The sequence below is a fragment of the Chaetodon trifascialis genome, chromosome 14 (assembly GCF_039877785.1).
Source record: "Chaetodon trifascialis isolate fChaTrf1 chromosome 14, fChaTrf1.hap1, whole genome shotgun sequence".
NCBI lineage: Eukaryota > Metazoa > Chordata > Actinopteri > Chaetodontiformes > Chaetodontidae > Chaetodon > Chaetodon trifascialis.
Genome location: NC_092069.1, coordinates 8,880,084 through 9,024,262, shown reverse-complemented (window position 1 = coordinate 9,024,262; position 144,179 = coordinate 8,880,084). Strand labels below are relative to the sequence as shown.

General features: G+C 41.6%; 1 protein-coding gene across 1 annotated transcript; it reads right to left on the bottom strand.

Moving 5' to 3' along the window:
* Nucleotides 1-31,232: 31,232 nt before the first annotated feature.
* Nucleotides 31,233-131,965, bottom strand: lrfn5a (leucine rich repeat and fibronectin type III domain containing 5a). Its single transcript, XM_070979600.1, has 10 exons — nt 130,959-131,965; nt 86,406-86,516; nt 52,961-53,184; nt 52,079-52,207; nt 51,789-51,969; nt 51,032-51,187; nt 50,404-50,663; nt 48,428-48,895; nt 33,896-34,169; nt 31,233-33,243 (listed from the first exon to the last, which is right to left on the bottom strand). Exons 3-10 carry the CDS (start codon nt 53,155-53,157, stop codon nt 32,326-32,328), a joined length of 2,583 nt encoding a protein of 860 aa, XP_070835701.1. The 5' UTR covers nt 53,158-53,184; nt 86,406-86,516; nt 130,959-131,965; the 3' UTR covers nt 31,233-32,325.
* Nucleotides 131,966-144,179: the final 12,214 nt, after the last annotated feature.

Sequence of the window (144,179 nt, the reverse complement as noted above, 5' to 3'; positions counted from 1 at the left end):
TCTGACTTGTTGCACTACTGTCTGTATTGGAAATAAATGCTCACAATCGTTTTAGCTGATGAAGAGTTCAATCAATGCAGTTTGACGGAGGTTGTAATTTTCAGGTACACTATGCTGCAGTTACACAGCAACACTGCAGCATGGCTTTAGTTGAACGAGTAGGGAAACAGTGTAATGAGTTTTTGGTTTGCATTCCAACAGGCTGCCACAGAGAAACTGTGTTGCCATGTCTCCTTGCATGGATGATATCTGTAACCATGCTACTGATGTTTGTTCAAGCGACACAAGTGCTCCCCATGGTGATGACATTTCTGTAGGGCAAACATACTGTACTGTACTGACTGACATAATGTCTGCCTGCCATCTAATCCCCTCCTCAGATCACATCCCATTCCTCCTGCACAGCAGGCTTCGTGTTTAGAGCTCACATTTACACGTACTTCCCCTTACCTAGAATGGAGTTATAGATCAGATACACATTGCATTATGATACCAAGTGTAAAAGAGGTCAGGAAATGACATGGAATGGAACAGAATTCCATTAAATGTGAAAAATAACCTTTCCTCTATCTGATTTTCCTTTTTCTTTTCTTCCAAACTGTGACTATCTTAAAATCTGCATAGGTGTTTTCTCTTCCCCGCCCTCATAGGCTTAAAAAGAGATTTAGAGATCCTAGCACAGTGGGCTGGATCAGCATATTGCCCAACTGATGGAGGACCTTGTCAGTTGTGTTCAATGGACTGGAATACTGGAACTGTCTTTTCTTTTTCACTTGTCATCTTTTCCCTGGTCCTGCCCTCAATAATGTGGCTTTCACAGAGAAGAGTATGTAACATAATTTCCATGTCCTGTACTTTTCTCTCCTTCCCAGATCATAATGTACCTTGTTTACTAATCCTCAGAGCACTTTCCTCTCTCTGGGCTTTTTTGATTCGCTTTTCTCTCTTCTTTTCATAAGGCACATGTTAAAGTGCAGTTTTGTTACTTTCTTCTCTCTCAGCTCAGCTCTTTTCTTCTTTTGTTGGTGAGCTACACAATGAGCTGAACTGGAACTCACCATTTCTCTCCTTCTTCAGTTGTTGTCTACTCGTCAGGCTGAATATTTTCCTATGCAGTTCTCATGTGGCTTTTCTATTTTTCATCTGTTCACTGCATCTTGCTCTGTTGCTTTAGAATTAAATATAGTAAAGGAGTTTGAACTCTCACACCTGCATGGTTATTACATGACTTTAACTAGCCCCCGACTCTGGCCTTTACCGAGGAATACAAACCGCACTGACTGCTCTCTGGTGCAACTTGCAACACCTTCAAATACATAATTGTCCATCAGTAAGTAGAGATCCAACATAGGTGAGCATACCCTAGCATCATTGATTAATTTATCATGACATGTGACACACAAGTACAAAAACAAGAATGTTCAGGTCTTCTTTGAGACCTTGAGGACCAATAGGGCCAGAGAATCGCTGTCCATTACTTCAAGGGAGGATAGTTTTACCTTTATCTCTATTTTAAGCTCCATAATAGGGTGAAATATGCAGTGTCTTTTTTCTGTAGTGTCTTGCACAGCAGAATGGTTTTATACTTCACAGCGTGGTAGAATTTTTCCATCAGGGTTTTAGATTATATATTTCCCTAGACTATATGTGCCAAACAGCATCATACTCTGCAGAGCCCAGTAGTTTTCAGAAGTATCATTTTTATCTCTTGTGTGCACAGTTTAGAAGTGCTTCCCTGTGTGCACAAATGAATTAGCCATGCAGACAACCCAGATGTTTTTATCCAGAATTGCTCATTTACTAAACGTGGTGTTTCACATTCAAACCTCTAAATAACCTGCAAATCTCAAATTACGGTCAAAACAAAACTTTGTTAAACTGAAGAGGCATTTATTGGCATGACCACAATCAGATTTACTTTTTCCAAAGCCCTGTATGTGTGCTGTCATTATTTTATGTTTAGAATGTATAAGAAAAGTAAGAAAGAAATAAAAACATACCCACACTCTTTAGCAATGCAATACAGTTCAAAATAAATCCATAGACATAAGAAAATATCTTACTGTAAGATATTTTTCATGACCCACAACAACTGTCACTGCTTATTTTACACTGTACTACTCAGCAGCATGTTTTCCCTTTTATCAGACAAAGCTTATTAGTAACAAGTTTTGAAAAACATCCAATGTAGCACCAGAGCTAAGAGAGAGACAAATGCAATGAATCTGATCATTTAATATTAATTTGAGGAAATTAAGCAAATTGTTGTATCCACTTAAACCTGATGCTTGATGCTATATGTTCTCCCTAAATGGCTGCATTAGCCACCTCCACCTGTACCTCCAGCTCCCACTGCCTCCAAATCTGACAAATTCATTTGTCAGATTTTTAATTAGAATTAATTAGAATGAATTGTAATTTGAGGGCATGAATAATTAACTGAACATGCAGTCGACTAAATGATTAAAGAACGATGGGTAGATAAACGTCAGGAATAATTGAGATCATTTGAAGATTCTGAACTTTATTATTTATTGTTTAGCAAGTCCATTCAAATTTCATAAACTATTCAGACAATACCACAGACACTGTCAGTAAGAATTAAAAATTAATACTGCAACACAAACATAAGTTTAAGAGCTGCTGAATCTGCCTCAAAGGTACAACAGTGGGTGCAGTTGCTGCAGGAGCTTCATGTAGCCCAAATCTGTTACGGCCGCTAGTGCTGTATGGCAGGTTTTACTGTGGCACAGCCAAGAGTCACTTATCAAACTTGCTTCACTCTGCTGAGAAAAAACATTTGAAGTTCGGGCGGTTGCATCCTGTACCTCAAAGGACTAGCTGACAGGATGATGAAGGGGTTTATCCTGTGTGTGTTTGGCCCACATCAGCCCAGGTCACCAGAGACCTTGTCGGTGTGAAGACATGTGAGCATGTGAAAGATAAAAAAGCCAGTGCTACAATATCAGCCCAGGTCTTCTCAGTGGACTGGAAAATGAACCGGATACAAAACCCTGAGTTTAATGCAGTTCCAGTGGTTTTGGCCAAATGCATTTTGTTTCATGTATATTGAAAGAAATGCTCTTTTTTTTCTTTTTTATTCTTTTCTAAAATGTTTATAATACTGTAACAGAAGCATTACAAAAACATAAATTGAATGGAGTCACTCTATTATCATTGATCCATTTTTTCGTAGTCTCTTCAGCTGCTGCACATTAATGACTAAAGAAATGAACAAAGTGTGAAATCAAACAGACGTGTTTATGAAACAGAATCAGCAGATGCTAAGACATTTCACCTGTTCTGTCACCTTATCTCAGCAATGGTTAGCTCTAGGAAAAGAGGGATATTAAAAAAAGGAGTTAGACAATAAACATTAGCAGTGTGCAAAACAAAGTGCAATATGTAACCTCATTCCTCATTACATCGATGCAATACTCACAAAATACCAAGGACCATATGGAGAGGGAGTGGAGGGAGAATGAAGCAATTAAACAAATGGAACAGGCTGATGACTTGATGAAAATGCTGCAGAGATCAATCGATAGACTAATGCCAGGCAGATAAACACTCTATGAGTTTGATGTAGAGAAACATTTAGGAAATAGAGGAAGAGTACAGAGGAATAGCGATGAGTGAAATTAATGCTGCTGGTCGGTCGTAAGAGAGCTGTCGGCTTCACGTAATTTTACTCTCTGTGTTTTGAGGAAACCAGAGAGAAAGGTAGCGTTTATATGACTGAATGGTTTTGTTAACTGAATCAGCCTGAATGGCACTGTGTAGTATCTTTTACTTCCTGAACAGGGTTCTGGTACATTATGCTTCATTTATACCTCTGGTCATAGCTTGTCACGTGGCAGCAGTTGGCGTTTCTGCAAAATAATGTGGTCCAATAAGACAACAGCACTAAGTACAGACTCAAAAATGGGGTTGAATCAACACACCTCGGACACGTTTGAGGCTAAACCTATTGCTTTTTAATGCTAACATGTTGAACAGTTGTGATGTTTACTGTGTTCAACATCTTAGTTTAGCATATTAGCATGCTCAAATTTTGCTAAACACAAAGTACAGCTGAGGCTGATGGGAATGTCATTAGCTTTGCAGATATTTCGCCTTAAACCAAAGTCCTGGACAGATCAAAATATGATGATGGTGCCAAATGAAAAGTTACAGGATCATCACATCAGTCGGTGGGGACCATGAATGTCCAAAAGGTGTGCAAATCCATCGAATAGATGTTGAGATATTTCACTGGCTAATTTTAATCTACTGGTGGCACTAAATGAAAAGTCGGCAGATCTCCAAAGTAATCAAGATTCATCCTCAGTACGCCATGAATCTCTGTACCTCACTGTGGTACTGGAGGGTACATCACAGTCTTTGGGATGTAACATACAGTATGAGGACCATGAATGTACAAAAGAGCCAAGTTTCTGGGGGAAAAAAAGGAAATTAAAATGAGACAACAGCACAAATCTGTCGTAATCATTGTCTCATTCTGGTCACAGAGATTTGGAAACATCATCAGGGAAAGAAAACATTATGTGCAGGAAGGAGACCTCATTAAAAGTTCAGCAGTTTAAAAGTTCATCAGAGCAGATGTGAACTGCTGTGTGCTGATGCTCATAAATGTTAAATGAACAGAGAAAGGCTACAGAATAAACACTACTCATATTAAATTAGCACACAATATTAGTTTGAGACTCATGGGGAGATTGACACATCACTACTGGATACATCTTGACAAAACAAAAACCCATGCAAGTCAAGAAAGTAAAGAACCCTGTTTTCTCTTCCCACGTAGATCTTTTTTTATTTATTGATCTGCCCAGAAGAAAAGAGCTGAGAAAATAATTGAAAGTGAGAAATGGAGGAAATAGGAGAAGAAAAGAGCAATGAATGAGGAAATGGAGAAGAGAGACAAAGGAGGTGAACTGAGGAGGAAATAGGAGCACCGCACAAAGATATTTAAAGGACGAAGAGGGCAGTAAAACCAACAAAAGCCCAACAGTACCATCATCAGCATCATCAAACACAGCATATTTACCCAGCACACTCTTATTGCTTGTTTCAGGAACACTTAGTGAATCTGGTGTTTCAGGCTTCCACTTCAGATTCCAGCTGCAAACAGCACTGTGCGTTTACACCCTGAACACACGAGCACTCGCTGACACACAGACGCAGTAAAATATACAGACAGAAAGAGAGTGCTGTCATTTGCCAGCAGGTTAGCTGTTGTTAGCCATAAGGGGATTAAGTGTAGAGCAGATGGGACAGAGAGGGATGCAGAAATAAGTGGGAAAGACAGACACAGAGTGAAAGATTAATATATTTGATGCTTTGGCAAAACTGTAATTTCAGCTGCCATATTAGAAACTGAATCAGCTTTATTGGCCAAGTATGTGTACACATACAAGGAATCTGCCTTTCTTTCATTAATTGATAATAATTATCATCAATTATGCCTGCCAGCACCTCAAGCTCCCTAACATGTTGTATGAGTTTTATTTAGTATGAAGAAATAAAATGGGAAAAGGCACTTGTGGTTACCAGCAGCCTCGTGCAGTGATTTTCTGTAAAGAACATGCAACTTGTCAGCAAGCTGTAGAGATGCTGGTGGGCATATCTTTGAAATCTGGAGCGACCCTGGCAAGCTTGGTGCCCTTATCCTTATGCTCAGCTAAGCTTACAAGGTCCTGGCTCTAGGTCCATCGCTGGCACACACTGTTCGATATTAGTCTCCTCATCCAACCCTCAAGAGAGCTAAAGTATATTCACCAAAATGTCAAGCTGGTCCTTTAACTACATGTTCATGTGGGCATCGTATTCTGCACATCCTGTGTTCCTCCTGAGTGTTGCTTGTGCGTGATCTCAGAAATAAAAATGAAATTTGCTCTGCAGAATTTAAAGTTCTCAGGGAAGGGATTATTTGATGTGATGGCTGGGGATGAATCAGTGCTGATCAGTGCCTCGTAATAGATTTTAAGTTGACAGACAGGAATGCATGTCTAAGTTCATGGGTTGGTAAAAACAGAGTATATCATAAGCTTTGTATGGACTTTATTGCTGTCAGGGGTAGAGAAACAGAGAGACTTACCAGTCTCCCTGATTTTATTTAAGAGTGGAGGCTGAGTCCAGAAATTCTGCCAAAAAGAAAGTAGTATACACCCACTGCATGGTTTCAGAGGAAGACACAGTACACTATATATCTAAAAGTAGGAGGTATTATACAAGTCAAACAGTGCAGAAGAGATACTCTGTAAAATGTTACCAGATGGCATAAAGGCGACAAGGATGAGAAGAGGTGAGGAAGAGGGAGTGGAGAAAATGGAGGAGGCTGTGGGCCATCAGAACTATGAAAAATAGATCAGACAGTCTCAAGTCAAAGGTCTCTGCTCAACAAGACATGAGGATGTGAGTGCCCAATGCTGCATATCACCCATCAGTGGCACTGACACACACACACACACACACACACACACACACACACACACACACACACACACACACACACACACACACACACACACACACACACACACACACACACACACACACATACTCACACTTCTCCTCTGAAGCTGATTTGTTATCACTGCCTCTCCAGGGTCACTGCTTGTGTTTGATTGGCTGCCACACTGTAATTTAGAGGAAGTGGAATGTTGCTATGCCGACACCAGTCAAGGCCAGAGACAGAAAGGAGGAAAAAGAGAGTGATGTGTGACGAAGATTGATTCTTTTCAGTGTAACATTTTGCCAGTCCCTGCTTCCTGATGAAGTTAAAGGGTGGTGAAGTACTGAGGACTGTATTAAGTAAATGTCTCATACAAACACAAACACAAACATCAATCTGTGAGTCTGCCTGCATGTGGAAGGCAGGGCGTCCCAGTGCATCAGATTTGAGAGCACCTGGACGACTGAATGATTTATATGCCATAGTTTGACTTTCTATTTCTACTCATGAAATGCTAATTATGTAAGACACCTGTGTGCTTGATTAACCTATCTAGACACTAGAAAGTGGGCTGTGAAATGAATCTGCATGTCATCCAAACAAGGCAAGAGGCTTAAGTGATGCATATGGCTGCTTGCAAGGATAGTGAACTATTATTAAGGTTAACATGCTAGCAAGCCAGGAACATTTGCTCTCAAGGCTCTCATGAGCTCTTTACCTTCCACCCCTTTTTCTTTCGTTATTTTACATACATTCATTCAAAAGAGTTACTGAAGTGGGGAAAAATGGTAGCTTGCTAACTGTATCAGCTTTTATTATCCCTTTGCAAGCTTGTTATGTCATGTTGTTATGTTGCTAATGAGGCAATATGTTCACAGTTTATCACAGTTTATTGAAAACAGGTATTTGTACCATTGTCTTCCGTCTCATTACTTTCTGCAAACCATTTCGCTTTTGTGGAGCACCTCATACTCAGACAGAGGAGGATTGAATAAAATTGAGTGGAGCAGCACAGCTAATGAGCTACAATGGCTTCCTCCATTCCTCCCTGCCCTCAAAGATCAGCGCTGTCTGAAAGGATTGCCGTTTGACTGCAAATTCGCAGGTCAAAGTTCATCAAAGTTGAACTCAATGCTGCGAGCAAGAAATAGACAAAACATAGACAATCAGCAAATCCACAGATTACACTTGACTGAAATTATGTTATTGCGCCACGGGTTCACTGTTTAAATGGTTGTTTGACTGGGCTTCAATACTTGAGATTCCATCAGCTGGGTGATAGTTCGTATGACTGTGCCCCTGGCTGCTCTCACCTTGGGTAAACCTAACCGTCCCAGCTGAGCAGAAGCACTTCAAAAATATTATTTCCTGTGGGATAAAAAGCATCAGTAAGCTGCAGGAGCATCCCTCTTATGCTGATATCAGAAAAAAAAAGTCAGGTGAGGTTTCATGTGCCGGCCCCTGTTTGATCCAACCATGCGTCTGCAAGGAAAATGAGGTCCACATTTGATAATGGGATCACTGAGAGTCTTGCTGGCTAAGTTCCTAACATCAAGCATTGCCAGATTCACTTCAGTGGGTGTGTTTGATGCTGTTCAAGTCCAAGTCTGTGCCATGATTCAGTTCACCCAATTGCATGGAGTAAATAAAAGATTACAACTGTTGACTGACTAACTCTCTTAATGAAAGGTTTGTGTTCTTGGCTGCAGTGATGAAATCTACTCTCTTCTTTTTTCTGACTTATATCCCAATTTCATATCACATTCTAACAGTATAGTTTGCACCAGTGGTGGCTGGCCAATAGAGGGCACTAGGGCTCCGCCCCTCCGGTGAAATATTGACTCTTTTATATATCCACCAAGATCAACCTTGAATCAATCAAACCTAACAAATACAAAATAAATAAACAAAAATACATTGTGTTTTTACTTTTGCCATTCGAGCCCTCCTCCAGGTCAAGGGCGCCGGTAATACTGGAGTCTATGAGAGCTAGCAAACTTTATATTGTTTACGAGCAGAGACAGCTTTTCATTGTGCGCCCAGACCAATGGCATTGTTTTCCATTTTTTTAATCTTAGACAATTCATCGAATCGATCACGTCCTTCAGCAGTCATTCACGCCACAGCTGTAACTACTTCCAGAGAAGAGAAAAGATGGCTAGCGGAGACTGTGAAGGAAGGATGGCGACTGTGGTGAAGGAAAACTCGATTGTTTCTCTATGTGAAACTCTCGGTTGGTTGGATGTGGACAAGAAAAGGGTGAAGGATTTGGGACCCGACTGTCCGGATTTAAACATTTTGCAGCAGACTACTCATACGCACTGATGCGTGCTCGGACTATATGCACAGCGCACGAAAACAAAAGAAAAAAAAAAAAGATACTCACAGTGCGCGCGCATGTCGGGACTCGATATAGCTAGCAACTGCAACTCCATCATTTCATTAAGGGAATTACCGTTCAGTCGTCGAGTGATGAGTGAGTGTGTTATTAAATGGTGAGTTGTGTTATGTTGTGCTCTCCAAATGTTGAATTGTAAATAGTTGTATTGATTGCATATTGCCAGCCAAATACTGTATATACTGAACATCCATCCATCCATCCATCCATTTTCTATGCCGCTTATCCCTTTCGGGGTCGCGGAGGGGCCGGAGCCTATCTCGGCTGTCAACGGGCAGGGGCGGGGTACATCCTGGACCGGTCGCCAGCCGATCGCAGGGCAACATACACACACCATTCACACTTACACTCACACCTAGGGGCAATTTAGAGTCACCAATCAACCTAATGAGCATGTTTTTGGTCTGTGGGAGGAAGCCGGAGTGTATACTGAACATGTTCTGTTAAAATTTGATTAATTACAGTTTTGATGATAGTGTAATTTGATTTGATTTGATTATTGCCATGGCATCCATGGTGCCTATAAATTGTAGACTGTGCTAACAGTGATTTCATGGGCAAACTAGTAGATGACAGTGTATCTGTTGATGGCCACGGTGGAGGTGTTTTACTGTGGAAACTAATTTATTGTATTTGAGACATGATATAGCTATACTTGATATAGCTATACAAAAATACTGTACAGTACTGTATGTACAGTTCATGTCTGGTGTTGCCATCTAGTGGTTGAAGAGGAAAACCAAATTAAACAATACAATGTAACACTGTAAAGTTAGCTATCTGACTTTTATTTATTATTATTTTACTTACTGAACAGGTCATCTTAGCCATCATCACAACAGTTGCTCCCCCCCCAAGAGATTTGTCAGGAGCCGCTACTAGTATGCACCAGCAAGCAATCACACAAAATATGCACTGACAGATAGTGCAGTTTAATTACTTTCAGAAGAACATTTGCATATAAAATAAAATGCAATTGTAAAAACATATTGAAGTGTCTAGGTATTTGAGAATATGTCTGTGTTTGTGGATGTGGGGAAGCCAAAAACAAAAACAAAAGAAAAATGAGGAAAAGGAAAAGGAAGCCAAACTGCAGCTCAGATTGACTGCCAGTTACATATAACAAAGACCTAAAATAGGTCTATCCTTAGGCTGCGTCGCCACTGCGTGTATGCAACTAGGTTTGTTTTTCTACTTGTTAGACAGCTCCTTCTTTTCCTTTGTCCATAAACAGCACAAACACACACACACACACACACACACACACACACACACACACACACACACACACACACACACACACACACACACACACACACACACACACACACACACACACACACACACACACACACACACACAGTCATGTTCCCATCACTTCAAATGACATTACATTGACTTAAGTTCATTTCCTGGAGACTTACCCTAACCCTGACCCTCACCCTGCATGCAGCCCTGTGTTGTGTCTGTCAGTTTCTCTGACATTTTTATCCAGTTTTATGCCAGTTTTTTTGCTACTCTTTCAGTCCCTGACTGTCATATTGACATATTTTAACCTAGTTAAAGATTTTAATTATTGGATGTTCAGTCCCAATCATCAACACCACCAGCTAGGACAATAGCCAGGCCTACAGCCACCTATCACCACCTAACCCAGAAAAGTCCTGAGCTGGAAGGGAGAATATCCATCCTGCATTGGAACAAAGATGATGAATGATTCTTTGACTGCCTGGTCATCATGAACCCTGTTACCTCCTCAACCACTGGAGAACTGGACTAAACTGTCCCTTGTCCTTAGGTCTCTGCTGCCCGGGCTGCAGACCTCTGGAACCAGCATGAGCAAAGGACTGCTGTCTGTATGGATAAACAGCTTCTTTTTCATTTCTTAGGTCCTCCAGCTGACCACAAACAACAAAGTCTCCATCCTGGATGAACAGGATTTACCCCCACTCGCCTGTCGATGTGTCCTCTTATTGTCTCCGGAGTCTGATGGCCACATATTGCTGCCTCTCCACAGCTGTGTCCAAGCTGTCTGTCTGTCCTTCTGACTGTTGCTCATAACATCATGCCCCTTATCTACATCCTCACCCCATCTAGTTCAGCCCTTGACCTGTCACCAGCTCTCTAGTTTAAGCCTCCGGATCAGAGAGGTCATGCTTCCGACGTCACACCCCCTCTTTACAATGCAGCTGCAGACATTCTACATACAGGCCCCCACTTGCTGCTTTACTGATTTCTGGTGACCCCATCATGACAGACATTAAATCAAAATGGCACTTAATTAGAAATATCTGCTTCATTAACACAGTCACACACCAGGCTTTCCCAGAGCTAAAACCCTTGACATTCTGAAAAAGGTCCCAGCACTCTTGGCTTCACTCCCGTCAATGATCATAAAAATAATAAAGCATATCATATTAATGATACTGTCTGTGTCCAATCAGAGCTGACAAAAGCCAACTTTATCTACCTCTTTGACTTGCCTGAGTGTAGTGGAAAGGCTGCTCTCATCTTCCATCCCCATGCTAGGACTTTCTATTGCAGTTTCACTGATGAATGTTCAGTCCTGCTTCTTATCACCCTGCTCTTTGATAACATCATTTTATTTGGCAGTTTCAACATGCATGTCTGCTGCTCCTCCTGTGATTCATTTGGTTTTGTGAATGAGGCCAGTCATTGTAAGGATCACATACTTGATTTAATGCTTTCATTGGATGTTGTGCCCCATAACATGGAATAATTTATAGTTTGTGTGTCAGACCATAAAGCTGTGCTTTTTAAATGATCCACTTCTCCATTGCATCCTGAAGTCCTCTGCTCCTATTCAATCCTGTGTTTTGGAAGGCAAATAAATTGCATGCTTCCCTCATTTGTTTAAAGTAACTCATGGGGATATATTAGCAGGCTGTTAAAAATGCTAAATTTAGTTACTCTGATATAATTTCCAAAAATATTAACAACTACAGGACCCTGTTTAAAGTGATTAATTCAGCTGGTCCTACCAGCCTCTCCATTATAAATAACTGCATAGTCTCTCGTTTTGTTTCCTTCTCATTTATGCATGCTTTAATCCAGCCCCTTTCAAAGAAACCTGGCATTGCAGGGACACTCACAAATCAGACCATATCTGCTCATTTTAGGCTTTGCAAAAGTACTAGGCATGGGTGCATTACCACTTAACTCTGGAACTGCTTGCAGAGGCTGTTCAATGTCATCCTGATGTACATGGATAGAATACAGAGTGAACCATAAATAAAATATCCTTGTATGTCAATGATATTTTGTTATATGTGTCAAAACATGATTGATTTATTCTGTAACTTTTCTGGATATAGGGTCAACTGGGTAAGAGCAAATTGATGCCCATAAGGCTGGAGGATTGAAGATATTTTTTGGATAAAAGATGATAACAAACGTTGAGCAGACTGCAAATAATGCTCTGCTAAATTGGCAAGAGGTGTTCTGAAAAGTAGGTTGTTTAAAGAACCACTGTGTAAGATGTAAGTAGATCTATAGGCAGAATATGGCAGAAATGGAATATAGTATTCATAGTATATTTTTATTAGGATATAAACACCTAATCATTCTGGGTTTTTTTATTATTATTATTTTAGAATGGACCCTTTTTTCTAAAGTGGGAGCTGGTCCTCTTCTGTGGAGTCTGCCATGCTGCACTGCTGTGTCTCTATAGTAGCCCAGAATATACAATACAAACACTGACTCTAGAGAGTCCTGTTACTTTTTTTTTTTTTGCAAGTTTCACTGTCACCGTAGGTTCTCCTACTTGGAAATGGAGGGATGAGGAATGGGTAGCTAGATGCCACAAAACCCTACACTGGTCCTTTAACAAGCAGTTTGATAAAATATTTACCCAAAACACGTTTGCTCCTGCTAGCAACCACCTTTGCAGCAAACACTGAAGAAGGGAGAGAAAATGTCAGGAGGCAACCCACGGGCAGTAAATATAACACAAGCTCTTAACCAGCATATTGCTCTTGATGACCAGTAGTTTTAATACAACATTTCTTCATCTTTGCGGTGTACTGGAACCAAAGTTGGAGATTCCAAGGTGTCACCACATCACATAAATTGCACCAAACAGTCTGTTATCGAGGAGAACCCACAATCTCACCGTCCACCAGTGGACACTTCTGGAAAAAAAGACTCTTATCTATTCTGGCTCCATTTGAGGAGTTAACCCGAAAAGTGAGCTCCTCTGATGCTTTGGCATCAGATGTTATTCCTGCTGTGAGAGCTGCCTCGCAGACGTTTGACCAAAGGAACAGAGAAAAGCATTAAGAGACGTTTCACTGACACGGAAAAAAGACACTCTATCCTTGATCAACTGTTTTCAGTTCAAGGTAAATTTTGGAGATCCCTTGTTTGTCATGAATAAAATCTGATGATTTTGCTATTTGTACCGAGCATCTCAAATGTAATGGTAGTATTGAGTACTGAGATTGTTGCTCAGAGTGGGCAAGTACCCTAAGCTAACCAACCGCTAGCTGTTGCTTAATACTTAATGGAGAGACCTGAGAGTGGTATCAATCTAAATAAGAGTATTTCCCACCATTGTTTTTGCTGATTTATTTCAAAGAGTAGACTCTCTTGGTCACTGTACATGGGGCGATGACACACAGAAGGAAGTTCATCCTCTACAATAACAAAGAAATCACAGCAAACACTTTGGAACTGCTATTCAGAAATGCTTTTATTTTGCTAACCTAAGTTATATAGCAGTTCTTAGGTGGACAGAAAGGAACCTTTTCTGTAAATTGTACTTAATGTAACCCTAGACCGATTGACTCTTATTTTTGTTTTAACCATGTCATATGTAATACAGGGACTATTTTTCATAATCCATATAATAATCAGCATTACTGTAGACCTTCATTTTTAATCCTCTAATCCCAAACACTGCTCTCTCTGTATGTCTGATGCCACCTGAAAAACATGAGCGTAGGCCTGAGGACAGACTGTACAAAAAAAATATGCAGGACAAACATTTCATTTACACCACTCAAAGCAAATAAAGGCAAACACAGCTGTAATAAGAAAATGTCACACACACTTACATGTGCTGGCCAGTGAGCACACACCAATTCCTGTGATTCAGAGAGGAGAGAGATTGTGCATAGACACACACAGCCACACAGCCAAGAATGGATTAAAATACATGTTCTCACATGTTCCTGGCTTTTGAATAGAATAATTGGCAAATATGTTAAATAAACGTCTTTTTCTTTTTCCTGCCAATAAACTGTGAATACAGTATTCTTAGGATGATAATTCTGTTTATTTATGAATATGCTGCACTGCTACTCCCTCATAGATTGACTGCAGCACAGCTGAGCCTCTCCAGCAATATCTAGGCTAAGTGTAGCTAATGAAACATATATCTCCCTCTGAGTACAGCAGCCGCATAGAGTCTCCAGAATAAAGAGCACTGAGAGGCCAACAACTAGGGTTCACTTGTGGAAAGTGCGAGATTAACCCAAGAGCACTCTCAAAGGGCAAATCCTGATCTGGTCTGTAATCACAGGGGGGCTATTTGCTGGACAAGCGACTTACCTCTTGTTCCAGACACTGCTGCAGGTTGGCCAAACCCTGCCATTCAACAGCTATCATGGTTTTCCCCTTTCCTACCCCAGTTCTTTGACGTTCATCTAACAGTTTATTTCCTAAAGCCCAAATATTCCTCTGTGAGTCACATAGTCCACAAACCTTTTTAAAGAAATGATTTGTAAAATAACTGGAATTTAGGGATTGCTCATGAAGTAGTTCTTCCTCTGGGATTGTAAATTGAATCCACGTCAAATTTAAGCATGGAAAATGTCATATTAGTATGTCTGCGAATTGATTCACATTATCTCAGTAAAATCTAGTCTATTTTAGCTATTTCAGCTCCATTAGTATTTGTAAATGATGCTGCGTTTGTACTCATTTGTACATTGATGTTGGTGGCAGAGACATCCACATTTGGGATTCCTTTGGCAGTGGTAAGCCTTAGAATTGATTTGTGCCGACCTGGGCCATGAGAAGCTGTGATCATTCAAGTCATGCTGGCATGACTTTCCTTTGTGCTTGTCCGCAGCATAGCATGGTAAGGTTTAGAGGAAAAGTTGAAATAGAAGTTGTTTCCTCGATGGTGTGTTGGCGGTGTGCTGGTTTGTCCACATCACAGTAAGAGGCTGTTGCCTGCTTCACTTCATCCAACAGCTCACTGTGGCAATTTCATCTTGTGCAAAGATTGACTTGAAAGCTACAAATGTAATGAGAGCTGAACACAGAGATAAGAAGGTACTGTCTATCAGGTTCGATCATGCCATCAAGCAGGACCACAACAGTCCAGCTTAGTGCGCTTATCCCATGTTTTGACGATGTGGTGTTGTTGGTCACAGCTTGGCACGAATACAGCAAGTTAACCTGAGCTAAAACAGTAGTATTTCCCACATTCTGACAAATACAGTACAGTACAGACAGTATAAGTGTCATCTGCTTGATATTTTTAGAACATTTTTATTTGAAGAGCTGTGAATTAGGAGGCGACCACACACGTCTATACATACAGATTAGCACATAAAGATACACACAAATGGGTTCAGTGTTGGGTCAGTAGGAGTTGGAAAGTTTGGTCTGTTCGTTGAGTATTAGTGATGGTTTTGCTGCCTGGATGGGATTTTGATTTCTTCTGCTTTTCCCTTGTGTGTGTGCATTGTGTGTGCTTGCATATATCTGGGCTTTCTCTTTCTCTGTTCCTTTGCCAACAGCAGTCACCATGTAAGTGCATCACTGTGCTCTTGCACATGCAAACACACTTGTCTATTAAAATGCATGACCTGGTTTAAAGCATCATACTGGTATACCTATCTTTTTTCTAATAAAGCCTATGAAGAATTTAAAGCCCTCTGCTGTATTTACCACAAAGCTCCTACTGTCTGCTGCTGCAGGATTAACTTACCTCACAGCCGTCATAGTCTCCCATTATTTTCAAAAATCCCTGAAAGAGCTCAGACACACTGCTGCGCTGTCCTAACATAACAAATCATGTTGAACAGCATGCATACTGCAGCTTTCCTAACTTAGCCTCGCTCATAGTTTTTGCTGTGCGTGAAAATCTTTTTAGTGTTTTCTTGTTAGAGTCTGCTGTTGCATACATCTGGTGACAGTGCAGAGGAAGGAGACTGGAGAATAACATCTAGCTGGAGACACAAATTGATTCCTTACATTCACTTCTGGTAGAATAGGAATTCTTCATATGGCAATGACTGCGGTGTTCTACAAGTCATATTCAGAGGGATCAGTTATCTCATTTAGCAATTTCCTATTTTCACATCTAGCAGACACAGAGCAACATAGGATACATATGAAGTTGCGTTTGAGTCCAACTGATGAATGTAAGTCCATTATTTACTCTCTTTTAGCTCTGTTGTTGGCCTCCACCAACTCCGGAGGGAAATCTTCCATTATGCTCACAAGCTAATTGCTAACTTAGTCTCCTATTTGCATAGTGTAGAGTGGATTTGTGCCTTTTCTTTGAAAAGAGCTGCAAAATGGGCTTGATGAGAGTGGTTAACAGTGAATCAAACAGTAATGTTTTGGGGCTGTAAAGGCCAACATAAAGCTGAATAAAACTCAAACGTTTGATGAAGCTCAGGGGAGCTGCAAAGTTAGGCATCAATTGGGTTTGTGACTGTAAGCAATACCTTTCACATAACAAGACGTCATCCGATCCATTTTTAATGTTAAATACTGTGCTATTCACTCAAAGTACACACACACACACACACACACACACACACACACACACACACACACACACACACACACACACACACACACACACACACACACACGCAAGTTGTGTTTATATCACTTGTGGGGACATAACATAGACTTACATTCATTTCCTGGAGCCTCACCCTAACCCTAACCATAACCATAACCACTATCTGTCTATTCCTAACCCTGTACCTAACCTAACCTTACCTAACCCATAACCCTATCCTCAGTCTGCACCCTAAAATTTAATGATTTACATTAAGGGGACCTGCATTTTGTCCCTATAAGGGAGGCGAGTCCCCACAATGTGACTGTGTAAACAGATTTTTGTCCCCACAACGTAATAAATACCTGGTTTCTCTCTCTCTCTCTCTCTCTCTCTCTCTCACACACACACACACACACACACACACACACACACACACACACACACACACACACACACACACACACACACACAGATTGCCAAGAAAACACAGCAAATGAACCACCCTGCTTTGATCCTGTGAATTTTCTCTTCCTCCTCTCTTGCTCCTCTCCTCTATCGCTCCCTCTTGCCCTGTACTAGGAAACATTGGATTGATCAAATAAACAACCAACTCCGCACACTTTGATCTCTGCAACTACTCAGGCCCATCTCCCTTCCAACTCTCTCTCTCTCTCTGCCACAAATCTTTCTTTTATTCCTTTGCCCTTATTCTCTTGCCATCTCCTTTTTCATATTTCCTCATATTTGTTCTCTCAACACACTTTCTTTCCCCTTCTTCCATACTTTGCAGGCCTGAAGCATCCTCTTATATCTTCAGTGCCCCCCCCCCAACATGATATTTACTTTTGTCCTTTCTCCCTATCAGAGCGATGGTTAAAATATGAGCTTTAGCAGTGGAAGTTTCATTTGGGTTTCTAACATAAGCTATAGCATACAGACATTTGTCAATTTTCTTTACATTGTTTAGCTAATAGGCACTGGCTATGCATCAACAACTTCAAACCAGGATTCTTGGTGGGGGAAATGTTCTCAAATCATGTTCCAAACATGTGCAAATTGCTGTTATTTGCCATGTAGCACAATCCATTTCTTGTCAGCTCCAGAGCTAAAAATCACAGTGGAGCTGCAAACCTCCCAGGCTCACTGAATCTGAACCCCTGAAGAACAATTCTGTCCCCTTCTCTCATTCTCTCCATCTCTCTTGCTAAGTGTTCACCAAGTTTAAAAAAACATGTATTCCTCCTTTCATCTCTCCCCTCTCCGATCCACCACTCCCTGCTCAAAACTCCCCTCTATTTTCAAAAACATGTATTCATGCATCTTTCTCCCTGTCAATCTACCAACGTATCCACCCTCCCCTCTTTGGGTCCTCTCTCTTTTTAAACATCTTTCCACTTACCATTCATCCATCCATCCACAGAGAGGGACTGAAGAGCATGGTCACAGTGTAGAGTGGGCTAAATTGGCAAATGTTGCCCACACTACTGGGATAGAGGGGATGGGTGAGGAGAAGGACTGGGAGGGGAGGAAAGGAAATTACAGCAGAGTGGAGAGCTTTTGGAATGGAAAGGGAGAGACTGCTTGTGTTTACCTTCTCTACATTTTTATTCCTTCTTCCCTGCCTCGCCATCGATTTCTCTCCCTCTTTCACGGTATTTATCTCACAATTCTGTATGTTTCCTCCCTCTACCTCTTCCATGCACTCATTCTTCATCTATCAAACTCACTTTTCCACTAATTCCTGGTGAGGGCTGGATATAAATGTTGCAAAAACCTGCCAATCTGCCAGTGCTGTGGAATAATTTTCTTAAAACTCTAGATTTTTGCTGCCTTATTTTGAGGCACTGGAGCTTGATTCTAATCAATGCCGGCACATTAAACCGCGTTGGAAACAAGAAGAATTACCTCACCTCAGTGGCGAACTGTGAGCACTACAGCTGGGCCTTCACCTCAGCCCTCACTGCCAAGAAAAGAAATCATCGTGGAAAAAAAGAAACAGTACGATGAATTGAAAGCGTTCAACAACTGCAATCCTTTAATTAACGATGACACGAATGTAAACAAATAGACCATAACATCAATAATATTCTCCGCAACAAGAAACATTCTTAACAGTACCTTCATAAAACTGGAGGCTACATTAAATAAACATAAGCCAAAATCTGGAAATATAAAATGAGGTAACCCAGAACGTGACACTGCTGACACCGACACCGAGGCTTCATCACCATGGACAGCGCTATAAATCACGGCGCACAGCAAGCCATACACACATTGACAAATAAATTCACGAGCATCGTCAAACTATACAATTTCAAATGTACAATATAGAAAAAGTTACACAAAGCTGGTAGCTGGAGTTTTTTTTAAAGTTGAATTGAAGTGCAAATACCTCTCCATGTGCATGTTCCACTACACCTCCTTAATTCTCGGAAAGGGACAGAAAGGGGGGAGCCATGGGGGGGAATAAAAACCCTCTAAAAAACAAAAGTCCAACCACACACTTCTGATAAGTTTGATAAGTTTACATATTGAATTAAAGGCAAAGGAATTAAAGGCGCAAATTGCGCTGGATTTTTTTTACAGACAACCTCCGCAATAAATACAAATTACTGAATGTCCACTTGGCCCGAATTAATCACTTGAAATAATAATCAAGGTGGCTTGCAACATAGGCCTACCTTACATGAAAACAAAGTCCATTCGTCGGTCTTTCTTTGTGAAGTGGGTGATGGCAGCGCCATAAAGTTTGTCCTTTGACTTGAGCTCCAAAAGAAGTCCTTTTTCTATGGACATCAGTGCCAAAGCTCCCAGGCGATCCTGTCCAGTACTGTTTCTGGCGTGCGTCTTGATGCGCTTCAGAGCCGAGAAAGAGCGCTCCACAGAGGAAAGGCCGCCTTGAAAAAGGCGATGCTAACAAGCTAGCCACAACTTCGTTCTCGTCTTCCGCCATTTAATTGTCTCTCACCGCTCTCACCACTCTGCCCGCCTTTCGGACTTCACGAAGGCCTATGATCTTTTGTTTTTGTCCCGCCCACTTAAAATCAAACCGTGATTGGTCAATTTTCCCATCACTCTCCAAACCAAAACACATAGCTTGGCCTTCCCCTGGATTCATGAAGTCCTAACCAATTAATGAGCCAGCTAACCGGGCTTTGATAGAGACGGAAGATTCTGATTGGATAATATGTTTCAGGACAGTAACCCTTTCATTGCTGATGTGAACTTGACAGTAAACTTTACTTTAGAACATAAATTAGAGAAAATGTATTAATGTATTGTATTAAATTAAATTAGATAGATTATATATAATAATTTAATACTTATATTTTTTGGTCCAGATTTTTTTAAGGCCTTCTCTGAAGGCCTAGAAGGCCCTGAAGGTTCCCCCCTGCCTCACCTCAATATTAGATTTTTTTTCACCATAAGAAAAATACACCGTAAGAAAAATACATCGAGTTTACCTCCATCTCAGCCTGCGAATCATCCACAACACGGGGGAAGTAAACAAGCATGCTTCAGGAATGAGGACGGTAGTGTTAACATTTAGCCAACAGCTAATTCATCCATGCAACGTACAGTTTAGCAGCAGTGCCACAAAGCAAGACTGTGACTTTGGTTTTACTGTCTCCCCTAAGTTACACCTTCTTTATCTGAAGTCAGCCATAATGGGAGATCTGATGACTCCCAGTCAACAAGTGGCTCTTTGATACTGAGGGTTAACTCACCCAGCATCAAGAAATGATTGAGTGACATCCTTGGGTGTTATAAAAGTTGGCCAGACAGTCAATTTAGCAACTCGTATTTGCATGCATTTTTTAGTTATGCAAAAAACATGAACCAGCAGTACAAAGTTCCTACTTGTCCTGTAATGTATTTCAGCTGTTCCTAAATGAAAGGAAAGGAAGGAAGGAAGGAAGGAAGGAAGGAAGGAAGGAAGGAAGGAAGGAAGGAAGGATCATTTTGGGGATCCACTGTTTTCTCATCGAGTGCTCCTGTCAGGTCAAACTTTGAGTGTGTTAAATATTTTGGTAGGCTCAGGTTTTCTTTGTGTTAAGCACTAATTGGCAAATATTAGCTTGCTAATATGCTAAAATAAGATGGTGAACATGGTAGAAATCACAACTGCTTAACATCAGCATGTTAGCATTGTCAGTTTGATCATGTTAGCATGATGTCATTCGCATTTAGTTCAAAGCACCACTTTGCCTATACAGAGCTGCTAGCATGGTTGTAGACTCAGTTCTACTTTCAGATGTTCTTGTCCAAGAATTAATTACAACCTTATTTTATTTTATTTTTTTTTTTACAAGTCTTTTATCCATATTACCTTGCCTGTGTCTATTCAGCACAAGCAAGACAACCCATGGAAAGGAATACTGATTTTGCACTTTTGGATGCAATGTATAACAATCAGCTGGACATATAAATACTTACTGAAATGGCTAAACAAGGGACTGACAATCCTTTAAGCCTTTAAATCATTAAACTGTTATGCTGTCAAATTACAATGTACCTATACTTGTAACATATGGACATGTCTGTAACATATAAAGGAAAAAAAACATATTTGGCACCACATCCAATGCATTATAAATCAATAAATTCAATGATGTTTTTTGGATCAGGTAGCCTTGTCTGGAACAGTGGTGGACGTGGTGCATGCCCATTATTTCGAAGTAGAAACATGTTTGTATCTACTCTCATAGCAACACATAATAACTAGGGCTGTCAGTTTAACGCGTTAATTAGATTAATTAATTACACTGCAAATTAACGCGCTATAAAAATTAACGCAATTAATCATGAGCGGCAAGTCAATGCGCAAGCATTTTAAATTTGGCCCTTTGAGTGACCCATAGGCTGCAGTGGCAGGTCGCATCCTACCTGCGCCACTAGTCAAAAGCAGGGTGACAACAGACATGGATGCGACACCGGAGAGCGAGGCAAGCCTACTTGGACCTTTGAACGGCAAGTTTATTTATAAAAAGAACAAAGACGGGACTATTAACAAGAACGCAGGGATTTGTACCTTGTGTAAAAAAGAATTTTCCTATCACCGTAGCAGCTCCAGCCTGAATTATCATTTAAACGCTAAACATGTAGTTGCTGCTAGTGCCGCTAGTGCTACCGTGAGCTCACTCCGCCAACCCACACTTGCTGAGTTAGGAAAACGAATGAGCAAAGCCACGACAGAAAAACTGACAAACTCCATCGCAAAGTGGGTTGCTGCTGATTGCAGGCCGATTTCAATCGTGGAAGACGAGGGCCTAAAAGAGGCGTTTCAGATAGCGTCATCTGACTCTAATTTCCAGCTACCGTCGAGAACTACAGTGATGAAAAGAATTCACCAGCTGTAATGTGAATGTCAGTGAATTATAATGTCCTAGAATTCAAATTCTTTATTTGGGGACCTTTAGCAGGTATGAGATTAAAATGCGATTAATTCGATTAATTAATTACAAATCCTGTAATTAATTAGATTAATTTTTTTAATTGCCTGACAGCACTAATAATAACATACTAGCACTCCATATCCACTAGCTTTTTGACTCAGCGTGTATAAGCAGCAAGCCATGTTTTGTTTGTATGCATAGGTAATGCTGCATATTTGACATGTGCTGTATTGATAACATTATATATTTAGTGCAGATGTCAGGGAAATTATGCCTTTTCAGCACTGCAGATCTTCTTCCACTCAACTATTCATCCCCCTGGTTAATAAATATGGATTTAAACCTCCCTACTGCCCACCCCCATTTCCCCTTCTTCCCCTTCCTTCCATCATTTTTCATGCCTCCCTCCTTCCCCTTTTTCATCCCTCCTTCACTCTCTTCCTTGTTGAAAAGAAGAATTCAAATGGTCCCCTGGGGAGTGCTGCAAGAGAGTGTACACTTAAGGTGCTTTGGGAAGGGGGGGGCGATGGAGAAGTGGATGAAAGAGCGGCACAGGGGTTGTACCAACACCTCCCTCTTGCTTTCATCCCTCTGTCAAGTCCCTCACCCCCCTAAACCCTCTTGAGTATATTTGGCGCTCAACTCTGCCTCCAATTTTTAATATTTCATGGTGTATAAGCAAGCCAGACATCCTCTTCACAGCGTGGTGCTGCAGAAAGGTGTTTGTTCTCTCATTTCACCCATTCATTCTCTGTTTAAGGCTTGAGCTGTGTGACTAATTGGCTGGCAAGTCAAACTCAAGGGGTAATGGCAACACTGAGCAACAGTGTGCATTTTGTTTGCGGGGACACAGCAGAACAACTTCAAGAGAACGCTATCTGCTTTTGAGCCACTCTCTTCTTTCTGCTGTCATCCTGTTGTTGGCTACAGTGTGTCAACACACTCATAGAGCTTTTGAGTAAGACTGCTTAAGAGTTGCAGAAGAAGTGAGGAGGAGGAGTTGGCTTCAAGTCACAGGCAGTGAAATAAATTAAATCTAAAAATACATATTTATATGTGAGAGTGTTTACTTTATGTTACTCCGGGGACTGGGTGTTAATCTTGTAAACACTTATTTTTCTCGCTATCAAGTTTTGAATGCAAAATATTTACATTCAGTGGGGTTATTTCTCAAACACCAACACTTTGCTGGAAACAAATGGGAAGCACTGAGCTTTTCTTGACACCTCACACAACGAAATCTTCTTTCCAACTACTACAGTGAAGTCTAGACTGCTTTCTGACACAGGTGCTGAGGGAACACTGTCAATTAAAGCAGCAGAAAGCAACTTCTCTGTCTGACTTCTTACACTGTTCATACCTAACGTGTGGTGCAATTCAGATTAAATCGGAGTTGGAGTGGGTTCATGGTTGCTTCTGTGGCTTGTTTGTGGTAAGAACACAAAGCAGAGCAGCCACAAGACTATGTGTTCATTATGGGAACTTTTCCTTTCATCGTGATGCTGTGGGATGCACAGCACCCACAGTGTCCTCGGACACATGCATGAGATAATAACAAAATGGGGACTAATCCTGAAAGCACTGGTACATAACACTACTAGTGGTCAAAAACTCGACAGGCTTCTCTCAACATCTGTGTCCAGTTGATACCCCATCTTGATCACATGAGGAAAAAAAATGAAACATTTAAGTAAAGTGAAGTGCAGCACAAGCGTAATAACCTTTCTGACTAAACACTTGTGTTTGACTGTGATTTAAAATGGTCTTGATTGTGACACATTTAAATGTTCCATTAAATGAGATATGATAATCATGGTAATATATGCTGTGTGACACACAACATGAATCCAGAGAGTAGTGTGATTTCCATTAGGATTTAGTGCAAATTTGACAAATTTTCCTGAAAATCTGCAAAAGAACATGCAAATGAATGCTTGTTTCCATCCATGATCACAATATGAATATTAGCAAAAGCTAAAGCGTTTAGCAAAAGCTGAAGCATAGGAAGTTTTCTTTCAATATTTTAATTATTTGGAATTTCTAGCATTTCCACTGAGGGTTTTGTTTTTCCTTTTTCATGCACATGTTGAAAATGCACATTCAAACGTAGTGGAGCCACGGCAAATGTCTAGAAACACTAGAACAAGCTCATTCCCTTTGCCTCCTCTTTGAAAGAATGCAGTCATTTCAGCCATTTATTAAATGCTGCCTTGAGATTTCACACATAATGAAAATAAAAGCACCTACGAACAAATGGCATTCAGAGTCATGCATGGTTTGAAAACTCAGGGCCAGATGCCCCTAACCCCCCCCCCCCCAAAAAAAAACCTTTATTCCTGCAATAACATATTTTTTTCTTCTTTCCATATAGTGCATCAGTGCTTGTTTCACCTGGTAAAGCAATTACACTCAGATAAAATAAATAATTTGTTCATATTACGCGGAAATCACATGATGCTCCACGCTGTCGCAAAGTACTTGACAATAAACGGTGCCAGATCCACTTAACACAACCATTTATATAAGCTTTCTCATCTCAAGGACCTTTTATTTGTTCCAAGGATGATTTAGTTGTTTTCTCTCCTCTCTTTCATGAAATGCATTTCAAATCGTATGTCAGTAGAAGCTCTCAAAGAATGTCTTTTTATGACGTCTGCAGAAAATAAAGACACTTTGAGGTTCGTGCAGATGTCTTAAGCATGTTTTTTCAGCATGAATGACTGATTTTTTTTCCTGAACTTATTAGTTGGTGAACTGTTTTCCTGCAGAGTTTGAACCTCATGTCCTCAGCTGGTACATTTCGAATGCCTTTAACAAAAACAAGACTCATTGTTCCCTATGTGCTCCATTTGCTTCATGCAAAATGATGTTGCTAACCAGACACTTTGCACTTATTTAATAGGATACTGTTCAGAAATTAATTTCACCATTTTCCTTTGAGGTGATGCGCGCTTCACTCACTGCACATTGACACACACGCACACATTCAAGGCACACATACACGCTTCCTGCGCTGCTTACATGCTGACGCTCTCCTTCGCTCATGCACAAACACATCACCACAGTTGGCCAGCACATGCTGACACACTCATTAAGCATTCCTTCTGGCTTCATGAGCAAAGGAAGAGGAGCAGAATGATTTAGCTACGCAAACACACACACATACTGTACATGTTTGTGTTGTTCTCCTCTCCAGAACCATCCATTTACTTACATTAAGTCCCTTATTGTAACCTCTCATTTAATCCCTCAGTTTAACTTTTGATCCTACAGAAGTAAAGCAAAGACAATTACTTTAGATGATGAATATGTGCATAAGCTAACACACACACACACACACACACACACACACACATGCCCGCACGCCCACACTGATGCACGTACACCTACCTACACACACACACGCACAGAAGAATAATTAGTGTTTGGCTCATTATACAACACCACAGTCCCTGAAGGCACAGATAATTCAGAATGGGAAATCTTCTGCAACAACACAGGATGTTGTGTGTGTGTGTGTGTGTGTGTGTGTGTGTGTGTGTGTGTGTGTGTGTGTGTGTGTGTGTGTGTGTGTGTTCCTGTGTGTTCCTGTGTGTTCCTGTGTGTTCCTGTGTGCATGCGTGCATTCGTATGTCTGTGTGTTCACAATACAAGATACACCAGCTCAGGTGCTCATGTAACCATATGGTTGGCTAAAACTGACAGTGAGGCTAACTGATACTGTTGTGGAGAAATTCAATACACAAAAACCTGGATCACACACACACACACACACACACACACACACACACACACACACACACACACACACACACACACACAAAATAACTGATGCTCTTAGCCAGAAAATGTGAGTTACGTTAAAACAACGACCTCAACAGCACAATTCAACACATACAGATTAAATGAAAAATCAAATCAACGTTTTCTAAGTAACATTTTCTGTTGATTTCTAACAACTTCCCAGGAAGTTTCCTGGAAAGAACTATGTAATTTCCTCCTAATTATGGGTAGAATGACATTGCTCATTAGGAACCCTTCCAATTAATTTGTTCTAATTAATTGCTAACATAGTAGTTCTTGCAAAACAGGTCAGTTGGAGACTGTAGTTTCTTAGAAGAATATAGAAAAGACTGGTTGTGATATTAATGATTACTTCTATTCACAAAGTCTTTAGGAAATAACTGACCCATAAAATGTAGCGTGCTTTCAGATTCACTTAAAATCTTCTGGAAAAAGGACAGTCAGGAAGGTAAGAATGACAGGTAGCATCCTTAAGCCTTGATTACTGTCCTGTGAATGTCGTACACTGAGCCTCATCCACCACTATCATCTTACTTAACAGTTTGACAGCTTTCCAAGCTCGCTCTTGTTTCACAGGTTACGGTTGGCACAGAAAGCCATATTGTAAAAGCACACTGTTTTTCCTCCCCCTTTCCATTAAATTACAGGCCCTGGGCCTTGAGACAGCTTAGCCCCCAGGAGCCTCAGCAAATCACCCAGTTTCCTTTGAGGAATCAAGCCAACAAGCCCCATAGAGCCTTTAGCCTCAACCTGGAAGTGGGACTCACGGATGTCACTCTGGCATGGGTTACTTGCTCTATTATGCATTCAGTGTAATTCACCCTGGAGAAGATTCTTAAAATGCAAAATAAGTGAGATAAATGGTGACGTGGAGTTAGGTAAAGTGTCCTTGATCAGGATCACCCCGCACACTGGAGTGACAAAACAGGGATTTATTTATTCAGACGTTGCTTTAGTTGAGCAATCAAACTGAGCCCACAGTTGCTTATTCACTCTGGCTTAGCTTCTTCATCCCTCTACACATCTCCATGGGCAGTGCTAGAGGATTGATGACACAGGGACGACAATGGTGAACTACAGTAGATGGCGAGCTGTGAACATGCAAGCCCTAGTCAGTTACAATATCTCTGCGACCTTCTTTCTATTTTATCTGTGCTAGAATTTTGTTGGCAGGCTTGTTATTCTTTCAGTGAGAGTCAGTTATTCTTAACTGCCTGTAGATAAGCTTGTTAACTTGCTGGCTGAGAAGGCAATAGGTTCGCACAGCTTATTCAAAAGGCGCATTAATATTTTATTTTCCTCCTGTCTCATAACCATCTGCAAACTATTCATTTTAGCGTAGTATTTAATACTCTGACAGAGGCAATTTTAATAAACGTGAATTATTACCACAGCTAATAAGCTATGCTAGCTTTTGGCCTCTCTACCTCCCCATACCCTCAAAGGCTTTTTATTGGTCAACAGCATAAATTCACCAAAGATAAACTCATGGAGATTTCCTTTGCGCCCACAAACGAGTCCACAGATCACAGCAGTTCCAATGATGAACAGATTTCGGGTCTTGATATGTGAGTGTGAGTGGACCTTTACTCTGCAACAGGTGATGAATTCACCTGGACCCACACGCACCATCACGTGGGTGCTCACCAAAAAGTTTTGTTAACTCTTTAAAACTATCCTGGAATGTATAGCAAGGTTACAGTAGCAACATTAAAACTGGACTTCTGTAATAAGGCTTTTTCACTCTGGCTCATCCTCCTTTCTCTTGCATTTCTCATCTCATTCATTGAGTCAGTCCTTCCAACCGTTTCTCCCATTCTTGTGATAAACTCCCTGTTTTCCTCAGTTCAGCTCTTGTGTTTCACCTCAGACCCTCAGCCCCCCACTGCTGCCTCCACCTGATGACTCAAACTCCTGCTGCAGCTTGATCCGATGGCCCCTGTTGAACCGCCCAGCTGTTCATGACTCATTTGACATCGGAGTCTTCACCAAAACTTTATTCAGAAATTTTGCACCTTATCCAGAATGTGGTGTCGTATTTATTAGTTGAGATGCAGTGTAAATGTCACTGATGATTACGTTAAGCTTCCTCTACGCAAACTATCACTCACTGCACAAAAGCTGCTGCTCAATCTGCCAAACTATAAAATGAGGAATGAGAAAGGAGGGAGAAAGAGAGATGGGTTGAAAGGGAACAAAATGAGGAAAAGGGATATACAGAGGGATATTCTCCCCCAAAGCCTCTTACCATTAAGCATTTACAGCTTAAGAAAGGCACTAGAAGGTCAGTCAAGGAGGCGTGAACCAGGACATTACTGACACACTTTTAAAAAGAGGAGGACTGTGGATGTGTGAGCTCCCGTTCGTGGCGGTATTGGACAGTGGTACAGCAGAGGCAATGGGCTTTTTAGACAAATTAAACAAGGAGAATTGTTCCCCCTGTCATCTTCTCAGGTAACCCTCCAGCGACTCAGGTTCCTGTTTAAACATTCACCTGATGTCTCTTGGCGTCATCAGCTATTGAAATTTAAAACCAGGGAGAGAACCTGAACGCGATAGGAGAGCGGCTGTGGGGGTAATTTTGGCTTTAATCCCACGGGAGTTTGTATCTCACTCTCTTTAATTAAATAACTGTGTCAGGATGTCAGTTTCGCTGACTTTATTATTAATAATTTAAAGTCTAACAGTGAGGGCCCACCACTGCTGAAAAACATAGAATAATCCCTCAAATACACTCATGAAGGTCAGTAGCGATTCACCATCGGTTCAGTCAATTCAATTTGCTTCATTAAAACACCAATGTCTGATAACTGATGTGAGAACATCCATTTGCAATTGCCTGTCAGAACTGCTTCATGTCAAACAATTTTCAGTAATTTAATTGCAAACTGAATCAATTTCCCACATTGATGTTAACTGACAGTGACTTCATCCATCCTGGCTTTGGCCCCCAGGTCGCCTTATAACTGTAGGTGCTGGCCTGTGATAGTACACTTTGTGGTATTTATGATATGCAGTGCCTGTGCATCACAGCAGTAAGAATAGGGCGCTAAGAGTCTTAGCAGGAGATATTTTTCATTTGGGTTTTTGACACTTCACAAGTACTTGATTTATTACCTTGACTTGATATGGTAATATATGAGGACTTGCTGTCAGACCCAACCTGTTTGATTTGACTCAAGTGAACTCCTTTGAGGCTTTGGTCCAATCAGATGCTGGGGCATTTTGTTTATGGTGTGAAAGCAGACCAATCACAGGGTAGCAGAGTTGTGAATTACGTATAAATTCAAAAGTTAATTACTCATTGATCCATCTGCTGATGATGGCAACTGTCAAGGATGAATCTATATAATTATGCATGATCATTTGGTAGCCATGGTAACACATCCATATGTATGTTGGCAAGTAAATGCTGAGATTTTCCTTGAACAGACTATTGCCCCCCCCCCCCCCCCCCATTATGAGTACAAAATGCCTCTTTTTCTAACACATTGTCATTATTTATGTGGTACACTTCCTGTCTGAACTAATAATGCTCATGATCAGCTATCACATTTTGAGTTTTTTTTTAGACCACCAGGGAAGATTCATAACGGGTGCAATAAAATGCTGCATGACTTGTCAGACCAGCTGAACCAAACTTCACTTGGGTAAGTGAGCTTCAATGTAAAACCCTTTAACTTTGCTCCTGATGTTGAGTTGTGGAGCTCTATGAGAACACTCATTTTACTTTTGATACTGACAGATATGAACATGGGCAACATTAACACACAGCATATTTCCTGTATAGGATGGACAGAAATGTGTGTATGACAACTTATGTTGACACTTGAATGAGTTATGAGTCTGAGAAAATTGCGTCAACTGGGTTGAAAGTTGGGCTGCACGGTGGCGCAGCAGGTAGTGCGCGTGCCTCACAGCAAGAAGGTTGCCGGTTCGATCCCCGGGTCAGACGGGGCCTTTCTGTGTGAAGTTTGCATGTTCTTCCCGTGCATGCGTGGGTTCTCTCCGGGTACTCCGGCTTCCTCCCACAGACCAAAAACATGCTCATTAGGTTAATTGGTGACTCTAAATTGTCCGTAGGTGTGAGTGCGAGTGTGAATGTTTGTTTGTCCTTGTATGTGGCCCTGCAATCGGCTGGCGACCGGTTCAGGGTGTACCCTGCCTCTCGCCCATTGTAGCTGGGATAGGCTCCAGTCCCCCGCAACCCCGAAAGGGATAGGCGGTATAGATAATGGATGGATGGATGGGTTGAAAGTTAATGGGCGTCCATGAGCATCGAGCAATTTACTCAAATACTCTATTTAAGGAAAGTTTTTATGTACTTTTACTTTAGTTGACTGTTTTATGCTACTTTATACTTGTACTCCACTATGTTTTGGAAGCCAGTATCATAGCTTTTACTCCACCTTATTTGACATTAGTAGTTGTATAACACAACATATAAAACAACTAATGAATGATGATGTATTATTATAGATTAAGCGTATATGAAGTACATGATATTAGTCTGCTGCAACATTAGTGACGCTTACTCATGAACGCATCACTAATTATAACCAAGTGACGTTATTCCACCACTGCCCCATGCACTGGCTCCCTGGGCAGCCGCCTATGTAGCCTGCAAACATCCTGTCAGCTGAGTTCATGATGTAGTCAAATACCAGACTATACAATACCACATTTTTGTGGAGAATTATACACTGAGATATCCACACCTGCATATCTATCGAGCTTATGTCCCGCTTGCGTGTCTTTGTTATGTCTCAGTGCATGATTTTTAACGTTTTGGTCCATTTTCTATTACTGTTCTGTCATTACCATTTGAATATTATATCATTTTAACAAAAATAAATCAATGATTATTTTTGTTGCCCTCAAAAACAGCATATCCCATGAGTCTTAATCACTGGTGTACTGTCAAGGTCTTATGAGAGCGCTTTTTCCAGAATTGTCACACACTCATATACGTGTTTGCAGCCAGAGAAAAAGGGAAGGTTTTGGAATTAGATTCTCCTCTCTAAATTAACAGCCAGACAGTGCATGCAAGTGCGTCAGGGTTTTTTTTTTTTTTTTTTGTTTAGCTAAACATTGATGTACGTATCAAGTCACAAGACGATGAATGAAAATGTGCAACTTGAGTTGTTTTAATTAAAACTACCACACGTCTGTTCTGATTGGCAGTGGGAAATGATTCTTTTCCAAATAAAATGATGCAATAATTGGAAGAACAGACATCAACACCAGATGAGAAGTGATTGTGACCTACCAGAGATTGTCTTTCCTGGTAGGAAGCAGTACAAACTAATGCTCGAGACATAATTGCTGCAGTTCCAAAAGCTGATTACTATATGTGAGAAGTCTTTTCAACACAAATGCACATTAAAGACACTCCCGCATTCCCAGTTTTCATTTTATCCCTTTTTTATTTTACACAACATAACAACACAGTACATGTTGTCTTTTCTGTACAGAAGCTTTTCCGGGAGCTTGTGACCAACACAGTATAGTTATACCAATGTCAGTGAAAAGCCCACAGGGTTTTTAGGTTCTTTTTTTTTTCCAGTCTTCCCTTTAAAAAATATCAATTTCATAAGAGGTACGTTAAAGTCTTTGTCTGTCTGTTACGTTTTGTCTCAGTTTGTGTCTGTCTACATGTCAAGAAATGTCTGTACTCCTCAGTAGGTAAGAAAGGCTATGTGTGAAATCTTCCTTTGTTTGTCCCCTCCGTCCTAATCCCTTGTTCGTGGAGCGTGGTGAAGTCCTAGATCCGGGTTCTATCATCTGTCACACGGTCTGTTAGTGCAAAAGAAGGCACCGACTGCTATTCTCTTGCCACGGTATGGACACACACTTCCTGTGGGCATGTGAGCATAAGAATGGTGTGCTTTTCAGTTCTTGTATTGTTTTTTTTATTCCTCTTTTTTTCCTGTAATAATTCCCTTTACGTGGTATTTTGAGTGAGTGTGAATTGGGAAATGATGTGGCGAGCCCATTGTCTTGTTTTCTTTTGTGCTATAAAGTGGAACCAACCAGACAACTGGAGGACGCTACAAGACGAAGGCGAGTTATCCACTCGCTGAATGACTGAGAGAAAAACAGATGGGAAACTGTCAGAGTGAAAAAACCTGTAAACTGAGTACAAAGAATTGTGGAGAAAAATCATGAAAATTATTTTTTAAAAAAAAGGCTGAAAAACAAAACATTTGCTCACGCTTTCACCCAAAAACACACAATCATCAGCTCACACATCTAGAAACAAAGGATTCAACATGAATGCACACACACACACACACTGAAAACACACAACACACACAGTGTTTCATGTCACAAACACACCTTTGTTTGTTAGCCTTTGTTATTCTTCACTCGCACACCTCTAAACAAATTCAAACACACACACACAAATACACACATAACCGCAGGCACACACTCATACAAAAGATGAACAATAATGAATAAACCAGGGTTTATTTGATGGTTGCTGTCTCGTTCCGGATCAAACCGTACTTTCCAAGATCCAGTCCGAATCACACCACCCTTTGTCCGAGTCTCCATCCCCGTCTTTTGGGAGAAGCATCCCGCTCATTGATTGGCTCCTTTTGTTCCGCATTTTGCGCCCTATTCTAGGCGCTCCTCCTCCTCCCTGATGGGACGAGTGAGTCTTTGAGCCTCCTTCACTGAGCGAGTACCTCCTCCTCGCCCTGCTCCGTCCTCCTTCCTCTGCAGGGAGAGTCTGGTACTTGGCAGAGGTGGAGGAGGAGGCGCGAGGAGCCCTGCGCAGGACGGGCGTCTCTCTAAATCGGATGGAGGGGACGGGGCTCGGGGTGACAAGAGGGCTAGAGAATGGGGAGGGGATGTAGGGTGGTGGGGTTTGGTTGAGAGAGGTGGAGTTGTTGCGGTTGGTGTTGAGGTTTTCCAGAGGGGTGGAGGAGAAGAGGAGAGCAGAGGAGGCGGTGGAGGAGGAGGAGGGGAGATTTTCAGGAGCAGCCGAAGCGTTTGAGCAAGCCGAGCCTGGCTTACTCGGAGCGGGCTTCCGCTTTGGCTTGGTCAGTGTGCCGGTGGTGGCGGTGGGCGATGACACGGCAGCTTGAGCTCTCTCTTCACCAGCTTTCTCCCGTTCCTCGGCTCCAGCTGTTGGACTTCTGGCTGCCCAAGGCTGGCTGAGACCTGATGTAGCTGTGGAGCAGTCAGGCAGGGAAGAGTCGGACGACTGAGTCATCATATCCTTGCCCCCTCCTCCTCCTGCACCGCTCCGTTTCTTTGAGCCTCCTGAAAGGTCGTCTAATCCGATCGAGCCATGTTTGGAGGCGCTGGGAGTCACAGTGCATCCCTGTGACTGCTGCCCATTGGTCTGTGAGTGAACGTTGGTCATTGACATGGACACACCTTTCCCACCCTCACCAGGGTTACACACCTGTGGAAAAAACAGATGAAAGATGGATTCTTACTCATATATATTTATATTTCTGGCAAAAGGGCAAAAGCTATTATCACAGTTATTTTTCATATGATATAAATCATGTCAAACAATAAACATGCCCAAAATGCAAAAATGGACATAAACTTCAAACTTGTCAGTGTAGATCCTGCAGTGTGAAATGGACTTCATGTCTTGGGTCAGCATCGTGACATATGAGAACCACATTAAATTTAGCTTTGTTTCTGTAATGTAATTTAAAACATTAAACAGATATTTGCAATTAGCTATCTATTATTGGATATTATAGTGTGAGATTCTGGAAATGTTTGATATATTACATTAAAAAATATGGAAACCCATTACCATGAAGAAAATGAAAAGAAAAAAGTCAGAAATGGGCTCCCATAAGAAACTCAATGAGACATGATAATCACGTAACAATACATCGAATCAATGAGATTTGCTTGGGTGATGTGTTATATATGTATCTTCAGTGGTAAAAAATGTCTTGTGAGTGTTGTCAGTCAATCAGAATTAGACCAGGCTAGCACACTGCCACCATGTGAATAACACTAATCTTCCAACATAATGAAAAGCTCTCTCCTTTCTAGCCAGAGCGGATTAAGTGAGGCAGCCAGAGACCCACCTTGTACCGTATCATCAGGATGATGATGAAAACGAGCACAGAGGCCACTATTATCCCTCCGATGATTATGATCATAGTCCCGCCGAGGAACTGAGACTGCATAAAATGACACCTCATGTACTCTGACTCGGTGGTGAACTGAACACAGCCGACCACACGTGTAGCTGTCAGAGAGGTGATGACATCATCATAGATGGCCAGTACGCAGAGGTCGTACTGGGTCCCTGCTGCCAGGTTGTTCACCAGGAAGTTCTTGCTTGATGGGGGGATCATTCTGTGGGAAAGGAGAGGGAGGCAGAGACAAGAAGTACAAATGTTTAATCTCTGAGAGCATCAGCAGAGAAGATACACTGTGACTAAGAACGACGTACAATGCTCTATAGGTGGAGGAATGCAAGCTTTTCTGGAATTCCTCAATCCATTTTCATTTATATTATGAGGCAAAGTGGTGCTACAGCTACATAATAAAATGACTCTGAAATCCTAACTTCTTCTTTTTTTTGGCTCCTCCGAGGCAGAAAAAAAGGCTCAACATGACTTTTCCAGTTGATATGGTTAGCGCGTTAGCAAACTGTTACCTATTTACACACCCAGCTAGGAAACGTAGCAACATTAGCAATCTGAGATATGTTTGTGTCCAATAATCACTGTCTTTTTAGCTATATTTTGGTCTCCACCAACTCCTGAGCAAATCATCTGGCTCTTTAGCGACTAAATGTGCCACTATGCTCACCAGCTAGCTGCTAACTGTGTTTGTCTGCTGTTTGATGACGGGCAGGTGGAAATAATGCTCATAAGAACACAGTGAGAGTGAACTGAAAGTAAGACCAACAATCAGCACCGCACTACGAGCGACACCTGTCGCAAACATGCAACCACGTGACGATTGCAGTTATAGCTGCTTTAAACAAGTCTCTTAAAGTCGACCAGGGCATTCATTCATATAAGTGTTATCTGAATTCATGTGTTAATGTAAACTGCATCAATGTAGCCTCACCGTCCTCCAGTGGACAATTTATTGCTGAAAGAAGAGTGGAATGTAGAAATAATAATAATAATTAAAAAAAAAACTCAACAGGGGAAGGATAAATGGAAATGATTAAGAATCAATGCGCTCAGCTCCACCGTGTATCGCAGGGTGCTGAGTCCTCAAAAACAAAAACCCAAAAGTCATCAGCAGGACAGGAGACCAAACAAATGATTTATTGTTGCGTGGGTGATCTGGGCAGTTGCCATTCCTCACAGTGAAAACTGGCAGCAAACTTCCACCCAGGCACAGGTGTACTTTGCTGTAAAACCTTCTGTCTTCAGCTTTGAAGCAGATGAGAGAAGCAGTTTTCAGTTTACAGCGAATCAGTCGGGATATTCTTTTCGACAAATACAAAGTTACTTTGCCACTTTGAGTTGAAGCTGGTGCTTTTTCACTGGACATTTGTCACACTGACTAGAGAATTTGCGCATTTGTCCTTCAGTTTCCCTTAAAGGGCTTGTCAGCTTTCCTGGATATGCTCATTAAAATGCTAATGAAATTCCTCATTAAAACCAACGAGGGTGGCTAGTTCACAGCTCACGGCCTCGTGTGCACTAAGAGGAGCAAGGGCTGTTTTGGCCAGGTTAAGCATCTGGTTTAGAACTGGAGTTAAGTGAAGGTTAGGAGACATTTTAAGGTTTAATGGTTAGTATTAAGAGCTAGGGAATGAATGTAGCAGTGGGTCATTAGTGTACCCTTGGTGGAACAGTACAAGGCTGTAAGAGTGTGTGTGTATGAGCATCTATATGACCCCATGAATACTAATGAGACCATCTGACCGCCAGCTGACTGTGAGTGTTCTTCCCTTTGCTTCTCTTGATGTTTTCATTGCAATGAGGGTGAACCTTGGTCACACACACACACACACACACACACACACACACACACACACACACACACACACACACACACACACACACACACACACACACACACACACACACACACACACACACACACACATACAAACTCACAATGCCATTATTTCAGTGTTGGGACACAAACAGTGACTTTGAGGTATGCAGGTTAACGACAGGCGCGAGTGTCCGTGGCACCTACACACTCAGATACAGGCAGCGATATTTGTATACACACAAACAGAGATTACCTTCCCTGTTATTGCTCAGGCCTTAGGCTTCATTTGTGTGTATGAATGTGTGAGCGGTTGTTTGTCATATTAACCGGCAAAGTATTAATATCTTTGTAAAATAATGTGTTTGTTTTGGAACTCTGCATGGCCCACTCATTCCGGGTTCCTCTTTGTCTTGCAGGCTTAAACACTGGCATGCTCTCAAACAGAGGACACTGTTTACCAGCTCATTAATACTGTGCGTCTCCAGGATGTGCATATACGTGTGTGTAACAGAGAGAAAGGAAAAAGTTAAGGAGTTTGAGTCAACAATTCTTGACCCTGGATGGACAGTATAGGAGTGCGATCTTAGCTACTAGACGTGCACACACACATAAGGGATGCCATAATCGTAGTAAGTGACAAAACACACTCACACACAGATGAGCTGAGACACAATAGTGCACTCAGGAATGCTGCAGGAATGGGGCACGATTCTTCCGTCATTTGAGATTTTGATGATGGAAAACACTCTGGCATGTCAGACCAAAATCTCCAAAACTCTCCTCACATCAGTAACCCTAACCCTAACTGGTTATATCCATTAGCATGTTTGGTTTACAATGAAGGCAGACAATTCTGATTTAAAACAGTTGCAACACTGTTTGGGTTTTGGTTAAAACTCTAAATGAATGGGCAGTAATTATGTATCTTGCTTAAGGGATTGTTTTCACCTCAGCCATGTATCCACATGAATAAATGACATTCTGTCTTTCCTCCACCTCAGAAACCTTTGCTTCCAAGAAACCATTAGCTACATGACTCCTCCTGGAGGCAGCCCACATTAGAATGTTTCTAAACATAACCCATCCAGCCGGACGCTCCGGCCAACCAAACTCCCGCTGCATAGCCGGTTCTCGCTGTCAACATGTAAGCCAAGCTGTCATCATTTATAATTCATAGACACAAGCAGCAATCAAGATATTGATAATGTGTTTGTATTTGGACCTTGTTCCATTACATTCTGAGTTCACAGAATCCATCATGCAAATGAGCGGATTTTCTTTTTGTCTTGCATACCATTATTTCTTGACTGTGTGAGCTGTTAGCATTGTGAACTCATCCAAACTGACTCATTCATTGTGGCTAATTTCTTTGTGTCTGAGCTGGATCTTGCTGCCAGTATTTGAAGCCCTACAGTGGGCAGATGATTGCCTTGGCCGAGACTATTACACTAATCTATCTACTCTGCTCTGCCAAGCCCTCAGCCCAGGGCGCCTGTCTGTGTGTGTGAGTGTGTGTTTCTATGTTTCATTACACTTTCATTACACAAGAGGAAGTGTCTGTGTGCATGCTCCTCTATGAGTGTGCATGCATGCACTAACGTCTATATGCAGTATAGTATAGTCTGCAGTATGTGCGCTTGCTGGAGACATGCATGTGTGTGAGTTCCATTACAATAATCTTCTCCTCCCATGGCAGCCTCCTCTTCCCAGTGGCTGTCACTGTGTCTGGCTTCCTGCCAACGTTCATCACTGATACAGCGCTACATGCTGCTGAACCCCTTCATTGTGTGTGCCCTTGCACGGATATGAGCGCACGTGTGTTTGTGTGCGCGTTGATCAACTCCAGCTTTCCTCATTCCAGCCGGGACAAAGCCATGAGGACAATGCGATCTCCATTAGTTGCTCTCATCTTTTTGACTCAAGACAAATGACTGAACAGTGAACTATGATACCAGATCGTTCTATTTCAGGCCGTTTCACTTGATTAAATATTGGACAAAGCCTGCAGGCCACAAACACAAATTATTCCAGAGGAAAAAAAAAGTAACTCATGGCACTGATTCAACGCACAAGACCAGGACTTCCAGGTCGAGCTGGAGCCGTGCGATAAGAGGCCAGGGCTTCTAATAACTCAGCTCCGTCAGACTATGGGGGACAACAACTTCCAGTGTTTTTAAATGATATTCACGGCTCTGTGCGAGCTCATTAGTACACTGCAGCAAATTAGTATAAAAATACCGGAAATTGTGTACAGTACTGGACTGTTCTTCGTAAATACAGTGGAATACTGTAAATGTGATGCATCATAATGATAGAACAGTTCATAAAAATGAGATCATTGTCTCAATGCTGAGAAACAGAGGTGATTATGATGAAAAAACATCCCATTTGGTGAGTGCATTATGCCCAGACAGTCTTTACTTACCACACCAAACATATGCTTTCTCTGTTATTACACACTCAGGTACTTCATTGGTATCAACCCTAAGAGAGGAAAAAAGGCGAGGGGACGCTGGTGTCCAAGATGCAGCTGTTGATCTCCATGTGGCTGTCCTTATAAAAAACCCTAATGGACTCTGAGTGGAGCTTTAGGCCACAACACATCTCACTTTCTGCAACCAGATGGTCATGTTATTTCAAGGTAACAAGTATAGTTCAGTATAGCTCACTCCAGTTGTCTCTTTTCTGCAGTTCCAGGTTTGTTCTTTCACTTGGTTTCTGTTGAACATGATCATAACTCATGAAAGATGGATAGTGAAGGCAGGGTACATTAAGTATGATATGTAAGTTGTAAACAAATTGTTGAGAACCTGTCTGACATGATTAATTGTTTTGTAGATTGTACTTTACAATAATGGTATTTTTTGAAGTGCATTGGCTACTGAATGTAATAAACGCAATGTGATATAGGCATCTTTCATAGTTCAAGAAAAAACAAACTGAATTCAGTGTACGAGGACATGCAGAGTGAGAAGCTGATCAGCATGAAGAAAGATGTTTTATGTAATCTACAAAAAGTAGTTTAAATTTGTCAGTTATTGAGTGTGTTTGAAACTGCATTGCAATTTTTGTGAGGCATTCACTTGCCCAAGGCACTTCTGTGCTAGCAATTTTAAGGGTTTTCATTCTGCATTGTACAGTTCTGTAATACATTTTACTGTAATAAACTGGTTAAAATAAACTTGAGATTACAGATTAACAGCCTCATGCAACCAACCAGATGACAGTATTATACTGTAAAGCTAAAAATCTACAGCACAGTAGCATAACTGTGTTATAGATTACAGTGAGTGCACTGTTACATGCTGGCAACTGTAGTTGTCAGTAGTTTACTGGAATTGCTGCAGGGGATTTTTTCTTTTTTTTTTTTTGTATTTCAAGAGGGGAGTGGAAGTTGTCCAGTGCTGGTGTTCTGGATTTAATTTCCATGTTTTGTTTGAAATATTTGAGTTTTCTGAGAGGTTCGCACTGAACTGAAAGCAACAGAACAGCTACTAAAGAGGACCTGTTGGGAGACTGTTTTCCCAACAAATGTCAGTTTTCTTGGAGATATCAAAAAGAAAAAAGCAAAGAGGAGAGTACATTACCCACTCACATTAGTGAGTTAGTGTTTGAACAGAAAAACATTGTTTTACTGCTCAGCAGTGTTTCCCAAACAAGGATGGGACCAAAATGTGGGTCACAGATATCTAAAAGTAGGTTGTCCAATTATTTCAGAAAATGGTATTCAGTGCTTCTGGCTAAAGCCTCCCATGCTACCACAGTGCAAGCTAGTCTAAATCAAATAGCCTAAAACATGGAAAACTTTGTCAGATAAGCCAACAAAACAGCACGCAAAAGCAGTAAGTGGTTTTAAAAAAACTTTCCTTTGCACTGCACTTAAACATGTGTTATCATGTTGTTATATTCTCATGGGCTTCGTTTTGCTGTTGTACAACCCAGCCACTAAATGCTAAATGACATTTTCATGATTTGTTTCTTTCATATTCAGCGAATTTTGTTTCATGTCAATTTTCTCCACGATTAAGCGAACAATCTCACATGACAGCACAGCACACTGTAAGGCACATAAGCACAATCAAACCAGTCAAGAATAACTAGTTTCTTAGCGCAAACAGAAGAGGATTAATGGTAGTTCAACTCTTGCTCCATTACTGTTGACCTCAAAGCTAATGTGGCTTACACAGCAGATGGCACAATGCCATGCTAATAGGTCTGAGTCTCTCAGGCAGAAAACATTGCAGAAGCTAGCTTCTTATCTGTGTTTTACCATGCATAATGCCCCTGATGCTGGACCAAATGGTTAACAAGCAGCCACACAGCTTGTAGTCAGAGGTGGTGCAGGGATTTTGAGCTCAGGCCAGGTGGGCCTTGCTAATCCCTCCCCTGCCATTTTTATTCATTAAACCTTGCTCACAGTTAAGACTCATGGAGAACAGTCGCTGAACAAGTCAATATTAGGCACCTAGCTAGTGGTCTGACAATGATTCTAAATGTTTATTAATGAAGTGGAACAGTTCACACTGGTGTTGACAGCTCCTAAAATTACACTAATATTTTGCCCACCAAAGAACACTGTAAGATCTCACTATTTTAATTACACATAATAGTACAGCTCCCCAAAACACCCATTGCCACCTCATTAGCATTATCTAAAAAGTATGATTATCTCCACTCTTTGCTTTTCTTTCCTCATAATCATGGTCACACACAAAATAACTGAGAAGAAAAATAACTTATTAATTAGCTTATTTGAGTGGAAATATTCCCTTTTAGAACTCCTGTCTTATCAGCAATAGATGGCAAGGACTTCAAACATCAGTGCCATTTGTTTTCCCTTATCAGTTAATATTAGCATCTTTCAAGGTGAGGCAGGGTACAGTTGCTTTTTTTTTGGGGGGGGGGGGGGGGGGGGTGTTAATAAATGATCTAATGAATTACGCCTTCCAGAGAGTGGAGGTATGAATAAAAGATCTTATGAAACAAATCATAATTTTGAAATGAGTTTAATGAATATCCCATTCCTCTTAGGGGTAGCCTGCCGAGCAATGCAGATCGAACTGAGCTTTAGCAATGACAATCTGCAGTCAAAAGATATTTACTGACACACAGAAGTCAAAACCTGAAGGCTACTCAGTCAGTATTTTCATTTTTGCGACCAAATCAGCAGTCTACTGTAGCTGAACCTACTCTACAGAGCATTTCAGTATCTTGAAGGTCATTATTTTGGTTTCAGTTTTAATTTTACTGTTTTGGTTAATTCTCAACTCTCTCATCAATCTAGTGTCCATGAAGGCAGCAGCATAAAAGCTCTGATAAACCCACTGTACACTACTGCCCACCACCAAAAACATATATCTAATGACAAGTATGGTGCAGCCTGCATACCATTATTGCTTAAAATCAATCACAATGACCCAGTAAATGATTTGTCAGATCTGTCTAATCTATGATCCTCTGTTGAAAAAAGCAGTTTTCACTCCTATGGTTCCTCACTCCAAAACCAAAAGAAGGAGCCTCCACACTTAGCAATATCTCATTACTGCTGAGCTCAGTGCAAACAAGCACAGCAGAGTAGATGACAAAGTGCCATGCAACAAAAGCTGTCCCAGATGCTGGGAAGACGTTTCAGCACTATCTGTAGCTGGGTGCAGACCTCCATCTGGCCAGCTCAGCTCCATTCCTCCGGAAAAGCTGAGTCATCTACATTTCTCTTTAATGCTTTGGTTGGCTCATTCCATCCTATCATTTCTGCCCTTACCCATTCTTTCTTGGCTTCAAACCTGCTGTCCTTAATTGTCTCCAATTTCACCCATTTTTCTGGTTTTCTTTCCATTTCTTTCCTCCTTCCGTTCCTCCATCTTTCCATTCCTTTTTTTCATTGTTCTCTCTGTTATTTTTTCATTCCCTCTCACTTTCCTTTCCTGCCATTGGTCATCCACCTTTTCTCTCGTCTTTCCTTTTTTAAAAGTGTTCTGTCTTTTCTATCTTCCTTTTAATCATTCTTCTTTCCTTCTTACTTCTTCCCATCCTCCCTTCTCTTCTTTTTTTTGCTATTGACCAATTGATTTGTCAATGTCATCCTTTCTTGCTGCCTGTTTCTGCTATACATTCTTCCCTCATTATGTTCTTGTTTTCACTCCCCCCTTCCTTTTTTCATCTCGTCTTTCTTCCTACTTCCCCTCCTTCCCATTTCCTCATCTGACTGAACAGTAACATAAATCTTATTCATGTTCCGATTGTCTCTCTCCTTGTTTCCTTTACCTTTTACCACCCCTCCTTCCCTTCAGAAACATCCTTACTGCTGTGGCAGGTCCCTCTACTTGTCTGCGTTTAAAACCCCATACACTACTTACAACAATAACACTGTTACATTAGGCCCACGATATGTTTATGGTGCTATAAAATCAGAATTGGAACATTATGGCCAGATAAAGGCGGATGTTTTTTCACGCCTTAAGCACGGCTGAGCAAGGTGCTATACCCGGGCCACAGGGACCACTGGCGAGGATAAACTCCCTCCTGCTTGCGAGAGACAGAGCGGGAGAGAGAAGGGGAGAGTATGTCTTTTAAAAGCCTGGATTCATCCCCAGCCCCCTGTTGTGTAGCCTCGTAAAAAAGCTTGCCACACAATTTGCTTGATGTGTAGTTTTTTTGGCAAATGGCAACCAGCCCCTGTAGCTCGATGGATCTGCTGGAGTGGAAAACAACCGCTGAAAGAACATAGGAGGCAGAAAAAACAAAACCGGCAGAGCAGAGGAGGACGGGGATAGAGGGAGAACGGCCTTTGTGCGTGTGTTCTTCAATAACTTTGTGAATGTCAAAGTCAAGTTTGTGTCCTATTAAAGACAAAACAACTTTCGATTTGGACGATATCGTGAAGCCTTTACATCTGGAGGCATGTAGCAGATGAACAATATTGTTCAAATGAACCATTTCCATAGGGCTTGTGCTTATGGATATCCATCCATTTTCTATACCCGACTATCCCTTTCGGGGTAGCGGGGGTGCTGGAGCCTATCCCAGCTGTCAGCGGGCGAGAGGCTGGGTACACCCTAGACCGGTCGCCAGTTGATCGCAGGGCAACATATGCAGACAGACAACCATTCATACTCACACTCACACCTAAGGGCAATATTGGAGTCACCAATTAACCCAATGAGCATGTTTTTGGTCTGTGGGAGGAAGCCGGAGTGCCCGGAGAGAACCCACGCATGCACGGGAAGAACATGCAAACTTCGCAGAGAAAGGCCCAACCCGGGAATCGAACCGGCGACCTTCTTGCTGTGAGGCACGCGCACTTCCTGCTGCTCCACCGTGCCGCCTGTGCTTAAGGATATATGTATGGCAAACAGAATCTGTATTTTATTGATTCGTTTTCAAAGCGCAGTTCGGTTTCGCTCCAGCTAGACTGCCAACTTTCTCTTTGCTTATGAGACAGCTGCTCCCTAAGATCTTCATCTCCACACTTTCTTGAACACATTTTCCATTGCCATTTGGGTCCCCAGACCAATAAAACAATGTATTCTGGACTGGGCAGAATACATTAGAATAGTTTTAAAAGTTTAAAATGTAACTACTTTTAGGCCAGGAAGATCAGGGAAAGAATGCAGGCTTTGGCATGTCTTCTCCGAAATATTACTCTATATTACACTTATTAGACAGTGTGGATAGGACTTCTAAATAATATTTAGACACGTTGTTCCCAACCTGGGGTACGGACTCTCTCAAAGCATCACAAGATTAATGCAGGGGCTTGAAACAGTAGGAAATAGGACATAAGTAAGTTCTGCTACACAAAGCCATGTTTATCTTTTTACTTGTATGACACATTTCTTTTTCTGTTCAAGGCACACACATCAACAACAGCCTCTTACTAAACAATACATCTATTCAGCCTATAATTTGTGCAGTCATTCTGTCTAATCACAGAAGGCCTTGCATTCATTGAAACCCTTAAATAAGGGCAATAATTGGCTTAACATCCAAATAAGGCCACAATCTACTTTATGGCTGTTTTATGGTCGGCGCTGTCGATGCTAGTGGTGAGTTTTACTATCATCATTGACATGGCTGTGAATTTTTCAATAAAAGCAGCGAGGTGTAAAGACTGCATGTGCTGCTTCTGCTGTGATAGGTCATGTGTAAAAGGTCAGCACATTATTTCATTGACATCAGCCTTCCCTTGACCTGACCCTGACAGGAGGTGTTAACAGCTGAGGCTGAGATAAGGGTTGTGTGGATGACTCAATTGAGTTCCTCACAGCATTTAAGAGAGAAAAAAAAGAGGAAAATAGACATCCAAGGTTTTACAATTGCTCAGTGACACTAGCAAAAAAAAAAAAAAAACATGTAATAGAGCTACATATTTACACAATTAAAAAAAGTCGTGCTCTGGATTAGTCTGTTGAAGATTCAACTAAATTACCTAAATTGGTCTCTATTTTAGAAGAGTCCAGAAAAAACGCTGTAATTTCACTTATTCCCAGTCACAGTGAAAAGATGAGCAGTGATTTTTGTGCAGGAAACCATTTTCAGATTTCTTTTGTTAAGATATTACCAATGATGGAGAAAAACTGAACCTCTAATTTAACTTTGGACTAAGGCTGAACGTTTTAAGAAAGTAGTTATTGTGAATGCGATTTTAATTGCATATACTGACATGGCATATAAATTAAACTACCATAGTACAACATGCCATAGTTTTGAACAATGTTTGTATGAACCATAATCATCTTGATTCAACATGAATGTTGTTGAGGGCCTGCCAGCGTTCCAGTCAGTTAGTCAGATAAAAGACAGCTTCTCAATAAACGCATGTAGCTCTTAATCGAAAATTGGATTTAGCTCACATTTAAGATATGACATGAGTGGTAGACTTCACTTTACTGGAAATGTCAAATCAAAATGACAGAGGCAGAATAACCTGAGACGCATATGTGACACATATTTGCTAGGTCCTCCATGTGTCTTTGTTGACTTGCTTAGATCGTGTTTATTTGGTCATTTCCCTTTATTATTGTGCTTCCACCACGGGTAAGAAGGCTTTGTAGTTAAATGTTTGGTTTTTTTGTCTGTTTTAATTGCTTTTATTGCTGATGTATAATTGCGTGTCTGCACAGGGTGTTTTATTTTGAAAATCTATCGGATTCCCTCACCGTTCCTGTGTCTGAATTCTTGTGTGGTATGATTGACGCCTGGTTCGATGGTAGAAAATCCAGCAGATATCCTGCCTCTCATCCCTCTGTTTGACATTATCGCAGCTGCCTCTGAACCCTGGGTTGCTCTGCCCTGGGGGTGAAGCACTGGAGGACTTGCGGTAAAAGGGTCCGGGGTCTTGGCGAGACTCACGTGGGGCCTGCGAGGCATGAGGTTTTCACGAGTCAATGCTGCCAATGGAACTTGTAGGCTTGGTGGGAGGGGCTTAGCAGACTTGCCTACTGCAGCTTTAAGGGAGAGAATGTTCAATGAAATGGCTCCAAACCACGAAATACTCTGGTGCACAGACGAGCATTAACTCGAACAGCTGTTTATTTTTGATGTGTTTACTTTTGTTAACTTTCTCACAAAAGCCTTGAAAAGAAGGCAAGGTGTATTACCTAATTTACATTTATTCAGATTTTTCCATTTTTCCGCTACTTTTTAAATTTTTTATTTCTATTTTGTTTCTATTTCTGGACTTTCTTGGTTGGAAATGTATACTTTCTAGACAAACCAGGACACAATAACATCATTCAGTCATTTTGATATCTGACTGATGACACCTAATTAAGCCGGCAATAAATTAGTTTGACAGTTTACAGTTCTGCATCGTAGATACCTGAGCTAACGTTAGCTTTCTAGACTCACAGGACGAGCTATTCCAAAGACCAAATTATCACAGGTCCACAATAATCCTAGAAAGGTGACATGAGGTGCTTAAAAGAAGCTTAAATGGGATATTCTGACAACTCTGTTCAGCAGTTGCCTGTCACACACTCAGCAAGTACACAGCTGTTGGAAAAAGACGAGCAACATAGCCCGACCTTTTCAGATATGACACAGAGCGGCATTTCTTCTTCTCTAAAACCTCAGTTTGGCTACATGTACAATGTGAAAACACTGGCATACAGGGTGCACGTTGAACAGGCAACCGCCAAGGTTTCTTATTTACTGTTTCACCGACTCACACCATTATTATCATCTTAAACATTCACTTGCTGCAACTTGTTCAGACACTGTTAATTGTATGAGTTAAAAAATGTGTCTCTCGTGATTGGAAACTTGCTCTTTTTCAAATTGCTATTTTGATATAAAAAATTGCTCAGTCATTCTTCTCTTGATAATAACCATAAGGAAAACACTCATTTAGAAAATGATTATTTACGTTTGCTGTTGTGAGGGGGTTCACTCTGGTGACCGACTGGGCAACAGACCTGCCACCGGAATCGAAACCGAATACTTAAGCAGGAGGGCTGGCGTTAAAACACCAGTACTGGATCAGTAAAATGGAATGAGTGGTGGGTGGGGTTTCCTGAGAGGGATCAATACAGAATCAAGTACAACTATTACATTTCGAATGTGCAGCGTGTTGCATGTCCAAGAGGTTAACAAAGCTGGCAGAATATGCCTGTAGAAGCTTCAAATTATCACTCATTTGTGCATCTTTTTTAAGCAAAGAGAACTGGATTCATTGTGAGAAGACAACATACAGCATCCTTCCCTACACTTAAGAGCATTATGCTGAGCAGGTGGGGAGCAGAAATGTCAATGTGCGGCAAATCAATAAGCTCTCATTGAACCTGGAAAGTAAGTGTCCTGTCGTGGACAATAGGACGAGTCTTCCCTTGTCTGTCATCCTCTTTCCCTCTGATGTTTTTCCCCAGGTTTTCCACTCATTTTCTCCCTTTCTCCCTCTTTTGTATTCTCTTTCTTCCACTCTGTCCCTCTCCTCTTTCTTCTCTGTGTTTGGGTAATAAAAAAAAAGAAAAAAAGAATCAATGGGTCGCTGCTTTGAGGCAGAGGAGGTCTGCAATGGCAATCAATCTGCTATCTAAAGGCAGGACAGCTGCAAAATAACACAGAGAAACACAAATGACTTCAGCGCTTCATATTGGAAAAAAAGAGGAAGGGAGAGCCAGAGGAGAAGGGGGATGAAAAGACAGGAAGAAAGAAAGACTTTGAGTGACGTGACAGCACGAGGAAGGTGGGTGGTGAAAGGCTGTCTAATCACCCTTCCTCTGTGCCCCCACAGGAAGCTGTTTGTTTCTGTGACCATCATCCTCTCCAATTTAATACTTTCCAACAAGTATTTTAAAGTCTCTGGCTAAAAGTATCAATGCAGCCTTTTGTAGGATGACAGTCCAACAAATGCACTAAGGCTTTGGTGTGCTTTTGTGAATGAAAGAGAGGGTTGCAGAGAAAGTGAGATCAAGAGGAAAAGCATCTATCGTGATGTGAAAAGCTATGACGGTATTGTTGTAAGACAGACAGCTTTAAATCCCATCGGCGCCGTCTTTCAATGATGCATTCTCTGAATGGGGTTAAGTGCTGATGAATTATGTACAGAGATTACGAATAACATGCAAGGCTGATAATACCGTCAGATTCTTCCATGAATGATCGTTGTTTGTTAATTATGGACTAGTGTCGTCACAGAGAGCTTTGTGTAAAAAAAAAAAATCAGTCTTCAGAGATGAATTTAATAACCTAGAGCTTTGTCATCATCGTGACCCACGCGGTCAATCTCAACGCTCCCCCAGGTCTTAATGATGATGCGCACAGATGAAGTATGTATGGGGATTAGTGATGATATGAAAGGCAGATAATACTGGCAGATTTCCCTGCGAAAGCTCTTTGTGTTTGTTAATTCCCTCTCCCCCATTTCACCGGAGTAAATATTTAGCTCAAATAACAATCATTCCCTGCAAGATCGATCTAATCTGAGTAATCCTGAGCAAACGTCAAAAGTCAAGAAGGACTATCAGAGCTCTCCCTGTCAAGGCCGTCCTGGTGAGTCAGCAGCACAGGGCAAGCTGTGTTGTTTTGCCTGTTTTTTCTGGCATCTCTGCCTCATCTGTGTGTTGGTCTAATTTGCCCCGATGTGGACTATCTGTCAATGCTGTAGCATCATAGACAATGAAATATAGTCTCTACAGATGCTCATAGTCTTTGACATTATCATGATTTCTGCTTTTGACATGGAAACATTTAGTGAGAAAGGTATAAATATGTAACTCATTCTGATTAATTCACACATTTGGTCATTTAATAGCTTTTTATATGTTTTTACTGTCAATTTAGGTTTTCTTTACTTTACTGTTTCTTACATACACATATGCTGTACTTTTCTATCCACAGCCTTTTATCCATCTTTCATTAAAGGATCAAAGGATTGCAGAGTCCTTGTAAGGCCTTTGTAGCAACATCTTAGCACCCTTGCTGCACCCTTGCAGTGCTCTCTTAGCAATCTTCACCCTCATAGTGGCAGGATCTCAACAGGATCATTAAAGATGCATCTAATCTACAGTAATCTAATCTCTAAAGCTCAGACTTGGGTAATTCTCTACCTCCACATTAGCCATATCATGGTTGTGTTTCCATTGTGTAAACTGTCTGACTCTACTGAGATGAACGTCATGGTGACGTAGTGATTCTGTCACTCTTACCTGTAAACCAGTGAGTCATCTTGGCTCCCATTGTACTGTATCTGGAACATCCTAATGCCTGGAATATTCCTCTGGAAGTTGAACTTGATTAGTGCTGTTGATGATGTGGCCTCAGCTGTCACCACCCTCTTATCTACCCCGCCTTTCACATCACCCGTCACGTTGCTCCCATTGGCTCCGCCTCGGGTAGATGTGGAAATGTCTGATGATCCTGGGTCGGGCTCTTGTATGTTGTTGGTGTTGTTGGTGATGTGAGGGAGTTTTATAATAACCAGGTCTACTGTCTGATGGGCTTCACCAGCAGGGTTGGAGGAGATGCAGGTGAAGGAGCCGGTGTCTTTCACAGTACTGATGAGGATGTCCAGAGTGCCATTGGTGTAGACCAATGTTCTGGAGGAGTTAGATACCAGTTTGCCCTCAGGAGATATCCAGTGGATGGCTGGCTCTGGATCACCTCTTGCCTTACACCTTTAAAGAGAGGAAACGTTAGAAACAAGACGAATGCACAAAAGAAGCAGATCATTGCTTGGGGGTGGTTTCTGGATTCCTTCAACCTTTCGTCTTAACTTAAATGGGAGGGAAAAGTGTCATTTTCTTACGTGTCGACAGAGCACATTAAGTTAGAATATGTTTTACAGTACAGCCTTTGAATCACAAAGGCAAAACATGTTTTTACTTGTACTTCCTGGGACAAAGACGTAGGTAAACACACACAAAAAGATGTGGAAATTAAGTATACTTCTCTGTATTTCTTTCAATTATCAGGTATACAATATTTATTCAGTAGTTAGAGGGTACAGTTATGATCGTATGTGACTTTTACAGTTATATGGGACTAAGAAGTGATAATGTGGTTCACTCATGAAGCAGACGTCCGACTTTTAGGCCTTATGACAAGTAAGACATGGGTTGTGCAGAAAGAAACATAAATCATGGAAGTTAAATATTGGGAAACTGAAAAGTTTTGCCATGCATTCATACACACAGATTTTTTACAATGACCTTTTGCCTAGGTGCATGAATGAATTGAAATGGGTGCAGTAATAAAGTACTTTTAAGTCATCAAAATTATGAACAATCAAAAATAAGGGGCACAAGTGTCACTGGGGTCATTGTGACCCTTCACATTTTCTATAATTACACTCAAGTGCTATGAAAAATAATTCTAAAGGGAGTGTAGTAATTATCAAGTGCAAGGTCACACTGTACACATTCTCCAAACATTGTTGACAACGTCTATTGTGAACTAAAGTGACTTCCATATTATATGAAGTTCAGGTTATTGTGAAAGTGAAAAGGGACAAATAAAAGGAACACTAAGCCATGTATTTCAGAGGCATTACAAAGTCTACAATGTTGAATTGATAAAATAAAGGCTGGGTAAACCAGAGGATAAAAAAAATGTATTATCGACATTTAACCATGCACCGCTACATTTATGCAGTTTAATGCATTAAAATGGATTCTGCAAAAGATGAGAAATGTTCAGTTGGTTGACCCTCTGATAACCCTCTACTTACACCTCATATGCAGAGTTGAAGTCATGATACAATAAAGGAAAAACAGTAACAGTATCTTATTGATTTCCTCCCGCCTTCCCATTTCCAAATTTCATCATAATTCCATATTTGAAAACATAACATCTATCACGATTGGAAGTGTGTGACCAATATATATGCAAATGAAGTAATCATCATCTCTCAGACCTGTTGTTGTTTTGATTTAGTCTCGTCTTCAGAATTTTAGCGTGATGGCCCTGTCTTGTGCATCATTGAACAGCAGGGCATTTCGTATATGAGTGGCTTGTAAACATAATGCATAACTACAGGAATTAAAACAGAGAGAGTGCAACTCTGTCTTTGTATGTTAGTCAAGCAGTGCAGAGGGCAGAGTGGTTCTAAGATAATGAGGAAACTTTGTTGATTTTCACTGCATGTTCTCGTACTACTTTTTATGTATCTCAGTTAAAAACATACCTGAGTGCAACTCTCTGGCCTTCGAGCACCCTCATCTCATGTGAGTGTCTGGTGATGAGGGGAGGTTCGCAGAGAAACTCCTCCTCAGGGATGGACCAGAAGTATCTGCCAGAGAGGTGCTGGGGTGAAGCGCACGTCTCCAAGTCGTCCTCTCTGTTCAGCCTTCGCAGCCACAGCAACTCACAGTTACAGTGGAGAGGGTTCCCACCGAATGACAGCGCAAAAGAAGAGGAGGTCATGATCCCTGACGTGGCCAGGACCTGGTGGTGTAAAACAGTGGTTACATTTAGGAAAAAAAAAAAAAATCTTTAGTAGTTAAGCAAAATGGTACTTTCCAGTCATTGCCTCTTCATAGAATTGGATGAGTGATTGTATAAATCACCGTGGCTAGAAACATGAAATATAATTCAAAATGTAGTTTCAAATTAGCTTTAAATGGATTAACAGTGATTTGATTTGTCATTAATATGGAAGATGCCCCATTGACTTCCATTAATATAGCATAATTCAGATAAACTATAAACAACGAATTGAAAGCTAGATGAAATGTGCCATTGGTGTTTAAGAGTTTTAAGCCTTTTTCTTAGGTTGGGTTTTAATGTGTTGGGAACAAAAGCTCTTGGAATACCTGTGCTCGTTGAAAAAGTGGGTCTGGTGGCAGCTTTTGGAGTTTATTCGAGGTGACGTCCAGCCGGTTGAGCTTCTGTAGCAGGGAAAACGTCCCCTCTGGAATGAAGTCCAACATGTTGTGGTCTAAACTCAACGTGTGGAGGCTGATCATTTTCTGCAGGATTGACAGAGACAGAACAGAGAACGTTTTTATCCCTTTGGATATTTTCTGATGTTGAGACATTTGAAAGAAGTCACAGAGGTTAGGCTTCTCAGGCTGCAGAATCCTGGTTACTGGCACTGTCCTTTCAATGGTCAAATGTTGAAGGTAAGGTGACTATGTTGTTAATGTAAAAAACAATTTCACTATGTGTTCATGATATAAACATTAGCTAATACAGCATCAATTATAAAACTTGACTACAACTACTTAATCAAGTTTCTAAGCGACCAATCCACAGAAGCCCTGACATCTGTAATACATAGAACATGCATGAGGACCAGTGGTAAAATTGCAAATGTTTGCACTAAACATGCTTAGATATTAAAAAATCTTCTTCAGTGAGAAGATCAATGACAACTGTGTACATGCTTAATGAAGAGTCCACATAATGGCCTCTGTCAACCAAAAAGGCCTTGTGATCTCCATATTCTAACCTCAAATACATCACCAAAAAGGATTTATGGTCATTTCATTGTGCTTGGGATCGACTTTTTGTTACAGGCCTTCAGCCAAACAGGTCTGAAAGGCTGCTGCAGTTTAAAGAGAGCCTGACCTGGATGGCCTCCCAAGGAATAGAGTCGAGGTTATTGTAACTGAGGTCCAATTCTTCCAGCGCCAGCAGGTCATTGAATGCTCCCTGGTGGATCAGCATCAGCTGGTTGTTGTTCAGAATGAGGTGGTGAAGCTTCGACATCCCGCTGAACGTATCATTGCCTATCCTCGTCAGCCGGTTACTGCAGATAAGACGGTGAAAATGATTACAGCGCCTCACATTTATCAGCAGGATTTCATACAACACCCATAATATCACACACCAGCCTAAAGATGTACGCGAAGCCATACCTGTTGAGGTGTAGAGCTCTGAGGTTTTCCAGATCGGCAAAGGCATGAGGTGTGATGTAGGAGATAGTGTTTCTGGACAATGTTAGGTCCACCAGCCGTGTCATGTTTGCAAAATCTTTCCTCTTCACACTGAGGACACAGATAAGTTAAATTAGACAAGAGCCAGACAGACAGCATGTCATCTATCATACATCTTCCAGCACCAGATCTGCATTTTGAGTAGCAACAACAATTCCAGCAAGACAGAACTTTAAGTGAAGCTGTCAGAGTCAATCTACTGGTAAAAATGAATTTCTAAACATCAGAGTATTCTGTTAGAAGGTGATGTTGTGTGTTTGTCAGTATTTCAGGGGTATTGGAAGACATCTTTCATGGGAAGAAGCTCGTTCAGTATTTGTGAGCATGAACAACTTTCTCCATCGGCTACAAACCGGAACAATGAAGGCTCTACACTGCACTGCCATCAGTAGACAGCCTTGAGCTGCTCCACTGACTATGAACAGACTCTGATTTACTCTAGGAAGACAGAGCTTTTTTTCCTTCTCTCTTTAAACACCTAAATGAGTTTCATTTCATTCTAGCGCCAGCAGATAATATGCTCGTATCACCATAAAAAGCGCCCTGGATGATGCCACTCTGTCCAAAGCGACTTACTCATCTTTGTCCGAGAAGCTCCAGGCTTTGGCTTTGTGATGTCATAAATCAGCGTGTCTGTTTCATTCTCACCCAAGACTTAACTTTCCAAACACTGGTATACTTGCTTGTTCTAGTATAAATAGTACTATGTATTGGTAATTAAATCTCAGTAAAGTGAGTATGACCTAATTGAAACATTGCATTGAATTTTTCACCTTGTAGTTGAAATAAGGTAGTTATGGTTACCTTGTGACAAAGTTGTCAGCCAGCCGTAGCTCCACTGTATGCCTATCAATGTTCGGCGGTACAAAGAGTAGACCTTTCTTGGCACAGAGGGTTGCCAGGTTGGGTGACAGGATCTGACATACACAGCGTTTTGGGCAGATCTGTGCCCGCACTGCCATGGCAACTGCCAGCATCACATACAGCAACAGCCTCTCCATGGTTACGACCCCACCTGGATGCGACACCTGTAAAATGAGACAGGTGGAGACAAAGCGAAACAGACACGGAGACATTAGGGACGTTGGACTTTTCAATTGAAATTGAACGTATAATGTATCACCTATGCTGGGAATAAATAGGAGAAAAAGGCAGACAAAGGCATTTCATCACCCAATGAAATTATTGGGAATTATCACTCACTTGTTAATATGATATTTTAAGATCTTCCCAGTGTTTCCGCAAAGCGTTTCTGCAAATGCATTGAAGGAAAACCCTTTGTGCTTCACCCTGTGCACACTGTTCTACAGTGTTCACTCTATTTAGTATCATTTTCTCATGCTACACTGGACTAATAGACTACTTATCCCAAGCTGCACTTGCTCTATATCAACTAAACCATATGCCACTCTGAATGCAGCGAGCTATATGGAAAGTTGAGTGTATATATTGAAGGTAGGCTGATAAGTGCAGTATGAGGAAGGATGACTTGCACTCTACAAGAGCGTGTTGTGAGTGTAATGTGTTAGTACGCACTGAGAATCATTAAGTATTTGTGCACATCAGTGAATAACCCACGACCGTTTATTACAGTTGGCAGCTAGAGTGAATCTGATTCTGATGAAGTTAAAAAACTTAATGACCAGACATGACTTGATAAACCCAAGGGCCTCTGAGCTGAATCACCGTCAACTTTTAGGCATCACTAATCAAACCAGAGGAGATGTTTATTAGTCATTTATAGCTCAGCAGTGATATTGCTATGCATGTGCACGCACACACACACACACACACACACACACACGCATTCAGTCATCATTAGTAAGCAGCAGTGCTTGTAGTTAATTAGGAGGGGTTTAGAGAGAGAGAGACAGAGCAGGGCGAGGCAAGGAGAGAGAAAATGCTCATTAATGACAACCTTGATTGGGGTTTGAAGGACATGGGAGAATCAGGATTAAAGGGATCACAGTGCAAACACACACACACACACACACACACACACACACACACACACACATACACACACACGCGCGCGCGCACACACACACACACACGCGCGCGCGCGCACACACACACACACACACACACTCACTCTCTCACACATATGCACACATAGGCACACATTAATACACACACAACATGGGATGGGTGAGGGTGAACAGCAGTTGAGGGTTTTCTCGAACTTCATATGAAAAAAAAAAAATAGTAGTGTATTATGCATTATTTTTTCAGCCAGATACAAAGAGGTTGGCTTTATTAATGGTAAAAAATAATTTCTTTCTAGATAGATAATGATCATACAAGCAGAGAAGCAGACAAGTGACGAGTGAGTGAGGGGAAAATGAGTACGAAAATGCAGCAGTGTTTGGAGGCACTTCAACATAAAAAATGATGGATGACAGAGGAGAGGAAAGTATTTGCAAAGCAAACATACAAATTAAAGCAGCTTATTCTAATGAATGTGTGCATATTCATTTGTTGTTCATGTAATGGATTGATTCAGCAGTGTAATAAAATAGCAAGTGACAAGTCACACTAACGAATGGCTCTTGAAAAGGAAAAGATCTTATTAGAGAGCTGTGATTCTCCGCCACTGAGAAGCACGCAGTTAAGATGTTAAAATCACAAGTGTTTTTTTTTTTAATCAGTTTTGCCTCCATCTGTGCTGTGAACTCATTACCGCGTTGTTTCTGCCCTGCACTTCCCCGACATGCCAGTTAAACTGTGTGGGCCCAGACTAGCCGCTGTCACTGCTCATGCTAAACCTGCACTTCTGTTAATTACTCCAAGCTGGAAACATAAATCTAACCACTATCTGTTTGCCAGACTTTAGGTGTTTACCAAAGTACAGTATTTTATGAACTGGCTATGGGTTGAATCACAAATAATTTGTAGAACAGAGCAATGATACAGATATTTCTTAGATATAAATAATGAAATATCTGTCCAATAACTATATTTTGGCACCATTTGCATCTGGTATTGACGTGATCTTCCACACACATTTACACCTATTATTAGCCAGTGTTCTTGTTATCGTGGCTCTGCTCTCAATATAGAAATTAATTAGGTGCGGCTGGCAGACTTTTGATCAGACATGGATGGTTCCCAAGTCAAGTCAATCACTTTTTGCTTTATCTTTTGCTTCACTTGCTTAAGCTAGCAGACAAAGGTGGCGTTAGACTTTCCTTATTTGGGTAGGACATCCAGACACACATTGCATCAGGGCGGTGCCTTAAATTGCAAGTTAATGCATGGCGTAAATGGCATCTAAGAGCTACTGACTAATGCACATTTCTTGTCCAAATGAGTTCTTATGGCAGCAGGACAGTCTATGTGGGATCGCCTCAAAATAAACTAGAGGTCATGTTAAGTGCAAAGACTGATTTTAATAGATTTGGGGCCATCACACAAAGCAATAAGCTCTATCAGGCTTTGCATACACAGATGGGTTATCCTTCACTGCTGGACCACAAAACCTGATCTGGACAAAGACGGTTGCTGTCATGGTTTAATGTTGTGATGGGCGTCAGAAACGTGGGACATTACAATGACCGCTAGAAAGACAAATGTTGGGAAGTCAATTCATTATCCGTTTCAGTAATTGACACTTCTCCTGCTGCTATCTGAACAGCAGAGTCAGCGCGATAAAACTCTACTGCAGGTTGATATAAGTGCTACATATTCATATTATATCAAATCACCACCCAGGACTAAGAAGCCATTCACCTTTCTCTCGTCTAGCTGTGTGGTCCTCTCTCTATATATCTCTTTCATTCCTTAGTATAATTACTGAGCTGAAATCTGCTGCGATGTCGGAGGTCATACAATCTCTGTTTTTCTTTCCCTCTCTATTTGAGTGCAGAGAAAGAAGGGCACAAAGACAGAGCGGCAGCTAAATAGAACGCTGGATGACTCATATGCACTGGCGCTATACAGAGAGAGAGAGAGAGAGAGAGAGAGAGAGAGAGAGAGAGAGAGACAGACAGACAGAGAAAGCTCATGACCCTTATGACACGAAAGCAGATATCAGCTCATTAATTACACTGAGAAATGACTGTAATGAGAGCGAATGAGTGAGAGAGAGAGAGACAGAGAAATGGGAAGGAAACGAGGGAGAATTATCAGAGAGGGAGAGGAAGAAAGAGAGATCAGAGAGCCAGCTAATTAAAATGAGTGCTGAGCTGTGAAAGGAAGAGGGGGAGAGGGACGGATTTTATTTAGCGAGAGGAGACAAGGTAGGATAGATGACGCCGGTGTCGCGCTGTCATGCTTATAGTGACACCGCAGCTATACAGGAAAGGATGGATATACGCTACATGTCACATGCTGTGCACGTATGGAAAAAGATTACACCGAGACTGAGCTCAGTTTCACACTAACCCCTCTCCATAAACACACACGAGATAGTGACTCAGTGTAGCTTGAGGTGACATGTAGGACCACTGGGATCAATTGGAATGGTGAATTAACCAGAGGGATTATGGGCAAGGAAGACAAATTAAGCTCTGTTTGTAGTGGTGTGTAAAATACGATTCTGTTTCACACATGTGCAGACTGTTCCACTTCTTTGAAAGCCCTCCACGCTGACATCCCAGCTCCCTTGAGGTCTTCCATGAAGCCAGTTTCACCCCTGGCTTGCTCACTGATAAACAACTGGCTTCCCGGACAGTTCGAATGGATTCTCCCCACGCTCCATATACTGAAACTGATCTTAGGCTGCATTCAAATCTCACAGGGATAACCAGTGGAACGACTTGGCAGTTAAAAGCGACGGCTTGGAAGTACTCACACATTCAAGCTCTTTTGAAGCTGCCAAGAAGCCATGATTGAAGATTTCTGTAGACTTTTTGTTGCTCCTGATCAGCTTTTTCACACTTAATGCACATCCAATTAGCCAGTGATACATTTGAGGACATACATTTTAGAGCAAACCACACAATGCAAAATTAAATAAGAAATCTAGTGAGAACATTTTGTTTCCTGGTTTTCAAACCCCCATTTTCAATGCATTATTTACATCTGAGAGCAAAGCTAAACAGTTATGTTGGGATTTATCTTTCTGTCTAAATAAATCTATGGGGACCGTTGCTCTGTCATTAGCTGAGCTGCTGTTTAAGGTTCATTGTCCTGAGATTTAAGGTGTTAACTGTGAGTATAAGGGCTGGTTTCTGCAGATAAGTGCATTTCATTCATTTCTAAATGCATTTGTTTTTCATCGTGCATGGTTTTATGATGGCATTTATGTATTACATTTAAAAGGTGTCCAATATGCTGCAAGTCGTTTTTTGACTGTAGAAAGAGGGTTACTGATTATCTGACAAAGTGAAGAGGTATATATACAAATGCAAAATAAATAAATGAAAGAGATTTTCATTAAAATTTTCATTGAAAGTAATGTAACTGATACTGCAGAAGAGTGGGAGGACAAAGTTATTGTTACAGAGAAAACATTTCGTGCTACAAAGCATTTACATTTTTGTATTTGTAACCAAAATTATACCAAAATAGACTAGAAATGATAAAATGCACACTCTTCCACAGGTATTTCTAAATTCTTTTCTTATCAGTTGGTGATATGGTCGGCTGAACTGGAAATAAAACCACTTTTTCTGACCATTTTCTGAATTTGGCTTGTTTTGACACAGCAATCAAGTCCAACTTATCACACAGCTGTGTTTTATCCCAGTCAGGTCTGGTTTAGCTAAACCTGTAATGAACTGCAGCTAAGCTAACCAGATGTGAATTGACACAGCAACAGCTCTGTGATGTCTAAGTGGCAAAGGAACTGATTAACAAGCAGCAGCATGCTGATGGCTCCACTGGTTGCAAACTCATGCTCTGACATCACACTTCCTACAAACCCACAGACAAGTACTTTCCATTCTAGTGCAGAATCCAAAGTTTCCAATGATGCTAAATTTGACAGGGGGGGAAGGTTGTGGACATGTGTACAAGAGGTGTACAAAAAAAATCTAGAAATAAAATGGGTTTTCAACCGTAAAGCTACTGAAGAGGGAAAAAAGTGGGAAATGTTGAGATGTACTGGTAAAAACAGAGAGGAACCATTTTTCCTGTTTGCAGTACCCACAGCACCCTCTCTATGACTGACTGACACCATCTTTATCACGTGATGTGGACGTGGCATTAAAAGTAGCCAACTACTCCGTCACCCTAAAGTGCCATCCAGCGGTCTGCGGGGCTCTTCGTTGAGGAGTGTCAGGTAGTTTACGATGGCACTCATATTGTTAAAATACATTAGTCATGTCAGAGTTAGGAAAACACTTCATGTGTTGAAGTGTTCTCCAACAGACTCAGAGCGCCGGGCTCTTGTTGAGAAGAGCAACGTTGTTTACCGCAGCGTGCTATTCAAACGGCTCCAACATCCACGTGAACCTACAACCTCAAAGGATTTAAGTGACATAGAAAATTAGATCATTGCAGACGTTAGATTTCATAACAGTCTCTGACAGAATGTTTTTCGATTACCGCGCAGATATTTGGATGGTGGTGCAAACGCAGAGGCTTATGCAGATTTGCTCTTCATTTGACAGATTCCTGCTGACTGCAGCAGAACATTGTAATAGGAGATTATTCTAATGCACATCTCAGTCCATTTGACATGGAGCATTTACTCTGCTGTATTTCAATCACCTATTACAGAATAAAGCATGAAAAGATTAAGATAATATATAGACTTTGATATTATAGCAGATACTGTCGGATTATTGATTTTATGTGCATTACCGCAGATACATGTACAGATGTGCATATGCCTCTCCTTTTATTGATCACATCGACGGATGGCTTATCAATATATCAAAAACCTGCATGCACACAGAAATGTACAGAAAGAAATCCCCCCACTCATGTCACATGATCTGCAAGATCTGCATCAACAATCTCAAGTGATGTCAGTTGTTAATGCACCTCAGCATTGACAGGAAATGCACTTGAAATCTAGCACAGATTGAGGAAAGATTTGAGACAATTGTTACGTCCGTGTGGGTGTGTGTCAGCCTGCCTCCCTCCTGTTCCCTCTCAGCTCTGCCTTCCTCCTCCCTCTACCTGCTACACACCTGTGTAACATCACAGGCTGGGCTGGAGAGGGGAGGAGCTAATAAAACTGGGCAGAGTGCAGAGAGTGGGGGGGGGGGGGGGGGGGGGGGGGGGGGGGGGCAGAGACATGGCAGACACATGGCAGCTTAGCGAAGTGGTGAGAAGGTTCTTCTCTTCCCTTCTTTGGGTTCTCTTTTTCCCCAAGCAGGTTTTTCCTTTTTCCTCCATGCACGTTTAGGTGCTGGAGGTTTGTTGTGTTAGTTGTTGTTTTAGTTTGGGCTGGAGATTACTGGTAGTTCAGTTATTCGTCTTTTGGTTTAGGTTTAGTTTTTCTTCTCCTTTTTAGGTAGGATAGGGGGAGACGCTGGGGGCGACGGCCCATTGCGTGGCTGGTCCTGCGCCTCTCCTTCTTTTGTTCATTTTGGCCAGGGTCTTCAGCCCCCTTTTGTTTCTTCTTTCATTTGGTCTTCGTTTCCCTTTATTATTATTATTCTTATTGTTCTTATTATTATTATCACTGTTTGACATGGGTACTAATAAAGCTTGTGTTTTTTTTCCACACCTTTTTTCTGAGCGTCATCCGTTATGTTGTATGTTACGGCCTTGCAGCCTTGGTTTCCTTCCTACAACAACAATCAAGACAACGCTTGTGTAAAATAGGAGAAGCCCGCATTCAGTCCGAATGTTTTGTACACTCTGTGCACAGATTTTAATTCAAATCATGCAGGAGATTATAGTATATTGCCGCCGCTGCCACTGGAAAGGCTTTTAGCTCCTGTTTTTCATTTTATCGAGAGAATTAATAGTTTACATGGTCTTCTGTGCCTTCAAGCTTGTACCTTAGTTGTTTGTACCAGCAGCTAATGCATAACAAAAAAGCACCAATGCCCAAGCCACTTACCTAACCCACTGCCTTCCTGTTCTCTCGCTTCCGCTTTGTTTTGCTGTGTGTCCACTGGAGTAAACCTTATGCTTAAGCTAATGGCTTTACCCACTTGAACAACAGGGGTCAGCAGCTGCCTAAATACATCACAATTATTCTTTATTCAATTAGTGCACTTTGAGACTGCTGCACTGAGCACACACGTGCGCACACACACATTACAGACAGAGATGTAAGCGCCAGAAACCCTGAATGCGCCTATGTGAACACATGAGCAATCAGCAGCCGATGTAGACACACAAAGACACACAAAGACACACACACACACACACACACACACACACACACACACACACACACACAAGCAGACAAGTAAAACTAATCTGTACCACACAAAGACTCTACTCTCATTTGCTTGGTTGTTTTGCAATGAAAGCAGACTAACTAGAAATCCAGAGCTTCACAGGCCTCCCGTGCCTTGTAACGGTTGCTAATATTGGACAATTGCAGTTCAGAGGAGGATTTTAGCAAACAGTCGATTCCAATCCATCCACTCGTTAACCTGTCTCCTCCTCACCAGTCCCCTTCATGACTGAGTTGAACTTAATGGCTGAAATCAAACCAATGACAGACAGGTAGAGCCAACCAGATGATGTACACCAGCTTACAGGAACACGAGACAATCGCAGCCAAGGTCAGTCTGATTGCAGCGGAATGGAGACGGACACACACATGCATGCTTAAAACCCTACACAAAATGCAAACGCATGTTTAACGTACACACACAGAGAAGCATACACCAGATGTATATCAAGACATGCATGCACCATTGGACTATTGATTTTAGATCCAATACTCAAGGACAGCCTTTATGTGTGTGACTGGGAAGCAGTGGAAGAAAAAAAGAGATGGACAGAGGAAGACATGTAACAGGAGATCTCTGTGGAGAGAGCCGAACAGTGGTACTTTAAGAGCCTGATTCATGGTGATGGTGTGTAATATCTGGTCTACAACGCTATTTCCGCACCATTACATCACAGTGCTATTTTTCAAAACACGCTGGAGTGCATCCATCACCGGCTATCAGATATCGTGTTCGCAAGACTATTTCGATGCCATTACATTACTATCACTATACCTCAAAATGCATACGTGGGCATACATGAGTGATTCTGAAGAGTAGGCTATCTAAAGTGAAATGGTTTCTCAGGCTCATTGTTTTATGAGGGATCAAGGATTGTTGGTGCCATTAAAATACACAAGCCAACAGTCCATCAATACATAAGTACATCACTGACTCAAGAGAAAATTGAGAACATGAAGCTGTTTCAGCTGCATTACACCATGTGAGAGTGGATGTGATAGAGTTCAGGGTAATAATTAATGTAAAATAGTTGTTCTTTTTGCCACACCAGCAGCTCAGCTAATCCTGTCATTTCCTGTCTTTTCCCAGGACTGAAACCCAGGCGGCAGCACGAAACTCTGAGTCTCTGCCTGAAATCTCTCAGTGCATGTCTGCACATCACCTGAAAAACAACCTTGACAAGACCAAGCTGCTCTTCCATCCGTGACCTCACCATTTCCTTTCACTCAGTGGTGTGCCTAGTTCAGACTGTAAGGAATCTTAGTGTGACAACTAGATAACCAGCTGTACTTCACTGCCAACATCAGTGTGACAACCCGCTCCTGCAGACTCATTCTCTGCAACATCACGAACATACGTCCATTCCTTGCCCAGAGGGTAGTGGCACTTCTGGTTGTAAGACTCATGCAGAGACTCCTGCAACTTGCTCCTGGTGGGTGTGCCTTCATGTGCCAGGTGACCCCTGAAGCTCATCCAGAATGCAGCAGCCTGGCTGATCTTCTACATGACTACAACTTTCTTCAGGACCCTGTAATGGCTACTGGTGGCAACTCGAATCCAATTCAAGACACTGGCGTTTGCCTACAGTGTTGTGAATGGCTCAGGCCAATCCATACACCCCAGCCCACCCACTACGCTTTACTGCAGCTAACCGGCTTGCTATTCCCTCCGACAATGAATTATTTGAATTATTTTTTTGTTCTGCATCTAAAATTTGGAGCAAATTCAGCATGTTTGGACTTTCCCTAGACTAGAAGAGGAATCCTTGTGACTTTGGTGATCCCCCAGTTAGAGTTTTTCTCTAGTGCTAGCACAAAGTGAACACTTGGTATAGAATGAACATGGTATAGATGTTTGTCCAATACTTTGGTTTATGACCAAATAACAGCAAAATGAACAACATCTTCATCATCCTCAGCTGTGCTTTGCATTTATTGATACATGTTAGAAATGGTGAACATGGTAAACCACATACCTGCTAAACATTAGTGTGTTAACATTTTCACTGTGAGCTGTTGCTAATGGTAACGTGTACTGTAGCTATTTTACAAAAAGAACAGGTCCGAGTGAGTACAGCCTCACAGGGCCACTACCAAGGCTGTAGATTTTCAGGGCAATCCACATGGAAAGTGTTTTTTGTGTGTCTTGAAGGTCATTTCATAAAAAAAGACTTCCATTCACTTTCATTTTAATAAGTGTAAGAATGTGTATGAAGCTGGGGACCTGACGTGCAACACATGTTCCCATCTGGCATTAAATTGGCTTGGAAGTGATTTTTGTTCAGTATATTTTTGAAGCTGTCAGTCTTGTGAAGACAGCTTGGCCAGCCGCTGTCTCACAATCATTTCTGCGCTGCCCTGTTTACTTCAGACAACATGATCATGAACAAATACAGAGACAGCACAAAAAAACAATTCAATAAATAAAAGTGAACTGCAAGTGAAATTGATTCATCTCAGTTTTCTCATGGCAAACTTGATCAATACACCCAGTGGAACTCCAGGCTGTAATGCTCAGTATACGGTCACAGTACTTGCACACAGCTGTAGCATGTTTAATGCATAGCTAGTAGGTAATACACATATGTATCACTCACCATAAGTAAAGCTCTAGGGCAGAGCAGTGATCCTCTACAATGCGCTCTTAGGGTTAACAGGCTTTGTGTCTTCTGGGCATCTGTGTTTCAGCTGGTGGCACAAAACCGTTGCATAAAAGAAGCATTTGTAGCAGGTCGAGCTTTCGCTACAGCGTAGCGTGAGACGTCTGAATCCCTTTTGAAATGCTGCACTCTTTTAAAGCTGGCTCGGATTTTGACATTTAGCATTTGCTTGAAAAACAGCAACACACAAACAAGAAGTAAGTGAGGAGTACAAGCCTAAAGGTGCTTTCAGATGGAAAGCAAAGCAAAACACAGAGGTGGACTGAAAGCATTTAAGGTCTATGGAAAGCTCTGAGTTGTAGAGAAAATGGGTCCACTCCAAATTTGTCCATTTAGTTTTGATGCCTGCTTTTCCTGCTAAGGGTTGGGGGTCACCTTGAATTGAAAAAGTTTTCACTTGAGCAAAAAATACGAGGTGTTTTCTCATGCAAAGAGAAGAGTTCTTTTTTCAATCAGCCTGAGCCTTCACACACACACACACACACACACACACACACACACACACACACACACACACACACACACACACACACACACACACACATACACCAACTCAGTGTGTTTTGAGAAAGCAATAGTCTGTACAGTCAGAGGAAGAGCAGAGCACAGACACAGGAGAATCAAGCCCACCTACTGTCAAGTACATATTGTGCATATTTGAGTTTCAAAGCACCAGGAGAGGAGATTTTAGGTGTTAAAGCTGTGTGTCATTAACTAATACTTCACAGTTCATTTAACCCATAATCCTCAGTGTTCTCTGCAGCTACAGTAGCTCACACTCCCAATCCACACACAGCTTTCTAACCTGACAAACCAGCCTCTCAGCAGGGTCTCACTGTGATCACAGAACTCTCATACACCCAAACAAACCACTCCAGGGTTAAAATGACTGCTGCTACCCAAATAAGTGTGAAAATGCCTTAAGAGGTGTTGGTTGTACTGTACAGCAATGTCTTCTGTAACACTACGCTGAACAAGCCAAAGCTTTCTTGGATTCTTCTTCCTCCCGCACAGGATAATATCTCAAAATGTGAAACACAATGAGGGCTTCCTTAGAGTCACAAGTGCTGATTTTCTCTGCTGCGCCATGTTTTCATCCTTTAAGAAGCATGGGTGTGTTTGATGTTCATAAAATGACACCATTTATTTCACCCCGTCATCCAAACCACCACAACGCACACATATATTCCCCTGGAGGCTTTAAGAAGAGGATGAGATGCAGTCCATTTTTGTTAAAAAAAAGATAAAGATTAAAGATTTATTATCCAAGAAGTGTAGACTGGGGAGAGCACCAAGGAGATTTGGTGTTTCTCATTTTCTCATACATACAGATAGAACCACATACATGCACGTGTCCAACTGAGACCTGCCAGATAGACTCTGCTTCACAATGTATTCCTGTCTCTCTCCTCTCTCTCTCTCTCTCTCTCTCTCTCTCTCTCTCTCTCTCTCTGTCTCTCTCTCTCTCACACACACACACACACACACACACACACACACACACACACACACACACACACACACACACACACACACAAGCAGACATCCACATGTGCCCACACATTCACACCCCCACAAAACGGCAAGATATTTTAACTTAGACAGCATCATAAGGAATTCTGAACAGGCTATTTGGAGAGGATAACCTATGCATGTCTGCTTGTGTGGGGCTTCATTATTACTCTGCAATTACAGAGTGTTACATGTTTGGGATCATTACATTACTTTCCAACATTCTTCAGAGCAAAAACAAGTATTTAGATTGAATTCACGCCTCACAGGCTGTAATTGGTTTCCATACATCTCAATATGCATTGAGATTGAAGTTGCAGAGGCATAAATTTGCTTTGGATTGGTAATTTATCAAAGTCAACACGGTGCTGTTTACATTACTGCTGTTACATTATTTAAATGGCACGCTGGATTTGTAGTAATGAATATGGTCCACAACAGTTTGTTGACCTGTAAATGACTCTAAACAGGAACGGGTTGTGTTTTGGTCTTCCCATATGTCTACATTTGCTAAAAGTACTGTGTAGTGTAAATGTGTTCGAACTATTTTAAGCTGTCTGAAGTCGATGTGGGAGCAGAGTGAGTGTACAGTTATGAACAAACTAAGCCAAACCATGAGGGATGATCGTTGTAATCAGTGAGAATATTTTAGAATCAAAATGTAGTCCTCAAGCAAAATACTGTCAATTGTGAAATTCGTGAAAATGTGACAAAATATAAGAAAGTGTTTTAAAATGACGTTACCCAAAACTGAGATGACTGGAAAGAAGATCAGAAAAAAAAATATTAAAGGACTAGTAGGAATCAAGATACTCAGAAAGGATTCATAATGGCCTCTCTGGGGTGAAAAAGTATTAATCATGAATTGGGAAGGGGTAATGAATATTTTATTTTAACAGTCTAAATTGGGTCAGGCTGTTTTATATTAGAATATATGAGAGACAGACAGTGACAGTAATGGACTGAAATACAGCAGTAGGGAAAGTTAAATCACTTAAGACTGACAGAGACAGAAGAAGAGACATGAACAAGAGAGGACACCGTCTCCATTCTACTGTCCACAAAATCTTAAGCAAACTTTTGAAATGTTATAAAATGTAAATGCATGATTAGCTACACTGTAGCTAATAAAAATGAGTCCCAGCACAGAGCTACATTCACTATAACAGTCCAAGAAGAGTCCTGTTTCTAACGTGTTGATTGATATTTACCTGTAGTATATATCAAAATATATAAGAACAATATCACTTGATTTAATTGGCTGCTTCGGGGCAATGGAAGAAGCTGTAAACACAACAATGACATATCACCACCTATAAAGCTGATATGGATGATCAGCAGCAGAGACAGAGCGACAGTCGTGTTTCTGGCCTGTGATAAAGTCACTTCCTTTTTGGCTCTGCTTTGGTCTGCACCAACTCCAGGAGGAAATATCTGGCTCTTTAGCATCTAAATGCTCCTCTATGAGCTTAGACTGACTATTAAGCCCCATAAAGCCGAGGGGAGCTGTAGACATGGGTGAAAATTCTGCGTAGGTTCATCACCAAAGGCGACAGCTCTGACATCATCATCATGTTATACATTGTTATTCTCAAAAATATAGCCACTTTATCTCTAAAGCTTGATTTCCATACAGAGTAAAACCTGAAACAACCCAAAACCTGCACCATGGGCTGAAGAAAAAGGGGTTGTGGCAGGTTTAAGTTAGTGTATTGATTCACAGCTAACTCTAATCGTGCTTTGTGATACATTTTTCTGGCAATTTACGATTGGTCATTTGGGAAAGTGACACTAAAAGTGCTGTATGAAGTTAGGTTAAGTGCTCCGAAGATGCGGTCCTATGGACAATCTTAGCTGGGAAAGGTTGACTTTGACTGAGTGAGACTGTTTCCTCTTCCATAGCAGCTAAACGAGAAATCAACATTATTTTTATCCATGTAAACCCAATTTGATATAAAGAGTGCAATAGTATAAGGAAACGCTTATTTCAGGGAGCAAAACATTTACATAATACACAATAAAACATGTTTTTTTCCCTTACTTTTTCCATGAATAGCCTTTATTGATAGACTGATGACTAATCAACAACTCATACATTCATTCACTCACACACTCATTTCCTCTCCTAGTGGCTGTTTGGAGGCACTGCAGTGTCTGCTCACACTGTAGCATCAGTCACTCGCCTCCACTCTGCAATCCTGCAGCACTGTGCGGGGAGCTCCTGACACTGGGTAACACGCTTTGAGTAACGAACCAACGGCGTACATCTTCGTTGATATGCGTTTGAAATTCACAAATTAATTAGCTATACTTGTGCACGTCGGCACAGTTATGTTAGCCTGTAAATGTCTCTGTTATGCCAATAAAACGCATTTGATTTGAATGGATGAGGAAAGAGAGCGGGAGAGAGAGATAGAGAGAGGTGGGAGGATGACAAACAGTTTCCATCATCATCCTTGAGGCAAGAGGAGGCTGCGTGCTTACATAAGAATACACACACAAAACCCAGCGCACATATGCATCGCTACGCACACACAGATACGCACACACTCACAAAGACTTTGTTTTTGTTTATATGCAGATCAGTAAATGAGGTTGGCCTACGGAGCAAAGCATTGTGGGAGGGCACGGAAAAACATATTACTGCTGTCATTAGCTTGTAATGACACATTGTTGGTTTACATGTGTGTTTTGGTGTGTGTGGCATCTGAGAATAGCCACACAGAAGCGGGGAATGCGGGAGCCCTGTGTCTCACCACCGTGGCCATCTCTCATCTAGTTTTCTACTGTACAGCACTGGCAGCTTTGACGGCTGATAGTAGGACGTGTGTGAGGGAGAGACAATCAGGAATAAAACAGCTAAATTCTCACTGAGAAGGCAGAGCGTGGCAAATCTCACTGAACGGATATATCTTAGAAGAAGAGAAGCTGCTTCTTCCAAATTTTTCGCCCATCCCACTGCTTGCCTCTCACATGTAAACTATTGACTTTTTTGTGTTGGTGCAGAAGAAATCAAACAGCTACAGGCTCTAAGACGCATACGAGACAATCCCCAGCAGCCCCCATAGTTCTCAATGTTACCTTGAATTTGAATTACTTGAATGTTCTATTTTGGTGGAACTAGATTTCCACTCGAAAGAGGATCCCATCAGACATTAAATTTGCACAGGCGAGGGCAAACAACGTGGTTATTTGAGACTACACCAATTCATCTTTAATTCTAGAATTATGTAATCAGATAGACGGCAAGATAATCACCCAGAATAGATGATGAGTTGCCTTTCCCCAAAGCACTGCAGCACATCTGTGAACATTTGTGTTGCTTATGTTGTGCAAGGGGTCAGACCACACTCTTTTCAAGATCACCATCTATGCCATTCAACATGAATAATGCACAAATACTGACCTGTCTTTCCATACGAAACTATTTAGTTAGCCAGTTACTGGGATAAAGCCTGGGATGATGCTCCTGCAGGAGCGTAGGTTAGAGCTAGAGGCATTTACTTTCTTTCTTAATTTCTTTGGTGTTCATTTGATTTGAAATCTTGCAAATAAATATACGTTAATTGAAAGTATATAGGAGTACACATTGTCTCATAAGTTATGTTTCGCCAGATATCTTCAAGTTAGAAATTATTTCAACCAGAATCTGAGACCAAATTTAGGTAAAGTAGAAAAAGGAATTTGTCACTATCAGAATCTCTGTGTACTAAGATTATCTCTAAACTATATAAAGGAATACTCCATCTCAAATCAGGAAATACCTGGTATATAAAAGAAAAGTGGGAAAAAGAAGGCAATTTGATCATAATGGAGGATGCTTGGAAAAGAATATGCCTCATACAATGGACTTCAACTTGCTCAACTACTTGGCAGGAATTTTGTTGGAAAAATTTAGCTAGATTTTTTATTACACCCTTACAAAAGAGACACGGGGGAGGGGGTTCCAGCTGCTGGAGACAATGTGGGATGGACGACGCCAATCATTATCATGTTTTCTGGATCTGTCCAGTCATCGTTCTTTGTTGGCAGGAAATCCACAAACATATTAACAATATATTTGGAGTCAATATCCCTTTTACTATGGATGCAGTTTATATTGGAGACATTCAATTCAATGGATGGAGAAATAATGATAAAAAGTTGGTTCAAATTCTCCTGGCTGGAAGTAAAAAAGTTATTACCAGAAATTGGCTTAAACCCCATCTACCCACTATAGATGAATGGATAGATATTATTCATGAAATTTACATAATGGAGCGGCTGACATATTCCCTTAAAGTCCAGAAAGATAGATTTTACAAAATCTGGAGTAAATGGACTGAGTACGTCAAACCTATAAGACTTGACTTCTCTTAAATTACTGAAAAAAGGTCAGGAGAACTGTTTATTGATCTAAACCTTTTTTTTCCTTCTGTTTTTTTTGGTGACCTTTAACCTGAATCTATTTATTTTGTTATATTGTTATATTACTGGTAATTTATTTCCTATACCTCTCCAATGTGAAAGCTTCCCATGTTCTTTTTGTAAATAATTCACACTAATGTTTACATACAATGCTAAAAACATTTGAAAGAGCTACATAGAAAAATACTTAGATGACCTGTGATTATTTATATGATAATGTCATTATATACATGTGTGTTTCAGGCTGAATGTTACAGATTGTGGCACTGTCATCTGAAAGTGCTCTTTCTAAATAAAAATAAAAAAAAAAAGTTATGTTTCGCCATTGGTTTTGAATATGCGACCACATGATGTGTTGATGCAGCATTATCTTGAAATTTCAGGCAGCATCCGCAAGTATTCAGAAGGAGTTTGTGAGACATGTTGTCAGACCACGTTGGGAATCAAAACATTGATAGCTGACAGTGAAAAGCCAGCTGTCACGGGAGGGAGAGGGGATGTGATATTGTTTAAATATGGGAATAATGGCCCACAGTACTAGACTTTTTGGGAAGGCATTCATAGCGTTGGACTTTGGACAAAGCAAAGTACTGCAAATAGTCATGCAACAAAGGGAGATGAAGCTCAAAGCTCTGGGAGTATACTGACTCTTTAAATGATTCACTACTGTCCAGCGTTTTCTGCCCTCCTTCTCCGGCATGACATGTTGTTGTGTTTTCCCTGAACACAGCTTTAAGAAATGCTCATCTCTTAAGATTAAAAATACCATGACCTTTACATTAGCACTCATTATAATCCAATCACTGATGATGACACTGTGTGTTTACATACTGCCTTGTTTTCCCAACTGTAGCAAGGTTCTCGGCGAGAATGCCTTCTTCTCATCTGCCCGTGACTCAGTAATGACCACCATTATTTCTTAATTTATAGTCATTATTTTGTAATTAACCGCTAGTAATTTACCTCAGATCCACAGGGGAAGTCAGTCAGAGCACAATATTGGCAGTTCCATCCATAGTCAGAGCTCTGCATTGGCAGCTGATGGTTAAGAAGAATTTCTCTTCACTGTTCTTAAACCGTGATTCCCTCCTGTACTCACTCCACATAACCTGACATCTCTCTCTCTCAAAAAAAAAAGCCTTCTTCCCAGCTCTTAGGTTTTCCCTGTGGGTTATCGCACATTCAGTTCTCTGAAAGCAATAATGGCCTGACCTTTACACTTTTAAAATTAGCTGCTTGTACTGTTGGTGACCTGGAGAATCTTTATTCCACACACACCTCCGATGGTTTTTCTGAATTCAGTCTCCTCAGTCATTCATTCCTGTTTGTTGACACCCCCCATCCAGGGTTTGGAGGGCCAAACACAGTGATACACCAGAAGATGGATAAATGGGATAGCTAAGACGGTAGGAATAGGATTAGGTTAAGTGTTTCCAGCAAAAAAAAAAAAAAAGAAAGAAAAAAGACAAGTCTTCTTTTGGACACCATCACCTTTTTCCAACAGTTGTATGCAAAGTGTTTCCCAGCCTCTCCAAGAAGTGAGGGATGTTAACATCTTTTAGCTGGCAGGTCCTCATATTAGCACTTCATATAGACTCCCCAACCCATATATAGAACATTTTGGCTGCATGACTTTCATGATGTTATAGGGAGTGAAATCAGATCTGTTTTAACCTTCGGGGGAGGACATGTCACCAAAGATGTCCAACACACTTTGTAGTCAATGTGACCTTTCTTTACAACCTTGTCAGACTGAACGAGCAGTCAAAGGAGGCAAATGAGGAGAGCAGTACTGTTTGTAATTTCACAGCACGTTTCACTGATATTTTTGACTATTTTGATCATTTTTGAACCTCAACCTTGCCCTGATGTTCTGCTTTTAATGCCATATCTTCTCATCTTTATATTTATTATGCATATGTCTTACATTACAGCATGTAAGCACAGTAGAAATCTGAGAGTGACATCCACCATTCATCCACAACAAGAACCGTCACTGCTTGGTTTAAAGTTTAATATGTACAGGAAAGTAATATCTGTCTGCATGGAGCAGCAGCTACGTCAATCCATGTTTACTTTCATAACTTTCCTCCACCCAGGAACATGAATCATGCAGGGCAGCACGCTGAAAGCTGACTGTTGTGCACATTAAGCTTCGCTTTCATACTGAACGATTCCAGGCATAAAAGCATTTCTTTGTGTCCTTCACAAACAAATGCACTTTGTGATTTATGTATTTTTGATACATAACTTGGCTTGCAGTCAGTTAAATGTGTTGAGACACTTTAAAGTGTACTCAGCATTCTCATCAGCACCATGGCAAGCCAACATTAAGAAGATGTGCATGCACTCAGTCATAAGTGCTGCTTTGGAAAATGCCTAAAAATGTGGGTGTTGATAGAAATTCTCTTCAAAAACGCTCTTAAATCTTACGATGGGCTGTTACGTGGAAACAGGGCCAAGATCTCTGGGTAGTATGAAAAGAAGTCTCTCTGGGTAGCAGATGACTAAATGTCCAAAATATAAATGAAAATGCACAACCAAAATACAAAGAACAGACCCAGAATCTGTGCTCAAACCCCAGACTCCTCCATGGGACTTGCTCCCAGTGTATCTTGTTATCAAAGTTACTGCGAGTCAAGCTGGAAGATGTACTTTAGACATGGTCAAGCTAGAAGCAGACTATGAAAGTGCTGGTCCCAAGCCAGCCCACTGAGATGTTTACTTCCTGAAAATAGCTGTCTTGACCTTGTAATTTCCAACCAAGGTTCTCAATAAGAAATGAGACACAGAGAGCAAGAGAGGAGAGGGAGAGACGGACAGAATGAGACAGGTAGAACTGTGGCGTGGAAGCGGTGAGTCGCAGGGGACAGTGTAGTTGTGTGTGTGTGTGTGTGTGTGTGTGTGTGTGTGTGTGTGTGTGTGTGTGTGTGTGTGTGTGTGTGGACTTGGTTAAATAATTTACCCTGATCCAAACATGAGCACCCGCTTTCATTATTTACAGGCAGCACATTTAACACACAATCTCTGGCACACACGCACACGCACACGCAGACACATATGAACACAAATTTAATGTATTCAATATTGAAGAAAAGTTGAAAAGAATTACCATAAATTTTTAAGAAATGTTGGTGTACACAGCAACCGAGAAAAGGCCAAGAAAAAAAAGGAGTAAAGGTGAATCACAGCAAGAGACATGGATTGTAAGAGAGAGCCGCGATGTGGGGGAAATATTAAACTTGCATAAACCTTTTTTTCTCAATGTTTATCTTGCTCCTCGGTGTCCCATCGTGTCATGGCAATAAAAACAGCATGAACAGAGGGGGATTGTGGTCAAGTCAACTGCTGTTTTCCAGTACTTTTTTCCACTCAAACGCCCACCATAGTTGGAAAAAAACAAAATATAAATTCAATAATTCATCTGGACTCATCTCTGTCCGTAGCTACAGCCAAGGTGTCCTTGAGCAAGACTCAGGCTGCCCCGCCTGCTCCAGTGAAGCTGCGAGGAAGCTAAAACTAGCAGACTGAGGTTGTACAGTATGAGGCAGCTCTCAGGTGTCAATGTGTGCTGAATTTTATGAATGTAAAGTAGGGTTCTGCTGGAAAAGAGCATGAATATATGTATTTATTATCAAAAAAAATATCTGTATTTATGTAGCTCTTCCTCATACTACGTTGCTCTTAAAAAATACAGCCAAAAAGTATTAAATCAACTCAAGAGCAATGGAAGCAAGGTAAGAAATATTGAGTGTAAGATAGCAAACAAGGGAAAAGCATGACTAGGAAACCAACAAAACCATGTTTTTACTGCCTTTTTCAAAAATTATAGTTTTATTTTATCAAAAAAGAAGAGAAAAGAAAAAGAAACATCTTAAATGTATAGACAGTGAAGTACTTTCAAAAGTTTTCTGTCACTGTGATTCCTGACATGGATTTTTTCTAATAAGGTATTAACTACAGTCCTGCTGTGACAACCATGAGCTGAACTAAAGGCCACGATAATGTAAGCACACATATACACCAACCTTAAGAGAATCTTTTGAGAGACAGAAATGGGAACACTGAGCTCAAAAACACGACAATCAACAAAATGTTCCATCTACTGTACATCAAATGCGTCAAATGCTGAATTCAAATGAGAACTCAAAATGTGCAATTAAAGTGTGACGCAGCTCATCTTCAGAAGGAACTTTTATCATTCATTGGAGGTCATGCAAGTCAGTCAGCTTTAATGAACATAAATGGATCTTTTGCAAAACTTGATGGGAGGAAGGATTCAAATCTGCAGCCCCATGCTGCTGAGCTGCCAGTGAAGGATTTTTACAGAAAAATAGGAAATACTGCATCTTATTAAAACAGTTTGGATTGATTTTAGAGTTCTGGGTGATGATCATTTTCTGTCCAGTTAAGTTTGCTCATGTTAGTTTCTATGTCAGGATTGTGTTTTTCTCACTGTAATTATATTTGGGTCAGGTGGCAGATGTGTGAGGTTTGCACCATTTGGAGGAAACTGACATAGAGTATAAAGTCAACTGGGTGCACTTTGATACCTGAATCTGATGTAGTAAAGTCCCACACACGCAGAAACACACGTATTTGTGAGCATGCGTGCGTGTGTGTATGTGTGCATGTGTGCATGTGCCACATTGCCTTTAATGTGTCAGAGACTTATCAATAGCTACCGGCTAATCACCGCAGTATCTAGGTTAAATACAGCTCACCACTGTATGTATGTGTGTTTCGGTGTGCACTAGTTTGCATGTGTGTACACATGCAAACATACACAAATAATCAACACAATAAGTAGGCTAAATACAGCTTGTGTCTGTGTGTGTGTGTGTGTGTGTGTGTGTGTGTGTGTGGTCTGAGCGCATGTGTGTGCATTAGCCCTCGCATAAAAATACCTGCACACCACTGTGTGTGATCACTTCATAATACCTGGGAGTGTGGCTAATCTAAATTTATCCATCAAAAGCTTCTTGTCACTTCACAGTCAGAGAATCACTTACGGGCTACTGTGAAAGATGATGATGTGCGTGTGCACACGTGTGTGTGCGTGCATGTGCGTGTGTAAAATATAAAAGTCGGCCTGTGATTTCTCTGAAATGTTACAGTTATAAATACACCTGCTTAAACTTGTCACAGATTCCATTATAATGGGAATAATCAGCCATTTCGGCATCAGCGGGCATCCCCTGTCAGCTGCACTGACGTGAGGCAGGTCCCCAAGAGATAAGAACGCCGGAGAGAGGATCAAATTTGAATCAATGGTGTAGTGTATGAATGGTGTGTGTGTGTCCTTCTACAAGTGGTGCTTAAAGCTCAATGTGTCAACCACAGAGGGCCACAATTACTGACACACTGTGTCTCTGACAGCTGGTAACTGGATCGACACGTTCTGTAAAGGAGCTAAAACACTCTGTGGTGCTCAACAAAATGCGTGTTGTAAATTTCTAGAAAAGATATTTTCATGGTGCTTAACTCAACATAACTGCTATGGTATTACAGCAGCCCTGCTATAAGAAGATGAGTGATATGATCTGTGGTATGGAGTAGACAGGGAAGAGCCCTGCATGGTGCTGACTGCACAGCAAACACGTAGCGCAGGCTTGCCAGTGTGCCATTGAGGGCAGAGAGCCTGCATGTTCTTATTCCATTCAAACCAATCCAGAAAAAGACGGACGTATCCACACTCCCTCCACACTGTTTAATCGTCCATATGCGCAGGGAGCGACCCCAGACAAACCACCTGTGAGGGTGAAGCACGCGTGAGAAACATGACATGATTTTGATGATATCTGTCTAAGAGGGCAGCCATTGCTGCTAGAAGGTGTAAGAGACGGTTGTTAAGTGTCGCCTCTAAAAGTGGCCAATTCCCTCTTGGCAAGTTGGCTATTCTTGGGCCGTCCACCGTTTCCTGAGCATACGCAGCATTCATTTAACTGCCTGCCACCTAATTATTTGTTATATATTTATTATTCTTCTGATCTGGGAAGGGCACTGATGGTTCTTTGAAAGAAATGGTTACAAATTCTATGTCCTTGCGCCTGAAAACATCATCTGATGACTACTGGTTGTGACTATGTTCTCGGGGCCATCTGTCTCTGATACTTCTGAAGCACTCAAACCTGCTCCAGGTGCACTGGGGTCATGCTGGAGACTTCTGAGAGGATGCAGTACTTGGGTCTAGAGACGGCTTCGTTCAAGCTGTGGGTGCTCACACAGAGGAGGCACATGCCACTCAGGGACACACTTTCAAGCTGTGTCTTTGCCTCTGAGGCCTCATGCTATCATCATTCCAGGCTGTTACACTGGATGAAATGTAAGCGTGCCTGGTCTAAAGGTGCCTCTGGGATCCAAGCCTTGAGCAGTTCCCTAGGGATATGGCGGTTGCCTTCAGGCGGCTTTGGTTAGCCCCATGCTCATGGGAGAACAAAGGGGAAATTGGCAGAGGATGTGCAGTGGAGCCAGTGATGCATCTTCAATTGGTGGTGGCAGATCCCTTCCTGGCAGGACAGAAGGCAGCGCACAAGGTGCAGGACGCACTTGGCTCAGGGTTAGCCCATCATATCAGTGTCCTGGTGCGACAGGAGATACTGCTATCCCCCTGCTGTTTACTTCCATATCTTGGATTGTATAGTTGCAGCATCTTACATCGCTGCGAGCACTTACACATTGCTCAGCTAGAGGTCTCAGCCCAGGCAGGTGCACGTCCAGGAAGTTGCATTTCTTCCCGTCAGAACAAACACTATGGTTTACCAATCAGAAGCTTGAATATTTGTTCCGTCCAATTGTCTTGCAAACAGAACACCTCGCTGACTGCTGTAAAACAAACTGTTTTTATTCCTGGGCACCATATGGAGCTGTGCGGTTTCAAAACAACACGGAGTGATATTAACTCTAATTACCAATGAAAACTTGACACAGGGCTTTCACCACCCACTACATCAGTTTTGCTTGTTTACCAGATGAGATAGTCCAACTGTAAACAGACTGACAAAATGCTGTGAAGTAAAAGGTCAGTCAACACACATAGTAACAAAGGTGCTGCTTTGCAATAAGCAGATCATATTTCATCAGCTTTTATCTGTATCTAATTTTTAGATCATATTTTAAACATGCTTTAACATTAAGCGTTACACAACTAATGATAGTATGTTCTCGTAAGAGTCAATCATGTGGCTAATAGTCTGTTAACTGAGGTTTTTACATAACAGACACACACGCAGAAGTAATTAAGAAGGCGTAGGCGGCACTTTTTCTGTTGAGGGACTTGACAACATATTTCTCCAATGAGCACAGTCATCTACAGCCATATTTGGACAACCACAGTGCATTTCCTGTCTAAATGTTCCACAGACATCAGCAGTTAACAAAGGCATAATGGGACAGATGGATGAAGAGAGTAAGACAGAGTGTGAATCAGGGATGCAGTGGAGCGTAAACCCACCTAATCTCATGTTTAAAGGTACATCTGTCTCTGTGTGCATTCATTTGTTTATGGAATGATCACCTTTATGCAACCCTGACGTTTGGCCGCTGTGCAAAACATACTCACACAACTCGGGAACACTTTGTAAAACTGTTGTTGGTAAAAGCAAAATGATTGAATTTCATTTTCAGCGTCCCACGGGATACTACTACTTTGTGCAATGTCACCAGTTGTGGGCCAGGTAGTACAATTATGCCAAACCCCAAGAGCCAAGGCAGTTTTGTAACAAAAACAAAAATTATACTCTTTAGTTTAATAATGCCTTCAGAGTAATGACAGCATGGTGTAGTCTGCAGTGTCAGTCCATCCATTATGATTAAGAAACGAGTGAGCTGAGTGCAAACACTGACACAGTGCGCAAGACGAGTGCACACAGACAAAATCCATAAACCTCTCCATACTGAGGAAGAAGACCTGAAATATGTGAACAAAGAAGTGCTCTCCAAACATCTCCCACAAACTAAATCCTCAAAGAGCAAATTCCTTCAGCCTGAATGAAATTGTTGGATGGCCTGCCTGTCTACCTACATACTGGAGTCTTCCATGAGGCAGATATATTGCTTAAGCTATAGCAAGCTAGTCACACAACAATGGCTTTGCAGGAAGGCATGAAGGGAAGGGATGGTATTTCTCCGTTTTATACTTCGAAACTCTAACGTGCTCTTGGTGGTTTCTCCAACGTTACCAATTCCAGCTTTAACTCTGTGAGTTGGCTGAAAACTTTCTCTCAGGCTGACTTATTATGCTTCCAGCTGACCTGCTTTGAGAACAGAACCCTGTAACAGGGACTTAAATATGCATTTGATGGCTACATGCATAATAAAAAAAGACTGAGGCTAAAGCTTACAGGTCCCAGGCAGAAAACCAGCATCATGTTGAAACATGACGAAGACATGGAAACAAAGAGGAGCATGGTGCATATATTACAGCGTGGAGCTAGTAAGATTACAGATTACATTACAGTATTAACAGTATGATGAAATATCCCTTATATATTGCCAATGATGATAGAAATACTGTACATAATAAGTACCTGAATAAATAAGGTTAGGTTTCTGATTTATTGATTTTACTGTTTGCCTAGTTACAATTGCACAGCTACAATTGGGGAGTGGGTTAGCGAATTGTCAGTTAATATCCTCCACACACAACCAGACAGAATAAAGCAACCCTCTGGTTTAACAGCACACTGTGGTGTGCATCTGTGCAGCACCGTACTTCTTCTTCTGCTGTTTTAGTTAAATTTTTTAGGAGGCCGTGTGTGATCATGGGCTGAGGGGTAGCCTCTGGACATGGATACGGATACAGACATGAGTATTATCTCCTCAGCTCAGGCCTTCATTTTACACACTGGCAGTGTGGAAAAGCCCCTAGAATGGCTTTTCAACTAATATGAGGAACTGCAGCTCTTCAGTGGAAACCTAAGATAAATGACACTACAAACAATAAGCAAAACACGAGGCTGCATGCAAGGTAAAATGCAGCTTTAATTAGGGCAGAAAGGCTGCGAAATGAAGCCAGAAATCAGCAGTATAATCCTTATAATCACCACAAGAGAGCACATCTCCAACACTAGTATGAAAAATCCAGCACTACACACGCTTTCTGCAAGGAATTCAGGATGTGCTGGAGCATCTATTTTTACCACCGAGAAAACAGGGAGGGAGGTGAAGATATACACAAAGGGGTAGAGACAGAGGGGAAGGTATGCAGCCTCGCATCAACAAGCAAGCCAAGACACAAAATGCAGAGATAGAAAAAGATGACGGAAAAAAGAAAGAGAATGAAACCTTGTAATGCTGAACCAAGGTGCTCAATAAGAAATGAGGTAAGAAGAAAGACAGAGGGGGACATGAACAGTGGAAACAGGCAGAGAGACAATGAAGTGAGATAAGATCTACCTAGCAGGAAGAAGAGGAGGGGGAATCTGAGAGGAGGGAACAAAAAAAGTGTGCACAACAGAGACCTCAGCTATGAAAAAAGCGGCAGACATGTTGGTAGAGAGACACATTTAGCTTTAGGGGAGGAAGGCTAGCATCTGCAAGCTGTCTGACTGAACACGTCGGTTTGAGAAGGGAAATGGAGGCATCTCAGGCAACACAAATGTGGATGGTTTGACAGGCATTAAGGAAACAGCTAAATTAGAAAGCACAAAAGGGAGCACACCCAGCAATGTCCTCAATAACATAGCAAAAGCATCCAGTAAGGTTGCACACACTGTAGATGTGACACAATCTTTTGATATCAGCAGCTCATGAGCTAATGTGACAGGAAGTAGCCATTTTCCAAAGCATATCATTCTTTAATAGAGTTTCTACCTTTCAGGAAGCCACTGTTCATGCCGGTATGCTCCTGTGAGAGGCTTGAAACAGATATATGGTGAAATAAATTATAAAAAGGCATTGTTCTGAGACAATACTGTGGAGAGTGCAGACATACTTAAAAGTGACACTATTGCCCCACAATGCAATGCACAAAGGAAATAGAGGTGCCTCTAATGTGTGTGATGGTGATACGGCTTCAAGAACAATAAATATATTGATTTCTTGTTTACCACCTGCAAAAAGTACATTTGGTATGGTCCAAATGTCCATTGTGTGAAGACAGTATATTATCTATAGTTGTTTATTGTTCAGATAATATATGCTGCAGGTTTAAAGTGTCCATAAGAGAGCAATCAGGTTCCTGTGTGGTCAGTCAACTGCAACACACATCTGTATGACCAACACAGCATGCAAGTACATCAGTGTGTACCAGCTACAGAGCCACTTATGGCTGCAGCAGTGATACACACAGATAGATACAGATGTATGCAAATGATCGGCAGCACATTTTCAGGCAGGAGAAGACAACAGAGAGACAGATATGAGGCTGAGAGAAGCAGAGGGAAATAAAGTTGGAACGACAGAGACAGCAATAGAACGAGAGACAGAGGCGGAGGAGATGGAGATGGGGAAGGAGGCAGAGTTGGAAGGAAGAGAGGCGACTGGGGAGAGAAGATAAACTTTGACGAAACCCTTGTTTGAAATGTGCCAGAGTGTAGACAGTGAAAAGTTCAATATGTAATCTCTGTACACCTCACTGAGTGCGTGGGGGAGCTGTATTCTAAACACTACACACAAGTAACCAGAGTTCACTGTATTGGAGTTCTGCTTGGAAAATACACACAACCACTGTGTTTATGTAACATCTTACATGGAAACAAAGATGTCGATGTCCATGACTTGACTTGTTAATTGTAAATTAAACCAGGGCAGCCAAAAAACACATCTGCCCTGAGTAACCGTCGCTTCATTTTCTTAAACTGACTCATCTGCCTCTCTGCATCTACAGCGACATGTTTGCAACACCATACTGCAATTACATTCTCCTTCACTGCCTTCTTTCTTGAAAACTTTTTCCTGAATTTTTAGCAGTCCTGGGGTGATAAAATAAGCATTTTCTTTAACCCTTTGTGACGTGAAATGTCGTCACAAGCGTAAAAAAAACCCAAGTGAAAACAAAACCAGCCTCTGTCTGTGTCTCTAACCTCACCGTCTCTGTCTGTTCCAGTCATCCATGTGTGGTTTCCAGCCAGGCTGTGGGCTTTCAGTACACAATGAACAAGTATGGCTACCCTCACATCCTGTTTCACACACTCCATTTCCTGCTGCTGCCTACGGTGAGAGAACAACAGATAGAGATAGAGAGAATAGCCAAGAATTTCAGAGAAGAAGTCAGAAATAATAAGGCCATGTGCAATGTGATGAGGTACTGATAGAGACAGAAATTCACTTCCTACACAAAAGATAACAAAATCCTGAGGGGGATTCTTTGTGAAATGCTACTGCATTTCAAAAGAATAAGAAGATAAGGCATGAGAAAAGGCCCTAATACATCAGAAACAAGAGGAAAATGAGCAGCTTTGTTTGTTTGATAATGTACATAACATCCTTTTATACAAATATTCAGCAGAACAGCCATGTGTTCTACTTTCCCTGTGACAAATCACAGCCAAACTAACTGCTACATCTCCGTTTACTTGTCGAAAACAAGAGGAGACACGATCAGAATGACTGGCTATGGTGCTCTTTTGTTTACTCTGAAAATCAAGACCTTGTGTCACCGCATATTTTCTCTTTCATGTCACTAAAGGGAAACACTTTGGAGAAAGACCTTCACATCTGTCTAATAAACAAATCTAATTTCCTAGATCCATATTCCTTTAAGGAGCAGCGAACGCTTCATGTTTTTGCCACAAAACAAGTGTTATTTGTTCTGTAAAGTCAATAACAGTATAGCAAGCTCAAGAGCAGATTCAGTCTGTTATTTAAAGTCCCACTTCTGCCATGTCTGACTGCTGAACCCTTATATTGTGTTTAGCCGAACTATGCGCAGATGTGCAGGCAGACCAGTCGCAGGATTAACTCTTCATCTCCTTCCACTTCTTCTAATATTTTTGCCTGTTCAGTTATGTTAAACTCAGCATGTTCACAGTTCTTTAGTGGGTTTGGGTCAGTAAACAAAGACAATGAATGTCTAAAGAACTCATTACTTTACTTGTGTTTTCATGCTGTACATTGACATCACAGTCACTTATGACTGCACATGCATTCATGCACACATGCATTCGTTTTCAGTAGGTTGGACTATTGCAATGGAGTATTTACTGGCCTAAACAAAAGAACAATTAGGCAACTACAGCTGATCCAAAATGCTGCTGCAGGAGTCCTTACAAACAGCAGAAAAATGGACCACATCACACCAGTCCTCAGATCACTACATTGGCTTCCTGTGAGTCAAAGAATAGACTTTAAAATCTTACTGTTGGTCTACAAAGCATTAAATGGTCTAGGACCAAAATATATTCTAGATTTATTAACTCCGTATGAGGTATCCAGAGCTCTCAGGTGATCAGGGACAGGTCTGTTGTGTGTTCCCAGAATGAGAAGCAAACAAAGTGAAGCAGCTTTCAGTTATTATGCTCCTCACCTGTGGAACATTCTCCCTGCACACCTGAGGTCTGCACCAACTGTCAGCTCATTTAAATCAGGGCTGAAAACGTTATTATTTGCTACAGCTTTTACTTAAAGTAAATATCTGCTCAATGATTTTAATCATTCTAAATGCTGAATTATTGTCTTTTACTGGATTCTGTTTTTTTTTCCTTTAAATATATTTTATTTTTGTTTTTCTATCCTCTTCTACTTTCTTTCTTTCTCTCTTTTTGTGAAATGTATGATGTAAATGTATTTGTATGCTTCTGTAAAGCACTGTGAATTGCCTGGTGTATGAATTGTGCTATACAAATACATAAGGCACATTCAGCCTCCTCTGAGGGCACCTGGTGATAAACTAGGTATTGATATTGATACTGTGTTTCTGGCCCACTTGCTGCAGAAGCATTCGCTTCAGGGAAAAAAAAAAAAAAAAAGCTTGGCCCGGATTTCTAAATGAACAAGATCATTGACTGCATCACGCTTCTGTAATGCCGTAATGTGCACCGTTGTCAGTGGCAAATCAAGACAGTGTGGACATTGTATCCAGAGTCATTCCTGGAGAATGTGCCGCATGTGTCGAGTTGAAGGGGGTTATGAAATGTTTGAGAGAAAAAGAAAAGGTTCTTTTAAGGACATGCCAAAAAGAATAGTCTTTCAAATGTTCGCTGATGTTTGCTGAAACATATGGCCCAGACAGGGACACAGCTGAGACACCATACATGATTTTTCTTGTCTTGTATCTCCCTGCTGTAGAGATAATTTGACTGCTTTGAAGGCATCCCTCTTTCTTAGCTAATCGGTCCTTACATTATCATTACACCCTTTTAAAAAAGCTTATATTTAACTCAGACAAACCTTGAGTCAACTCTCTTTTGTATCATAGTGATTTTCACATATAATGCACATGAATGCCATGTTAAACTGCGTCTATGTAATATCAGGTATCTGTGTCACGCTGGGAGTGGTGTGTAAGTAGTTGCCTGCTGCTGCTGACCGAGGGAACACAACGAGGAATAAAAAGAGCAGTTTGGAAGTGTTCAGCATGACTAACAACTGCACATAAAAGCAACAGAGGGAGAGAGCGTTTTAAGCATGACTAACTAAATACCTTGGGGTGTGCTTCTTATGTATGTGCATTTCTGCTCATGTATGAATTCTCCTTGTTCCCTTGCTTACTCCCCTTTTATGTCTCCTGTCCTCCTCCACCTCCACCTAGTCACACCGCCTCACACCTATTATCCCACGGGGCCAGAGGCGAAGCAGGGGGAACAGGTTAGCTTGGTGACCCAGGCCTCCCCCCAGGGATCCAGGCAGTCTTTCAACTCTCTGGGAGAAAGGGAGCACACACACACACACACACACACACACTAAGACACAGCCTGGCGAGATTAGCACACACATGCACACTCACATGCTGCCAGAGAAGGAGGTAACAGGGAGGTGAGATGAGAGGAGAGCGGAGGAGAAGAAAAACAGGATGTGGTGAAGAAAAGAAGGGAAATGAGGATGAAATGGAAAGAAAGAAAAAACATATTTCAAAAGAGAGAGAAAAAAGAGAAGGATACTCAGTGAAGAATTGAAAAAGTGAAGAAAGGGCCAAATAGAGAAAACAGAAAAAAGAGGGAAACAAATGTGACTAAATCTGAACCTTATAGGACCAGTTCTGAGGAGGGTGATGGGAAGGTCAAAGCCATCAATCCACCCTTTCATCCATCTACTTCCACCTCACGTTCTCTCTCCACCCTCCACCCCCCGACATCCGTCAACCCATTCTGAACTCCTTGTACTTTCAGTCATTCATTCATCCTTTTCTCCATCCCCTCCCTTTTTATTCCTCCTCCTTTCTACTCCATCCATCCATCCATCCATCCATCCATCCATCCATCCATCCATCCATCCATCCATCCATCCATCCATCCATCAAAGAGAGTAGGGTACAGACAGAGACTTGACTTTGACTTTGATCAGATTTGCTGAGCAGCTTCAGCACACACACACACACACACACACACACACACACACACACACACACACACACAGGGGTGATCCAGCTCTAAAGAGAGCATTAGTTCAAGCAGCTCTCAGAAGCCGGAGGGTTGCAGGTTGAATTCCCCCACCAGCGTATAGTCCTCTGAGTGAACTCCAAAGTATTGAAATGTGTGGCACTTTGTTCATTAAAAAGATAAAACAAACAGAGGCGGCTGTTTGATCTCTCCTCTCTCTCCTGTCTATCTCAGCATATCTCACTCCCTGAAGCAATGGGAAAAGTAAAAAAAATATATATATCATGCTCTCTCATCTCTTGTTGTCTCTAACCCTCAGTGTGTCTGCACACCAGCAGGAAATGATGATTGACAGGTCCTAAAAAGAAAAAATATGCCAGGTGAACACACACACACACACATACACACACACACACACACACACACACACACACACACACACACACACACACACACACAGTATATATATATTTCAGCAGTATACATAATGTGCTGCATGCAGGCCTGCTTGTTTGCATTCTCCTTTTTAATCTCATCTGTCGCTCATTCACTTTATTAAAACTTGTTTTGGCCCAGAATGACATTAACATATGTACTTATAGATTTTTTCATCTTCATTCAGAGGAATACTGTTAATTCTCATCTCAGCATCCATTACAGCACAAACTAGTAGTTGATGCAGTGTTAAGAGGGGGATTCCAATGATGAAGGGCTGAAACTGTTTTCACTATTGATTAATCTGCTGATTAATTTCTCGATTACTCAGTCATACATTTGGTCTATGAAATGGCATAAAATAGAAGCCCAAGATGACATCAAATAGCTTGTTGTGTCCAACCAACAGTCCAAAACTCAAAGATTTTAAGACAATGAAGCATAAAAAAAAGCAGCAAGATGACGATGACAAATCAATGATCAAAATAACTGCCAATTATTTTCTTGACGAATGAAACAATCGCTGAATAGTTTCTGCTCCAGATGTCATCATCATTATGGGAAATGTTGGATCTAGTGTTTTTAAGAGCTTGACCCACACTAGAGACTAAAAATCAAGATATGTTGATCACAATCACGACTTTAGAGCAATGGTGTAATAAACTGTTGAAGTGCCCCTTCAAGTGTCCATGGTGCTGATTTACCCCAATCTACATAAAATGGCCATATGTGATAGGCATAGCTCAGAGATGTAGTGACGATATAGTAAGCCTGTAAATTAGGAGCGTGATAGAAAAAAAGGCTAAAAAATGAAAAGGGGAACTTTGTGGTGAACTATATAATCCAGAAACCACATAAACCATTTACAACTTCACATTTATATTTCAAGCAGTAGAGTCCTGTGACGACTTAACCATTGTATTAAAAAGAAAAGAGAGGGGTAACATTTTGAGGCTGATGAGGGACAATCATGAGGATTCTGTGAAAGGCGTGACAGACACACATGCACGCATTTGTCCGATCCATGAGGCCTGGATAATACACTATGAGAATCTTCACCTCTGGCTATGATTACTGGCAGCCAAAACATCCTTTATATGCACGTGTGTGAGATTTGTTAAGGTCAAAGCAGACTGTACATCAGCCCAAGGCGTTGTTGCAAATGTATAGCGCACACACACAAACCACAGACACCCACCATGTGTATTTATATATTTACACCATGTGTAGCTCTATTTTAGCTTTGATGTATCCAGTTGGAAGACACAGTGTCAAGGTTGACAAGATACAAAGATTATAGATTTATTAACATGTTTGACAAGGATGGCTAGATAGATAGATCGATTGATAGATTCTCAACTCTCTCTTCCTTTGCCCACCTCTCTTCCTTCCTCGCTGCCTTTTTCTAGCTGAGTTCAGCAGTCAGCCACTTCCCAAAGGGACGTGTCGAGGTTAGAAGTGGAGATCTATAAGCCAGCTGAAGAGAGGAAAAGGGAGAGCAGACTTGGGAAAAGAGAGAGAGGGCATGGGGGAGAGGAAATAAGCATCAGAGTCTCAGGGGGTGAGGAGGTAAGGGGTGGATTTCTGACAGAGCAAGCCTCTATGAAGACGACGAGCTACCATATCCTCCAGCATCTCTTATTGCCATAGTGGGGCGATAAGAGATGCTGTGAAAGGAAAGGTGGGATAAAAAAAAATCGAAAATGAGACGTGAAGATTTATTTGCCAAAAGGGAGAGCGACACTGCTTAAGACCTCAAGCCTTGGTGATTCATAATGAAATGGCCAAAGTGGGCCAACTAGATTTCCACAGCGGAGCCTGACACAGCCTGGTTTCAGTGCCGAGTCCAAACTGGGCCAGCCTGGCGTCCAGTGTATATTCACACTGAGTAAAAACAAGATTTCCACTCCAGAGCTAAACAGGGCTAGTCCAATTTCCATGGCAAACCCACAGGGAACTAAATAACATTATTCAGGCTTCTACTACAGGGGCAAACAAAGTCAGAGGTAGCGGTCAAATCTGACATCCAGGTAACAAATCCAAAGCCTGTTGCTTTGACTCTGATCCAGCCTCCTGTCCTTGACTGGGATTCAAACTGTGGCGGGCAGCACCAGAGCCCGGTTTCTGCTACCAGGAAAAGAGTTTCATCCCAAGAGGGACAAACTTTAATTACGAGACTTTAGAGCACAATTATTAAAGGACTACACGGACAGTTAGGGAAATACATTTATTCTGCTTTCTTGCTGATAAGATGAAAAGTTTGATACCTCTGTCAAGTCTGTATGTTACATATGAAGCTAGAGCCAGCAGGCATTAGCTTAGCATAGCATACAGACTGTCAGTCTTTTCATGTTACTGTCAGCAATAAAGCAAATAAGCATATTTCTCAAAATGTCAAGCTACTCCTTCAAGCAAATCAATTAAAAATGATCACAAGAAAAAAAAAACCTTACCTTTAGAGATGTAAAAGCGGATAACACTCTGCTTCAGGATTCACATGTTACCACAGCTATAACATGATGGATGAGGGTCACGGTTCAAAATCTTCCTCCTGTCTTCACTCCCTACAAGAACAAGAAATAAAGAGGAATTCAATATAGGACTCAAAAAGCAATATGTCAGCTAAAGAAAACAAACCTTTTGACAGTACGAATTGCATTCTGTGTCTCTTCCTTTTGACAGCCTGTTACATCTACAGTGCATTTGTAGTGACGCATAGTTGGCTGACAGCTCAGTAAAGGTCTACAGGGTTCTGCAGCATTGACTGTGTCCAAAATTAGCTTAATTATCAATAAACTGCTTGGTTGGCCTTTAACTGAGAACTACAGCGCTGCGACTGTGCACCACTGAACCGAGGGGAAGTGTGCTAAGTTGAGGACACGTGTCCTATAGACAGATCCCTCCCACACAGGAAATCTGCTCTCACATGCTGTTGCTACTGGATATCAATGACTTGAACAACCCTGGCCATTGATCCAAAGATATCCCCTTTTCTTCCTTCCTCTCTTCATCCTTCTCCCCCGATTCTATTTATCCTCCCACCCATCTCTTCTTTTCATCCCACTTTCCCATTTAGATTTTGCTCCTACCCTTCCCTGTCCAGGCTTCCCATCTTCCCTCTATCCCTGCCTCTCGCTTTTCAGCTTTCCTCCTTCAAAGGATAGAGGACACGGCTGAAACAAAGGCTGCTTCTGTACCAGCTGAGCCAGCAGGGTGGAGAGAGGGAGGGATCAAAAAGAGGCAAGGAGGAAAAGAATGAGGGCAAAGAGTAAGGTGGAGAGGAGGGCGAGCAGGACAGGGTTGAATAGAAAATGAAGAGGGAGCAAAGGGACGGTGACAGTGGGGATGGGGGGCAGAAGGAGGGTGGAGATGGAGAAGAGAAGAGTGGTGGGAATGTGAAAGTGAAAATGAGAAAGACGGGAGAAGATAAAGATAGATGCAGAGGAGAGACTTCTCTCACATCAGTAGTGAGGTGGTGTCTGGTATCAGCAGGATCACACACGCGTGTGCACGCACGCACGCACGCACGCACGCACGCACGCACGCACGCACGCACGCACGCACACACGCAAATAGTTATCAGTCAGCCAATAATGAATTCTGCTTACAGCAGCACAAACACATGCACTGCTTTCATCACATGCAGAATATCTACCTTTTCTAAATCCCTGTGGACTGCTGACACTGGTGCGACGATCGAAAGACGATTTATTTATCTATCATTGTGATCTCCATTGGCTTGAATGCATTCCTGTAAAAAGCTCTGAAGAAAATGACTGAACTTATTGGAAGTATTGGATTGATGGATGGATAAAGTGGACAGCGGGAGGGAAATGATGGTGTGATAATGAAGGTGGGCTATAAAATGATCTTGATAGGTGATCATGACTAAATTTACACTGATAATGATGATTAGGTTTTGGACTTTTGGCTTTGACATTGTTTTAGCTACCAGGGAAGACAGTGGATGGACATGGATGTCCTCTTCTGGTTTCTGGATATTAGAAATGTTTAGTTGGGTTTGAAGGGAGCTGAGAGATAAGACTGACTGTCTCAGGTGTGGCAGTAGTATAAATATGATTTTGTGACTTATTAGCTCTGGTTCTCTCTCACCTTAAGACTCTGAGACCTCTAAGCATATGTAACCTAACCGCAATAAAAGTCTGGTATTTAACTGCCTAATCTCACCTGCACTAGAGAAACTGATATTTGAGTTAATACAACAAATGGATAACATGAACGAATGATGGATTGGGTTTGTGGTTTATTAATTCACCACTCTTAATGTGACCTTGGGAAAGGCCTAACTGAAAGGATATGGTGGTAAAATAAAGCCTCTTTGTCAGCAAATCTGCCAGGAGCAGCAAAAGTGATTGACTTGTGTTAATATGCACGACAACACCCCGAAACGCATGCAAGGGCATGAGGTTTACACTGTGAGGAGAGACATGCATGGACTGAATAGAACAATAAACGTCTGTTCAGCAACTTAACTTTGCTAGTTTAGTTTTCTGGTTAACATGCACTGCGGCCAAATTACTGAATGACTGATTTTGTGATTTGGCTGCTGTTTATTTATGAACTCTCAAAATTTTAAATGACGTTCTAGCCTGAATATGACCCCACGAGAAACACGACTCCGACTACAAAGTGGAAAGCGTTCTACCAATTTGCCTGCACAGCAGAAACTAGTCCAAGGCAATTATGCAACTCCACACCACACTATTTACTGACACAAAGAGACAAGTAAAAGTCACTCACCTAATGTCATGTCATCTATTTCACCTGTCTATGCTTGAAATATGCTTTCTTTTCATCTGCCTTTAGTAAAAAGCTTTGGTAACCCTGCACCTGCAAACGTAAATCTGGCAACTGCGGCAGCATTGAAACTTTAATGAAAACCGTAACAGCACAGAGCATTAAAGTTGCACCAGACAGCAGCATTACATAAACTGTGGGTCAGTGGTTAGTTTTTTGTACTTTCCCAATAGAAAAAAGACAACTGGTGCAGTCTAATGAGCCTGCATCCCCAGGGTGAGACTACATTTACTGTTTTTGTCTGGACTTTACAAGCATGCATACATCCTTTAATGAGCCCTGATACCCAGCGTGCCACAGTAACTTTACTCAATATGGGTTCCTGATGATGATAAAAGCTTTAACGAACCCCTGCGTGACACAAGAATCTGAATTCTGTCCACAAAAAAAGACCTATGAAAAATAATTTCTCTCAATTATTTAATGTCAGTCCAAACTCGGGAATGCTATTACAAGAGTGCACTGCTGCAGGAAGTCTGCTGAAATACAGTTTGTTTGTTCTTTATTTTAGGATTCACAGCATGGACGGCGTATCAGACAGAAAGACATCATGCATTTATGTTTTATGCTCTCAGTGTGTATTATGTACAGACCAACCAATGATCGCAACATGTCATATATGCCATATCATAGACAGGGTTATAAAAGTTTGATGGTGCGCGATGGCACATATTTTAACAAATAGCACCATATTTTTGCTACATTAAAGAGATCTTTGCTCTGTTTGAGTAGCCTATAAAGTATGACAGTGATTTGTGAGGAAAGGAGCACAGAGTATATGTAAGTGAATAAATAATATCCCTAAGGAATGACTGGAGTTTTTCCATGGCACTGCAGCCTTACAGCAGGGAAGCCACTGCTGTGTCTCTCTGTATTCATTTTAGTTTCACTGCTGTGCTCTTGTTTGTACTTCCAGTTATCAGCTTCGTTTTACAGTTTTCTGATCACCTTCAGCTGTATCAGAGCTGTGCAGAACATTTCCTGCTGGTGGTGCTTCACATGAAAAGCTTGAAGTGTCAAGATGCTTTTATTGTGAAGGAGTCATAGAAAATGCAATGTGGTTGTTATTGGGGATTCATTCACTCTGCTATTATGCAACACAAACAGATCTTATCAACCAGACATGGACATATTCTGCACTGTTTGTCGAGTAGGTCATTTAGAAATACTGCAAACACAAATTGCATCTTGCGTATTTGACAAAAGTAGTTATAAGACATTTTTGTTTAACAAGCAGCCAGCCTACATTTAGCAGGTACCTATTGACTATGAACAGCTAACATTAGCCTAGCCCCTGGTGACCTCATGACCTTCAAACTCTGAAAAAAGGCAGGTAATTCCTGACTGAGGAAAAATACCAACGCAATGCAGGTAAAGCTAGCAGTGGCTAGCTAGCAGCCAAACACAAATAAGACAGCTTCTGAGTTACCCACAGGTCAGATTTTAAAGGCTAGAAACTGTGACTTCAACATCTAAAAATCTGGTTACAACAATACTTTATCTTCTATTCTTAAAACAAATCAAGGATTTATGCCAGTGTACAGTATATGGTTACCCAGGTGCCCAGATTGTTGGTGTTGATTTTTATTGCAGTCAGTAAACAGTGAAACCTGCCACAGCTGTACACCTGGAACACAAACACTCACAAAAACGTATGTGTGTTCTGTGAATCCTGTCAGAGGCACATGCTGGAGTGCCAAACAGGCTCTCTCACTCCCTCAAACATGGACACAGTCCATTACCACAAGTAGCTTCCACAACATAAGGGACTTTGCATTTGAAATACTAGTTTATGCAGCATACATCAGACGCACATACCCAGATGCATAGATAGGCTGGGGGCGTGAAACAAGCTGTATCCTTATGGAATCACATCTTTGAAGCTTGTGAGTGTAGCTGCATAGATGTAAAACTGCCAAGCATAACAAGCATTATGTTCATGCGAGTGTGTGTGTGTGTGTGTGTGTGTGTAACAGTTGACCGAGTCCATGGATAGAGCCCCTCGACAGCCAGGCAGCAAGTCACTCTTGTGAATTATTGAAATAGGTTAGTCAGCAGGAGGAGAACAGCATCGGTATGTGTGTGTGTGTTTGCAACTGTCTGCCTGTACAGCACTCCACTTAAGCTTAAGCTTTCTGTTCTATCCAGGACTGAATCAAAGGAATTAATGGCTGTGCCTTCCTTTCATTTCTAAGCCTATGAATAAGAAAAGGACCGGCGTCGAGTCGATTTTCCTTCAAATGTAAAATATTGCATATGGTGGATTACATGTGTTTCAAACAGCCGGGTTCCCTGAATACTGAGCCTCCTCTGTAAAATATATGGCCTGGTTCAGACTGGGCAATATCAGTGATGGTCATAGTTAATGGCTCATCAAGTGAGCTTCAGCTTCACTCGACTTCTTCTGTTGTCCTGTGCTGTTTTTCAGAGGCTAGAACAAATAGTGCAGCAGCATATATACCACGGGTAACCACTGTTCCTAGATGAGATAAATATAAAGACAGCAGGCAGAGCTTCTGATCTGTGCTGCTGTGATACTTGACGCTCCAATGGAACAGATGCAAGTTGTTGCAGTTTTCGGTGCCTGAAACCAAAAAACGAGATGTGGGACAGTTTGTTTTTTTTTTGTGTGAATTAGGTTGAAAAATAATATTTGTCCAGCAGCAGAGTTTCATAACAGTCACCAAGCACAACTGCAAGCTAACAAATCAAACAATAATTAAGGCATCTGGTGCATCTCAAATATGAGCAGACACTATAAAAAGAGGATATGTAGCATTTAGCTAAAACGACCAGCGCTGTCTCTACTGTTCACCATCTTCATCATTTTTGTTCACCCTCTTCATCATTTTTGTGCCATGCAAGCAGGAACACAATCAACCAGCGTGTCCACCATTGAGGAGTTTGTTTTGCACAACATAACTGGCTGATGCCTATATTTGTGGTGCAAAAGCTCAGAAAAGTCGATCTCATTCGGAAAAAAAAAAAAAAAAAGTCTGTGCTGTAGTTTATAATAAGCAGTATGTCTTATTAGTTATCAATATACTAAGACAATTCCATATATGTGTCCTAGATATTTATGCAGAGACACAATCATCATAGTCAAGAGTCATGCAGGAAGTTCAGGAATGTAATATCTGACTTTTCTGTTACCATCAGATGAATGGTTGCATTATTCCATTGAAGGCGAGTCATCTTTATTTATAGAGGCAACACAGAGGCAATTCAAAGTGCTTTACACAGCCATAGAAGACTCTACATCCCTGTGTGCCTATGAAAATGATTCAAGCACCTATGAATGCTGAGCTGATTTTCTTGCATATACAAGAATTTCATCCAGCTAATCTAAAGAACACTTAAAACTTATGGGGCAGACTCTGGATCATTTGTATTAAGTGCTTTTGTTGTCTAACAGTATTTGCAGTTTCACTACTCTTATCCTGGAAGACATTCTTTCATTGTCACCATAAAGATGCTCATTGTTTTCATTTCTCTTCCTCACTTCATTTCGATATTACATTCTCCAATTTGCACCTGTATGTTTGATGCTACTGACAATAAAGCTCATACTGACTCAGCTCATCTTACAAATGCACAGTGTTATCTTTGCTGATGAGGAGGGGACAAACTGTGGGTGGATGAGTGTATACAGTGCAACTTTGAGATGAGTAAGTCTAATTAGTGTAGCAGTACGTTAGAATCAAACCCACTCAGTACTAATAGTGCACAATATGGATGCTCCCACACATCTACTCACATTAACCCCTCCAGTCACCGTGCAACACCGGAGAGCTCACACTGTACCATAGTTACACAACAGTGCGTGTGAGGGCGTGTGCTCCTTCAATAAGCATACTGAATTTTTGTGCGCACATGGGAGTGTAATGTGGCTCACTGTTTTGAAGACTTTCACCAGATGCGCAACTGGAGTCAATGCAAATACACACACAGCAAAAACAGTGGCGTCAGGGTAGACAGCACAGCAAACCCCAGCTGCGGCTGTAGCTGCAGCAACGCTCAAATGCTGCTCAGTGTGCTGATTTACATATTGTCAGACTACAAGTGTATGCTGTGGGTTTGGAAAACAAATACCAGCAGTTTAAACTTAGCAAACAGCTGATATTATCTCTGGCTTCACAATATTTTGTAACTTGATTATTCATATTTGTAGAGAAAACCAAACATTGGCACTGCCTCATTACTTTCCATAAATCACACTGCAGTTACTTCATTTTAAGCCATTCACCAGCTGTGGTCACCATGGAACCACCATTATATTATTACATTTTTCAATACAAAACCAAACAATGCAAATACCAGGGCTGTGACTAACAACTAGTTACAGAATACTGATATCATCTTTTGATTCATTAATTAATTACATGGCTTAAAAACAGCTACAGATGCGCAACATAAAAAGAATTTCTGCACCAGATGCCACATTAGATGATGTGTTTCTCTCAAATCAGTAAGAGGACATTAGAATTACAAAGGTCATTATGATTCGTCCTCTGGGGACCATGAATGTCTGCAAAGTTCCACAGCAATCCAACCAACAGTTCAGTGATCATCCTCTCCAGGTTGTTTCTGCTGTTGTTAGCGGCAATGAAGTCACTGATGATGTAATTTCTAATATTACTGCCTATAAGAGGTTCGTGTAGCACATGGATTTCATAATGGTGCACTGTCTAGTCGATGGTAAGTCTATTTACTGTACCACTGTAATGTCTGTAAGCTGCTGAGTATCTCAGTATGGACCAAAGCGGTGGAGTGAATGATCAATGCTGCCATCTCTTGAGCCCCGCCAAATGGCTTGAAACAAAGTGCCTCATTTATAATATGAAACAGAGGAAAGCAGAAAATGTTCACATTTGAAAAGCTGTAACCGTGCAATGTTTAACATTTCCATTTGATAAATGACTCAAACAATTAATTTAGAATCAAAATAGCTATCGATCAAGTAAATAAGCTATTGAGATTGACTTTAGCATTAACGACATAGCCCTGAGTAAAAATGTAACATGTACTGGCAGGAATAGTGCCTGCTGAGTCTTCAGTGGTCTGTTATAAAATCTTTTCTCAGATCACTCCAGGTGAAAGAGCCGTCTAGAAAGACTCTTTCAATCCCTCATACGTGTGTGAGTTTTTGAACATTCAATAAACTGGTGTTTCCCATTATTCATGGCCTCACGTCATGCTTTTATTCAGTAGTGCACACCTCAGTGTCAAAATGTAAACACCAGATGACAGCACACCGCGTTGTGTGTGTGTGTGTCTCATTCTTTTCCACTTCATCCCTCCATCTCTGTGACTGCTACCCACCCCACCTCTCTCTCTCTCTCTCTCTCTCTCTCTCTCTCTCTATCCATGTATCCCTCTATCCATCCATCTCTGCCCACGCAACTCCCTCTCCCTTCCCACCATCCCTCATTACATCTGGCTCCATCCATCCCTGAGCTACACTGTTACGGTGGAAACCCAAACTGTGTCGGAGGAGCTGAGATGAAAAGCCTCTTTGTGTTGTATGCGTCAAGATTTAATTACTGTAAAAAAAAGCCAGCTACACAGCATTCAAACTCCCTTATGAACTTTATTTTCCCATGCATCCTTAACAAACGCAGTACTTTTCAATATATTTTACAAGTTACTGTCTCTCACAGGTGAATCACATTTGCACTAAGAGAGTTGTAGCAGTCAGCCAGCTGTTCCAGATGTAAATGTCTTATCAAGTCGGTCAGCAAATGCTTCCAACTTGTCACTGAGTTGCAGCGAAGCAACTGTCTCACAAATAAAACACACGACCTGAATTTGGTGCAGGTTTGTGGAAACTAATATTTTTGGACGACAAATTACAGAAAAAAAAGAAGTAAATTTAACTTTACTAAAGCACAGTGACTGCAGCCCGACTGGCAATAATTCAGTTACTACATAGCAGAAATGCAGTTAGGGTAGTTTGGTTTGGTTCATGGAGTGACTGAATACATGGCATTTTCACAGAAATGAGTCATTTCTATCCAATAATCATTCTTATCCAGTGGAACAGATGTCAAAAGGCAATTCGATGCAATTTTAGTCAAAGATGCAGGCTAGTGTGTTTTGTACAGCAGTGTGCATATATGTGATTATGTTTAGCGAGCAGAGGATTGATCCAGTCCACTGCAAGACAACCTCTCCCCAGTGCTCCCTTAAGCACATAATCCTGCATTATATGCGAGATGAGAAACACAGTGGTAAGCCAGGTTATCTGCTAACTGGGGATTCAAAAGCCCCATGGCTGTACCTGCTCAGTTCTCCTGAAGCGGGTGCTTAACATCACTAAGCGGCAGACCCTGTGCTCCAACTCCTCAACATAGGGGGGAACTTCTTTGAGTCACCAAACTACATATTCCACTTTTCCCAAATGGCTCCATAAAGCAACAAACACATAAACTGTAAGAATGCAGGGAAATACAGCGAGCTCTCAACCATTTCAACCATTAGCATCGCCCCTGCAGAGAGTACATTCAGCATGGACACACACGCTAAAGTTGCACTCAGTGCAAGCAGGGTTTCCTTTAAATCCCTTTGCTGGTGACTTAGCTCCACTGAAGCTCTTTTCACAGCAACAAAAAAGACACGTTGCAGAAGGCAACCTTGCAGAGCGTCCTTTTCAAAAAGCACTGAACACAACAAAATGCTGTTACACCTTTTGGTTGTAAACCAGGGATACTAAACGTGAAGAGCACCTTTTAAAGCTAAAACCCTCTGAAACACATTTTCATGTTTGTACTGTGCTTGAATTGAATGTGCACGTTTGTTTGCGCAGAGGACGATTTGTGCCCGTTAATAAGGAGCCCTTGTACTAAGTGAACAATGCAGTTTATGCAGCTTGTTTTCATCACACAAATCCCAAATGAACCAAATCTAAACCCAAATTCTACTCATCGTCATGAAGTCTAGCCTCTCTTCTCTCCGCGTGGACATCTTCCTCGCTGAATCATGACATGACGTATTCTGGTCAAAAGCAATCAAAGCACACAGCAAAGACGGTGGTTCGGGTTTTACGGGCTCCTTCCTCATTACAGGCAGGGGCAAGGACTGTGACTGCTGTGGATCGGAGCAGAGTTTAGCCTTTAACATTGGGCAGCATGTTATTAACATAACCCACAGCTGTTGCTAAGTAACTGATAAATCACTATGAGACAACTTCTCCATATCCAGATCTTCTTCCCGGTCATACTCGATACTGAACACTTCATCACACTGGAAAGGTTCGGTGATGTAGCTGATGTGTTATGCCTACACCAGTGTATTTTCCATCCATCCATTTTTTATACCGCCTATCCCTTTCGGGGTTGTGGGGGGGCTGGAGCCTATCCCAGCTGTCAGTGGGCGAGAGGCGGGGTACACCCTGGACTGGTCGCCAGTCGATCGCAGGGCAACATATATAGACAAACAACCATTCACGCTCACACTCACACCTAAGGACAATTTAGAGTCACCAATTAACCTAATGAGCATGTTTTTGGTCTGTGGGAGGAAGCCGGAGAGAACCCACGTATGCACGGGAAGAACATGCAAACCTCACACAGAAAGGCTCCACCTGGGGATCGAACCAGCAACCTTCTTGCTGTGAGGCACGCGCACTACCTGCTGCGTCACCGTGCCGCCCCAGTGTATTTTCGAGTTCAAATAAAGGTTGAATGAATGAATGAATTAAAGCTATTCATCTGATTTGCTGCAGAAGCTCATAGTTAAGTTTCTTTTATTTTTATTACCTACCATTACCTGTGGGATGCAGTGCAATACAAACAAACAAACAAATAAATAAATAAATCTGTGACTGCTGGTATGTTACATGTGTTCTGACAATCTGACCCAGATGCACATTCCATTAAAAGATGCACAGAATGACCACAATCATCTGTGGGAGGGTGGCGGATTGGTGATCAATGGGAGTGACTCAGCAATTTCTTGGCCAAGTGCTGAGACGTCTGGTTTTCAAAACCCATTCTCCAATACATATTCACTGTTTTGGAACAATAACCTCCCACTCAGCAGAATTACAAGAGACTCCAAATCCCTGGGTCTCTGCTTTAATTAGCAACCTCGCGTTCAGCCTTTTCACACCAGACATGAATATCTGTGCAGACTGCATGAACATTTAGTTCATTTCTTTTTCATTTCATTTCTAATGAATGCTATAGTTGGATTTCCATGTACACAAAGAATGGCCAAGGACACACATCCAATCAAATGTGCAAATAGAGTCTCAGAGTTGCTGTCAGCTCGAGCACCTCGGTCAGAGAGTGGCGCTGAATGTCTCTGGCCCCTTCTTTATAAGTCAGTCTGACGGCATTGGTTTTAAGGCTGCAACTAATAATTACTCTCATCATTGATTAATCTGTCAATGATTTTTCCACTTAATCGTTAAGTCTATGAAACATGAAATAGTGACCTTGGCCTTCAAGCCATAATAGTAAAAAACAGCCAAATATTCTCCAGTTCCAGGCTTTCAAATGAGAGTATTTACTGATTTTCTTGTCATATATTATGTAAACTCTAGCTTTGGGCTTCAGACTGTTGGTCAAACAAAGCAAAACATTGTAATCTGTCACGTAGGACTCTGGGAATACTTTCATTATTCTTTGGCATTTGAACAACAAATCTTAATTGTACCAGTGGCTCATTTGACAAAAAGAGATTTGCAAGCGCTGCTTGCACATGCACAAATAACTGTCGCTTGCCAACTGTATATAATTGTGCGTGTCTTGCAGGGCTCTTGCATGCTCATGCCTGGATCAGTGACATCTATTCAAATGAGTAAATGAGAGTAAATGTTGCAAATCACAGCTTGCATGTTGCAAATGTAGTGAAACCAGAGTTCCACGGCTGAAATGCTTTTTACTTCTTTATGAAGCGTCAGTTGCGAGATGAGACTTTCTACTAATTGCTTAAATCCATAAAATCCAATATAATTGAAAGACTGACTTCTTGCTGAACTTAAAGAAAAGAAATAATTTACTTTCCAAACTTAAAATGTGAAGTATAGTAGACTCATCTTTGAGTCACAGGCTTCTGCACGAGGCAATTATAGTTACAGAGTCTGACCCATTAAAACAAAAGCAGTTTAAATTCCACTTTAATCTAGCTGGATCGTTTTCCTACACAACCGCTTGGCCACACAGCTTCTTTTATATCTCTTTCAGAGAGTGACTTATCGCTGGTCTTCAAATTGCTGCAGACTCATTTGAAGCATGGATGAATCAGAGCAGCAATTGCAGCCAGCGCTTTCAGCCCGGTCACAAGCAGTTCTCTTACCAGGTAGTCTGGGAATCCATCTGCAATTCAGACCCTGAAGAGGTTATCCTGACAGGAACATCCCCTTCTTTGAAACAGCCATGCCAGCTAGCTAACCTGACAGCTGTTTAGCATTTCCCCTCGGTTCACTCTCTGAGTCAACACAGGCTTAATCCCCTGTGGTGAATAAAGTTTGATTTATTTATTTCATTTTAACTTATTTATTTCATTTGGGATTTATGCCATTTTGATTTCATGAACAGGTGGCCCAGGCACGTTAAGTGTAATCCACTCAGAATAATACTGTTATTTGTTCCAGACTGTTAAGTCCATTGAGCTGCATTTCGGTGATATGTCAGGCTGAATACATTTTCACAGGCCGGCCAAACAGATGGTTTGTCCACAAAAAAAAGGGAGAGACAAGAAGAAGAAGGGGCTGACTGACGCTATTAAGCTCTTGTGTAGAACGTCTTTTAAGGCAGTTTACAGATGTTTGCATACAGGCAGGGAGAGATTATGTTTCATAATAGAAGACACATATTCTGGTTAACTAAAAAGAGGGGGGGGGGGGGTGAGGATTTTTTTTGCTTGGTCCAAATGATTCTGGACATAGTTCGCTTCTTCTGGCTTTTTACCAGCCCAGTTTTTGCTGATGTTTGCCCTGCGCACACATATCCTTGAACAAAAGGTCTGCATAAGTTTTATAGTGGCAAACCTGCTAAAGTCATGGCACTGTTCATTATTTCATAAAAGTGTAGAAATCTTGAGAATTTGTCAACACTAATTAGGTTAACGCCCGAAAACGGACCAGTTTGTCAGTGTGACGAGACCGTGTCAAACCAGTTTAAAGTTTTAAACACAATTTTAACCTAAAATAAAAGTAAAAAAAAAACAAAAAAAAAACAGAATATGAAAGGGCAGAATTATACAACGGCCCCCTGGCCAGTGCCGTGGATGCTCCAGGGTGTGACAGTAATGCCCCTTCTACCCCTAAATGAAAGATTTTCCCACTCTGCAAACATTAACGGCTAAGCCGCTAGCTAATGATATGTGACAAGCACAAGCAGCTAAACACTGTACGGCAGGCATGTCCAAACTATTCCACGAAGGGTCGTGTGGCTGCAGGTATTTCCTCCAACCAATCAAGAGGATGCAGTCTGACCAATCAGCTGTCTGAAGACTGAGATCAGCTGGTGAAATGAGTCGCCTGGCGTGCTGCTGCTTGGTTCCTTTGTGGAAAAGTTTGGACATGCCTGCTGTACGGTGTTAGTATTAATATATGTGTTTTAGAGTTTACAAGCATATTGCTGCAGAGTGTTAGCTAATTATGAACTACAGAGTTTATAAGCTGCTGTGAGATGGATTATATTGATGCTGAACTGACAAGACAACTGGTAACACGTGACACCTTTTATCTTGTGTTTCTAGAGTAAGTTGTTTTTTAGTGTCATATTTCTTGAAAGGAGTTTGGGCATATTTTTTTCCCCACAGAGCGCCGAGAGCTTCCCTTTAGTTATTGGTTTGATTAATGGCTTACAGTCTAATAATGAGTGTTTGCATTGATAGCTGACAGTGGCTGATCAGGCTAATTATCAGCTGATTGTACTCACTTTCTAACAGCAGTTTGAAGTAAATGGTGTGCATGTTTTTAAGCTTCTTTCCATTATTAATGACTCCTGATGTAACTCCAACCTTTATTCCTAGTCATGACTGAGGCTGCTGTGCCTTTAATGAAACTCGGCAAACACCTTTGGGTTCTTGAAGAAGCTCTCCAAAAAAAAAAAAAAAAAAAAAAAACACCCTCATTTGGTCAAGAACAACATTAATCTTGATCTTTCCAACCGTCCTAAACACAAATGTTGTTTTTCTCATTTTCAGGTCTAGATGATCTCATATCTCTGATTCCAGGTACTGAGACAGGACTGGATTTTAACCAAAATAATTTCTGTAAGCCTTGGAAAAAAAAAAACCTACAAATAGTTGGAGAAGAAAGAGGGAGACGGTCTACACAGAGACACAAATGCCTTTGATCTGCAGCCCCATGAAACTGGCCAGCATGCACAGACATGCACGCACCGTGTACGCGTGTGTGTGTATGAGTGTGTGTATGAGTGTGTGCATAATCATGTATCTCTCTACAAAATGTCAGTGGACTTCAAAGGACATCAGACAAGTACACAGCCTCACACTGCATATCCCATTATTTTGAAAAATAGGCCACAATACACTGCAGCAGTGTGTTTTGGTGTGTGTGTGTATGCCTGTGTGTGTGTGTGTGTGTGTGTGTGTGTGTGTGTATCTGGGACAGAAGTAGTGCCTATATTCCAGCCAAGTTTGCATCTTTGACCAAAGAGCAAAAGAAGTTTTCAAGGATGGAGAGTTGGTGCAGGGACATTGAAAAAAAAAATTAAAAATGAACAAAAATGTGAAGAAGCAGAGAAAAAATAAAACAAGCTCAAATTGGATGAGAAGGTGTATGGGGAAATGAAGGACGTTAAACTCCATAAAGAGAACTGGAGGAGAGTGAATTTCATCAGAGTAAGGCACCCGGGGAGAAATCATCCTGAAGGGTGACCATAGTGAGAGGCCAGTAACGGCGTCCATTGAAGACAGAGGATGGGGACGTTGTCAAAGCAGTGACTGTTAGCTGAATGAGAGAGTCTATATTTACTTCCCTTTCCTTCCTTTACTTCATGTTTTGACAGCTCACTGGTTTCAAACTGTCATAAAAAGTGCCTCATTCTGCTTCACGCTGTGAACCTGCCGCCTCACCAAGGTTAACCGACACCAGGGGAACGCACGATCAACAAATAAGAACAGCAACAGAGGCATCATAAAGCGAGTTAACCTGGAAGAGACGCACAGGGAGTCCTTCCACACCCATGGCGAGCCAGACAGGAATGTTTTTGTGGAATCAAATGTACTTTGTAGCTTTAAAAGCACTGAGCCAAATGTGTGCATGTGGTGAAATGGAATTAATTTTACTAAATGGTGGTAATTTTGTTAGCAACTCTCATGGGCTACTATAAAAAGAGTACCTGCGACGACAACAACAGCGGCCCAATGGAAGCCATTTCCATACATAATGTGTGGACTGCTGATGTGCAACTGAGCGGTCTATTCCTTCTAGTACATATTGGCTCATTACTTCCATCTTATCTCCATTCTGTAATTCACAAGCAGCCAACCAGATCTGTGAGTAATCGGACGTTCGTTGGGAAATGTTTTTCTACACCCAGAGCACTGGGGAAATACTTGACTATAGGGCCAAAATCCATTCTAAACATTTGAGATGTGTATCAATACTCACAAGTCTCATTAGCAGCCAAAGTGCTTCTGACTGCTTTTCTGCACCCATTTGCATCTCGCCTGATAAACCAGGAGGCCCATACATATTAAAATGCTCAGAGGGAAAAATCCACCACAGATTTTGCTCATTTAGTCAAAATCATCTCAGAAAAAACTGACTGAGATTTGTGAACAGTTGTGGAAGGGGGGGGGGGGGGGGGGGGGGGGGGTCCATTTGTTTCCATTTACAAACTGAAGGAGCAGCTTGTGGAAGTCCTGCTTTCCAGTGGAATTCCTCATTTGTTTTCAGTCCTGTATGGTGTGAAAGCAGTGGTCTGTTCAGCCTGGGCGGGCTGCTTCTGAACTAATTAACATCCATATGGACCTCCTATGTTTGCTTATGACACATTCACTGCAAGTATACGCTGGAAAACACAAAACATATGGCTGTTAAGTTAGTTCTAAGTCACTGCATCCCTGCAAAGAGATTGCATTGAACTATATGAATCATGTACAAATGCATAAACATGACTTACAATACAACGTGACACTCATTTTTCCCATGCATCAGAGTGCTAGTGTGCTATAAAATCACTGGGTACTGTACATATTTTCAGTCTAGCTGGCCCCAGTGGATCTGAACCCACTGAACTGGCAGTGTTAGTGCTCTGTGCATGCAGTATGCTTATGTATAGACACACAAACACACACACACTGATAGACCAATACACACACGCCTAATGTCTATATATACATCAGTGGGTGTGTGTATGCAATATCTTTTCAGTTCATGTATGTAATCCATGTGCAGCCGTATGCAGCTTGATTAACATGAAAGCGTTAAAAGCAACAACTCACTGTTAAAAACAACATACGTGTCTCTTTTGATCATGACACACTAGATGGTGATTGTTCTTCCCAGCTCATCAGTGGCATGACAGTAGAGAGATACCAGCATCTGAGGCTTTCCACCTATTGCCTGGCCTCTGAAGTGAACTGGTAATGCCCCTGCACTAAGCTGCTTTAAATGCAGATTGTGGGCATAAAAAACAGTCGATACCAGTCCTCTGATCTGATATTGCGTGTCCCACCTTTAAGCCCCCATCGTGCCTTTCATAGACCTCAATATGACACATTCTCTTAGAGATTACTCTTTAATCCATGTATTACTGCATGATAATGCAGGCCTACGCTACCTATATGTGCATTACATAAGATCATGACAGAAACACCCACCATCTGGTTACCATGGCGTTAGTGACCCTCTGCATGAATAATAGCCAACCTTTTTTTTTTTCCTCCAAGCTATTGCACGCAACACAACACACTATGCATCCTACTTATTTGTACACATTTGCATTTTACACATGACCGTCTGGCCATGGCCAATAAAACAATACGTATGATCCATATTAGTCATCAATTATCCACCTCACGCAAACACCTTCTGCCTGTTCAATGTGTCTGTGACCAAACATTGACGTGTCCCATTTTGTTATTTGAAAAGAAAGCAATTACCATGAAGCTCCAGAATCTCAGGGGGCCAAAAGGTAACATATTAATGGCGCCAATGAAGCACAATACAAACTCAAATGCTAAAGGCCTCATGTCAGCTCTTGACACCAACTCCCTAGAGGATTAATGCAGCCATGCTTCAATTAAAAAAAAAAAAAAAAAAAAAAAAGCAAAGGATGAGCACTTGAAGGCAGCACGAGTTCTTCTTTCTTTTAAGCTCTAAAGCGAGACGAAGTAACTATTGCTAAAATGTGGTCTCTGTGGCAATTTCAGGATAATGCTTTGCCTCCAATTCCAGCTTTATCATCAGTGCATCTGCAGTGGGCCGCCTGACTTGCAGTGACTGAAATAGGACCACAAGCAGGAAACAAACATGGCTCCTTAGGTGTGACATGTGGACAGCAGTAATAAAGGCAGTAAACTGTCTCAGGAATGCAGCAACATTAAATAAAAATTAGCCACTTGGTCATACCAGAGCATATAATAATAACACTACTGAGGCTGGAAGAGCAAAACCCAGGGAGTCTACTGACTCGGGCAAAGGTGCTTGAAGATTGTGTCACTGTACACAAATTCTTTTCAATTCATGTAAATGCATTACACTTAATATCAATATCTCAGCTTTCAGTTGGAAATTGTATAACTGTACTTAAGTCTAATCTGATTGTTTTCATTTAGTTCTTAGGAACCAAAACGATCCTGGACCAGGTCATGCACTTCATCAAACCAGATTCAGGATCTCACTGAGCAGCAGGACCTTGTTCTGTATTGGTTGAGGCAGTGCTGGGACTTCTGCTTCTGACGCTTTCGTAATTCTCTTGTAAGACTTTACTTTGACCAGGCTGGTTGTGTTATATTGGGTTAGGCAGGGCTGGGCCGTCTGCCAGACAGTGATGTAATTACATTGTTAACAGTCATTTTGTCGGGCACTGTGAGCTATACACAGGTCGTAGCCTTTACCTCTCTCACTTTCGGAGATGACATTACACTTGCTCTACCTCGCTGCCTGCCTCGCTCTCCCCGTCTCGCTCTGTCATCGAGGCAGACATTGAAGGCTTGCGATGGTGACAGTGACGGTGCCTCTGTTTAAAAGGCATTTGACTTGTTACTTTTACAGCTGTCCTCTTTATCTGTGTATCGCTTTGTCTCGGTGACATTAAATTTGCCTCCATGTTTTCTCACTGCCTTCGCTTTGTTTTCCATCCCTGTGTGATAAAAGAATTCCAGGACTTTTCTATTCAGTTTTCTGTAGGGAGATAATAGAAGTCCATCCCTGTCAGGCCGATGCTGGCCAATTTAGCAGTACATCTAATGACCTTATTATTCTAACCATATCAGACGTGCTTTGCTTGTGCCATTAGAATGCACTACTGAATAAACTCCAGTTTTAACTGCAGCCAATATGCAATAAAGAATACACCTAAAAAATCTCTCCAGGTGGGAGGTAAATGTCTTCAGTTAACATATAGCAAACACGACAAAACAGAAATAAACCCGTAGAGCAGAGAAGCAGGAAGCAGGCAGTCCAGATCTCCAGACCACACTCTGTACAAGGTCAAAGAGAGACATGAATGATGAACAGATATTTTTGGATGAGAACAAGGACGATGACGTGTTTAACATCAGCATTATGTGTCCAGGAGTGTGCAGCTTGGAAGAATGCCAGCAGGAAGCATCCGAGAGAAACAAGTGTCAACAGGTCCTTTCTTCCATCCATCTTCTTTATCCTTTCGTGCTCATATGATGTGGAGCCCATCCCTCCACATACGGGACACAAGAAGGGATGGATCAGGAAAAGCATTTCTAATGCAAATGGTGTAATAGTTATGGTAAAACTACTGCTTATCTAAAAGAACCTAGTCCTAATATCGCATAACGGTGGTGGATGGAAACACGCATTTGTTTGCATTTTCTTTTGCCAATGTTCTTAAAATTCCATAAAATTTTGTGTACATTTGGATGGAGATCCAGCTAATGATGTAAAAAGATGCTATAAATCTTTGCAGAGCTGAGAGTCAGGTGGTGATTGCTTGTGGATTCATCACTATGATCAAGTTACAGCAGCTTTAACGTTTACTGAAGGCTTCAATAGAACTGAGTATTATTCAGAACTGTAAGATGAGACTCCTTTTGATACTGTAAAGACAGTTTCTTGGTCTTACACAATAGCACTGCGATAACTCACTGGTTGCTTAACTGTTTTTGAAAGTATAAACATGTAACCTCGTACTCACATCTGACATTGATCCAACATACTCCGCGAGAGGCCAGTGAAACTGAATGAGTTCACAAAAAAATACGTTGAACTCTCTCTTTCCTGATGTGCGACTCTGATTTTCAGTCTGACGCTCAGTCAAACGCTCCTCCTCTGAAGCTCGCATTCAGAGAGGGAAATGCAAACGACGGATGGTTTTCTCAGCAAGGTTATCTCACAGCAACATTCAAAGGTTTAAGCCGCTGCGACATCCTTCAGAGCAGTGGGTTTTTGATCATTACAATTTTGAAATCCCATTTTGGCGCTCCGTTATCGAGGCCTCCTCCATTTTACTGCGATTTGTCAAAGTAGCTTCAGTGGAAGCTGCCTCCCAGTCTTTCCAAAGCGGCAAAAATCATACGTAAGTGACAGAATATTTTCTTTTTAAAAGCAGGTCATCTTGTCCCTGTTTTTCTCTTTTCTCTTATTATTTGTCTGGGCTGAATTCCAGAAACACTAATTTTTCTTATTTCTTTCTGTGCATTCACACTCAACATATTCAACAAATGCAATCAGAGGCCTCTTTATTTAAGTTGAGAGTTCTACCTATAACTGGTGGGGATTTTTTTTTATTTTTTATTTTTTTTGTCCACAGGACATTCAGGGAGCACAGACACTCAAACACACAAAAATCCCAAGCTGCAAACACTCCCCTGCTCGGCCAAAACAATGTCACCTTCCGATTTACTCAGACGTAGAGACAACTGGACCATAACCTTGAATTACACTGTGTGTGTGTGTGTGTGTGTGTGTGTGTGTGTGTGTGTGTGTGTGTGTGTGTGTGTGTGTGTGCGTGCGTGCGTGCGTGTGTGTGTCTGGGTGGATGGGTGTGTCAGTAGCTATTCTTTTGTTTTGTTTGTATGTGCACCTATGTGTGCAGGTGATTAATCAGAGCAGTGTCAGCCCAGAGGTGATATATGAGAGCAAGAAACAAAGCACATGCACAACAAATAAACAAACACCAACATACTGTGCACACACACACACACACACACACCCGCGCGTGCTCCACTCCAGTGCCAATGCACCATCAAACCCAGTAGGTGCAAACCAAAAGCATAGCTCAGCTCTTGAACTGTGCTCTGTTAAATTTTGGGAGCATAAAATGCATGTTATTTAAAAATCACTTAGTCTTACCTAAACCCTGTCCTTCCACCAAAATGGCAGAAGAAACAGTGTTTCTGGGCTTTAGCCGTGAAGGGCAGCTCTGTGTTGAATGACTGAGAGCTGCAGAGCACAGACAGACACACAGGGTCCCTCAGTCTGGCCCTCTCGCTCATTGCTGACAAGCATTCTGCACATCGAGAAACATTCATGCACACAAACTTGATTTCTCTTCCTCACACACACACACACACACACACACACACACACACACACACACACACGTTCAGAGCAGCTCGCACTTATCTGAATTTGCGTCCCTGGGTCTGACCTGTTGTTTTTAAGGCAGTTTTTAAGGCCTTTAGTATTCTTTTTTTGAAGCTCTTTCAGCTCATTGCAGGCAGTTCACGATTTCTCCAGCATAAAGACACCAATCGCCTCTATCCAAACCCTAAATTCAGTCGATCCACAGAGCTGTAAGTCTCCACACTTAAAGACTTTCGATGTTATCGCAGCCTAGATGGATAGATTGTAATTACATAGACAAAAACAGATCATTGCCTGTTAATGAGAAAATGTGTTAAAACTGTTAATTTTATTTATTTTATTTAAAGGCTTCCGTCTCTACAATGTGACGGTTAACAAACACATGGCCAAAAATTGGCACAGGATGCAATGTACTGTCACTTATAACAATGTTTAATACCAGTCAAATGGGAGATACACAATCAGCTTGTGCTTATCAGCCCCCAGTGCTGCAAAGCAAACACCAAAATAGCTGGTAAACCATGACAGCTCACCACAATTATGCTCAGATTTAATGACGACAGCTAGCTGTTCCCACTGTCCACCATTATAATGGAGCTGCAGCCCCAGAGAATGACTGTAGCAGACAACTGCTGTGCAGCGTAACAGTTTATGGGAAACACTTTACAGGAAATACACTTATCTTTGGCTTTACAGAGCTTTATAAAGAGTTTAGGTCATTGTTAAGCTGTCTGGCCACAACTTCACGCTTTCAGATCACTCTCATGGCTCTTATAGTGTCATTTTCAGCCCCAGCAGGCCACCGTTTTCAGTGAAAAAGTCCTAACAATGCACTGTACACTTCCTGCTCAGCACCAAACAGCAAGAAGACACAGTTTGAGTCTACCTGGTGAATACAGTGGAGCATTTAGCAGCTAAGGAGGAGTGTGAGTTGGAGTTTCTCAGGAGTTGGTGGAGACCAAAAACAGAGCTAAAAGAGAGTGAATATTGGACGTACATTCATCAGGTGGACACAAACACAACTCTATCTCTCCATCTCACCATCCAATCACCATCAATATCAATCAGCATTTACAATGAACAAATCCTCTCTCCAACCATGGCCAAGTGTAAGGATGTGCTATCTGTGTGAAATATGTGTGTGGCTGTCTCCTCATATTGTCCAAATTCTATGTCTTACAGGGAAAACGCAGCAAGAAATAAAATGAAGAGCACAGAGATACCGTCGTCACCACATGTGGGTCCCACCCAATTCTGGAAAAGATTTGATGCAGCTTGCAGCAAAGAAGGAAGCTGTGGTAGTTTAGCAGCTCTGTGCTGCAGCAAATGAAATGAAACTGATGAAAAAACACAGGAGCCTTTTTATTCTGAAGGATGAGCTCTGTCACTCTGTGCCTGAACGCAGTCCTGAGACCAGAAACTGTTTTGATCTGATCATAAACATGTTTTCAAGCTGCAAACGCACTGCTATTCCCCAGAGAGTGTGCGTGCCTGTCTGTGTGTGCGTGTGTGTGTGTGTGTGCGTAAGCGGGTTTGTGTGTGTGTTTTTGTGTGATGTGTCTTTTCACAGTCTCAAGGAAGACTGCTTCGCTAAGAAGTGCTAAAAGCTTCTTCTGCAACAGTGACAGGTTGTTCAGCGCACAGTGTGTGTGCGTGTGTGTGTGTGTGTGTGTGTTCTGCTTCCCTGCAACATACTGTCACGCTGCTGCCCACCCAGCACGCCACATGTCACAACCGCTTTCCTCTTGACTCATCATGCATGGACTTGAACGCACACTTTCACACAGCCGCTCACACACGGCTCAAAGTCGCGACCACCAAACACTCTCAGCTCATCTTCTTCCACACAAAGACGCACACGGTTTCCAATCAGCGAGGAATCTGCTGCATGCTGACTGATTGCAAGGTCAAAGGGGGAAGCGAAGAGAGGTTGAGACACACCGAGAGGAAGAGAGCGGGGAGCGCTTTGTTCCCAACTCTCCCAGTGTGTCGTTACTGGGTGATTATGGTGGTAATGATCCTGTAACTCTAACACCTGTCAACTGTACAGACAAACTGTGTTATTGCTCTCCTTTCTCTCCATTTATCCGATCCTTATCTGTGGGGAGTGGTGATCTAAATCACTGCAACACCAAATAAGGGAGTGGGGCCACCCGGGGGTCCTTTAAATGTAAGTAGTCATAAGGTAGTAATAGCAGTAGTAAAAAGAAGTCAAATGAAGAAGAGTTTACTTTCACTAGTGTTTCATTTACTGAACTTAATACCTTGAGGTTGAAAAGGGACAGGTTTTACCTTATTAATTTTTATACCAGTTCTACATCTTAATATCTGGTTTTACCACATAACTTTATGGGTCTAATGTGGGTCTGTTTAGGGAATGAATACACTTAGAAATCCTTAGTCTGCAGGTTATCTAAGTGTTAATTAGGAGTCAAGATCTACTGTTAAAACACCTCAGGGCAATGTATTTTCACAAAGTGCCGTGATGCTGTTGAACTAGCGTCAAAGTCTGATTGTGCTGAGAAGATCTCAGCAGCTGACAGAAGAAGACAAATCTGCGAGGTGCATGTGCGTAACTGTGAAAGAATGTGAGGCACGACTTTGCTGGAAAAGAACACTGCACTCAGTTAAAGCTGAAGTCCAGTGAGAAGTAATGGCTGGGAAAAACATGGTAGAATCCAGCCGATGCATTGTCCAGCTTGGAGTTCATAGGTCACTGGCATAACTGGCCCGACTTCACTGCAGGAGACCGGAATTTGCATTTTCATGATTAAGCGCCTTCTTATTCACCCTAACTGTGACACATTAACCATGGTTATAATCACTAAATGCCTCTGTAAATTAGCAGACTAACAGTTGCACTAATATAGCTCTGAGTATGCGTGTGCGTGTGTGTGTGTGTGTGTGTGTGTGTGTGTGTGTGTGTGTGTGTGTGTGATTTGTTTGTTTTTCTTGGTATGTCTATGTGCCACCATGCGCTGATTGCCTCTGTCTCATGTTGAAACATCTCAATTATGCCTCCTCACTTGTGTGTTTTCCCCTGTGTGTGTGTGTGTGTGTGTGTGTGTGTGTGTGTGTGTGCATGTGCTGATGTTATGTGGGATCCATTATGCCCCTGGTTTGTCAAGGAACACAGAGGCAGGGCTCACTGCCAAGATTGAAACCTATCAAATGCACATGCGTGCATGTGCGTGTGTGTGTGTGTGTGTGTGTGTGTGTGGGTGTGTGTGTGTGTGTGTGTGTGTGTGTGTGTGTGTGTGTGTGTGCATTCACTTGGTGGGTAATTTATTCTGACATGGGGATTGCAGGCAGGCAATTTGTTGTTCTCGATGAGATTTCCCCCAAATCATAATGAAATTAACAGACGTGGGCACATTTAATAATTTATTCTAACCAGGGAGGTAACTAATTGCCTTGAGTGTGAGTGTGTTTCCACGTTTGTATGCTCATGTATATATGTGAGTGTGTGTGTGTGTGTGTGTGTGTGTGTGTGCTGGAAGTTTGAATGAAGGCAGAGGTACTTTACAGTCAGGCTTCGGGCATTCATCAGCATGCACACACAGACTTAGTAGGGGTATTTAGAGAACTGGCTGTGAAGCTGCTCCCAGCCCACTGTGAACTGAATTAAGCTGTACAAACAGCATTTAAACGGTCAGGCTAATGTATTGTGTCTATGTGTGCGTGTGCGTGTGTGTGTGTGTGTGTGTGTGTGTGTGTGTGTGTGTGTGTGTGTGTGTGTGTGTGTGTGTGTGTGCTTAATGTCTTTGGAATTGAGACAAATATGACATTTTAGCGTTGAGCATTGAAGATCCAAGAGTAAAGGAGATGAGAGAGAGAAAATGAGAGAGTTGAGGCTTGAGGGAGAAGATAAGAAGAGTGTGGAAATGGATTGAGACAGAGAAATGGGGACTAAGGAGAGAGAAGGAGGGAGAAGACATAGAGGTCTGACAGAGACAAATGAAGCAATCAAACATCATGTTACAAGGGGTCAAGATGTTTTAAAACAAAAGTTTTGACAATTACTGAGATCAATCAGCAAAGTGCAACTTCAGTTGTCATGCCAGGCTAATAAAGAAGCTGTAAAACCTGATATTAGAAATGATAAAATAAGACACAACAAGACTCAAGTGTTTGATTTTAAGTCATTCAGGCTGAACGTGGTCAAAAGAAAAAGAGGATTTTGTGAGGTGAGGATGCACAAGGGAGTTGTGTGTTGAGTGCTGTCTTTTCCTGGTTTTATTCTCCCATTAAGCGTGAATTAAAATATGAAAGGTGAAGTAAATCTCACGTCTATGAATCTCACTAGAGCCAAGAGGTGGTTAGCTTAGCTTAGCCTTCAGCTTGGAAGCAGGGAGAAACAGCTGGCCTGACGCTTTAAAGTTAGAAAACATGTATTTTGTATTTTCAATTCAAGTATGTTGTGCTGACTAGCTTCCAGGCGCACTCTATGTCCTATTGTCCTCTCATCCTCTTCCTCACAGGTGTGGTGTGATGCACACTGTTAATGTCTGAATCCACCTCTCCTCTGCAGCTCCTCCTACATCCGTCTGTCCATCCGTCTGACCCGTCCCATGTCACCAGCCCTCTGCTTCCTCTCCTCTGTCGCTCCATCCCTCCTTTCATCCTTTCACGCTTTCCCACCGTGACATTCCTGTGTTTCCTCTCCTCCCCATATTCGCACCTTCCTCCTCCTCCTCTCCGCTGGGGCCTAATAAGTTCTCATTCACACTTTCTTTTCTCTCTTTCCTCCTTGCTGTTCTCTCTCCTTTTGTCCATCCATTCCTCCTCTCAATTAGCTTGTCTCTGCAGCATCTGGTAGCCTTGCCTGGTGTGTATCTTGACTGTGTGTGTGTGTGTGTGTGTGTGTGTGTGTGTGTGTGTGTGTGTGTGTGTGTGTGTGTGTGTGAGTGTGTGTGCGAGGCCATGTGTCTAGGCTGTGTTGTGCTGAGGTTCCTGTCATTCTGAACAGAACAGCTGCTCACAGATAACAAGCAGGTAGCTTCCCCGCAGGTTTGGAGACAAATTAGAAACGCAGTCACATTATTCAGTCAGGACCTTTCATGTGTCACCCTGGGCTCCAACTGAAGCAAATGGCCACATGTTGGGGTGCTTCTTAACCAATCAGCTCCTTGAAAAAGAGCATCAGACTTATAGATCATGAACCAGCCGTTCACTTACATCAATTCCAGGTTTAGAATTAAAAAGTGAACGTGGAGAGCAGCCTCTCTGGGTTTGCGTGCTCTCTTTCTGTTACTTGGTGTTCCGCTCTCTTTGTGAGTTGGCCATTTTGTGTCCCCACAGCAGGAACTATGCGTAATGTAACTAGGAACAGAAATAGCATAAGTGAACGCAAATTACCCCATTGTGGTACTGTAGGGCCCGCCTTCCAAAGTGACTGGCTGCCAGCTGTGAAGCTGATGGTTGAGGGATGAAATAGAGAAAGAAGATTAGGAAACTTGATAATACACTTATTACAGGGTCTTTTCAAGCCTCTCAGGCCCTTTCACTCGCTCACTCTCACTTTACCTCCCTGTCTTTCTCTGCCATTCTCCTGGACTATTGAATAAATGATGAAATTCAATCTGGCTCTGCAATCACTTCAGTATTTTGTTTCCCTTCCTTTTGCGGCCCGTGTTATTGTCTCTCATTCTTATCTCTGCAACTGAATAAAGGATGAGATTGCAATGTTTTTTCTGGCAATTGTTTGTCCTGTGATCTCTTTTATCTCATTCATTTTTGTCTTTTTTGTGACTATTTCTTCTTTAAAACCTTCCACAGCTTGGGTAAAACACCCCATGTTTACTTGAATAAAGGTGCAACAAGCACAGTACTTAGCATGGCTGTGGTTGCAAAGCTACCATACACTATGAGTTCAGAAGCATTGACTTATGGAAGTTAGAGGAAGGCAAGGTGGAGAAACACTAAAGACACATCTACATGTCACATTGTCTGTACTCAACATGTGTGTAGGAATAGATAACAAGCCACTGTAATTGAATGTACTCAGTCAGTTTCTGCCACTGCATGTGTTCCAGTGTACTACAGACCCACTGCAGCGCCACGATACAGATCACCAAAGTTGTTTGCCGCCAATAAAGCCCCTGAAGTCACTGGTTGCTAGTTTCCTCATATTGGATAAATCATCTGGATTGCCCACTGTTACTGAGGCACCACAGCATCGCTGCATTACCAGCAGAATACAAAAGAGGTAACATGCTTGAATCTGATAAAGCGTATCTGGGTGGAAGGCAGCACAGTGGCTGCAGCTAAACTGCTGCTGGCTGTGGATTTTCTCAGGATAAACTCTTTGCTTCAGGTGCAGCCCTCGAGTCAGAAAAAGACCCTGATTTCCAAAGCATCTGGCTTTCTACTGATAAGTAATGCCATGCATTCTGACGGCGAAGGAGTTGTTTAATTTATTTATTTGAGTCTTTTTGATATTTTCACGCCCTGCGGAGCTTTAGACATGGTTTAGCAGATGATGGAAAGCTGTGTTCTTCTATGTAAAATCTCATGGGGACCATGTCAACGTCTCTGTCGTCGTTACTGCTAATACAATACAGTCCTTGTCAATCCATCCGTCTGTCTCTTTCTTTTTATCACCCATGCTTCATCTCTCTCTCCACGTATGTCTCGATGTCTCTCTCTCTCATTCCCTCTCTGTCCTCTTGTCTGATGGAGTGAATAATTCATGTCTATTCTTCAAGAAGGCTCTTTGTTCTCCCCCCTAGTGTGTTCTTTTAATGCACTTGGGATGCTGTGTGTGCGTGCATGTGGCGCATTTGAGTGGTTGAATGAAGTTAAACTCATAGCAGATTCCTCTACTTTCACTCAACTCACACACACACACACTCACACACACACGTGCACACTCGCACACACACACACAAATGAAGAAACAAAGCAACCGCACAGTCACGCCATGTTTCCGAAAAAAACCTCTTGTTCCTGCATGAATTGTTATTGTTCTTAGTGGAGCGGCATCTTTGTCAGACAAGACAGAAAAATCAAGAATGAATTCTGCATGCTAGTAAATGCGTGTGTGTGTGCGTGTGTCTTTTAGCGTATGTATGGATCCATATTGTGTAGAATCCCCCCCCCCCCAAAAAAAGAAAGAAAGCATGAAAGCATTTAAAACTGTGAATTTTAGCCTTTTGCATTCTGCAGTGCACGTCTAAGTGAGTGTGTGGTGTATCTGAGCAAATGTGTGTATCTGAGAGAGGCCATCTCAAATTACCATTTTTATCAGTATTCACCACAACGCTCGAAAACAATGCGGTGTGTGTGTGTATGAGTGTGTATTATTGAAGATGACAGATCATAATAGTTTGGCACTTCCTAAATCCTCTGCACTGAATACTAAAGCTCTCTCTCTCTCTCTCTCTCTCTCTCTCTCTCTCACACACACACACACACACACACACACACACACACACACACACACACACACACACACAGACCTTTATATTCAAAATGTCAACTGGAGGGAATGAAGAGGCTTATGACTGGCATTGGATTCATTAATGACTTCAAACATAATGCTGTTGCCCTACAGTGTGTGCCTTGGATGCTGATTTTCAGAATAAATGTTCTAATCCTCAAGATTTCCATTCTGTGCCACCTATGAGGTACAAATGTAAGGCTAAGAGCTTCATAATGATACAATTCCCAGAGTTCTGTTCAAATTGCCGTGTTTATTAATCGCCGGGGGCAGGAAAAGTGCTTTGTGACTCTATCAGAATTACAAAAGAAGATAATCAACTTGTGTATCTGTTTACAATCGCTTGATGAAAATGTGACGTCTGCGCTGAGTCTTGTCCAGAATGTGCAAGTGTTGTTTCCTGTGTAACCACTGTGCAGGTGCAAGCCATTTGAAACACATACTACTACTACTACTACTACTACTACTACTACAGCATATAGACAATAACTAATCAGTGTAAATATGGTTATAAGTAGAACTGCCAACGATAAAAAGCGTGCTTGCTTGATTGACAGACATGTCAGCCTATCAGAGTCAGCAAGGTGGTTGTTCTTAGCTTGTCAGCTGCATCCAGGAATCCTTTGCTTTGATGAAATTTGGCCTTTATGTTAAGATCAATTTAACTGTAATCTGATTCGCACAGGAGCAGCGACTCCTTGCATTTGTTTGCATTGCCAAAGACATGGTCCAATGGGAGGACAGGGACTCCTGGGGCCTGCAGAGTTAGTATATTTCAGGGCCCAGGTTCAGACTTCAAAGAGATATGTTGTGGAGTGATTACAAAAGCCACATATTCTTTTTATGGCTAATTAAAGACGATGCATCTGAGTGATATATTACCAGCCAACATTGCTTGTTGCAGTTTTCACAAACATTTATCATCATATTCATCGTGTCTGTCATTTCCTTCCCCACCAAAGGCAAACACAAAAGCAACAGCTCCAAAGTCGTGAGGGAACAGAGTTAACACATCAAAGACAGACCCATGTCAGCCACATTGGTTAAAAATCCAACAAAATTAAATATAGACCCAAATTTTCCCTTTGATATTGTAATGGCAGGCAGAGCTGGCCATGGTCCACATCACAGGCCACAAGAAGAGAAATGAAATATAACAGCGACTGCGAATGTCTCCATGCTAATGCGAAACGTATTTCTTAAACAACTACATCAGTTAGTTTATGTCACAGCAACTTCAGTGGCAGTTAGAACATTGCAGACGAACTAACAATAGCTTTAGCAAGTAAACTGTGGTATTAACAAAAAAAATAAGGAATTCAGCCTGGCTGGTTTGTCAGACGTTAGCTGTCAGGACGGCACCATCAACGCCATCACTGTGCCTTTTAGTCCTGCTGCTCAAGCTTCTAGAATTAGATTTGGGTGGAGAGTTTCCCCTGCAGCTTCTCGCTCACTTCAAAGCAGAATTTCAGTGTCTTTAAATGTTTTTGTCCCAAGACAAGTTGTGTTTGTTTCTGTTTCCATCTGCCTCTATGTCTTACGGGCACCATTTCCCAAGTATGATGTACATCAAATACGGCCACCATATGACTAAAGCAAATGCAATAATCCACATACATATGGAGCTCACCAAGCATACCGAGGGGCTCACGGCAATCATCAAGTGTTCTCGTCCACCACACAAAAGGTTGAGTTAATTTCTGTTCTCCTGATTGGAATCACAGCCGCTCCACCCGTCTACGGCCCGGAGGCAAAATAAATATTCATACCAGTTTAGGCCCTGTTCATGAATATTTATAACGGTTAACACCAAATATGCAAATGAGCCAGCCAACCCAGATGGCTTCAGATCACGACATAATGATCACACACACACATGCATGCACAAAGAAATAAATAAACGCACACACTGTGATGTCTTCCTTTCAAAGGCACACGTCAGAAAGACAAAGTAGAGACAGAGGCGGGAGGGACTATGGGTGCAGGATCGCTGCTAAAAATTGTAAGTGGGGATGCGAGACTACGAGACTGCGCCAAGAAAAAGACACGTTTACTCGACTAACACTCACATGTTGATACATGCCAGGAGAGGAAAGAAATCAGGGTAAATAAATAGTGCTGAACGTAATCCATGCATGTTTAACCAAGTCTGGTGTCAGTGCTCAACAGTAGCTTATTGCAGAATTAAAGCTGGTCCTCGAGGATTGCTGGCAGTGTTATGTTGCCAAAATCTTTCCCAGGTTCCTGAAGTACACAGTAGGCTGATAAAAATGATCAGATTAAAGAAGATTACTGCCATATAAACGAGGTAGATTAAATGATAGCGTTGCCTGCAGAGTACTGTGAAACGCTGGAATTCAAAGCAGGTCAGTGTGAATTAAAACATGGTTACTGTGATACTGATCACAGATCTGTGACAGGGAGCAACGTTTGCTTGGATTTCCTTCTCTTTATGCCTTCTTACCTGTCTCGGAAAAGGTCCAACACAGTAAGCAAATAACTCAAAGTAAGACTAAGAGTCTGCAGCCATGCTCACAGCTCTTTGAGGCTGTACATTCTCAAAATTACAAAATTACAACACTAGCATGTTCATGTTTGGTAGGTACAATGTTCACCATGTTCAACCAGATTAATTTAGCACATTAGCTTGGTCAAAGTTGCTCATGTGACCAGAATCTTTCAACTAAATTCAACTTTAAGCTGAGGCCAGGCATGTTGGAGGACTTTCCTTTCCTCTGTATTTGATCCTTATGACACACACACACACACACACACACACGAACAATCTCTGCCTGGATACTGAAAGCACAATCAGATATTTACTTTGAGCCTAAGCCTTGCTAACCAGCTTATTGTACCAAATACTGCATGTGTGTACATGTGGTCTTGTGCATGCCCGTGCACATGACGCATCTAATACACACACACACACACACACACACACACACACACACACACACACACACACACACACACACATAGCTGCACTTGTGCTCTGAAGCAGGATTAAGGCCAGCTAGCTTGTTGTCTGTAAGCTCGACATCACCTGAGATCACACACACAGACAATACAGTTCTTTGCTGTGTGACTGTCACCTCTCAGGGATTATCAGTGCGACTACATGCCTGTTATATATGGTGGAATCTTGGCTGAGAAAACTTGGGAAGCTAATTATGATACTTCAAATGACTGAAAGCACATATAATACACATTGCGTAACAGCCTGGAAAATACCATCCTGAGACGAACTTCAAATTGAGCATAAATCACCTGAAATGCTCGGGTAAGGTATGCGATGTGCTGTGCTGCACCTGACAAAAACAGCTGCAGTTGCATCAGATTTGTTTTACTGTGCAGTCAGAATGAGGTCATGCTGAGCGACAAAGCTCAACTGGGTCACAGGCTGTGACTCACTCCTGGTTGCAATATACCTGGACTCAGTAAAACCCACACCCAGTGAAAAGGCATCAGCATAGAGCTCTCTCGGGGTTCTGACTTCAGCTGAACAATGTCGGCACACAGTTTGACACTACTCGTTGTCCACTTTCACAGCTCAGAAACCAAACTTGACACTGTGGACATCTATATCACGTTTTTGACCTTGGTTTCAGAACCGCAACATCCTCAGTCAGACTCGTCCTTGGATTTGTCACATGCTTTAAACACTAAGGTTACACCAGGCTGGAAAACAGTTCTTTGCTGCCTGCTCTTGTAAGGTTTCAACCTGTCACCACACCGAACAGTGATGTCATAGTGCGCTGACACATCGAGCAGCACACGTCATTGCAGCAAGGTGACAAGAGGTGGAAAAAAACAAGACTTAGACAAGAGTTGCGCTATTGAACAATTGCCGCGAGTCTGCTGTAATACGCCTGACCAAAGGTCTGAGACCCAGGCACCACAGCAAATCCACAGGAGTCCTCTCGTCAGCTGCAGCACAGCATATCAAAATAACAGCCTTCCAATAAAACAATAAAATGACGCATCCTCAACCACATCCTGAAAACACGTGTGTATGTCCACATCCCTGTGTGCAGGTGTCATAAAATGAATGTCTCCCCATGCCTAGTTCATCTCTTGTAAATGTGCTGACTCATTGTGTGGGGCTGGCAAATGGTTGAGTCATGCTTTCGCTTTGGTTCCCAGAGGGCTGCTGCAGTAATGTTGTACATCCTTTTATCAGCCCACTTGCTGAGTTTGTGTGTGTGTGTGTGTGTGTGTGTGTGTGTGTGTGTGTGTGTGTGTGTGTGTGTGTGTGTGTGTGTGTGTGTGTGTGTGCGTGTGTGTGTGTGAGTGGAGATATTTGCCTACGTGCCTAGATGTTGTGTGTGCATGCTCGACTCTCTATGAGAGCTCATAGAGAATCTCTCACAGTGTGTTTAAGAGTGTTTGTGTTTTATGAATCTACACTCTACTACTCTTCTCGTCCTATCCATTAATTATGGTGTATTCATCTCTTTCTGCACAGCAACGTACAGTACACTGCTGATACTGTCGGATAATGGGGTTTTAATGGGGGCAGAGATGTGAAAAAAAGGTAACTATGTTCACCGCCCCTGCCTCATTCTGCTTTCCTGAAGGGGAGGCTAATTTATATAATGCAGCATATGGACAGAAGCAAGTGCAACTTATATTTAACAACTGACAGCTCATTATCAGGGACAAACAGCCCCTAAGGGCATAAATAGACATAGACACACACACGCACACACGGTTCCATTAGCTTATCCCATTGAATTACAGGAGAGGATTGAACGGCGAGAATCTGGCGCTTCATATTAATTGGATCTATGATCAAATGAGCCACTGCGCCCATTCTTAATGTTTGAGCACACACATTTTGGGGATATATTTCCTTTGATTGAAAAAAATACAGTCACCAAGGAGTAATTACAATGATAGGTGCCTAATTCTAATTTGTCCTCCTCTGCTTCTTGCTACTATTGTACTGATGAATGACTTTTTCAGCATTATGAGCCCATAAAGCCAAACAGTCTTTCCTATTACAGGCCTCTAACCCATTTTAGTCTTCTTGGCTGACTGCTCTTAATTAAAATATGCATTAACACCACTTGAAGTGGTGGTGGTCTTGTCAACCAGATGATGTCATGGGTGACAGATAAATAGTAATGGAACTGAGAAATCTTGTGATCACAGTTAAAAGGGGTTATTTCAGGCTACCTCCATGCATTAGTATATAGTAAATTAGATTAGATTAGTAAATAAACACCCAGTGGAGTGTTGGTCCACTAGTAGCACAATCAGTGTATTATAAGCCTGAGTCTCTGTTTTGTTTGTATCTCATGCACATGCATGAGAGCCTCCGTGCATAGCATACATCTGCTGTTAGCTGCTCTCCAGGTCATCACCACAGAATTAAAAATGGTTGGATTCCCGAACAGGTCTAGGGGCTCAAAGGGTCAGGGAGCCCCTTAGCAGAGCCTGTGACATGTGATACAGTATCCCACTGTGTGATATGACTATTAACATATCTTGAGGGCCAAATTCCTTCTCAATAACATCTTTACTTTGAAGATATCACAAGAAAGAGGCCATCGTGATATTTTCATGCGTCTGAGAGTGTGCTAGCGGGCTCATCCCACAGGGTTTGACAATAAAAGCACCACAAAAAGAAGGACTTCCAAGGAAACCATTACCAATAGGGTCTGTACAGTCAAGTTGTTTCAAGTGGAATTTGAGACTCACTGCCTGAATAAAGTAATTCATCCCTGGACCTACCTACAGTCTGTTACTTTGATATTACATTCTCTTAACTGTAGGTATGTTGCAGCAAATTTTTTTGATCTAATTCATCCCCAAACAGCTCAGTATCACTTCACCACTTCTACCCATCCAATTTGCTCAGGTATTGCGGTACTTTCCCCCAGCAGTCGGTTGTTCTTATTTAAAAACAATTAACTGGATTGCTCAATATCGTAAGAGTATCCTCTAAATTTACAGAACTTACTGGCACCAGCCTCAAACCATGTCAATGTACTTCAGCCAAATTTATCAAGCCATCAGATTTTGGAGTGTTTGTTGTGGAGAAGCAGCTTGCTGAGCTCAGGTTTTATGCCAAGTAGAAAGAATAAAAAAAATAGAATCTGCCAGCAGCTAGGATTAGCTGGCTGGTTATTATACTATTTGGTGTAAAGGCTAGCTAAGTGGGATGCAGTGATTTGGAAGTCATCCCTGCTTGTAGAGCAGATGGCTAAACCTTAACTAGCCAGAGCGAACAGCCCACTCTGGGTTTGATGTCAAAGCAAAGACACAATAAAACAGTGTTGATGATGATTACCGATGATGTGTAACTTTAAAATAGCTTTGGCATAACAAATGGTGATGACAGTAAAGTTTTACTGGGACCATCATGGCAGGGAGGAGAAAGAAAAAGAAAAAAGAAAAACATCCACCTTTAAGATCATTGTTCCAATTATCAATATAATGATTGGCAGTAAATCAGTGTGTATTGATGAACAGCTGTAACATGAAAGTTACTGTGGATGTGATAACATGCTGGGAGACAGCTACGCACATACTCATAGAACTGGAGTCACATCCAGTAACTACTATTGTCCTTGCTATAACGTCAACTCTGCAAATACAAGATGGGGAAGGTTACAAGTAACAAACACCAATTTGTTTGTCATTTGTTGTTGTACAAGAACCAACCAACCAACAACCAATTAAAAAAACAGAGCAGCAGGTTGGATGTGGGAAACAGTCCATTTCACTTTTTGTGGTGTCTCATGCAGCCAGAGCTAATGTTATCTCCACACTTCATACTGCAACACAAGCTCAGCTGGTTTTGTTGTCACAGGAAAGCCCCTTCTGCTGCATGCTGCGTCAGTATGTTTGTCTATTGTTGCTGTATGTAAAAGTACACATACCCCATGTTAAACTGACTGTTGCACTTATATAATATTCTTTGAGTTTCTGCCAAATAAATCCTGTTGAGAGGCCCAATCCTACCCCTTGTCAAACTCTGAGAATGAATCACATTACATTTAGTAATTAACCTCCATTATGGGGCAGGTTATTCCATCCATGTGGATGTGGGCCTGTACCTCATTTCCATTCTTAATTGGAGCCAATAAACACATCTGTTTTGTTTGCGGTAGAGTATCACTTTTTATTTTTGTGATACCATGCCATAGCACTGTCGCTGACAAAAACAAAATTACGGTGATACAAAGTTTAGGTCATGTTTCCCACACCTAGCAGACACTGAGACTCACGTAAAAACAATAATCTTATTTCAAGATGCATTTCTTTTTTAACACATTCTATTCTAGCGGCTAATATGACTGACAGATACTTAAGTGTCAACATATGGTGAGTTTAATAAGACACACAGTATCTTATCTACACATATTGGAGGCAGAAGCAACACACACAGAGGTGATATAAAAGGTTTACACACTACAGTCACACCCTGCATTGTGGTTTTACCAGAATTCAAAAATACTAACATAGGAAATCTTCCACATCATCAATGGAACCTCACTTTGGATCAGTGGGACTCTCTGAGAGAATAAGATCTACTGAATAGCAGCCAATACAGCGCTGAACCAGATAACGTACCCATAGCTAACGCCCACTGTGTAATGTTAATCTGTGTGTGAACAGATGGCATGCGCTAACAAGCTAGGCTAAATGTAGCTACTGTTGGCATGGGCCAAGACTGATCTCTGACTTCCTGATCCCAAGCCTCTTAATTAAATCCACTATTTAATCTATTCAGTTTTCAGTCAGTCTGCTGCTCCTAAAAACAACACTGTTCATCACTGATGACCTGTTCACCATGGCGATTACAACATTAACTACTGAAGCAATTAGAATGAGAAAAAGGCTTCCATTTACACGCAGTGTTTTTAAGAAAAGACCATCACAAAGACCAGTTATTATGTTGCTGTTTTTGATGACAATGACTATCAATCATATTTTCAGTCATCAGTTACATATCACCCAGCTGTCAAAACTGTTAGTTCTTAACTCAGGAAGACAGCAACAAATCCATAAAGTGCCACATGAAGTGCCTCCACAAGAACTTTAGTAAGACCATCCATGGTGATATTGATGGATCTATAATTGAGGATATAGAGGTGCATAAAACAAGAGTGCATGCTTTATATAGATGCTTACACAGAACTCCATAAAACACAGCTTCCAGAGATCCATATGTCTTGATATCCTTTGAGTTACTAATACAAAACTATACAGAACCTGTTGTTGGGACTGAAATTGAAGGTAACAGTGCATGGCACGCACTGGTTGACAATCCTTCAACACTGTGTCCAAGCTGTACTTGTGCACTGCAGTTGGTCATGGTCCTGAAATGTCTACTGTCAGGTAGATATGAATGATGTAACTGTCCATTGTTCTGAAAGGTCAGCTTCAAACTGTGCCATATACTGTAGCTGTCCATGGTCCTGAAATCTCCAGCATAAGGTACACATCTAGACTGTAGCTGTCCATGGTTCTGAAATATCTACCACAAGTACACATCTATGCTGTAGCTGTCCATGGTTCTGAAATATCTACCACAAGTACACATCTATGCTGTAGCTGTCCATGGTTCTGAAATATCTACCACAAGTACACATCTATGCTGTAGCTGTCCATGGGTCTGAAATATCTACCACAAGTACACATCTATGCTGTAGCTGTCCATGGGTCTGAAATATCTACCACAAGTACACATCTATGCTGTAGCTGTCCATGGTCCTGAAATATCTACCACAAGTACACATCTATGCTGTAGCTGTCCATGGGTCTGAAATATCTACCACAAGTACACATCTATGCTGTAGCTGTCCATGGGTCTGAAATATCTACCACAAGTACACATCTATGCTGTAGCTGTCCATGGTCCTGAAATCTCTACCACACGGTACATGTGTATACTGTAGCTGTCCATGGGTCTGAAAGTTCATGTACATGCACTGATCTTATCCATGTGCCTTAAATGTCAACTTCAGTGACTTCCTAAAAACTGTTTTCACCCAGCAGCGCTGCCCTGCATACTGCGTCATACAGAGTGCACTCCCATCAGCTTACATTGGCTCATCTTGTCACTTTTTGGATAAGCTGGCAAACTCGTAAACTAAAAAGTTTTTATTAACCTAATCTTTGCCTTGACCTCAAGATCAAGGGTGCTAGGACCTGGACCCTCAATTAATAAAAAGACATAATTATAACAAAAGACTAAGTGCATTGTCATGCTCAATGAGGGACCTAAGTTCAAACCAAAGCACTGAAGGCAGACCTTTCCTGTAACTACCGAAAAAAGCTTAAAAGGCAGACAATCAGTTTTCATGTACACAGGTGTGAGACCAAATATGTAAAAGAATGAACACTCAGACAGTCACAGGTTTTGATTAAGCGTTCACTGCGACTTCCTGCAAAACCACTCCACGTGAAATTCAAGCTGGACATGAATACTGTAGCTGACCATGGTCCTGAAATGTTAATGTAGAAATACAGCTTTCCATGGAACCTTTTATCTTTTATCTGATATAATCCTGTCTGCTGATCTTCCACTGAATGTACACATACAGAAAATATGCAGAGAAAATAGCTGAATGATACAGTGCAGTCAGAGAACAAGTCAGTGTTGTTTTGGCTGTGTACTACAGATTATCAGATCTGAAATGGAACAATGCCTCTGAGGTTAAAATGCTCACTCGCAGCTTTAATTTCAGATTGTTTACATCCACATCTGATCAGCAGTCTAGAAATTATAGCCTATTTATTCATAGTCCCTCATGAGCTGAAAAGGTTCCCCAAGGGCTCTGAGTCCTACACGGTTCACTCAGATTGGATGTGAACACCCCTTGAACACACTTGCTGTGTTTTTTCATTCTAAATCTCCGAGGGGGGGGGGGCATTTGAATGGAGCCATTTGTCTAAGGTCAAAATGTATTGTGTATAATGAATAAAGCAGATCAACCACGACATATAACTCCATTCATTATCTTAGTGCTTCAACTGTTACACTCGCAGATGCAAGTCTTGAGATGGCAGGGGTGATCTTATTGTTTTTATTCCTCATTTAAACTGACAAGTTGAGAATGCACTGTTATTTATAGAAATGGCCTAGGGGAAGTATTTTCTAAAGACATACAAACACACACATAGACTGCACAAAATCACACCTGGATTGGACCCACCAATGCAGATTTGGATGTAATATTCTCTCTACATACAATAATTGTATGTACCTGATGCCTTTAGAGCTGCATTTAATGAGTCTCCTATCCTCAAAAGGAATGCAACTGAATGGAGACTAGCCTGAAGACTAATTAACCATTTAAATAAATTCTCTTTTATTCTTTCATATTGTGTGTAAGTGCACAACAGGATTGTCTATAGCAGTCGATTGTGGTGCTTATATTTCATGCAAATATTTGTTGTTGTTTGGTTTCCCACTGGCTGATTTGTTTTTTCATATACTATATGCTATATTCTAACTAGGATGTCATACAGTCCAGGTAACATCTCTACTGCTCTACTCACGCAAAACAACACAGTCACTGTGTTGCCTTTCAGATAACGTTAACAATGTGTAAGAGGGTAGTTTTTTAATATTTGTGCCTCAGTCTGATCCGGCTATGGCTGTCTACAGAGGGAATTTCAATATTATTTCAAATCACAATAGCACAAAGCATCTCTCTCGGTTTATAAAACGCTTTCCCCAGCACTGATGTTTCACACATCTCACCCTTGGGATGTTTTTCAAAAGAGCTACTGTACTGTTGGATTGTGTAATCTAAAGCAGTGTTTTATGGAGTGTGGACCAGTTTCATAGATCGAGCATCATGTCTGGTGGTGGAATCCCCTGGTGACAACTGTGTCGCAATATTTCTAGTTAGTGCTGTGATGATAGTGAAACCAGGTCCTGCACACGAATACCTCTTGATGTTCTCTGTTTTCTTGCACTGAGATGTCGCATGCGAACCAGTACATTTGTCTGCAACTCATTAGTAAAGCATTCACTACTGTACACATAGTGTTTATACATTGCAGACACTCTGTTCAGGCTGTCCAGAATGCTGCGCACAGACTTCGCACGAGAGCAGGGCCAGAATTTATTCTGTGTGAAGTTACATAAAAGGAAATGCGATGGTAAAAACGCCATGTAAACATCAACTGGCCATGTAACCTACAGCGGAACAAGTGAAAGTGAAATCGCCTGTGACACAATGTCACAACCTTCAGAATCATTCATCCTGAATGCGCAGAAAGGGTCTCTGCTAATAACAACAAACATACCAAACACACAGAATACATGGAATTCAAGAGAATGGAGTCACAACTAGGTACTTCTTGTTCATAACACAGATTTTGGCTGTGTGGTTTATCAGCTCTGAATATACTCCCTCATGCTTGTCAATTACCATAATGTAAAGACAGACAGACAGACAGACAGACAGACAGACAGACAGACAGACAGGCAGACAGACAGACAGACAGACAGACAGACAGACAGACAGACAGACAGACAGACAGGCAGGCAGGCAGGCATTGGGATTGTGGGATATGGGCGATAAGGCTGTCTGCATTGTGCGACGTTCACGCACAGTTATCTGTCCCAAACACAGCTCATTATCACCCAAAGTGTCTCACATCTGTCATGTCACCCTCTCCTCATGCTCACACCATCATACACACTTAGGCACACAAGTACACATAAACGTCCTCGCCACGAGCCTTCTGAAGCAGGTTCTGGCGTCAGACAGCAGGTGTGCGGAGAAAGGCGGGGGTGGGTGGGGGGTGGTGATCATGTGGGTGATTTAACTAACACGGGAAAGAAAGAAGGAAAGGTTTAGAGTGAATACCAAACGTTCTGTGTATTTACCACCTCCTGAAGATCAATTGTTGCCACTGCAATTACACAGCAGATGAGCTGACTTTCAGAGAAAACGCCATGCAAACACAAATAACAACATACAATCGATTCTAATGTAATCAACAACTTGCTAATGGCTTTAAAGCAGGAACTAAACAAAAGCTACCAGCCAGCCAAGGACAAATCCTGCTTTGGCAAAGACAGGCCATTTATGTAGAGCTACTGTGGTTTATCAATGGTGCCAACACGGGATAGCAGCACTAGCTTTGTTATGTTGACAGTGATACTGCAGTTTACCTGATTATCAACAACTAGAGTACTGTGACTTCATGTAAGGCTTAATATCCTCTGTCAGGGGCACCAAGGTCTCTCTGAAAAGTAGCAGTAGCTTCAGGCAAAACAAAGGGAAACAGCTTGAATTCATGCACTTGCAAAAACTTCTGAAACGCTTAGGTCAGGGTTGTTCAGCTGCGAGGGAGGGTCAAACTGGGAATCATGTGCACAGCAAGAATTTGTTTCCATATTAAAGAACTTAGCGGAAGCACGTACACACAAGGACGAACCTGAAATTTAACCCTGAGGCACATTGTAACCGATTTCTTCAGATGAGGATTTTAACTATTTTAACTGACTGAGTTCAACTTTAGAGTTGGGATCTAAACACAGTGAAGCTGACCTAATTATACATGCTGTGTAAAACAAAAATTAAAAGTCAAAGTCGATGACTGGAGTCCTGAGTCGACCTCGAGTTGACCCACATTTTGTCAGTGGAATCAATGCACTTCTGTTTGTTAGCCGTGTCATTGTGCACGGATCAATGCAGGAGCAACAGCTTGGCAGGCTGTAAACTTTACAAACCAAGCCTCAAAATGACCACAAACCACGAAAGCAACTGTGCTGGAGGCAGAGAAGGGTGATAGAAATGGAGGGCAGCGTGACGGCGGACAGCATGAGGCAGCGCAGAGCGACTCCTGTCTGCTGGCGATGACTGTCAGCACAGTCGGCTAAACCACTTCTGAACCAGACGGCGGTACAACCTCCTCTGCCTCCGTCCACTGTGATTGACTTCAGCTGACAGCGCCTGTCAGCAGCCTGGCAGGAGAGACAGTCCGTGGAGCGCTGCGATTTTAGAACTTATCTATGAGCGGGACGAACACCCTTACTTTTTCTGAATGTGGAAATCACAGATGATGAAGAAAGGCATCAAAATGTGCATCTTACAGGAACTCATGTTGGATACATCGCACTGAAAAAAACAACAAAAAGTGTAATGTTCATACTGAAGAGGTCAAATTCTGAGTTTGGCACTGCCCGAGTAAGAGGTGAGCAGTGTAGAAAAAAATGGCTCTTGCAAATTTTCTGTCATAAAAGTACAGACATGTCTTGATGTAGTATAATTTAATTAAGAAATGATTGATGGAGTGTGTTTTTGGACAATCCAACAAATTATATATCTGGCAAATCAAGATACTTCATCACGTTGTTGCAAAAATCACACAAAAATGCAGCTGCAAAATCAATTATCTTTCCTATCATGGAAAGTAATCCTCATGAACATAAATACCATAATATCCCAGACTCCTCTGAACTCAGACTCTGCTCGCTCTCAGTCTAAAAGTGCACGTTTCTCCAGCTCAAGCTGAAAGGCTCAGTCTGAGTTGTCAATCACTGGTGTTTCAGTGAGTGAGCAACGCAGACTCTTCAGACTCACTGATGGCATTTCAAAGACAAACAGTTTGAACTGATAATGACCACACAAGCACACACACACACACACACACACACACACACACACACACACACACACACACACACACACACACACACACACACACAGCTTCAGTAAAATCAATCCATGTGTCACAGCATCGGGCCAGCTTCCTATGAGGCCTCTCCGTTGCTAATAGTAAATGTTGCCTAACATCTGCGGTCTCCATCCCTCTCCCTATCTCTCGCTCTCTGTTCTCACTGTCCCTCCCTCTCTCTCTCTCTCTCTCTCTCTCCAGCTCTCTCTGTCTGTCTCTGAGCAGGAGAATAAATTGAATTAGAGCTCCACCACCCACTCCGCAGGATCCTGCAGCCCTCTGTCAGATAGCTAAACAGAGAGGAGGAGGGAGAGTGAGAGTTGCAGAGAGATAAACAGAGGGCAAGAAGAAAGACGGATCTAATAAAACCCCCTCCTGCCCCTATAAAGAATAAAGAGCAGTCCTTGCAGCCTCTTTACTCCTCTGTACTACAGCCTGATAAGAGAACACACTTTTTTCCCTTTGGAGCATTGAGGGGTTTGAACGAGAAACAAAAATAATGAGAGGGGAAAAATAGAGGATAAGAGAGATGCTGCCTGTGCCTCGCCTCAGCCTTCACCATACATGCCTTTCTGGAATAAGACATGATGTTTCAGTATGGAAACAGCAGCATGCACACTGACTCATGCAGTGGGGAGGATGTTTATCCTTAAGTCGCGCACACTTTCAGCACCATTCAGCTAGCAGCAGCACTACAAAAGCAAATTAAATCTCAAAAACGAAATGGCAGTAAGGAGTAGCTTACACAACCTCCTCTTTCCCTGTCCTATATTTCCCCGCAAAAACTCAAAACACAATCTGTAACGCGAATGCATCGGCATTCATCCCGAACCTAATGGCACGGCAAAACACTCCTTTTAGACGTAAATAGGAGGCTAAACACAACTAAAATGGACTGAAAATCACCAGTTTCTCTCCCTTGCTCGCTCACCCACACTCTTTTACTAGCGCCAGAGAAGCATTTGCATAATGCCTCCATATCCACGGGCCATTAGCACCAGCATGAGTGGCTCGTGTGCATAAATTTATTGCCTTGATCAATCAATGCGAGCTACTGTACCGGTGCAAACTGATGAAACTCCAATCCGGCAAAAATAGAGCCATGGGAAAGGGAAAAATAAATAAAAAAAACTTGTCAAGGTGTGTCATAGTCCTAAATTCGACACATTAAACTCCACAGACCCTCACTGATATTAAAAAAAATACTAAATTGAATAACTTATCATATTCAGAAGCCACTTTGATGTTCATTGATGTAAAAGTAGATGCTGCTGTTTTCTGTACACGTGGTCATGAAAACAAGTTTTAAGTTGGCAGACCATGATGGTGCAAACAGTGACTACTAACTTTCAAACACCTTCTCTAGTCATGTGACTTTACTTTTAAACACAGACTCAGAGGACTTTGTTTTTGGAACAGCATGGTCAGTAAGTTCCACCACAGAAAGCTGTTTATTTCATTTATTAGGACAAGCCTGGTGGACGTCTTGCCATATCTTCTGCATTACCACCCCCTCATGAAGCCAACTGGCCGAGCAGAATTCAAAACCCCAAATCCAAATTCATGAAACTAAGAATCGATAGGTTTTTCTGCGCAGCCGAGAGGCTTCCATTTTTTTTTTTTTTTTTTTTTTTTTTGAGCTCTAATTTCATTCTGTGGGCTGGAGGCAATATAAAACACTGCAGCCATTCATTACTGAATGTCTAATATGAAATCCCTTTTGAGACATTTGACCATACAAACTGTAACAAGCAGAGGCAACAAAAGCACATATCAGGGAAACAGAGCAGTGACAGACAGCCTGGTTTGAAGGCTTGTGGTTTTTAGATTTTGTGCACATACAGCTTAAACAGATTTTCACCTTCACTGTACAGTATGTCTTTCCAGATCCCAATTAATTCCTTTTGTTTCCTGCTCCGACAGGACGTTTACAATAACCAAGGTCCTCTTGGCTGCAAGGACGGCTCAGAATATGCCTCCACTGACACAAAGAGAATAGAATGGTACCATGCAGAAAAATACCTTCAGTCCTTCAAAGCTAGTAAACAATAAATTAAGATACAGTGTTTGTGCTGAGAAGGAGCATTTTTACAAATACGGCCTATTTTGTGTTTGATTTTCAAAATAATTAGCAATTTGAAACAAAAGCCAGAGATAATGAGGCCTGGAGTGTGCAAAATCATTATTAGTGTCAAATTACACACATTCAAAGTCTGCTTGCAGGAGAATGTGGAGGGACAATGACTGAAACACAGAAAGCACAACCAACTGCAATGAAGTGGACCCTGTTCCACTCACAGGCGTCACATATCCAGCGTCCATATCCACACACACACACACACACACACACACACACACACACACACACACACACACACACACACACACACACACACACCCATCATCACTGGAAACTGAAAAGTGACGTGAGACCGGCACTCAATACACACACACACACACACACACACACACACACACACACACATATAAAATGCGAGAGCTCCATCATCATCTAGCTTTGTGCCTACAAGGTAGGGCCGGAGTTCAGTTGCGCACGCGCGCGCGCGCACAGAGATGAATTTCATACTGATGCTGTTTTTGCGGATTCAAATGTTACTTCCCAGTCTTCCGGGTTAAGTGTCTCACACACCGACACAGAGTCCCCACAGGCTGTGCGTGCTGCCCCTGTCTCCTCAGGTACAGCGCGGCGCAGTGCGTGTGCGCGCGGAGCCTGCCTTCATAACGAGCGATCATTAAAGGCTGCTCAGTTTACCGTGCAGCCCGCGCGGCCATTGAAGTGGGTTACTCAAGACACAAACCGCGCGCGCGTGCGCACAAGTTCTCCATCTTTATGGCGACACGAACACGCGCTCCGGAGCGCGCGCATAAACACGCGCGCACACACCGACGTGCATTCACAGCACTCAACTGGGTGCAAAGCTGCTGAAAATGAAACTAGCCTACTTCTGGGTCCACTAACAACGGTCTCAAGCGCGAGGGCGCCCGCACACACACATACACACACACGGCTTCTACTCTTTAACTTATCAATTTTGACCTTGCAATGTTCTCAAGGCTGGTTTTCCTACATACAGTCGCACCCTCTCTCTAAACCCCGCACCCCCCACCCACACCGCTATCCACAAAGCCTGCACCCTCTCTCGCCCCATTTCAGCATCCAGCCTAAAATATCCATCAGAAATCTCGAAATAACTACCCCCTGCCCCTTCTTCACCCCTCAGCAACCACCATCCCTCTGCTCCGACAGACGCAGTCAGAGAGGAAGAAGTAGAAGAAACAGGGCAGAGACAGACAGGGGAGGAGAAAGCTGCGCCGTCCATTTGCACGTTTAAAAAGAAATCCAGGAGTTCAACTTCAGCCTACCTTCTTTCCGGAGGTTACGGTTCCGTCGTTCACCGAGTGTCAGGGCGCAGTTACCTTCCAAAATCCCATCATTAGAATGATAATGCTGATTATAGTTGTAACTCCACACAGATAGGTTCCAGATAAGAGAATGTGCCCCATAAATGTATATACCGAGGTAAGTACGTGTGATATCCTTTGGGTGGCTGTAAATTCCGTACGGGTTTATAGTTCAAGCCTGTCTTCCAGAGGGGTGCGTCCGTTTTGCATTCTCACAGCGCCCGACGACTACATCCTCCTCTTCTCCCTCCTCTCTCTTTCTCTCTCTCCCCGTCTTTTTCTCCCGGTTTCATCCCTCCATCCACGGGGTGAGGGAAGAATCCCATCCGAGAGAAACTGAAATGATCCCCCCTCCCGCCTCCACTGCTTCTTTTCCTCTCTTTTCCTGCTCTTCTTCCCGGCAGTCCCTCCTTTCTCCCTCCGCCTTTCCCGCCGGTCGCTGTCCTCGTGCGGCTGAAATGAGAAGAATTCCACGAAGAGAAAATGTATCCCAGGTAAAAAGGGCAGAAAAGTCTAATTACTCCATTAAAACATTCCCACGTGTGAGGCAGAGCTTGCTGACGATTAAACACTCCTGACAATCCACATTTGTACCTCCCCTGCTTTGTTGGAGATCGTTAAACCTTTGCAAAAACAGATTTTTGGATTTTCACTTCACACTTCCAGCTCTCCTTCTCTCTCTCTCTCTCTCTCTCTCTCTCTCTCTCTCCTTCTCTCTCTCTCTCCTAGTCGCTGTTTATGTCGCTCGCCCTCTGTTAACTGGACCCTGTGCGTCTCCTCTGCAGTCTGGAGAATACAAGAGAATAAAAAAAATGAATTGAATAAATTCAAATAAAGACGAGGTGACGTCCCTGTCAAGCTGTCGTCCGGTCACACACACACCGAAATGTTCACGGTACAGTCCCGCTGATCCTCGGTCCTCCTCGCCGGTCGCCTCTCCCGCACCGTTAATCCATACAGCGCAGCGGGCATGACAAACGTTCAGGTGTGATCAAATAAAAGACTGCGGTTTCCTGCTGTGGTTTTCAAAATAAAACACCTCTATTTCACACTATCCCGAATCAACAATCTGGAAATGATACAGTAAGTATGCCCTATTGCATGCCTTATTTATGCAAACCTATCACACCAGCGGGGCACGGGACTGGTCCTGTTCTGTCCGGGTTGGCCCAACTGCCACAGCCCTAGATCTTTACAGAACCCAAAAGCTCCACGTTCACTGCATGTGTGGCAGATTAATTGGAAATATGTTTTAGGAGTACAGTGTCGACTAAAATTGAAATTACCAGGAGCTGCATTACTAATTACTCTTTGTCTCATCTTTTCATTGTTCAAGTTTAAAGGTCGCATAGGTTTAGAGGTAAAAGGCGGTGACTGTGGGTGTCAAAAGGGGCTGATGGCTCATTATTGACCAAGGGCCCCAAAGTGAGTTAATCTGCACATGCATGTAGCGAGTAAAAGTGACACCGAGTTAATCTGTTAGTTTAAATACCATAAGGATGGCATTTTAAACTAATTTTTACATTTCTAATGCATTGATTGCACAAATGTTTACCTTGGTTCTACAAGTGGTAGAAATTCCCTCACACCGTTAAGAAATACCATACATGGTCATTTATATATATATTAAAAAAAAATGAATGGTAAAACCAACTAATGCTAATTTAGATAAGGATCTAAAATAATGTCATCAAAACTACTGAAAAAGGGTTTTTTTGTTTTTTGTTTTTTTCTAAATGTTGATGCTTTCAAATGTGTCAGAGGTTTAACTGTGCCATCTACTCCCCATTTAGCTACAGGCCTGTATCACCAACATAAGAGGGAGAAAGGAGAAAGACCAGAGGGAGAGAGGTTTAGGTGACTGTGGTGACCCCAGCTTTCATTTCCCATGTATGGCACTGCTAGGCTTGAGTAATCCTCATGCTTTTACTTTGAAATACAAATCACCTTATTTCCGCACTACACCTTAATAACCCTGTTTCGCTTGACTCAGTTTAAAGCCTGCTGCATGGAAGTTGTTGAGACTCCTGTTATTCCCTGTGTCGCGCACTGTAGCAGCCCACACCCAGCCCGTGCTGGTAGACCCTCCATGTTAAATAGTAAAGGATTGGTTTCTTCTTTACTTCTGCTCGTCAGTCGCTTGAGCACATCGATAAAATCGGAGTGTGTGAAAAATTGAGGAGAAAGTGCAGCGACCATCCCTTTCTGGCCCACTGGGAACAGCAGCACCGTTACGCCAGACATATATCACCAACCGAGATTACATTTTCTCTGCCATCTCTGCGATGGCTTTTCAGAAGGCGTTATGAAGTCCTATGATGTCTTAAAGAGTGGGAGAGTGACATGAGCTGCTGATAGTCTCTCTCTCTCTCTCTCTCTCTCTCTCTCTCTCTCTCTCTGATGCTGGACAGAATATTGTGGACGATTTAAATGTCGAAGAGATGAAAGAGGGGACTTTTTTATTTGCAGTTTGGGAATTGAACATCATAAATGGGAAGTGCAAGGTGCAACACCCATTATTGTTATGTTTTCATGGGAATGAAAGGCAAAGATTTAAAAATTATCAACTAAAATCATATTTTGTAACAAATTGTTTCTAGATATTTAGAACTGTTCAAGCAGATTTTTTATTATTATTTTATTTTATTCTATTTTAGTTAAGGTTGAAACTGATATCAGATCCAGGTGTTCACGGGGGTTTATTAAGCTGATGCATTTGGCATCCAACATCGGAAGGACCGTATCAGCTCACAGTGCCATGAAAGACGAACCTGGAGATATGGGGTTTCTGCAGGGCACTGATAAGCCTGATGGTGGTCTGCTGAGACTGGGGGTCTATGGTTTAGGTCCCTGGACCAGGACAGAATTTCTAAAGACGGTGAAGTGAACAAAATGTTTTTCTCTCTATTTCCCATCAGGAAAAATAACCCTGGTGCATCATGAATGTATGTCAATGCTGATTTCCTTTAAATCGGTTTTTCCTTATTGTCAGAATTTCTTATGTCAGTAGCAGGATTCTTTGACCTGATGTAATCCCCAACAGGGTTTGGGATTAGACTGTATAAATCATCCTTAAAAGAAGTGAGAGAACCTTCACCTGGCATGAATGAGCCACATGCCATCCTTTAATAAAAGCTAAACTATAGATTAGTGTTGGACAGTAATGTAATAAATCCTTAACTGAAGTTAAATTAGAGTGTGTATCATGTGGGATTAAATGTAGTGGATGACTCACAGAAATAATCAGTTGCACATATAAAACACATCTATTATGCTGGAGAAGCTGGAGGAGCCCTCAGCTAAAATTGTGATCAATGGCATTTTGATTTGTATTGAGTCAATTTGACATATTTTCTGTTTCGTGACGGCAAATACAGACGATCCATGCACGCTAGATAGCAAGGCTGCAGGCAGGTGGAGGGGCTGCAGTATGATTAATGGGAAAAACAAAAGAAGTGAGTGTGGCCAGCAGCTTAAAGCCCAATATTTCAAATTTTTTGTTTATTTTTACTTAAGTTTCTCTGTAAAATGTGTCCTTATTTGAGCGAAAGGTAGTTGTAAATCTTGCAACATGCGAGCAGCATTACCTTAGTGCCACAGTCTGATTATTCATGACAATAAACCAGCCTAATCCAACCTTCAGGCTACTGCTGCTGCCAATCAGTGTATTGATCGGCTCTTAACAGCTGTTAAAGTCATTGAGACGTTGTCAGGTGGCTGCTGGGATTGCTCCCTACTGAAATCACTAATCATTTGTTAGCTGAGTGCTCATAAATGTCGACAATCAACAATCGGTTGACCATTTAAAGCCCAATCAGGCTTAAATTCAAGTTGTGTCACAGTTCAATGATATAATCAATCCTGAAATACCACTTTGTTATGGTTAAGGAGCATTGGGTGCAATAAATGCTATTTCTATTGTTTTGCAATGCCATATCATAAAAAACTGTGGCTGTAGAAGCGTGATAGAATTGTTGATGCCTTGTCAATAAACAACTGCTCGACCAGAGATGGTTGCCTTTCATTGTTCACTTTACAGCTTTACATCTACACTGGGAGCTGCCTAGTCAACCACAGTCTGCTAATTTTTACTGTATAGCCATCTGAACTGGATGGACATAGTCATTTGTCCAACTGCTTTTGTGATTCAAAACATTTGGTAAGATGCAACCACAGTATGGGTTATGGCTCAAAATACACAGTGTAGGTTCAATCAAGGAGTTCACCCGTGGTTCTATGCACCGCATGAGCTGCAGTGGGCTCAACTGTATACTTCTATTGTTGGTGGAGTTACTGATTTGCCTTGAGAGGATGTAAACCACCAAACTGAGCCCTATTCAGCTGTTCAAGCACATTCTAAGAGACACAGGAAAGCACTGTCACCAATAAAGTTGCCATTGTGTGACTCCTCCAAGAAGTGGATCCTGGTACTAAAACTGTCATTTGAATAAAGTTTTTAATCTGTTTCTTAGGAAAAACTTCTTCCATTCATCTGCCACCAGTTACTTTCTACTCAGCCACCAATGTTACTGAAGAAAAATAAATGATTTGATAGATTGGGCAGTGTAAGTAGGTGATCTATAGTGATGCTGAGGATGCAGTTTTTTTGGATGGATGGCTGCAGCATCTCTTTCCATGGTGTTTGCTGTTGCAACTTTGGTGGAAATAATAAAACTTGCAAATATAATGTCTGTTCAATTTAGTGCAGTGGAATTTTGAACAGACATTCGTGATCCTCAGAGGATGTCTTCTACTGACTGACTTTTCGCTCTTGACATCTTGTGAATGGACTGCCTTGAAATTTACTAAAGATATCCACGGCGCCAACTGGACGAACCCTAATGACTCTGGTGATCTCCTGATTTTTCATCTAGCGCCACCAAATGGTGAAAGTGCTATTTATCCAGTAAAATACAGAATGAGAACAGTAGATCAAAGATTGAAGATCCATTCGAGGTCACAATTCACCTATGATATTTCTATGAGCTTTATAACTGATGAGACTGACATTGGCTCATGTTTCCTCTGCTGATTCTGAATGAATTTCAAGGAGACTCTCAGCCCATGGTTACTCCTCAAACGTTATTTTTCTTTCTAAAATGTACCTCTAAAATGTAACCATAGATCAATTGAGATCAATGTGTCCTTCCTTATAAACCTAAAACTACTCAAGCCTACAGGTTTTTTTTTTGTTTTTTTCCATAACAACCGGTTTGTTCCTAACAAGCACAGTGTCACAAACAGTCACTGACCAATGCTCTTGAAGCCATAAGACACTGAAACTTCATACTTCTAGTGGTACTGGTCAGTGCATTGTCTGATCATCTGGAGACCATGTTGGAAACAGTGGTAAGACTGAAATAATTGGATGGCTGGGTAGAAATCCCTGCAGTGAGACTTGGATCAGTGATCAGAAAGGTAGACATTCAGTAACCAATTGAAGATAAGACTATAAAAGGTAGCTGCAATTTGGTGTCATTTATTTAATCATTTTGAAGCGCTGGCTTTAAACTGTTAGCCCTAAGTCTTAACCTTATAAAGCTTCACCAGCACTGACTGTGTGTGTTATGTTATGTTATGTTATGTTATGTTATGTTATGTTATGTTATGTTATGTTATGTTATGTTATGTTATGTTATGTTATGCTTATTTTTCACTACCCATAACTTGTCGTTGTAAATTTGTACTTTTTAGAGCTAATCTTACAAATTCTCTTCACTTGCCAGAATTTGACTGGGTCAGACATAGAACTGGCTGCCACTAAAGCTATAACCCTCCCCCCCAACCCCGATAGTGTTTGTGTCATAACTCTGTCCACAGAGGCAAAAGCTGAAGATGAGAACACAAAGGCACTGTCAGTATCAGCATTAAGCTGCTGAAGCTTTAACCCTCTGTCACTGTGGATCAAGCTATTGATTAGCTGTGATGGCTATTGCAGATGGCAGCAGGTCATATTGGCTGAAATCCTTTTGCACACAGCTGAGTGGTCAAGAAAGTACACACTCAGCAATGAGTTAAAGCCTTAATCCTGGATTTATTTTTTTTTTCATCGCATCTATTACCTATGCATTAATTTCCCCTTCGTGGGGTGCAAAGACCTCAGAAATAATATTAAGAACATGTAATGTTCACAGAAATGATGCTGGCTTCACCACAGTGGATGCCCCTATCCAGATACCCAATGAACACCAATAGAGATCAAGTGATGATTTAGTGTCTTGTATCAATGAAAGAACTGAAACGCAACACAATAAAAAACGTAACCGCTAAAAGCTACTGACAGACAATGCATGAAACAAACGAAGGGTAAACTCAGGTGGGCCACTTTTTGGGTTGGACTATCTCATTTTTTAAGAATCAGCTAATAGTTTATAGGTCTTATTTGGGTCATTTGGATTGTCAGTGCTCCTGGCTGTGTAATGGCGGTCGTTAGAGTTGTTGCAGTCACCTGTAGCTGCTAATTGTGATGAACTTACAGAGAATCATCATCTAACTCATCAGTTTTATCATCTGGTGGCAGACAGAAAGCAGAGCATTTAGCAGCATTTGCCATAACATCTAAGGTCAGAACTTTCCAATAATATGTTTACAGCTTGTTCTAATGCCTCCAAATAGCCAAAAAACCTGTTAATCCATCTTTGATTTATTTATCCATAGATCACACACAGTATCCTACAGAGTTATCCCACTGAATATGCATCAAAGACTCATTGTACATCATATACTAAAAGCACAGAGGCAAAAATGCTGAGTGCAGAGATAAACAAAAATTCAAGACTTTTACTTGGCTTTTAATTCGTCTTTCAGCTCATTCTGACCACATTGTTTGAATCAGCAGCCATGATGCTTCTGTGGAGGTACATAACACTGTGATGAACAATGTGATTATTCATGTTATATTTAGAAAATTGATGGCAACATGCAAAAGAAAGCAGTTCTGACATTTTTTTTTTGGGTGAAACTGCACATTATTAACACAGGAGCCAGACTAATGAGTAATCCCTCATCGGCCTTACTTGATCCTGTTGTGGTACTCAAGTTAATGAGAGTTCAACCTCATTAAATTCAGCATAGCTGCTAAAATAGAGGTGATTTAAACATGTTGCCCATTATGCCTGCACAGACAGAGAGAGGGAGCAGAGGTGTATTTCCATCTGCAGTCAAAATGAGCAACAGACTCATTTTAGGTGGTCAGACGGTGAGAGCTGTTCAGCACTGTGGACACTGTTAGAGCCACTTAAACACTGCAGTGGTGCTTTTCAAGAATGAATGAATGAATTGAACCAAACAAGCACAAAACTGAAACTCCCAAATGAAAACTATACTCAAAGTGGGTTCTTTCTGTTATTTATTATATTTTTAAGAAAGTATGTCCTCAACACATCAGTATTCTTGGTGTTACCCAGCTTTGCACCCTACAGCTGTCCAGGAAAACTACTGTGCTCTACTGTTGCCATCTCTGTGCCCCCACTACATCATTTGCTCTGTTGCTCTGAGCTAGAATTTTGTCACAGCTCTAAAACTATATGGTAAATAATTTAAAATGGTATGCAGAGCATTGATTTTATTGTTGAAAACGTGGGTGTGTAGATTTGATTAGATTTTTAAAAACAGTTGGGGCCTGTGACTAAGGCAGAGACAAACTTGCTTTTAAAAAGACATCATGACTTCTGACTATACTAAAGGCATCACTGTGTTTACAGTCTCAGGATTAATGACAACAGAGAAATGAAATGAAAGTATTATCTGTTAAGTAGCAATCCCATGAAAAGTCTGCCTCTATTGGCGAAGCACTTAAACACAAAGTCGGGTTTTTATGCTGTTGAGTCATCAATAGTGTATGAAGCATCTACAGATACAGTATGAGGTTCATTAGCAGCCAAAGTTTTGACAGCTGTGACGCAGTCTGCTTTGTTCTAGAATAATAAGGCTGTGAAACACTTTCTCTCCATACTAAAGCGTACTCACACACATGCACAGTTGTGTTTCCATCACTTCTGGGGACATTATATGGGCTTACATTCATTTCCTGGAGACTTACCCTAAGCAGAACCACCTAACCTAAGTCTTCTTCACCCTTAAATTATGTCATCGGGACTTGCAACTTGTCCCCATAACGAAGGCAAGTCCCCACAATGTGACTGCGAAAACATATTTATGTCTCCACAACATGTGTAATACATGTAAATGCACACTAAATAAGGCGGAACCATGCAGTTACCACCACAGTGAAGCCAAAAGGCTGGATTCTGTAACACTCCCTATTAATATGAATATCACAATCTAAAGTTGAACCAAAACTTGAGTGGATTATTTATGTTTTTTCCACTTTATTCCCACATCTGACATCTGAAAATCAGCATTGTGAGCAGATGTACTGAAAACATTCATGCTGAGCTACTGACTAAACACATCAGTTTTAACCTAATAAGGACGAATGTAATGTAAAGAGAAAGTCCACATAGGGAGTTGGGAGGACGGATGGGTCAAACATGGCTTTCACACAAAACACCAGGGTTTTTTTCCCATGTTAAAGCAACAGTCAATGTTGACCATTTTCAGGAAGTAGTTATTTCAACTCTAACCCTAATTGTTTTGGAAACCTAACCAATTGGTGTCTAAACCCAATCAGACTGCAACCATTACTTGAAATCTTTCTCAACAAGCTTCATTTTAAAACTCAAACCTGACTGGATTGATAACCTGGAGAACACTAATAAATGGGGCACTATGGCTGCAGAGAGGTTAAAAAAAAATTAAATTAATTAATTTCTCCCTTTCTGCAGTTACAGTTTAAAGAAACAAACATCAAGGATACACTGATTCCTTGCAAAAAAAAAAAAAGCATTTAAATTTCAGTTCAGCTTTCAAATGCAGCAATAGCAAACATAAATTCTATTATCTTATTCAATTTTTTATAGTAACCAATTGCAGTTGACTGATTGAGCTCTAACTGCCGGCGGTTTTATCAACAGATTGCTATCATCTGAGCGTGATGCATTTCCCCAAAACGTTCTTGCCTTTATCAGTGAGTTCCGCCATATGCCTTTCTCCACGCATACGTATCACCAGGCAATCAGTGTTGTTAGTCATGTTCGTCTTGTCGGGCAACTGTGCTTCAGGTCATAACATCTGGTCTGTAACCTAGGGAACAGAGCATTTGTGTGTGTGTGTGTGTGTGTGTGTGTGTGTGTGTGTGTGTGTGTGTGTGTGTGTGTGTGTGTGTGTGTGTGAGTGTGTGTGACTGAGTCGTTTCCTAAGCCAGGTACATGTTCTATTCATGGTGAGATCTGCTCCTTACTCTCTGCCTCGCAATGTTATCTACCCTGACTAAGATAAGGCTTCTAAAAAGTGTGTAGATTTGTGTGTGTGTGTGTGTGTGTGTGTGTGTGTGTGTGTGTGTGTGTGTGTGTGTGTGTGTGTGTGTGTGTGAAAAAGAGAAAATGTGCTCTGCCAAACAGATAAGCTTTCTCTGCAAGCCTCTTATTCATGCAGCACCTAACAAGACAAGGCCACAATCACTCCGAAACCGTCTTTACTTGTTTACATATGAGCAAAGAGAGCTTGTGTGTGTATGTTTACGAGTGTACCTTCATGAATGCCTATTACATGTGTGTCACAGGGTGTGTGACTATCTGTGCTTACATGCATGCTTGGTGTGTGCACATGTGTAGACATAGTTGCCCTTTCTGTGTTGATGCTGTGTTTCTGTATTGTGTGTGTGTCTGTGTGTGCACCCTGACAGATAAGCCTCCCCAGATAAGGCTGGCATTACTAATACACTCAGCTTCTACAGTCTGATATGAGCAACGAATTTAGAGTTTTACGAAGAGACTCCCACAGGCAAGGTCAATGCATTGTAAGACCCAAGACATTTACATTGCCACAGACAAACAAGGGGCATATATACGTATATACAGTACCAGTCAAAAGTTTGGACACACATTCTCATTCAGTGTTTTTTTTTTCTTTATTTTTTTTATTTTCTAAATTGTAGATTAACACTGAAGACATCCAAACTATGAAGGAACACATATGGAATGATCTAGTAAACAAAAACAAACCAGAATATGTTTTATATTTTAGATTCTTCAAAGTGGCCACCATTTGCTTTGGTGACAGCTTTGCACTCTCTTGACATTCTCTCAATCAGCTTCATGAGGTAGTCACCTGCAATGGTTTTCAGGTGTGTCTTGTCAAGAGTTAATTTCTGGAATTTCTTGCCTTCTCAATGTGTTTGAGACCATCAGTTGTGTTGTGCAGAGACAGGGTTGGTACAAAGGTCTATACAGTGAATAGCCCTATTTGACTACTGTTCTAATCCATATTATGGCAAGAATCACTCAACTAAGTAAAGAGAAACGACAATCCATCATTACTTTACCACATGAAGGTCAGTCAATCCAGAAAATTTCAAGAACTTTGAACATATCCTCAAGTGCAGTTGCAAAGACCATCAAATACTATGATGGAACTGGCTCTCATGAGGACCAGTGGAAATCTGTCCTTTGGTCTGATGAGTCCAAATTTGAGATTTTTGGCTCCACCCGCCATGTCTTTGTGAGATGCAAAGGTGAACAGATGGTTTCTACATGTGTGCTTCCCACCATGAAGCATGGAAGAGGAGGTGTGATGGTGTGGGGGTGCTTTGCTGGTGACATGGTTGGTGATTTATTCATAATTCAAGCCACATTTAACCAGCATGGCTTCCACAGCATTCTGCAGTGACGTGCCATCCCATCCAGTTACTGCTTAGTGGGACCATCACTTCAACAGGACAATGACACCAGACACATCTCCAGGCTATGTAAGGGTTATATGACCAAGAAAGAGAGCGATGGAGTGCTGCGTCAGATGACCTGGCCTCCACAGTCACCGTACCTAAACCCAATTGGGATGGTTTGAGATGAGTTGGACTGCAGAGTGAAGGCAAAGCAGCCAACAAGTGCTCAGCACCTCTGGCAAACTCCTTCAAGACTGTTGGAAAACCATTCCAGGTGACTACCTCATGAAGCTGAACGAGAGAATGCCAAGAGCGGGCAAAGCTGTCATCAAAGCAAATGGTGGCCACTTTGAAGAATCTAAAATATAAAACATATTCTGGTTTGTTTAACACTTTTTTGATTACTACATCATTCCATATGTGTTCCTTCATAGTTTGGATGTCTTCAGTATTAAACTACAATTTAGAAAAAAATAAATAAAATCAACAAAAACCATTGAATGAGAAGGCGTGTCCAAACTTTTGACTGTATATACTGTATATATTTCATCATGTCTGTGTGCTGGATCCAGCCTTGGAAAGACTCCACACCTACGTCACCTGTAGTTTTCAGTCATATACCTTCCACAGCCACGCAGAGAAACTGCACTGGGTTGAGGAAAGGGGAGTGTGGTGGACGGCAAATATTTCTGAATTGCTGGATGATACTGAACAAGTCTCATGTCCGCTTTCTATTCTCGATAACTGGTTAATCACGTCATCGGAGACAAGTGTGAACACTTTTGAGTCATTGTGTGTAAGCGTTGTAGTTCAGCTTCTGCCACCCATGTGTACCATTTTGCAACACAAGTGCATCACAGTCCAAAAATGTGTTTTAGCGAGTGTGAATGTGTTTAGAGTTTTGCCAAAAGAGTGAATGACTCAATAAATGGCTTGAGGACACTGAGCATGTGGGGCTTAGTGTTATAGTGATTGTGAAGAACAGTGTCATACAACAACTATTGCCTGTGCGGCACACTGGAGCGATGCTCTACCACAAATGAGGAGAGTGTTTACAGTTTGCACAATCTAGTTGATCATTTTTTTTAGATCCAATCATCACTAAATGTGATGTAAGACAGCCAGTAAACACAAATGGAATGGTCATTCACAGTGTCAACTCACGCATTGCGTAACATGCAAGCAAACATTCTCCTCTAAGGTTGCTGGTAGCGGCTGGTGGCCTTTGAGTGGCACTGTAAAGTTTTTCTCCACTCTGCAGCTTGCTAAAAAGGCAACAAAGCATTCCTCCATTCATCATTCACTCCTCTGACAGTTTATTTGTGATTCATTTGCAAAGAAACATCACAAAACGTGGCCAGCTTGTGCTGCATCCAAAGTGCCTGCAGGCAATGAAAGCTTGCTTTAGTTATGTTTCCATAGTCTAGACTGTTAGATGAGCTTGACCTCTGCCTGCACTGCAACTGCACTGTCAGAATGGATGTTTTGAATGCGGCTTCATTTGCTCCACAAAAGCGAGTGAATGAAATCATTTAGAACACAAACTGCTTGTGTTCATTTGCCTGCATTGCTTAATGCCACGCAATATTCTCAGCATGCTGAAAGTATTCATGAAGTCTAATATCTAATCATGCGGTCAGTTATAGTTGACTAATGCATATAAACTTGCGACAGGAGGAACAGATGTTACATAACAGTTGGTATTGTAGCCACACTTGCACTTGCTGACATGTTCCCTCATTACAATGAACACATGCACTATGGTTTATTTTGTTATTTTGTTTATTTTATTCAATCAGACCCCATCCTGCTGGGATGGGGTCTGATAAACACTCACTAATGTACTAAACGTGTATTAATCCACAGCTGATAATAGTCCCCAACAAAATCACTGTTTTGTTCTGATTTAGTAAAACTGGTTAAAACCCACAGTGCCCAGCTACTTTTGGAAATGAACAGGTCTTGAACAGGAGACTATTTTTTTCAATGTTAGTACGTACAAATATAGAATAATGGCAGCCTTATACTTCAAACCTTCATTAGCAATGCGTGCCAATAAATCAGACACATGCAGACGTCTGATGGTTCCTGGAGTTGAAAGTGAGATTTGTTGTGAATCATCATCATTGTGGATGATTTTCAGCCCAGTTGTTTCAAACTTGATTTGTGATTCACTACCAGATCCATTGAAAGCTGAATCTTTTTTATTTTATTTATTTATTTATTTATTTTCTGGTGTACTGTACAAAAAAACAAAGAACTGCTTGCTATGCTAAGAACTTCTACTCAGCACTGGATTATGCTTGCTAAAACAGGAAAATAATTATTTTCTCACATGGCCTCTGAATTTAACCTTTGTATTTACAGGTTTTTAACAATTGGTTGCACATGTTTCTCTATGCTGAGCTCACTGTTTCCATAACAGTTCTCTTTCCCAACATGCAGTTCAGCACAACATT

Coding starts and splice junctions, on each gene's coding strand:
- lrfn5a (XM_070979600.1), bottom strand. CDS start 53,157: ATGGAGAGGCTGTTGCTGTATGTGATGCTGGCAGTTGCCATGGCAGTG. Junction 51,188..51,788: donor TTCCTTGGGAGGCCATCCAG/GTCAGGCTCTCT, acceptor TCAATCCTGCAG/AAAATGATCAGCCTCCACAC. Junction 48,896..50,403: donor GGCCAGAGAGTTGCACTCAG/GTATGTTTTTAA, acceptor CTCTCTTTAAAG/GTGTAAGGCAAGAGGTGATC.